General features: G+C 44.1%; 1 protein-coding gene across 1 annotated transcript; it reads right to left on the bottom strand.

Moving 5' to 3' along the window:
* Window positions 1-51,166: 51,166 nt before the first annotated feature.
* Window positions 51,167-125,120, bottom strand: SMAD6 (SMAD family member 6). The gene is made up of 4 exons (XM_081337298.1): window positions 123,694-125,120; window positions 112,847-112,903; window positions 108,079-108,153; window positions 51,167-52,056 (listed from the first exon to the last, which is right to left on the bottom strand). The coding sequence occupies exons 1-4, from the start codon at window positions 124,406-124,408 to the stop codon at window positions 51,512-51,514; spliced, it is 1,392 nt and encodes a 463-aa protein (XP_081193424.1). The 5' UTR covers window positions 124,409-125,120; the 3' UTR covers window positions 51,167-51,511.
* Between the last annotated feature and the right edge of the window lie 19,059 nt (window positions 125,121-144,179).

Genomic DNA, 144,179 nt, shown 5'->3' with positions numbered 1-144,179 from the left:
CCTAGATGTGATGTCCCATTGCCTGGAGGCGGTTCGGGTCTGGATGGGGAGGAACAGGCTTCGGCTCAATCCCGACAAGACTGAGTGGTTGTACGTGCCGGCATCTCGGGAAATTCAGATTATTCCATCTCTAATCATGGGGGGTGAGATATTATCCCCCGTAGATAGGGCTCGCAACTTGGGTGTACTCCTAGATTCACAGCTCTCCTTGCAAGATCATATAGGAGCTGTGACTAGGGGGGCCTTCGCCCAGGTTCGCCTGGTGCGCCAGTTGTGGCCCTATCTGGACCGGGATGCCTTGGGAGACGGGCGGTATAGAAATTAAATTATTATTATTATTATTATTATTATTATTATTATTATTATTATTATTATTATTATTATTATTATTATTATTATTATTATTATTATTATTTCCTTAATTCTTTGGGCAACTCTTTTTTTAGATTGTTCTCCTGTTACTCAAGAAACAGGAAGGCCACAGCTTCTTACAAAATTTGTTAGTTTGGTGATCCAGGAGATTTGTGATTGTAGTTTTATTTGTTCTAGTAGGCATAATTTGGGGAGTCTATCAGTCTCCATTTCATTAACTTTGCACCAGTAGTTATAAGCTCTAATTTTAGATAATGCCTGAATTGTATGAATTCCCAATTCAGCTCTAACTGCTGCAGCAGATGTTCTCGGATCTACACCCAAAATACATCTCAGATGCTGGGACTGTGTTTGTTCTAAAACTGTGGTTGAATAAAGACCCCAAATTTCTGCTCCATACAAGAGCATTGTCATAACCTTAGCCTTATAAACCTTGAGTAATGGAGCTAGGGACCCTGGGTAACTATGGTTCTTTAGTTTGAGCAATAAGTAACGGGCTTTTGCTCTAAATGTACTCCGTTGATGATGGCAGGCCCAAGATCCAGTCTTGGAAAATGTTACTCCCAAATATACAAAGGTATTAACCTGCTCAATTGGTTCACCATCTAATTGCCACTTATGTATCTGATGGTTTCTTCCAAACACCATTATTTTCAATTTGGATTTGCTAATGATTAGGGAGTTATCCTGGCAATAAGAGCTGAATCTTCTTAATAGCCTACATAATCCTACTTGTGAGTATGATAATAAAACCATATCATCAGCATAAAGCAAGCTGTTACAGTAAGTGTTTAGGATCATCGGCATGTGTACCATGGTATCCTTCATTAACCCTGGCAAGTCATTGATGTATAAATTAAATAATAATGGGGCCAGGATACACCCTTGCCTTATCCCTTTATTTGTGTGAATCCTGTTAGTCAGGGCCCCATTAACCCCATACCGCACCCTCAAACAGGTAGTTGTGTAAAGGGCTTTAATCAAGGCCAGGAGTCTGGGTTCTATTTTAAGAGATGTCAATTTACTCCATAGTACGTCTCTATTTACCATATCAAATGCTGCTGTAAGGTCTATAAAAGCAGCAAACAGGGGTCTCCTCTTATAGGCATATTTGGCAATTAGATGGTTCAAGACAAAGCAGTTATCAATAGTAGATCTGTTTTGTCTAAAACCTGCTTGTTCTTCTGTGAGGATGTTGTTTTCCTCTACCCAGATTTCAATTCTGTTCAAAAGGTACCTAGCATATATTTTTGCTACAATGTCAATCAGGCTGATAGGCCTATAATTACTAGGATCCTTTTTATTCCCTTTTTTATATATGGGGACAACTATTGCCATCTTCCACCCATCTGGTATATGGCAGGTGTTATTTATGTGTGTAAAAAGACCTCCTAATACAGGGCCCCACCAGTTGGGAAATTTCTTAAATAATTCTGCTGGTAAAAAATCCTCACCTGGGGCTTTACTGCTCTTTAAGCTTTTAATGATGGACTGTATCTCCTTTTCTGAGACTGGTGGCCAAGGGGGGAGAGTTCTAGGATTTACCAAATCACTGTTTAAAAATAATTTCTTTACCGGTTCGGTGGGGGCAAACAAGCACTGATAATAATTCTCCCAGTCCGCAGCAGAGATTGGTATGTCAAATGCAAATCTCCGTTCCTTCAGGATACCTGCTACAGAGTGCCAAAATAATAGTGAAATATGACTTCTGGCAGCCAACTCAAGTTCTGACCAGATTGAAATGGCAAAACGTTTTTTCTTTAATGTTATAGTTTTTTTATATTCCCTTCTTGTGTGCAGCATCTTAGCTTGTATATGGGCAGTAGGATTCCTCTGGGAAAGCCTCATGGCTGCCTTCAATTTCTTTTTCTGTCGCTGGCAATCAGGATCAAACCAGCGAGGTCTACCCACTTGGGCTCTTTTTGTAGTAGGTTTAGCTGTTAGGTGTTTCTTCAGCATGTTACAAAGATTGGAGAATGCATTGAAGGCTGACATCCAGTCAGTAGTAGATGACTGTATTGTTCTAGCCCACTTAGTAGCATTCTCTGTTTTAAGGCATTCTAATATTGCCTTAGTATCAACTTTGGCCCAAATTAACCTTTTATTTTGGGTCACCTCTACCTTTTTGGTGAGCCATCTGTCAGCCATGTTATATGGTCTTAAATCTGAGCAGCCTCGCAATGTCACACTTACAGGCTGATGGTCACTATTGTTGCTAAGGTGTACTGTGACCTCTGTGAAGAGGTCAGCCTTATCTCTAGACACACAAAAGAGATCCAGTACACTACTTGAATTGGCTGAGTGGTATGTATAAGGGTATGTATAATTCTTGTCCTTACCTCCCAAAATTTGGAGATTACCCTTAAAAATTAAGGAGACTAGGAGCAGGCCAGCAGCATTACTTTTACAGTCTCTCGAGAGCCACTGAGGATGGTTATCAAAGAACTCCCCTGGGATTCCCTTCTTCTGGGCAAGCTCATACAGAGAGGGACCCAGTCTAGCGTTCAGATCTCCTAATAATACCACTATGGACTGAGGGTACAGTATAGATATATCTTCTAAGATAACTTCCAAGCCCATCCAATATTCCAAATTATAGTGCTGGGATGTGCTTGGAGGAATGTACACATTTACCAATATTAACTCAAACTGGTCATATTCAAATTTGACAGCTAGAAAGTACGGATACTTATCTTCATTATATAATTTCTCTCCCTGCCATTGCAACTCTTGCTTTATAAGAATGCATAGCCCACCAGAGGGTCTCCCTTTGTTCTTTGTTTTTAGGGCTGGGGAGGCCCATCCCTGAAAGCCTGGCAATTGTACTGGTTCATCCACTTCGGTTAGCCAGGTTTCTTGAAAGGCTATTACATCAAATCTAGAGTAACACCTTAAGTAACACCTTAAGTAACACCAGCTGCCTGCAATTAGTGCAGGTTCGCATCCCACCAGGCTCAAGGTTGACTCAGCCTTCCATCCTTCCGAGGTAGGTAAAATGAGGACCCAGATTGTTGGGGGCAATTAAGCTGACTTTGTAATAATGCCGCTTGGGGTGTGTGTGAAAGCCCTAATAAGCAGGCATATACATAGAATGAAGGCTACTGCTAGGCTTGTAAGCCGCCCTGAGTCTTCGGAGAAGGGCGGGATATAAATGGAATTAAAAAAAAATATAAAAAAAATTAGTCCACTATCAACCATCCCTTTCCAGCCAGCTATGTTCCAGGTCATCAACTGTATGGGGTTCTCAGAGGCAAGGTGGTCTGACTTGGTTGATTGGCTAGATGGTAGAAATGCCAGATGTCAACTTGACATTGGAGCTGGGTCAATATCATCTAAGCTTCCCATATAAACACAGTTGTTGTGAGGTTCGATATTTCTCCTCATGGGTTGCAGAACGTGCTGTTGCTCCTCTATATCTCGGCTGCCAGCGTGCCTCCGCTCTTGCTCCAAGAATGATCCTTTTTCCAATGGGCAGGTACTCTGGCTTAAGTCTATAAATGTAGATTTATGTCCATTTTTGGAGGGGCATGGCTGAGGGTTCATCTTGTGGAAAGATGTTGTGGAAACTTCTAAATCAAATGAGGATGTAAGCTGGATTATGTCCTTAGTGTTTGTCAGCTTAGGGGGCACTGTGTGATGAAGCCCTTTGTCTTTCAGTTGTTTCTCAGAGGCTGGGTCAGTCAGTGCAGTTACTCCACTCTCAGCCTGTGTGACAACACCTTTTTTACTGTTGAGATAAAGGCAGATTGTTGATTAAGTATCTTGTCACAAGGTTGCGTGGTTAGTGGAGCCAAATTAAATAGAGGCTTTGCTGTAGATTGAGTTGTTGTCAGTGCCTCTTTTAGGTCATCCAATCTTTGAATGATGTTAACTTGCTCAGGTTCTGGCAATGCACTGAATAGGTCAATCAACATTTCCTCTGGCACATCCTCAGCAGTTCCTGCAGCTGTGGGGAACACAGTTCGTATATTGCGTCTTTGCTTTCTCAGGGTCAGTTCAGTTGCAGCAGCCTCAGGCTTAGTAGTGTGAGGGCTGTTGCAGCCTAGATTTAAAGTGACAGTTCCCTCTTGATGACGCTGTTTCAGGAGTGGGCACACTTTTTCTGAACAAGAGACCCTTATTGGAAATATTGAGAAAATGCTCAGAAAGGGTTTCATTCTGAAGAGCATGGAGGGAATTGTGGGCTGCTTGAACGATAGGAGAATTCTCATACATTGTGTTCTTGCTGGCAGCCACTCTGCATGTACTAGATCTATCAGAGTGAATTCACAGCGGAGCAGCTGGCTCAGGGACAGCCTAATAGCTTTTCTATTGCTCCAACGCCCTCTATTTACTCTCTTGTCATAAATTTGCAAAGTAACCTGGTTAGTTTGCAGACTGTAGTTATATTGGTCATCTCTTAGACCTTTGCCTGATTGAGTGTTTTCTCTGTAGGTGTTCAAATTTTTGGGAGGAGAACAAGGTCCTTCTCTGCTTTCATTTTCTGAGTTAGCCATCCCATGTCTGTCCATGGTTATCCTCCCAAGTCCTTCTACAGTATTTGGGTGGCTCCTAACAGACTTTGCAAAAGATTCTTTCAGGCAGTCGACCTTATTTATGACAATTGACAAGAGATCATATATTGAGTTTACAGTTTGAGCTGTAAGCAAACATTGTCTAGAGAGGAAGTCTGTCACATTTTCCCCCTTCAAATTTGCTACATCTCCCTCCTGTGTAAAAAAGGCTGTTGCTGGATTCCAAGGAGGGGAGCCATTCTCCGAGAGGGAGGAGGACAACTCCACACGCTGTCTGCTCTCCAGTTCTGCTCTCCAGTTCGGTTTGTAAGTCCCATTCCAATGAGTCACTGAGGTGGGAAATTGCAACCCATTTACTCTGTGCAGCAGAAAGAAGTGTGCTCTAGGGACTACATCACAAATCCAGAGACCCCAATACACAAATTGGCATAGCTTTTATGCATTATTGGAAAACCAAGGCATACGATGATTAGCAAGGCACAGGCAACAAGCAACACAATATTCACACCCCCTTTAGAGACTGGCCCTCCCAGAAGGTGGGTTTATTCTTAAAACATCCTTGCTCTTCTGTCCCTAACTGATAAGGCTGGTAATTAAGTATGCAAAACTTTCTGGCTAATTTATCTGCAACAGGAAAGTGACATTTAACCCTGAACCAACTGCTGGCTGGTTTGAGCTCCTTGATAAGGCTATGAAGGAGTCTTCCAGGAATTTTTAGGGCAAGGATGCAAGGCCCCAAGGGAAAACAGCTGCTGTAAGATGAAAATGAAGGTTTTCCAACAAAATGGGGTTTCTCTGGTTAAAGCTAGCTATACCAGTCCTAGACTCACATGGGTCTTCCTGAACACAAATAATGTGGACTTATTGACTTTGGGATCCTCAGTCTTTTAAAAATCCTTAAATGTGGAGCTTAGCCCAAATCTCTGTAAGGTAATTAATGAATCTAAATTGCATTCACTACACAAATCTCATGGCAGTTCCATTTAGCAAAGGAAATGCAACAAAGAATCATTTAAAACTCAGATGGATGAAATATTAAATGTATCTACTTTTTATTTTAAATTTTAGTGACATGACTAAATTGCTTAATAGCAATGACAAAAACACTTAAGACTTAAATACTGCTTCACAGTGCTTTACAGCCCTCTCTAAGCAGTTTACAGAATCAGTGCCCCCAACAATCTGGGTCCTCATTTTACTGACCTTGGAAGGATGGAAGGCTGAGTCAACCTTAAGAAAGATAATGCTTCTCATCCTCAGAGGTCTTCTAGTTAGTCCAGTCCCCTGTTCAGGTAGGAGACCCTCTACCATTCTGGACAAATGGCTGTCCAATCTCTTCTTAAAAACTTCCAATGATGGAGAATACCGTAGTTTCCTGCGTATAAGATGACTTTTTAACCCATGAAAATCTTCTCAAAAGTCAGGGGTGCTGAAACTTTAGGGACAGGGCTGGCTGGAAAACCTGGAGCAGATCTCCCATTTAGTCTGTGCAGGGAAAGTGGGATCAATTGGAGAAGAAGCTGCAGTCTGTGATTTTTTACAGGCTGGGGTCTGGGCATCTTTCCTTCTAAAGTTGAAGAGCAGCTGTAGTCTATCCCAACTTGAAAGGCAGGTGGGGAATGCCACAGCCAGAGCAGCTGCTTAGCTCTAAGGACACATTTGACTCAGGAACTGGGCGGGCTGGCTGGAAAACCTGGAGCGGATCTCCCATTTGGTCTTTTTTTTTTAATCCCATTTATATCCCGCCCTTCTCCGAAGACTCAGGGCGGCTTACAATTTAAAGCACAAATCAATGTGCTTAGTAATAGCCTTCATTCTATGTATATGCCTGCTTATTAGAGCGTTCACCCCCCCCCCAAGCAGCATTATTACAAAGTCAGCTTATTGCTCCCAACAATCTGAGTCCTCATTTTACCTACCTCGGAAGGATGGAAGGCTGAGTCAACCTTGAGCCTGGTGGGATGCGAACCTGCACTAATTGCAGGCAGCTGGTGTTACTTAAGGCTCTGCGCAGGGAAAGCTTTAGAGTGAATTAGGAAAAGTGAAAAAGTGAATTAGGAAAATAGGAAACGGTTGCTGGAATTGAGTATGTGTAGTTTAACGAAGGGAAGGGTGAGGAGTGACATGATAGCAGTGATCCAATATCCGGTCTCTTCTTAAAAACTTCCAGTGTTGGAGCATTCACCACTTCTGGAGGCAGGTTGTTCCACTGGTTAATTGTTCTAACTGTCAGGAAGTTTCTCCTTAGTTCTAGGTTGCTTCTCTCCTTGACTAGTTTCCATCCATTGCTTCTTGTCCTGCTTTCAGGCGCTTTGGAGAATAGCTTGACTCCCTCTTCTTTGTGGCAGCCCCTGAGATATTGGAACACTGGATCAAAGCCTGCTGTATTGTTATTGATATCAGGGTAATTAAAGTCCCCCATTACTATTGTGTAGGGACGCGGTGGCTCAGTGGGTTAGGACGCTGAGCTTGTCGATCGGAAGGTCGGCAGTTTGGCGGGTCGAATCCCGAGTGCCGCGTAACAGAGTGAGCGCCTGTTACTCGTCCCAGCTTCTGCCAACCTAGCAGTTCGAAAGCACGTAAAAATGCAAGTAGGAAAATAGGGACCACTATGGTGGGAAGGTAACAGCGTTCCGTGCGCCTTTGGTGTCTAGTCATGCCGGCCACATGACCACGGAGACGTCCTCGGACAAGCGCTGGCTCTTCGGCTTTGAAACGGAGATGAGCACCGGCCCCTAGAGTCGGAAACGACTAGCACGCATGTGCGGGGGAACCTTTACCTTTTACCTTTATTACTATTGTGATGCGCTTCCTACATACCTTAGTTAACTGACTAGCAAAAAGTTCATCTATTTCCTCTGCTTGGTTGGGCGGCCTATAGTACTATATACCTATGGCAATGTCATTTTTTCCCCTTTTATATTGACCCAAATACATTCAAGTTTACAGTTTTCATCATTGTTGTGCTCTATTTCTGTAGAGATAAAGTTATTTCTTATATAGAGAGCAACTCCACCTCCTCTTTTGTTTAGTCTATTTCTTTTAAATAATTTAAATCCCTCTAGCTGTGTGTTCCATTTGTGGGTTTCGTCCCACCATGTTTCTGTAGTCTTCAACTCAAGTTACAACTCAAGTTACAACCATAACTGAGCCCCAAAATTTTGGTCATAAGTCCTGACAGTTGAGCATTGGGATAGCTTGGTGAAATGCAAGAAGAGGTTTTGGGAGTTGAAGCCCACACCTCTTTAAGTTGCCAAGGTCTCAACGGATGTAGTAAAAAGGGATTTCAAGGAGAGAGACTGAGCTGTGAAAAAGGTAACCACAGGTTCTTTCCCTTTTTCTTCTCAGCAGCAAGTAAGGTTACATCTGAAATCTCTTGGGATTAAGCTGATTGGCTCTCATCGAATTCCACTGGACTCTTTGACTCAGTTGAAACTTTGATTTGCTATCAGAAAGAAAGTGAATGCAGGTAGTCCTCAATTTTCAACAGCTCATTTAATGACTGTTCAGTTACAATGACCGTGAAAAAAGTGAGTTATGACCATTTTTCTCCCATATGATCCTTGCAACATCTCTGTGGTCATGTGATCAAAATTCAGACACTTGGCAATTGACTCATATTTATGATAGTTGCAGCATCCCAGGGTCACATGATCCCCTTTTGCAACCTGCAAATTCAAGGGGGAAGCTGGATTCACTTAATAGTTTTACTAACTTAACACTTGCAATAACAATAATAGAGTTGGAATGGACCTTTGAGGTCTTCTAGTCCAACCCCCTGGTCAGGCAGGAAACCTTATACCATTTCATACAAATGGTTGTCCAGTTTCTTCTTAAATTTTTTTAGAGTTGAAGCATTCACAACTTCTGGAGGCAGGTTGTTCCCCTAGTTGTTTGTTTTGACTGTCAGAAAATTTCTCCTTAGTTCTAGGTTGCTTCTCTCCTTGATTAATTTCCATCTGTTGCTTCTTGTTCTGCCTTCAGGGGCTTTGGAGAATATCTTGACTCCCTCTTCTTTGTGGCAGCCCCTCAGATATAGGAAGACTACTGTCATATCACCCCTGGTCCTTCTCTTCATTACACTAGACATATCCAATTCCAGCAGCCATTCTTTATATGTTTTAGCCTCCAATCCTCTGGTCATCTTTGTTGCTCTTCTCTGCACTTTTTCTAGAGTCTCAATATCTTTTTTACATCATGGTGACCAAAACTGGGTGCAGTATTCCAAGTGTGGCCTCACCAAGGTATTGTAAAGTGGTATCAGCACTTCACATGATCTTGACTTTATCCCTCTGTTAATGCAGTGATTCATGTTAATGCAGTAATTCACTTAACTGTTATGGCAAGAAAGGTTGTAAAATGGGGCAAAACTCCCTTAACAAATGTCTCATTTAGCAACAGAAGTTTTGGGCTGAATTGTGATCGTAAGCTGAGGACTACCTGTAACTGTCAAAATGGGTCTGACCAATTTAGAGCTTGAAGTGAAATGCTTTTGAATACAATCTCCAAACTAAACACTTGCACAACTCTGCTTTTACAACTCCTTGACCTTGCTTGAAGGGGAAGGGGCAAGGACAATTGGTCTCCCTTTTTAATGTTTTTCAACATTTGAAGAGTTTTGCTCACAGGACTGAAAAAAATCAGGTATCCCTGAAGGAAGGGCTTAAAGGAATCAAAAGATCAGCCGCAGCTGTGTGATTGAAGCCCGTGAACAAGTGGAAACCATCTTTGTCTCATTACAGGTAGTTCTTAACTTACAACCATTTGTTTAGTGACCATTCAAAATTACAACGGCACTGGAAAAAGTGACTTATGACTGTTTTTCACACTTACGACCCTTGCAGCATCCCCATGGTCACGTAATCAAAATGATGGATACGGCTGAACCAGTGTCCAGTTCCATCCTGCAAGGAACACCTTGCAACTCGACTTGAAGCTGAAGTTTGGGCTTAAGGGGGCAGTGAGCTCCCGTACGGCAAACACTCCAAAGGCTGGAGCAAAACCCTACTTTATGCTCCCCCGGGGCCCCGGTACCTCTTCTGATTGGATCATCCGATTGGCGGTCCTTCTGGCGACCTCTACAGACTGATGCGATGTGGCCGGTTTTCCCGCAGGCCCGACATGTGGCTGTCCGGAACTGGCAGTCCGCTCATTGGCGGCGGCCACCAGAGCCCGAACACCGAGGGAAAGGTACTGCCTTGTAAGGGGGCTTCAGTTCCTTGTCATGGTGCCATTGGATCTTGTCAACTTCATGGTCAAAGTCAGCATCTTCTGGAAGTTCGGCGTCCTCGTGGTGGATGGCTTCCTCGTGAGGAGTGCTTTTGGAGGATCGCAAGGCCTTCACTGCTCCGCCTGCAGCTTTGTCCACCATGACTTCTTTTAAGGCTTCCTGGAGCAAGAGAGTCTCTTTTGTAAAAGGTTTCTGTTGCAGCTCTCTGTTCCTTAGTCCACAGACGAGTGGGTCTCAAAGCCTTTCTTCCAAGTCCGAAAATTGGCACAGGTGCAAAGCTTGTCTCAACGTTGCAATGAATTCCGTGGCCATCTCTTTGGGTTGCTGAACTCATTTGAAAGCATGCCTCCACACAATCACTGACAGCTTGGGCTGGAAATGGTCGCCGAGCCTTTTCTTCAGGTCTGCATAAGTAATGGACTCCAGCTGCGCCGGTGCAACTAAGTTCTCCACGATGTCGAATGTTGCAGACCCGCAGACACAGAGGAGTGTTGCTGCCTTCAGGCCATCTTTGGCGACTTGGTTGGCGCGGAGGTAGTTTTCTACTCTTGAGATGTAGGATAACCATCTCTCTGGGAGAGTAACATCAAATTACTCAAGCTTTCCAACTTTCGCCATCATAGGGAAGTCTTCACGGCTCGTACCTATCGTTGCCTCGTCCTCCTTCTTCTGTAGGCCCTGGGACTGGTCCTCAGGGCGGTGTGGTCGCTAGCGTGGCTTGCTAGGCCGACCGGGGGGGGGAACGCGGTCCCTGCCAGGCGCTTTGCTGGCCTCACCCTCTAGTGACTTTCAGCTCACTGTCTCTTTGTTCTCACTGTCAGGAAATTAGATTGCATCTCTTTTTGATAAGTTTCCATCCATTACTTTTTGTCCATCCCTCAGTTGCTTTGGAGAATAGGCTGACCTCCTCCTCTCTGTAACAACTCCACAGATTTTGGAAGACTGCTGTCATGTTACCCTAGTACTGATTTTTCTTTGTTAGACTAGACATTCCCATTTTCCACATATGGTTTAGCATCCAGTCCCCTAATAATCTTTGTTCTTCTCTATACTCTTTCTAGAATCTCAACAGCATTTTTGTATAGTACCCTGGTGAGCAAAACTGGATGCAGTATTCTAAATATCATGTTACCAGTGCAGTACACTTTACAAGATTTTGATACATGTCTGTTGATGCAGTCCAGGACTGCACTGGCTTTTTTGGCAGCTACAGCACACTGTTGGCTCATGTCCACTAGGACTCCTAGATCCCTCACACAGTTACTGTTGTTGAGGCAAGTACCACCTTCTATACCAATGCATTTGGTTTTTCTTGCCTAAATGTAGGGACCTTACTTTTCTCACCACCAAATTACATTTTGTTGGATAAGACCCAGTGCTCAAATCTGTCAAGATCCTTCGGGGTCTTTAGCTTATCTTCTAAAGTGCTGGCTGTCCTACCCATCCCCCCAGCTTGATATCTGCAAATTTGATGAGTATACTATGTCCACGGCATTTCGCTGGTCTACTAATTTAGTCACTTTGACAAAGAATGAAATAAGATTTGTCTGGCATGATCTGTTTTTGACAAACCTGTGTTGGCTTCTAATAATAGCTTTGCTTGTTTCTAGGTCTTTGCAGATCAATAATCCAAGTATTCATTGTTTTAGGTGAACCTATGGCATGCGTGCCAGAGGCAGCACTCAGAGCCCTCTCTGTGGGCACACGCGCCACTGCTGCCAGCAGCTTGCACAGGTCCATTTGGCCGCCGCTGCTGCCCAGAGCAGCAGCTCCACCCAGCACAAAGGAGGTGAAGCAGCCAGCTAGCAAGCTCGAGTAGAGGTGGCAGAGGATGCCCATGCCCAGCAATCCAAAGGCCACCCCGAGTGGGAAAAACCAGATCCCCATCAGCACCACGGCCCCCCAGTCCCAGCTAGTATTGCGTGCCTTCTCCATCTATGCTGGGCCTCCTGTCCACCGCCCCACCTGCCAGAGACCCCCTGGATCTCCCCCAACCCTGCCCGGCCCCCACAGGCATCCCCCCATGAGCAACATTGAGGTGGCCATGCACACTCCAGCCACACCCGCCCAGTCTGCCGTGACAACGGCAGCCATGCCCACCCAGTGGGCCACACACCCCTGCACCTCCTGAAGGCACCACAATGCTGATGCGGCCCTGGCACAATGCGATAAATAAGTGGGTTTGGGGTTGTGGTTTGGGCACTCGGTCTCTAAAAGTTTTGCTATCATTGTTTTAGGGGAACTTTTGGAAAATTTTGTGTGTTTTATCATCCCCTTACTATAAAAGATCCAAAGCTTACTTCGCAAAACCCAGAATTGTTTTTATGGGTTCTCAAGTAATCTCCTGTCCATGTTACATCAGGAGCAATGAAATCTAATATTCTTTTCCTACATGTTTTCCATTATTTATTCTCTGTTGTGTCACTTAGAATACAGATCAAATAAACAAAGCATAATTCTTAATGGCTTTACCCATTGTTATTCTTTGACAACTGTGCTGAAAAGCCAATTCCTGATTTAATAAAATATCTGCCAAATGGAAGCTATCAAGACACCCCATGCTCTGTTCTTCCAGACTACCCATTGATATAGACCACATAATTTTTATCTAAATGCCAAACATCTTAAATTTTATAGCAGCCTTTCTGATTTCCTCTGAACAAACTGAGTAATTTTAATCCATGGAGAAGGCAGCAGATAAGGGAAAGCTGATGTGAACTATAGAGTTTATTGTATAATACTAATCACCACCGATGGGACTGCCTTCCCGGAATCCTTCTTGACTCTATGCACCTTTGCTACTCCAGCACGGACCTGTTCGCCCTCAGGGGTTCCCCCCTCTCCTGGGTGCGACCCGCCTTCGCTACCACCTCCAATCTCGATGAAGGGCCCGACCATTGGGTCTCTGAGAGATGGCCGGGCAGGGTCAGGGGCCTCCACCATAAATCCAACAAGAGGCCCCTGGTTAACTTCTTAGTAAAAAATTTTGTGGGGTTAGGGAGGGGGGTGGGAGTGGGCTGTGGTTGTTCGACGAAGGGGGGCCGTCCAACAACCGTTGCACAGGCCAGGCCTACGATCGTTCGCGAAGGGGAGGAGCGGGGTTCGGTCGCCGCCGATGCCCGGAGGCGAACCGAGGGACTACCAATTCCCAGGACGGTGGGGAACGGCAGAAGGTGTGCAAACAGAGGGCCGTATCGAGACCGGGAGGGTCATCTCCGCTTTCTACAAGCGGTGAGACGCTCCGACCCTCTTTCTCTTCCCCGAGGACCCGGGAGCGAAGATGTGCAGCCTCCTGAGCTCAGGCTGGTCTACCTGAATGCCAGGTCCGTTGCTAATAAGGCTCCCCTTGTTCGAGATCTAGTTGAGGGTGAGCACGCGGACCTGTCTTGCATCACGGAGACTTGGCTGGGCCCAGAGGGTGGTGTTCCTCTGGTTGACCTTTGCCCGCCAGGTTTCCGGGTGCTACACCAGCCACGGCCTCATGGTAGGGGCGGAGGAGTGGCAGTAATCATCAGAGAGACCCTAAGCCCACGGGAGACCACCGTTCCTCAGATAGTCGGGTGTGAGTCTCTCTTTTTGAGATATGGTCCTGGGGCGCAGTTAGGCCTGCTGCTGGCGTACCTTCCTCCTAATCGCGCAGCGGCAGCCCTGCCTAAGTTGCTCAATGTCCTCTCGGGGTTGGTGGTTGAATTCCCCAAACTTATAGTTTTGGGGGACTTCAATCTACTGTCCCTAGGAGGTTCGTCTGAGCTAGCTCGGGAGTTCATGGCTTCCATGACGGCCATGGACCTGACGCAAATAATTCTTGGACCGACTCATGAGGGAGGCCACACCCCTGACTTAGTTTTCTTATCTGGACGGTGGCGTGATGATCTTGGTGGGGGCTCTCCAACCGTTATGCCCCTGTCATGGACCGATCATCACCTCCTGCGGCTGGTCTTCCGCTTTGCCACCCCCCACCGTGGGTGTGCGGAGCCAACCAGATGGTACCTCCCCAGGCGCCTAATGGACCCTGACAGGTTCCAGGCAGCACTTGGGAACCCACCTGCACTCCCTGCTCACAACTCGGCGGATGCCTTAGTGGAAGCCTGGGAAAAGGCAGCCACGGAGGCACTTGACTGAGTTGTACCCTTGCAGCCCTTGACCCGGCGCAGATCCCAGCAAGCCCCATGGTTCACCGCGGAGCTCCGGGAGATGAAGCGTCAGAGACGGGGCCTAGAGAGCCATTGGAGGTCCAGTCGATCTGAATCCGACCGGTTGCGACTAAGAACCCACACTAGGTCTTATCTCGCAGCGATAAGGGAGGCGAGATCCAATTACTTCTCCGCCCTCATCGCGTCCACAGATAATCGCCCGGCTGCCCTGTTTAGAGTGACCCGCTCCCTTCTGAATCAAGAGGTGAGGGAGGAGCCCTTACAGGGTCGAGCTGAGGAATTTGGTCAATATCTGTTGGATAAAATCGCTCGGATTCGAACCGGCCTGGACTCCAACTGGGCAGAGTCTGACGAACAGGACACGGGCAGTCTTGTCGACGTCATCTGGGAGGAGTTTGATCCTGTGACTCCAAAAGAAGTGGACAGGATTATGAGGAGGTTGAGCTCCTCCACATGCCTATTGGACCCGTGCCCTTCCTGGCTGGCTTATGCAGCTCGGGAGGGGACACGAGGCTGGTTCCAGGCGGTCATATCTGCTTCTCTGAGTGAGGGTCACTTCCCCGCCTCCTTGAAGGAGGCGGTGGTGAGACCTCTCCTCAAGAAGCCCACCTTGGACCCAGCTACATTGAATAACTTTCGTCCGGTCTCCAACCTTCGCTTTCTTGCAAAGGTTGTTGAGAGTGTGGTGGCTCATCAGCTTCCTCAGGTCCTGGATGAAACGGATTATCTAGACCCGTGCCAATCGGGTTTCAGGCCAGGCTACAGCACGGAGACGGCATTGGTCACTCTGATGAATGATCTCTGGAGGGCCCGGGACAAGGGTTACTCCTCTGTCCTAGTCTTATTAGACCTCTCGGCGGCTTTCGATACCATCGACCATGGTATCCTGCTGCGGCGCCTCAGGAGACTGGGAGTGGGAGGCACAGTTCTTCGGTGGTTCTCCTCCTTTCTCCTGGGACGCTCGCAGTCGGTGTTGGCAGGGGGACAGAGGTTGACCCCAAGGTCTCTCGTTTGTGGAGTTCCTCAGGGATCGGTCCTCTCGCCTCTCCTGTTCAACATCTACATGAAACCGCTGGGTGAGATCATTCGTGGTTTTGGAGTAGGATACCATCAGTATGCTGATGACACCCAGCTTTTCATCTCGACTCCAAACCACATCAGTGATGCCCTCGACGTGATGTCCCATTGCCTGGGAGCGGTCTGGGAATGGATGGGGAGGAACAGGCTTCAACTCAACCCGGACAAGACTGAATGGCTGTACATACCGGCATGCCAGGACACTCAGAGTATTCCATCCCTTAATATTGGGGGTGAGTTATTGCCCCCCGTTGATAGGGCCCGCAACCTGGATGTCCTCCTAGATTCACAGCTCTCCTTAGAAGATCACATAGGAGCTGTGACCAGGGGGGCCTTCACTCGGGTTCGCCTGGTGCACCAACTACGACCTTATCTGGACCTGGATGCCTTACGTACAGTCACCCATGCACTTGTGACCTCTCGCCTTGACTACTGCAACGCTCTTTACATGGGGCTGCCCTTGAGAGCCACTCAGAAGCTTCAGCTGGTGCAGAGTGCAGCTGCACGAACACTTTTGGGAGCTTCCCGATACTCCCATATTACACCTCTCCTCCGTGAGCTGCACTGGCTTCCATTTGCCTTCTGAGTGAAATTCAAGGTGTTAGTGATGACATACAAAGCCCTACATGGCTTGGGTCCGGATTACCTACGGGAGCACCTACTGCCAGCATCAACACCCCTCCGTCCTGTGCACTCCCACAGAGAGGGCCTCCTCAGGGTGCCACCGGTCAGAGAATGCCGGCTGGTGGCCCCCAGGGGGAGAGCATTCTCGGTGGGTGCGCCAACCCTTTGGAACTGCCTGCCTGCTGAAATCCGGATGGCCCCCAACCTTCGCACCTTCCGGCGCGACTTAAAAACCTACCTATTCCAGCAAGCCGGCCTGGCCTGATAGACTTTTGGGTTTCATTTGTTCTACTATTGTTTTACTGTATACTTACCTTGCTCTGTACACCGCCCCGAGTCCTTCGGGAGAAGGGCGGTATATAAAAACAAACAAACAAACAAACAAACAAACAAACAAACAAATAAATAAATAAATAAATAAATAAATAAATAAATAAATAAAGTCTGAATCAATCAAGAATCTTGATCTTACATTAGCTAATCAGATACCTCTGGGAAGTCAGTTGAATCTAAAATCTGGTCTAATCTGATGTCATTTGTTGCTGCTGCCTTGTGCGAATTTCAAGGACTAAGCCCTATTGCATGCAGTGGGATTTATTTATACTGGAAAAAATTAAAAAAAAACCTACAGATCTGTGAACATCTAGAAATAAATAAAGTTATAACTTGTAGCCAGCACAGGTTTGTCTAAAACAAATCATGCCAAACCAATCTTTGACAAAGTGATTAAATTAGTAGACCAGCGGAAAATTATGGACATAGTATACTTAGACTTCAGCAAGGCATTTGACAAAGTAGACCACAAGCTATTTTTTGGTAAGCTAGAAAAATGTGAGATAGACAGCATCACCGCCAGATGGATTTGTAACTGGCTGACAAACCGTATTCAATGAGTAGTCCTTAATGGTACTACATCTACATGGAGGGAAGTGAGCAGTGGGGTAACACAAGGCTCCATCTTAGGCCCAGTACTCTTCAATATCTTCATAAACAATTTAGATGAGGGAACAGAGGGGGACACTAAGCTGGCAGGAATAGCCAACACCCAGAAGACAAGCTCAGGATCCAAAAAGATCTTGACAGACAATGGGCCCTGTCCAACCAAATGATATTAAGTGTGGATAAAAGCAAAGTTTTACACCTGGACAGGAAAAACCAAAGGTACAAGTACAGATTAGGTGAAACCTGGCTCAAAAACAGTAACTGGATAGAAACTAATCAAGAAGAGAAGCAATCAAGATGACCTGATAGAAAAGAAGCTTGATATTGATGTGATTATTATTGGTAGAAATGTTAGAAAAATCTTTATATTTAATTGTTACCTATCAAATTAATAAGAATTGTATTAATTTAAGGTTGCAAAGAGAATATTATTGGAAGAAGAGAAAATCAAGCAAATATTATGTGGATATTGGAATATAGAAACTAACTGTTAGTGATTACTTTGTAAATATAAACCCAGCCAACACGCTTACCAAATATCAAGGTGCTTCATCACTGGAGGTTTTTAAGAAGAGACTGGACAGTCACTTGTCTGAAATGGTATAGGGTCTCCTGCTTGGGCAGGGGGCTGGACTAGAAGATCTCCAAGGTCCCTTCCAGCTCTATTCTGATTGATTTTCATATCTTTCATGTGAATGGAGCAAGTAATGTGAAACCTGGGACTCAGATAGTAAGCATCATCAACAAAGCTAACCTTCTCCACCTGTGAAAGTCTATGGCAAAGCTTCTTGGATTGATCAGTAACAGGCAGTAAGGATCTTTTTCCCTAATCACATCATAAGTGTGCTCTGGAAATCTCTGGTCCCCATATTATTGCACCATCTCCAATAACAGAATAGAGTAGAGTAGAGTAGAGTAGAGTAGAGTAGAGTAGAGTAGAGTAGAGTAGAGTAGAGTAGAGTAGAGTAGAGAAATAGAAACAATAGAAATGACAGAAATGATAGAAATAATAGAAATGATAGAAATAATAGAAATAGAAAGAAATAATAGAAACAAACAGAAACAGAAATAGAAATAGAATAGATGTCATGGTTCCGACTGATAGAGATGAATAAAGCAGAATTCTGAGGCTTGAAAATTACTCAAAGAACATGTTTATTGTATTGGCACAGTCAAAAGTGAAACCAAGTCTGAATACACAAGTAATAATTACTAAGCTACAAGTTAAATGTCCCACTCACAAAACCACACAAGCAACTACATTCCCCAATATACTAACTTGGTGGGCTTTTCATGCAATGCCCAGTCCCTGGTCATGGGAGCAGCAGATGACCTTGGTTCCCACGGGACAGAAGATTATTTTGACTAATGAAGCACCTGGGCAACCTTTCCCCCGTTCTGTGTGGCAACCTAAAATGAGAAGAAAAAATGGCTGCAACCATGCTCATTGTGGAGTTGACAGTCAACCCCTCTCAAAAGGAAAGAGTCTTCTGTATGGGAAACAAAAAGCATGTTAAGTATTTTCTCGAGGCTTATGAGGATATTTATCATAAAACTTTTTTATTAACTTGTCTGCTTTCACATTTGTACATTTTACTCATATAGCTTCTGACAGTGGATAGCCTTTCCACTGAATGAGGTACAACCTCATTGTACCTCATTTGTACAACCCAGAATCAAGAATTTAATTTTATTTCATAATATGTCTCCCCCTGTACCACTACTGGACCCAGTGGCTTCTTTGGAATAGGTGTTAAAGAAGATTCAGACACAAGTTTCAGCAGGCTATAATGAAACACAGGGTGGACTTTTTGTTAAGTCCGGATTGACGAGCAGAGACAGCGAGGTTTAGCAAGGAACATTTATTGAACTCACATATGTCAACTGACTAACTAACGGTTAAACACTACCTTATATACTAACTGCTATTTCAAATGTAACCAATCCCTGGCTTGGAATCTGTCACCGAGGGTAACAGCCAATGGCTGCTCTGAGTCTTCCCTCTGAAGGAGAACCCTCCGTAACTAAGGACACAACACCCCTTCCCCCCTGGATGAAATTTACCATTGGATATAGTCCTTCAAGTACCCAGGAGGCTTATGCTTCCTGACTGGGTATCTGCTGACCATACTAGCTGCTGAATGGGTTTCAGTTCCACCATCGCCAATTGCCTCTGACCCAGGTGTGTGTATTGGTGTTTCAGATGGTGAATCCCTATCGGGCTGTTGTTGTTGATGCTGTTGTTGGGGTTCACTGGACTGACTGGACGACTCTGTTGGGCTGTCAGGGAACGCGATTTCTGTTTCAGCATTGCGAATCTGGGGGGTTGCTTCTATTGACCTGAATTGTATTTCCCTCCCATTACCCCCTGGTGCTGTGTTTACCCTGGCTGGGGAAGGAACAGTGTCTGCTGTGGTGTTCTCACCTACTTTGTTGGCTAGTACACATTCGGGGGCCCTTTTCCTTAACTGATCAATGTGTCTCCTAAGCAGTTGCCTCCCTTCCCCCTCAATTAAATATGACAGTGGTCCAGTTTTGTCAATTACTACCCCAGGAACCCATTTGTCCCCTTGTCCATAATTCCTAGCCCACACCATATCCCCAATGTTCAGAGACCGGGTTGAAGCGTCCAGCTCTTGTTCAGCAGGTAGCCTGTCAGGGTGCAGCCTGTCCAGTTTTGTTGTTAAACGTCTGCCCCACCTCATTTCGGCTGGGCTCTTTCCTGTGGCCGTGCAGGGTGTGGTATGTTGGGCCAACAGGAACTGACCCAGTCTCTGATGCCAGTTGCCGTGGATGAGTCTTCGAAGGGCGTCCTTGGCTGTCCTGACGTTTCGTTCTGCCAATCCGTTGGAGGAGGGGTGGAAGGGTGGCGATGTCGCGTGCCTAATCCAGTTGGCCTTGAGGAAGTCCTGAAATTCATTAGATGTGAATTGGGGCCCATTGTCAGAAACAATCACGTCAGGTAACCCATGAGTGGCAAAGAGTCCCCTTAAGACCTGTATGGTTTTGGCTGATGTCATGGACTTAACAGGCACGACCTCCAACCAGCGGGAGTAGCTGTCCACTACTACAAGGAATGTGAGGCCCTGGAATGGGCCAGCGAAGTCAATATGGATCCTAGACCACGGGTTTCTTGCCTCTTCCCATTTATGTACTGTTGTATGTGCTAGCTCTGGTCTGGATCTCTGGCACTGATAGCACCCCGCAACTTTGACCTCAATGGCGTTGTCCAACCCTGGCCACCATAAATGGCTTCTAGCAAGAGCTTTCATACGCACAATACCTGGGTGCCCTTCATGAAGTTCCCCAATCACTGTGTTCCTATGATACTCTGGAATCACAACCCTGTTTCCCCATAAGATACACCCTAAGTGAGATGACAATTCATCCTTCCTTCTAAAGTACGGTGTGAACTTGGGGTCAGGATTTTTGTTGGGCCATCCCCCTTGTACCCATGCTGCTATCCTGCTGAGTATGGGGTCTCTTCTGGTAGCTGCTGCAATGTCTCTAGCCATCAGGGAGCACTCAGGAAGTTCTTGTAGGGACATGATCTGTCCCACAGGTGCAGGGTCTGTGTCACTATCCTCTAATGGTAGCCTGCTGAGGGCATCAGCGTGCCCCATCTCTTTGCCTGGCCTGTGTTTAATTGAGAATGTATAAGCCGATAGGAAGATTGACCATCTGAGCATTCTTGGAGACATAATTTGTGGTGTTTGTCTATCAGTAGTGAATAATCCTAGCAGGGGTTTATGGTCAGTGTAAATGGTGAAGTCCCTACCGTACAGGTAATCGTGGAACTTTTTTACGCCTGCCACGATGGCCAATGCTTCCCGGTCAATCTGTGCATAATTCCGTTCTGCCTTTGTTAAGGTTCAGGAATAGTAAGCTATAGGCCTCTGTTGACCCAGATCATCCATGTGACTGATGACAGCTCCCACGCCATAAGGGGAAGCATCACAGGCTAAGAATATGGGTTTATTTTCTATAAAGTGAGTGACAGTGGAGTTACTGGACAATATGTCTTTTAGTGTTTGAAAACTGGTCCTGTGTTTTTTCTGCCACTGCCACGGGGTCTTCCTATCTAAGAGTCTGTGTAGGGGCTCAGCTATAGCTGCTTTGTGAGGCAGGAATGTGTGATAAAAATTAATCAAGCCAAGGAAGGCTTGTAATTCCGCCTTGTTCTTAGGTTCTGGAGCTAATTTAATTGCTCTAATTTTTCCTTCCGTTGGGTGGATGCCCTGGGCATCAATCCTGAACCCTAAGAATTCTGTTGATTTTACCCCTATGCAACACTTATCTTTTTTTAATTTCAACCCTGCCTCTCTAAATTTTCCCAGTACCTGTTCTAGCCTCTCTGCTAGGATGTCCTCAGTTTTTGCAGCGATGAGGACATCGTCAAAGTAAGGGCATACACCTGGAATGTCCTTCAAGGTCCTCTCCATCACCTCCTGGAAGATGCCTGGAGCTGCAGCTATCCCGAACTGAAGTCTGTGAACGCGGAACGCCCCCTTGTGGGTAGCTATCGTTTGAGCCTCGGCGGCTTCCTTAGACACAGTAAGTTGCAAGTACGCCTGTGCCAAGTCAAGCTTGGCGAAAATGGCACCGTCCTGGATCGTCGCGAGGACCTGCTTCACCGTCGGGACCGGGTAAGCGTGTTTTTTCATTGCAAGGTTTAGGGTGGCTTTTTAGTCGGCACAGATCCTCACATCCCCGTTCGGTTTCAGGGGTGTGACGATCGGTGTCTCCCAAAGGCCCCCTTCAACTGGTTCTAAAACACCCTGGCCTACTAGCTTATCTAGTTCGGCCTCGATTTTCTGTTTAAGGGCGAAAGGCACCCTCCGGGCCTTAAGCCTAATGGGCCTGACTGCTGGGTCTAAATTAAAGTTAATGGGGGGTCCTTTGTACCTCCCTAATGACCCATCAAATACATCTGCGAAGTTATCGCAGACGGATTTGAGGGTCTTCCTTTGTATAGAGTTAATTCCCCCAACCCAGATGCCCAAGGCCGAGAACCAATTAAGGCCTATAAGACTAGTTCTCTGGCCTTCAGTGACTAGAACAGTTAATACTCCTCTAAACCCCTTGTATTTAACCATAATGCTAGCCTCTCCCACTAATTCAATAGGTGTTTTTTGGAAGTCAGCTAGTTGCAGTTCGGTGGGTTTAAGGGGAATTCTATGGCCACTTCTCCTTTCTATGTAACTCAGGGTGTCCCTTGAAATTATTGATACAGAGGCCCCTGAGTCCACTTCCATCTTGCAAGGAATGCCTTGCATTTGGACTTCTATCCTCAATTTAGGCCTCAATATGTGGTTGATTCTTGGGGTGTAATTAAATTTAGGTTTTCCCACGTGGTTGACCCTCGCCCCAGCCCCCGGGTTGGAAGTGCGCGCCACTAGTCCAGGGACTTCTCTACCACTCCGATCGGGGTTTACCTCACCTGTGGGCCAAACATCAAGCTCGTGGAGACGGTTGTCGCGCGGTCGGCTTCGGCAGATGGCCTGGATGTGGCCCGTTTTTCCGCAGCCTCGACATTTTGCATTTCTGAATCTGCATGTCGAGCGTTGGTGATTTCCCCCGCAGCTTCCACACTTCATTTCTGGGTCGCGAGGTCTGTTTGGAATGTCCCTCTGGGATCGTTGGTACGCGGGCAGATGCTGTCTTCTGCTTTGGTCGGGTCCGTCGGTGCGTGATGGTCTCGGCGCCATCTTCCCGAACCTTCGGGTGATCTCCGCAATATCAGCTTCCCACTGGTAATCCACCTCCCCACCGTCCACATGGCTCTCGAGGTTTACTTCGGCTGAGGCAGCCATGCTGTTGTAGGGGGGGTCGCGTCTGCCGGTAGATTCGTATGTCAGAAGCTCATCTAGAACTTCTTGGAGGTTGCCAGTAGGTTTTGAGATGATACGGTTTTGCAATTGTTCGTCACGAAGTCCCAAAACCACTCTGTCCCTAATACGAATCTCCAGATTGTCGTATTTGCAGCGCAGGGCTGCTTCTCTGACCGCCGCCACAAACTGTTGAATAGATTCACCCGGCCGTTGGTTCCGCTTCTCGAATATCCGCCGCCAAAACAGCTCCAACCTTTTAGGGGTGAAATGGACCTTCAGCTTGGCCAACAGGTCAGCGTACGATACGCTGGAGACTGGCAGGGGTTGGCACAGGCCTACGGCTACCCGGTAAACCCGTGTGCCGCTGATTGTTAGGAGAGCCGCCGCCTTTTTCCTGTCCTCCGTGATCCTGTTGACCAGCATGAACCCCTCGACTTGACCGACATACTCCTCCCAGTCTTCGGGGTAATTAGGGTCGAACTCCTTCAGGGACCCCACTTGCGCCATCCTTAAGGCCTAATTGCTTGCTGCTCGGTTGACTGTGGTTCAAATTTCCCGCTTTTCACCCGGTCGGGGTTTTTTATTTATTTATTTATTTATTTATTCATTTACCCCCGGCTCCTTTGCTGATCTGCCGTCAGATCCCACCTTCGTCGCCACTGTTAAGTCCGGATTGATGAGCAGAGACAGCGAGGTTTAGCAAGGAACATTTATTGAACTCACATATGTCAACTGACTAACTAACGGTTAAACACTACCTTATATACTAACTGCTATTTCAAACGTAACCAATCCCTGGCTTGGAATCTGTCACCGAGGGTAACAGCCAATGGCTGCTCTGAGTCTTCCCTCTGAAGGAGAACCCTCCGTAACTAAGGACACAACACTTTTCCCAACAGTCATGGAAGTTTCAATTCCACTGCAACAGGATTTATGGTTTTTGTGATGGGAAAAGGACCAAGGAACTTTGGCCCCAATTTTCTGCTGAGTAACTTTAACCTTAAATATTTTGTTGAAAGATAAACCAATTGCCCAATATAAAATGGTTTTTGAGAGGAGCATTTTTTATCTGCCTGCTCCTTGTAAACCTTAGTAGTTTTGGTCTACGTTTTCTTCACACTCACCCAAACCCACTGGAGCCACCCATTGATCCAAAGTCTGAGAAGTAGGAGGTTCCTGGGGGTACTTAGGCATAGGCACAAAATCCCGACCCATTACTATTTTAAATGGGGTGAGTTCAGTGCTACTGTGCACAGTATTGTTGTAGACTACCTCTGCGAAAGGCAGGAGGTCAGCCCAATTAGTCTGCTGGTAATTAACATAGCATCTTAGAATCTTAGAATAGAATAGAGCTGGAAGAGACCTTGCAGGTCTTCTAGTCCAGCCCCCTGCTGAAGCAAAAGAACCTATACCATCTCAGACAAGTGATGTCTAGCCTCTTCTTAAAAATCTCCAGTGATGGAGCATGCCCAATTTCTGGAGGCAAGCTGTTCCACTGGTTAGTTGTCCTCACTGTTAGGAACTTTCTGCTTAATTCCAGGTTGCTTCTCTTTGATCAGTTTTCAACCACTGTTTTTTGTCCTGCCCTTTGGTGCTTTGGTGAATAATGTGACCCCCCTCTTCTTAGTGGCAGCCCCTCAAATACTGGAATACTGCTATCATGTCTCCCCTGTTTCTTCTTTTCTTTAGACTAACCAAACCCAAGCCCTGCAGCTGTTCTTCGTATGTTTTAGTCTTCAGGCCTTTAATCATCTTAGTTGCTCTTCTCTGATTTTTTTCCAAATTCTCAACATCTTTTTTGTGATATGGTGACCAAAATTGGCTGTAGTATTCCAGGTATGGTCTTACTAGAGTTTTATAAAGCGGTACTAATACTTTGCGTGATTTTGATTCTATCCCTTTGTTTATACAACCTAGGATTGTATTAGCTTTTTGGCTTCTGCTGCACACTGCTGGCTCATAGTCAAGTGATCATCCACTAGGACTCCAAGGTCCCTCTCACAGTTACTGTTTTTAAGCCAGGTCTCACCCAATCTGTACTGTATCTGAGGTACTGTTTCACCATTATGTTAGCTTTTTCAGCCGTTCCATTTGTGCTTGGATGAAAAGCTGATGAAAGCTCCTGAACTGACCCAATCAGTTTAACAACCTCCCTCCAGAGCTTTGCAGTAAACTGGACCCGCCCTGTCAGAAATAATCTGCTTTGGAGGTCCACGGAGCCAATATATATGTTTCAAAAACATCTTGGTTAGCTTCTAGGCAGGAGGAAGTCCTGAGCAAGTGATGAAATGTGCTTGTTTGGAAAAATAGATCAGTTACAGTCCATATTACCATGTTTCCTTTGTTCTCAGGCAACTCCACTATAAAATCCATGGCTATTTCCTCCCAAGGCTTGGAAGGGTCAGCTATTTGTTGCAGCAATCCTGGGGGCTTCCCAGGATGTCTTTTCGTTGCAGTGGGTAGCACAGCTCCTCACATAACTCTCAATGTTTCTTTTCATCCCTGGCCACCAGAATTGCCTCAGCACTAAATGTAACTTTTTCAGGAACCCAAATGACCTGCCTGCTTTGCATCATGACTCCACTCAAGGGCTTGGAGTCTGAGGCCATCTGGGAGGTATAACTTAGAGTCTTTCTAGTTCGCCTGCAAAGAGTCTTTTTAGTTTCTCGAATGCACCTTGATATTCTAGGGACCAAGGCAATGGCTGACAAGGTTGGGATTTCTCCCCACCCCCCCATTATCATTATCAATAAGTTGGTTATTGGCATAGTTATCTTTGCAAAAGAGGGGATAAATTGGCAGTAAAAGTGAGCAAACCCAGAAAGCTTTGAAGTTGTTTACTTTTTGTTTCACTTTTGAAGGATCCATTTTTATCCCCTCATTTGAAATTTGGTACCCTAGATCAGGGCTTTTCAGCCTTTTCACAGATTGTACCACTTTTAGGACAAGACAATATTTGAGTACCACCAGTGCTTAGCAGGGTGTCAAAAACATGTCAAAAAAAGGGGGGGGGGGAATTTTGGGTTTTACTGATTAGATTCATTTGTTGTTGTAGAAATGGCTAGTTTATAATATTATGGAAAAGTAAAAACTTGAGGTTCAATGTTAATGCTTCCTTCTACTGCAAGAGAGGAAGTCTGTTCTTTTTCCCTTCTCCCCCTCACTTCCCCTCCCTTTTCCTCCCCACTGGGTCCTACTATTTGCTTTTGTATTTTTGTATTTTATTCTATAATCTAATAAAATATTACAAACTGTAGAAAAAAGTTTTAATTTCTTTGGTGGCTGTTCCTTTGCTGAATCACTTTCCCTTTGCATTGACAAATGTATGATGAATTTATCCATGTTTATTAATATGCACCATTACCAGCTAGCTCAGGGGCCTTTAAACTTGACACTTTTAAGAATTATGGACTTCAGTTCCCAGAATTCCTCAGCCTTCATGGAATTCTGTGAGTTGAAGTCCACAGGTCTTAAAGTTGCTAAGTTTGTAGACCCCTGAGCTAGCTGGTCAGCCCTTCTTCCTCTCTCCCTTCTGAGTGTAGTAAGAATGCACACACACACCCAATCTCTGTGCCCTTAAAGACACAGGAATCAAGTGCAAAGCAAGAAAGGCTCACAAAATAAAGAAACTCCATTTTTTTAAAGCTGCCTCAGGTGTGTCTCGTGTCACAATGTTGCAATCTCAGACTGAAAGGCTCCCTCATTTGCAAAACGTTTTAGCCTTAAATTAAGCCTGTTTACCTTCAAAGAAAACTTTCTAAAAGCCATAGACAGACTCACAATAAGGGGTAACACTAATTACATTTGTTTAAAGAGATAAAACCTACAGAAGTCAACACTTTGAACTTTGGACTAGCCTAAAATACAGACTAAAATATTTCAGACAATCCTTCAGCTGCAGCTGAAGTACATCGTCCAGTACGCTCACACAGAGAAGGCCTCCTCAGGGTACCGTCAGCTAGGCAATGTCGGCTGGCGACCCCCAGGGGGAGGGCCTTCTCTGTGGGAGCGCCAGCCCTATGGAATCAGCTCCCCCCTGAGCTTCGGATGGCCCAAAACCTCCAATCCTTTCGCCGCGGCCTCAAAACACACCTGTTCCACCAGGCTGACCTAGACTGACAGGCATTTTAATTAATTTATATTTAGTATTTTTAATTCATTTTTTAAATTTTCTAATTTTAATTTATTGCACTGATGTTCTCAATTTCATTTTTATCTTGATTTCTGTACTTATTATATGTTTTGTTGTTAGCCGCCCTGAGTCCTTCGGGAGATAGGGCGGGATATAAATCCCATCAATAAATAAATAAATAAATAAATAAATATAGGCCACATGATCAGGAAGGTTTTGATGTGTTTGAGCAACGTGATGGAACTAAGCTAACATACGACCGACAATTTTTGCTGGCATGGTGAGTTTCTAGCTGTGTCGGAACTGTTGGTGAGACTGTTAAGTCATTGGTGCTGTTTGAAATTGTTCTCCTGGCAGCAAGATCGGACTGCTGGCCCAGCGATGGATTCTATTGCAAGTCAGGGCTGTTTCCAAAGAAGGCAGAGGAGGAGAGGTCCCGGGGCTTATGGAACAAAGGAACTGTATGAGGCTGTCGGCAGGCCCAGAGGAAGAGAGAGAGGCTTTTGGAGGAGGTGGTGGTGGCAGCAGCAGCATGCTCCAGGGGCGAAAAAAAGCAAGGTCTCTTTAAGGAAAAGGTGGAAGAGACAGGAAAGGAGGCAAGGTTGTCATTCAGGAATGCAAGCTAATTTGAGGAGTAATCCACATGGAGCTCTGTTTCCATCTGTCCTGTTTACCATAGTTCGCTCCCTAGAGACTAAAATGGACGATCTGAAACTTGAGCTGGCCACAAACAAGGAGTGGATATCGGAGGTGGTGACCCTTTGAGACCTATATGCAATGAAATTTCATTTTAATGTATGCTGATTGGTGTGCATTCAAAGTGACAATAAAGTTGTTGTTCTTGTAAAAACTCCCCTTTGCCATGTGGGTTAACATGTCCTTCATTAAGAGGATGGGGTACATGTTCTCTTGGCTGACAGCATTTAATCCTTTAAAATCCACGCATAATCTCAATGATCCATCTTTCTTTTCTTTGAACAACACATGGGCTGCTACACAAGATTTTGCTGGTTGGATGAAACCCCAAGCCAGGTTCTTATCAATGTACTTTCTTAACTCCTTCATCTCTCTGGGCATCATTAAGTACATTTTTGACTTTGGGAGCTTGGCCCTGAATAAGATTTCAATGGCACAGTCCATAGCCCGGTGAGGGTGGAGGACATCACATTCTTTCTCACTAGCCTCAGCTAAATCATGGTATTCGGTTGGGACAAGCTGGATTCCTGGCAGCTTCTCTACAACAGCAGTTAGTGTTTCAGGGTGTTCTTCCTGAGCCTCATTTATGCTATAGTCCTTTGTGTCACTGGTGGTGGCAGGTGGGAGGAGGCCTATCCCCAATCTTAAATTCCTCACTCCATTCTCCCACCAGATGGTTGGGCGCCACTTATCAAGCCAGGACAGACCCAAAATCACAGTCTCTGCCATTTTTGGGATCACCACAAAACGAATGATTTCCCAGTGCTGGTCCATTTCCAATCGCACTGGTTCTGTCAGGTGCATGGCAAGTGCACCGCCAATAAGGGATCCTTCAGCTTGTTCAAATCTCATGGCTAGGAGTAACAGCCTTGCCTGAATCCCCGGCTTGATCACTGTGGATTCAGCATCTGGTGCAACCTGAGTCTATTAACACATTTAAGTATATTTGGGGCCCAGTTTTGGGTACTATTATGTTGGCAGGGATAGCAAAAGGTGGGATGGGTTGACTTACCATTAGATCCTCCTCGCCTTCCTCATCACTGTCACAGGGCACCGACATCTGTAAGTGTTGTGATTCAGGGTCAGCCTGTGGGTTCGGCATTCGGGTTGGATGATTCAGAGGAGGAGGAGGAGGGGGGTGTTGGAGAGGTTGCTGAGGGGGTTGGAGAGCTTGCTGATGAGAGCCCTCAGCCAGGCCCCTCCCACCTGGTCACGACACAGACCCAGCTGTGTGAGCCTGACAGCGTGGATGAAGATGACCCACAGCTGGCCCTGTTCAAGAACGCCCGACGCAGGAGGCAGTCAATCAGGAGTAAACAGAGGAAGGCAATGGGGCACCTCGGAAGGAGGCAGAGAGAAGCCACGCCCTGAACTGTATAAAAGGGGAATGCGTGGGAGGGCTGGTTTGCTGAAGGCAACCGTTTGAATAGTTCCTGTTTCATGGTTCGTGTTTGCTCTCTTTGCTCTCTTTGCTCTGTTTACGTTTTTATGTTAATAAATTTGGCAGGCTTAGTTCCAGCCTCTTGCCTTCTTGTAAAAGGGGTTGTCCCTGCCTTATCTGCAGGGCCGGTAGCAGGCTGGTACAGAACAGTAATGGCTCTGGTTGGGCTCTTGCCTCAGGCTTGGCAGGAGGGGGGTGTCGAACGGCTGGTTCCTGTCGTGCCCAGTTTGTCTTTTCCCTTCCTCCCCTGGGGGCTTTTCATGACTTTAGCGGTGACAGCTGGTGTGCTTCTGGCCTGGGGCTGGGGGCTAGGCACTCCACAGCACGGTGACCTATTTGACTGCATCAGTAGCATTTTATTGGAGCTCTGACTGGTGCTTGGGGGACGTTGGTGGTCATGGTGGCTTGCGAACATTGGCCAAAAAGGCGCTTCTCCTGGGCATGCAGTGGCTTGGTTTTGGCTGTGCCTGGCTTTCTGGGGTGATCCAATTCAATGTCCAGCATTACCGCCATGCTGTACCACTCACGCAATTGGTTAGGAAAGCCCCAAATGAAGCAGGCTTGTAGCAGGTTGCAGTCTAGCCCCTGCTTGAAGTAATTGATCAATGATTGTTCCAGCCACTGCCCTAGGCAACAAGCAACTCGCATGAATTCACAAACGTATTCCTTAGCGGGGTGGCCTTTTTGCTTCAGACAATGGATCTCCTTCTTGGCCAACAGAGCCTGGTATTTGTCTTCAAAATGACTTCTCAATTACTCCCTGAATAGGTTAGCATTCTGCAGCTCAGGAGCCCCTTCATCAAAGTGGTTGGTCGCCCAGTCGGCCGCTTCCCCCTCCAAATTGGCTGCCTGTCAGAATCCATTTATATCGCATTCATAAATGTATGTTTAAAATATTGTGACCTCCCTGGATTCTGCCATGTCTCCGAGGGGGAGAGGAGAAGGCGTTTATTCAGCCTGGCCAGAGGCTGCATTCAAAGACCAGGGAAAACCCTTTTGATCTTAGGACAACAAAGGAGGGGAAGGGAGGGGGATCTGGTTTGTATCTCCATTTGAATCTGAAAAGGAAGGAGGCAATAATCATAAAGACACGGGAAGTTCCCTCTTTCCCACAAAAGGGTTGACACTGAAGTTTAATTGATGTGGGTCTGACCAAATGGGTTTTGAGGGGAGGGGCTTGAACCGGGAACTCTTTATAAAGTATCAAGTGTAACACAATGCCAGATCCTGTCTTGTATTTCCACAACCAATCACATCCTAGTAAAACCTCCTTTTGGACAAGCCCTGGCTCCAAGAGTTCTTTATTTTCCTAAGATGTGGATTGGGGTGGGTCCTGACACTGCCACAGCATTCACCATCTGAGCATCATCCAGGTAGGCATAAGAGTAGCGATCTAGATGAGCCCACTCTTGGTTCAGGAAGAAAGATAGCTTCTTGAGCTTGATGGGAAGTGGCTCAAATCATGGTGGGGCCACCTGCTGAGCTGCTTGTTGGTCCTGGGGATGTGGCCGAACCACCCTCCAGACTTCCCTTTGCCGGGCTCCTGGACTGGCTGCCCGAGGCCACAGAAGCAGGCTTGGTGGGATACAGGGCTTGACATCACCGCTGTCTGGGGAATAGATGAGGCAGCATGGGCTCCTGCAGTTGGGCTGGGACTCCAGCGAGGGGGGGAAAGAGATGGGTAGCCTTTGGCATTCCCCCCCCCATGGTGTGCATCCTGGGCAATGGGAACTGTCCCTTTTATCTCCAATCTGCCAAACTTCTCCTTCAGCTGCTTGAGCAAGGGGCTGTGAGAGTCGTCCCCTCTGAACGATCCCTTTCCCTTCTGATATGCCATGGATGAAAACCCCTGGGATGGCAGCAACAGGAGTTCCTCTTCAGCAGCAACAGGAGTGCTCCTGTGCTGAGGGGCAGCCTCAGCTTGATAGAGGTCCACCAGGATTGTAGTTCCCCCCCCCTGCAGTACCAGCTTCCCAGGTTGGATCAACCGGGACTTTGGCCGAGGCCCTACCAGTGACACCTCCTCGGTGGCTGGAGCGGCTGCTTGTTCCACTCTTTTCCTCAATCCTCAAATCTTCGCTGAGCCTTTACTGGTCTCCCAAAGGATGGGTAGGCAGTCGGGTCCCAGGACCCCAAAAGAAAATGAAAATTTTAGCAGACTTGGTTTAATGTCATGGTTCCGACAGACAGAGACGAATAAAGCAGAACTCTGACGCTTTGTGCAACCTCAATTACACAGTCACAGCTGCCATCTTGAAGTTTTGGATCCTGCCTGTGGATGCTTCTTTTTACACACACACACACACACACACACACACTCGTCATGCTTTTTAATAAGATACTCTTCCAAACCACTTCGGCCTACTTTGGATAATGATGCCTGGGGGGGGGGGGAATTCAAGAGATGCATGGACAGAGTAAGCAGAAAAAAATCTGTTTCATTACAGGAAGTAAAGTGTAGGGAGGTATAAGTTACCTCTAAAACATAAGTTTGGGGAGTGATAAGGAGCACAAGTGAGATGAAATGCATCATGGCAAAAAACAAAACCAGGAGTCTTGTAATTATGCATTTGAATGCAATTTGTTAATCACAAAAGGTGCTTCCTGGCTTATGACTTTTTGCCAGTATTGAACAGTACTTGTTTCTTAACCTCAGCAACTTCAAGATGTGCAGAGTTCAACTCCCACTATTCACCAGCTAGCACACTGGCTATGTGGACTTCAGCTCCCAGAATTCCCCTGCCAGCCATGCTAGCTGAGTATTCTGGGAGTTGGAGTTGGCAGGGAATTCTGGGAGTTGATGTTCCACACATTTTTAAATTGTCAAAGTTGAGAAATCCTGGTTTAAATATGTGTGATCAATACTTGGGGTGCCTTTCGTGAGGACCGGTCACTCCAGCTGCTGAGCAGAAGGAGCCCCACTTGCCCTGCAGCCGGCAACCTCATCTGAAGAGCAGAAGGCTTTACCAACGGGGGCCAGATAGGAAAGGGAGGGACACGAGTGACTTCTGGGTGGCTCTCCAGCGTTGCAGAAGGTCGGAATCGACCGCCGGCCCTTTGTTTCTGTTTAAACCGCTGAGCAGCTGACAATCAGCTGCTCCGTGGTGTGAAAACCCCACCCCTCAGGTGAAGAGGGGAGGGGCAGTTCCCAGGTAGGGGTAGAGCCCCCTTAGAGCCCCAGAGCGTTTGTTCTGGGGCTTGAAGGGTGAGGGCCCCCCCAAAGCCTGGGAGTCTCCGGAGCAGAGGAATCTTCTGCTGTTAGCAGAACAAGATGCTGAATCCACTCCTGCCGGTTTTGATTGACATCTAGAAACATTGTTGCAGCAGAGCAGAGACAGGAGTTCTATAAACAGCAAGTACAAGGCTTTAACCCTCGAAAAACAATTCTTTTTTTGTCCTGCTTATTATTTGGAAAAGAAAGGGAAAATGGCATCTGAGTGAATAGGGAGGAGAGAGGGGAAGAACTTTTTTTCCTTTTTTATAAGAGGTGAAGGGGTTTTTCTTTTTTCCCCTCTCTCACCCTTTTTTTATATAGTGAAAGTGTTTGCTGGGAGATTGAGGAGGAATTGGACTTTAAATTTGCTTTGCCTGAACTTACAAGATGTGGTTTTAGTTCTTAAAGGAGAAAAGAAGTGAAAGTGTGAACGGAGAGTTAAGTGCCTTTAAAATGGCTTCTAAGCCTCCTAGAATCCCTGTTGCTAAAAGTGCAGGGACATCGCCTGTTCAGCAATCTGGACTGCAGTCTTTGACATCATCCCCTGCAGCTTCTCCACCTGTAACGTTAAATGACCTGCAAGATGCCTTAAAAGCGGCTTTAGCCACTCAGTCTGAAAAAATAACTGAAAAAATAACTGAACAGGTGGCTGAGCTTATTGAGGAGAAGAACAAGGAAATGCGGGAGGACATTCTCTTAGCACTTCAGGGGTTGGCAAGATGTATTGAGACTTTGAATGAATGGGTGGAAGAAGTGAAACAAAATAATTTGTTGCTGGAGGCTAAAATGGGTGAAGCTGAATTTAAAATGGACAAAACGGAGGAAGAGGTTCTGATGTTACAGTATAGAGATATGGAGTTTGCCCTAAGGATCAGAGGCTTGAAAGAGAATTTTCAGGAGAACTTGCAAGAGATGCTGGTGGATGCTTTGGCACCTGTTTTGGGGTTTAAACCCGAAGAATTCTTTGGGGAGATAGATAAAGTCTTCAGAGTTAACTCTTGGATTGCCAGGCAGAGGAAATTGCCAAGAGATGTGGTGGTGTATTTTACGAAGAGGAAGATAAGAAATGAGATTATCCAATTTTTTTATAATAAGAGATTTACAATAGCTGGTCAAGAGGTGTTGATTCTGAAAGAGATTCCCCCAAAAGTTTTGAGAAAAAGGAAAGAATTTGCTTTTTTGGCAGAAGAATTGAAAAAACAACAGCTTCAGTTCAGATGGGAGATTCCAATGGGGATTGTGGTGAATTTTGCTGGAATAAGATACCGTCTTAATACAGTTTTGAAGGCACGAGATTTTTATACTAATGTATTGAAAGCAGGTTCACCGCCCTCTACAGAAGATAAAGGAGGAAAGGATGAAGGAGTGCAACAGTTACAAGAAAAACAGCAATCTTCAGAAATTCTGCAATCCTTGGCTTTAGCAGAAGAAACTTCGACTCAAAGAATAACACGGGCTGCATCTAGACGTAAGGCACAACAACAACAATGGCAACAGGATCAATGTTTGATGATTACAACTCAAGAATCAAGTGAAGCAGTGGGAGGAGCGAGGCCGAAGAGGCAGATTTCTGAAGATCTTCAGGAGGCGCTCCGGAGGCTTCAAGTCGCAAAGGATGGCGACAAAATTCCTGACCTGGAATGTTAATGGCTTGAATTCACCACAAAAGAGGAAGAAAATATTTCAGTATTTGAAACATTTTAAAAATGATGTTGTATGCTTGCAAGAGACGCATATTTGCATATCTGATCAGAAATATTTGATAAATCTGAGACTGGGTACACAATTTATTGCATCCGCTCCAGAGAAGAAAAATGGTGTAGTAATATATGTGAAGAAGGGTTTGATAACAAAATTAATAGAAGCAGATATACAAGGAAGATATATTATTATTGAACTTTTGATTGAAGGGAAGAAAATACTTTTAATTGGAATATATGCTCCCAACCAACAACAACAAGAATTTTATAAATTGCTTCATAACAAAATAATTCAATGGTACTACAAGTCTTGTATTTTAATGGGACACTGGAATGGTGTGATGGACACGCAGAAGGACAAGAAAGGTTTTTTAAAAAATACTCCTAATCATGCTAGATTGCCTAGATCTTTTTTTGATTTGAAAGATGATTTGGAATTGAGAGACATTTGGAGATAATGAAACGCAGATGAAAAGGATTTTACTTTTTTTTTCTGACAGACATCAATCTTTTTCGAGGATTGATTTTATATTGATTACTAATGATTTTTTTTCTAGGATTAAGAAGATTAAGATATGTCCAAGAACTTTATCGGATCATAGTCTAGTTTGGATGGAATTGGATAAGGGTAACGGTGATAGAAGATCATGGAGATTAAATGAATATGTATTTAGATATGTAGAAAATGTGGAAGAATGTGGAAGAATGTAAAAAGCAGATGAAAGAATTTTTTATTATGAATAGGCACCTCTATTGAAATGGTATGGGATGCAAGTAAAGCTTACATGAGAGGTGTCTGATATATTTGAATAATAAATATAGACATAGAATGGAATTTAAGCATAAAGAAATAGAGGAGGAAATAAAGAGGAAAGAGAAAGCCTTTACTATGGATCCATCTGATAAGAGGCTAAAAGAATCAATTAATTTGTTAAGAAGTCAGTTTGATATGTTAATGGCGGACCAGGTGGCAACTAATTTAAGATATGCTAAACATCATATTTTTAATAATGCAAATAAACCTGGTAGGTGGTTAACTTATTTATTAAGGGAAAAACAAAGATCTCGTCATATAGACAAGATAGAATATAGGGGTAAAGAAGTATTTCAGCAAAATCTTATTAAAAAGGCCTTTGTTGAATTTTATTCAAAGTTGTATGCAAAGGATAGTCAAGGTGTAGATATAGATAGTTATTTGCAAGGAGTGAAGATCCCGGCGCTCACACAAGAGCAACGGGAAGAGATGAATCAATTGATAACCACTGAAGAAATTATTTTAGCAATTAAACAATTAAAAGTAGGACAGATGGATTGACTGCTACTTATTATAAAAATTTACAATTAGAGATGGTGGAACCTTTAAAAGAACTGTTTAGAATGATTCAATCTGGAGGGGAGGTACCCCCATCATGGAAAACAGCATTTATAACGTTGATTCCAAAGGAAGATCAAGATCCTGTACAAATCAAAAATTACAGACCCATATCGTTGTTAAATACTGATTATAAGATATTTGCAAAAATTTTAGTAAATAGATTGATGAAGGTTATGCAACAAATGATTTATACTGATCAAACAGGATTTATAAATATAGGTATCATGTTATGAAAAATAACATGAGACACATTGTAAATGTATTAGAATATTTAGAAAGAAATAACCAAGTCCCTGCAACGCTGATTGTTCTGGACGCTGAAAAAGCTTTTGATCAATTGGACTGGCAATTCTTATTTAAAGTATTAGAGAAGATGCAGTTTGGGGATAAGTTTCTACAATCTATTAGGGCTATATATCACAAACAAACAGCTCAAATAATAATTAATGGTAGCTTATCAGAAGCTTGTAAAATTGAAAAGGGTACAAGACAGGGATGTTCATTATCACCATTGTTGTTTGTTTTAACATTGGAAATATTATTGATTAAAATACGTGATTCAAAGAAAATACAGGAAATTAAAATTAGAGATCAAGATTATAGACTGAGGGCGTTTGCAGATGACTTGGTTGTTATGTTAAGTCAACCAATTCAATCAGTTTTGGATTTAATGGAAATAATTTTACAATATGGACAAGTTTCTGGATTTAAGGTAAATAGACAAAAAACTAAGATATTGTCTAAAAATATGACTATAGAACAAAAGGTTGCTTTAGAAAAATTAACGGGATTTGAAATAGTTAAAAAGGTTAAATATTTGGGGGTATATCTTTCAGCTTCAAATACTAAATTATACAAGAATAATTATGAATTTTTATGGTCAAAAATACAAAAAGAGCTTGATAGTTGGAAAAAATTACAACTGTCTTTATTGGGAAGAATTGCAGCTGTGAAAATGAATGTTTTACCGAAATTTTTATTTTTATTTCAAATGATACCTATATTTAAAAAAGATTCAAATTTGGAGGAATGGCAGAGAGGTATTAATAAATTTATCTGGGCAGGGAAGAGACCGAAAGTTAAATTTAAGATAATGCAAGATGTACGTGAAAGAGGTGGTCTCAAAGTGCCCAATCTTAAATTATATTATGAGGCAGCAGCATTATCGTCAATTAGTGATTGGTTTAATTTAACACAAAGGAGTCTATTGAATATTGAAGGGTGGGATTTGTTATATGGGTGGCATGCTTATTTATTGTATGATAAAAAAGTGGATAAAGTCTTTAAAACACATATATTAAGGTCTGCCTTGTTGAGATTTTGGAAAAAATATCAGTACAAGTTGAATTATAAAATTCCTATTTGGGCAATACCTAAACATGCAATAGAAAATATAAATGTGGGATTTAAACATGATGTGATAACATATAAAGAAATTCTTAGATTGGAAAAGAATGAATGGCAACTGAAGTCTTTTAATATTTTAAAAGAAGAAAAAATAGTACAAACTTGGTTTCAGTATGGGCAGTTACAGGCTAAATGGAAAGAAGACCAGAAAATTGGTATTTCAATATCAGATGGAAATTTGGTAAAGCAAATTAGAAATCAAAGTCAAGCACATATAAGAATGATATATAATGTATTGATAGAAATTGATTCAGAAGAGGAATTGGTTAAGGATTTTATGATAAAATGGGCCCAGAACTTTCAAGAACCAATAATAATGGATACTTGGGAGAAAATATGGGTTAGGAATGTCAAATTCACACAGGCACAAAATCTAAGGGAGAATTTTTACAAAATGTTTTATAGATGGCATTTAGATCCCAAAAAATTAGCATGTATGTATCCAAATTGTCAGCCAAAATGTTGGAGATGTGGTTGTGATGATGCAATGTATTATCATGTATGGTGGACTTGTAAAAAAGTTAAAGCTTTTTGGATTAAAATTTGGTGGAATATGCAGAAGATTTTAAAGAAAAAGATAAGATTTTTACCACAATTGTTTTTGTTGGGTATTATCACTGATTGTACTGCTGTAGAAACCAAATTGATGTTGAATTTAATAACAGCTGCAAGACTTTTGGTAGCGCAATACTGGAAGAAGGAGGACCTACCTACTATTGAAGAATGGACTTTGAAAGTTTCGAACTTGGCAGAAATGGCTAAAATCTCGGCATATGTGAAAGATCATTCGCAACAGAGATATATAGTGGAATGGAAAAGATGGATTGATTTTATTCAGAACAAATATGGGACTACAAAGTATCATTTAGCATTTGAATAGTTATTGTTGTTGTTAGTTGCGAAGTCGTGTCCGACCCATCGCGACCCTATGGACAATGTTCCTCCAGGCCTTCCTGTCCTCTACCATCTTCTGGAGTCCATTTAAGCTCACGCCTACTGCTTCAGTGACTCCATCCAGCCACCTCATTCTCTGTCGTCCCCTTCTTCTAGTGCCCTCAATCTTTCCCAGCATTAGGCTCTTCTCCAGTGAGTCCTTCCTTCTCATTAGGTGGCCAAAGTATTTGAGTTTTAGCTTCAGGATCTGGCCTTCTAAAGAGCAGTCAGGGTTGATCTCCTCTAGGACTGACCGGTTCGATCGCCTTGCAGTCCAAGGGACTCGCAGGAGTCTTCTCCAGCACCATAGTTCAAAGGCCTCAATTCTTTGGCGCTCAGCCTTTCTTATGGTCCAGCTTTCACTGCCATACATTGCAACTGGGAAGACAATAGCCTTGACTATACACACTTTTGTTGACAGGGTGATGTCTCTGCTTTTTAGTGTGCTGTCTAGATTTGCCATGGCTTTCCTCCCAAGGAGCAAGCGTCTTTTAATTTCTTGGCTGCAGTCCCCATCTGCAGTGATCTTGGAGCCCAGGAAAATAAAATCTGTCACTACCTCCATTTCCTCCCCATCTATTTGCCAGGAATTGAGAGGGCCAGATGCCATGATCTTGGTTTTCTTAATGTTTAGTTTCAACCCAAGTTTTGCACTCTCCTTCTTCACTCGCAACAAGAGGCTCTTTAGTTCCTCTTCACTTTCTGCCATTAGAGTGGTATCATCTGCATATCTTAGGTTGTTGATGTTTCTTCCGGCAATCTTAATTCCAACTTTTGATTCATCTAGCCCTGCCTTTCTCATGATGTGCTCTGCATATAAGTTAAATAGGCAAGGCGACAGTATACAGCCTTGCCGGACTCCTTTCCCAATTTTGAACCAATCAGTGGTTCCGTGTCCAGTTCTCACTGTTGCTTCTTGGCCTGCATATAGGTTTCTCAAGAGACAAATAAGATGGTCTGGTATGCCCATCTCTTTAAGGACTTGCCAGAGTTTGTTATGATCCACACAATCAAAGGCTTTAGCATAGTCAATGAAGCAGAAGTAGATGTTTTTCTGGAACTTTCTAGCTTTCTCCATGATCCAGCGTATGTTAGCAATTTGATCTCTAGTTCCTCTGCCTCTTCGAAATCCTGCCTGTACTTCTGGTAGTTCTCGATCCACATACTGCTGGAGTCTAGCTTGTAGAATTTTAAGCATAACTTTACTAGCATGAGAAATGAGTGCAATGGTGCGATAGTTTGAACATTCTTTGGCACTGCCTTTCTTTGGAATTGGAATGTAAACTGATCTTTTCCAATCCTGTGGCCACTGTTGAGTTTTCCAAATTTGCTGGCAAATTGAGTGTAGCACTTTTACTGCATCGTCTTTTAAGATTTTGAATAGCTCAGCTGGAATACTGTCACCTCCACTAGCTTTGTTGTTGCTCAGCTTTTCTAAGGCCCACTTCACTTCACATTCTAGGATGTCTGGCTCGAGGTCAGTGACCAACTCATTGTGATTATCAGGGACATTAAGCTCATTCTTGTATAGTTCTTCTGTGTAATTTTGCCACCTCTTCTTAATCTCTTCTGCCTCTGTTAGGTCCCTGCCATTTTGGTCCTTTATCATGCCCATTTTTGCATGAAACGTTCCCTTCATCTCTCCAATTTTCTTGAAAAGATCTCTGGTCCTCCCTATTCTATTGTTTTCTTCTATTTCTTTGCATTGTTCATTTAAGAAGTCATTCTTATCTCTTCTAGCTATTCTTTGGAATTCTGCATTTAATTGGGCATATCTTTCTTTTTCTCCCTTGCCTTTCGCTTCCCTCCTTTCCTCAGCTATTTGCAAAGCTTCCTCAGACAGCCATTTTGCTTTCTTGCATTTCTTTTTCTTTGGGATGGTTTTGGTTGCTACCTGTTGTACAATGTTGCGAACCTCTGTCCATAGTTCTTCAGGCACTCTGTCTATCAGATCTAATTCCTTAAATCTATTTGTCACCTCTACTGTATATTCAACAGGGATATGATTTAATTCATACCTGACTGGCCTAGCGCTTTTCCCTACTTTCTTTAATTTAAGCCTAAACTTTGCAACAAGAAGCTCATGGTCTGAGCCACAGTCAGCTCCTGGTCTTGTTTTTACTGACTGTATAGAGCTTCTCCATCTTTGGCTGCAGAGCATATAGTCAATCTGATTTCTGTGTTGACCGTCTGGTGATGTCCATGTGTAAAGCCGTCTCTTGGGTTGTTGGAAAAGAGTATTTGCTATCACCATCGTATTCTCTTGACAAAATTCTATCAGCCTGTGCCCTGCTTCATTTTGTACTCCAAGGCCAAACTTGCCTGTTATTCCAGTTATCTTTTGGCTTCCTACTTTAGCATTCCAATCTCCCATGATAATAAGGACATCATTTTTGGGTGTTAGTTCTATAAGGTGCTGTAGGGCTTCATAGAACCGGTCAATTTCATCCTCTTCAGCACCGGTGGTTGGGGCATAGACTTGGACTACTGTGATATTGAATGGTTTGCCTTGGATTCGAACTGAGATCATTCTGTCATTTTGAGGATTGTATCCCAGTATTGCTTTTCCTACTTTTTTATTGACTATGAAGGCTACTCCATTTCTTCTGAGGGATTCTTGCCCGTAGTAGTATACCTGATGGTCATCTGTATTAAATTCACCCATTCCTGTCCATTTTAGTTCGCTGATACCTAAGATGTCGATGTTTAGTCTTGTCATCTCTTGTTTGACCACATCCAGCTTTCCTTGATTCATGGATCTTACATTCCAGGTTCCTATGGAGAAAGAATCTTTACAGCATCGGACTTTCCTTTCACCACCAGACATATCCACAGCTGAGCGTCCTTTCGGCTTTGGCCCAGTCGCTTCATTCTTTCTGGCGCTACTAGTACTAGCCCTCTGCTCTTCCCCAGTAGCATATTGGACGCCTTCCGACCTGAGGGGCTCATCTTCCAGCGTCATATCGTTTTGCCTTTTGGTACTGTCCATAGGGTTTTCATGGCAAAGATACTGGAGTGGTTTGCCATTTCCTTCTCCAGTGGATCACGTTTTGTCAGAACTCTCTGCTATGACCTTTCCGTCTTGGGTGGCCCTGCACGGCATAGCTCATAGCTTCATTGAATTACGCAAGCCCCTTCGCCACGACAAGGCAGTAATCCATGAAGGGGGAATAGTTATTAGTTATTGTAATTAGAGGTTATATTATTTTTTCCCCTATGTTTAAGGAGAGTTAAAGTGCGATAGGGTTCAAAGTGTAATTATAGTAATTAGATTATTTTAGAGTAAGATTGTATGATGTAATTTTTATTTATTTTATTTTTTTAATTTTAATTCCATTTATATCCCGCCCTTCTCCGAAGACTCAGGGCGGCTTACAAGCTTAGCAGTAGCCTTCATTCGGCTCTGGGAAGTCAGGGGGGGGGTGTTGGGATGGGAGGGATGGGGAGAGGGGTGGGGTGGATGGGGTATATGTTTTAAAAATGTATTTTAAAACTTTTCAATTAAAAAAAGGAAAGGGACACGAGTGGAGAGCTGATAATCGGGGCTAGCAGCTTTTGGCTCAGAGGCGTTCCTGCAACCGCGCTCAGAGGCATTCCTGCAACTGCGTTGGGGGAGTGGCGTGAGAAGACAGAGCAAGCAGGAAACCGAAGCTGTTGGGTGGGAAAACCACTTCACTGAAGCTGTCCTGAATCCGAGCAAAGAAGTTGTTGCCCCAGTGCAACAGGCCAGGCATTGTGTACTTTTCCTTTGTGGGGGGGCCATGTTCCCCCTGTGTGGATCTCTCTCCCAGAGTTCCTCAACTAGCAGAGCCAATGTTGACAATGCTGGCACGTACCCAAGCTGGAGAAGGCTCTATGAAGCCTCTTAATTTGTTTACACAGATGTAAAAAAGAGGGCAAGAAAACTATGAATTTTTCTCTGCAGTTTCTGTCCAACCACTGGCATCAAAAGATATACCATACCTGTATCTGGAGGTTTCAGGCTATACTGAACCACTGACAAGTTTGTTCTCCTGGAACTGGGCTGGTCTCTTTGAATGGCCTTGGAATTGAGTGGCCAGCATCAGACTTCCAGGGGCTAAATTCTGCAAGTTCACAAAATGTTTGATAAAGAGGGCACTTCTCTGGGGAATCCACAGCTTTCTACCTAACTGCCTTAAGATTTGCCCCAATAAAAGACAACCTCAGGACACCCTCATTGAACACACTGACTCTTTTGATGGGTTCCTGTGACACCCGAAGCCCAAAGACAGAAACAAAGAAAGAAAACACAATATGACCATCTGCTGAAACAAGGACTGGATTCCTACCACACCCTGAATCGCAAACCATCCAATCTCCAAGTCACGTGTGAACTGACCCAGTGGAGACTCCTGGACATCTCCTGGCATCCCTTCAGGTTTTAAGATGAAGGCTTGGTTTGGAAAGGAAGTGGCTGGAATTTGCAAGACCAGGCGGCAAAGATGGCCCTTCATTTGTTTCCCAAATAAAGTAAACATCAACCCATTGTTTAGAGAAGATGTGGCTTTTCAGAGCAAAAGCAACATTTTGCTAGGGGGAAAGATAATTGTTCTGCAACACTCATTTTGTATAAAAGCTGCATTTGAGAGGGATTGGAGAGAAAAAAGGAGGATGGAGACAAACAGATCACACACACACCCTTCCACCATTTGATAAATCCTGAAAGACTCAGAAAGACTCAAACATTCTGATCTACGACTTCATTGTTTGCCACACCAAAGCGGAGTTTTACAAGAGTATCAAATAACCCACAAATGCCACAAAGGACAGGATGTGCATGTTTGCTAAAGAACAACCCGAAAGGTTTCAGATGTCACATATTAACCAACTACAGCAGCTCAGCTCTTTGCAGTGAGCAAGCACAGAGGATTCCCAGCCCACCTCTTTGAAATGCAATTTTGAACAGTGCATGCTACATACTAATCAGTCAACTGTAAAACTTTTTTCTTGCTTGCTACAGCCCAATGGCTGTATTTTGGCTGTAATAAACTTACCCCTCCATAACCACTCCCTCACCATCCTCACTTTTTAATGTCACATTTTACAAATGCATCTTACCTAATGGAAGAGACTGTTTTTTTAAAACAGTTCTGAATAAGAAAATAACAGAATTGGAAGGGACTTTAAGTCTTAAAGTCTGGAAACCCATGACCTAGAGTAATCATTGGAAAGAAGAACCCAAAACATTGTCTACTCTTCTGGATCTCCTTGTGACCTTCCAGATGCTTTTTTGGAAGCTGTTTGAGATTCAGGAAGCAATACTCAAGATTAAGCCCACTTTTCCCCCATGACTCGTCCAACTCCTCAGACATCCAGACTGGTGACCATCCTAGCCCAATGGCAATGTTTTTTTTTTAAGCCACCTCCATTTAATTAGACATTTCTCTGAATTTAGCAATGTTGACCATCATCTCCGAATTCACTACCAAGAACTGAAATAAGCTGTCATCTGTAAGAAAGAAAAGACCTGTTGAAACCAAGAAAAACCAAGAGAAGGTCCAGACACCTGAGCTTAAAAGAATGGAGGCTGAGCAGAAGCATCAGCAGAAATGTCTTCCTAGAAGAGGGGTGGATTTCTTCAATTTTTAAAGGGAGCTTGATGGTCCTCTAAAAAGGACCAGAAGATTTCTGACAGAGCAGGAGTTGGATTAAAACAGCGTCCTGTCCCGGCCACAAAAGGAACCTCTGCCACATAGCACATCTCCCCCTTGCCTCATCCAAACTGTGGGCCTCTGTGGAGTGGTGGGAGCCCTCCCAGTGAGGAACAACACATTCAAATTGGTTCAGTCTCCTTTGCCAGGGATTAGTTGGAAGTCTGCCTAAAATCATAAAACAGCTTTGTAAAAGGAAGAAGGAAGCTGACAGCACACTGCAAACTCTGGTGATGTCCTGGCTGAGGCTGGGCTCTTGTTTATCTCCCTCCATCTTACCCTGGATTCAATTTTATTATTTAAACAGTACAAGGAACAAGAAAGACTTCAGTTCATGAATCCTGGGAGAAGCCAGCTTGTTTTTGTATAAAGGCAAGGTTTTGCTGCTGCCGCCTTATCGGAGAAATAAAGACATGTTCTTTTTAGTTACCGTATATACTTGAGTATAAGCCGACTCGATTATAAGCCGAGACCCCTAATTTTACCCCAAAAAAACTGGAAAAAGTTGGTGACTCGAGTATAAGCCGAGGCTGGGAAATGCAGCAGCTCACGGTAAATTTCAAAAATAAAAATACAGGTAGATAACAATAAAATTGCTTTAATTGAGGCATGTGGAAAAGAGGGTCAACAAAAACAATATATTATCAGTATATTCAACAAAAACAATATATTATCAGTATATTCAACAAAAACAATATATTATCAGTATATTCAACAAAAACAATATATAATATTAAAGTATTAACAATAACTTTAAATGTACAAAAACCTTAACTCAATAAGCAACCAAGCTAAAACACAAGCATCAAAATCCTTCAAAACTGGATTCCTCCTCCTCATCTGTATCTGCAAACAGAGCTTCAGCTGTAGCTGGTGTGAGGTTATCATCATATACATTGTCACAGAGTTCGCTGTCATCACTATCACAGTTGTCCTCCTCATGCAAAGCAGTGTCTTCACTGCCATCCATAGCATTACTTATGCCACATTTCCTGAAGGCGTGCTTCACCATGTCCTCTGGAATCTCTTCCCATGCATCACGAACCCACTTTGCTATCAGTTCTATGTCAGGCTTCATCATATTTCCACCTTTTGTTAGTCGGGCTTGACCAGATGACATCCATTCGCACCACATCTTTCGCACACGGTCTTTGAAAGGTTTATTTAAACACACATCTAAGGGCTGTAATACAGATGTAAGCCCACCTGGAATAACGGCTAAAGTAACTTGAGAAGACTTTGCCAATGTTTTTATGTCATCAGATGTGTGGGCTCTGAACATATCCCAAACTAGCAATGATGGTTTTTTCTTTAAGGCTGCTCCTGGTCGTCCATTCCAAACTTCTTCCAGCCACTTTTTTGTTCCATCTTCATCCATCCAGCCTTTAACATGTGGGTGCACTGTAATTCGTGGTGGGAATTTGACCTTTTTAGGCAAGGTCTTTCTTTTAAAAATAATGACAGGCCGCAGCTTAGTTCCATTAGCCAAACATGACAGAACAACTGTAAAATGGTTTTTCTCATTACCTGTGGTTCTGAGTAAAACAGTTTTGTCTCCCAAACTTGCCACGGTTCTGTTGCTTGGAAGATCAAAGGTCATAGGTGTTTCATCCATATTCCCAATATCTCCCAGGTCATAGTTATGGATCTTTCTTTGTTTTATGATGAATGAATGGAATGACATCACTTTTTCATCAAGGTCTTTTGGCAACTTCTGTGAAATCTTTGTTCTTTGCCGCAAACATAGGCCATACCTATTCATGAAGCCAGTACACCATCCTGCTGACGCAACAAAATTTTCAATGCCTGGTACTTTTAATTTGTCATCTTTAGCCATTTGAAGGGCACGTAAGCGAATTCCCATGCGTGTTACGCAGTAACCATTTTGACGACACTCCATAACCCATTCATGCAATTCAGTCTCTAGAGCCACATATGGAGTTGTTAAACCACGTCGAGCTTTTTTTGCCTTTGGAATCTTTTCCAACTCAGCTTTCATTTTCCGCCACTCCCTCACTTGTTTTTCATCAACACCAAATTCCCTACTTGCAATACTGTTATTGCTTTTTTCTGCTCTTAACACAACCTTTAGTTTGAAAGCAGCTTCGTATGACCTGCGTCTTTGTTTTGGTGCAGGAGTACTAGAAGTATTGGGCTCCATTTCTAACAGGAATGGGGAGGTCTGCTAGGGAGGCGGCAGTCAAGCGTTGTTTCCCTCCTCGTGGGTGTGTGTGTGTGGGGGGGAGGGGGCAGTCAAGCGTTGTTTCCCTCCTCAGTCAAGCTTGTTTCCCTCCTCGTGCGTGCGTGTGTGTGTGGGGGGGAGGGGCTTGTTTCCCTCCTCAGTCAAGCTTGTTTCCCTCCTCGTGCTTGCGTGTGTGTGTGTGGGGGGGCTTGTTTCCCTCCTCAGTCAAGCTTGTTTCCCTCCTCGTGTGTGTGTGTGTGTGTGTGTGTGTGTGTGTCAAGCGTTGTGTTGTTTCCACGTGGGCCCCGGGCTGCGTCCCCGGCGACTCCGCTCCCTCCCCTCACCTCCGAGCCGGGCTTCTCGCCGGCGGGCTGGCTGGCTGGTGCTGGTCCCCGGGCGAGGCAGCGAGTGAGCGGGCGGCGGCAGCGGCATTTTCGGGGCGGCACGGGTGAGCGATGGGGGGGGAAAAGTGGCAGCGGCATTTTCGGGGGCAGCGGGTGAGCGATGGGGGGGGAAAGCACGGGTGAGCAATGGGGGGGGAAAGCACGGGTGAGCGATGGGGGGGAAAGCACGGGTGAGCGATGGGGGGGAAAGCACGGGTGAGCGATGGGGGGGGGGAAAGCGGCAGCGGCATTTTCGGGGGCAGCGGGTGAGCGACTCCGCTCCCTCCCCTCACCTCCGGGCCGGGCTTCTCGCCGGCGGGCTGGCTTGCTGGTGCTGGTCCCCGGGCGAGGCAGCGGGCGAGCGGCAGCGGCATTTTCGGGGCGGCATGGGTGAGCGATGGGGGGGAAAGCACGGGTGAGCGATGGCGGGGGAAAGCGGCAGTGGCGGCATTTTCGGGGGCAGCGGGTGAGCGACTCCGCTCCCTCCCCTCACCTCCGGGCCGGGCTTCTCGCCGGCGGGCTGGCTGGCTGGTGCTGGTCCCCGGGCGAGGCAGCGAGCGAGCGGGCGAGCGGCGGCGGTATGTTCGGGGCGGCACGGGTGAGCGATGGGGGGGGGGAAGCGGCAGCGGCATTTTCGGGGGCAGCGGGTGAGCGATGGGGGGGTGAAAAGCGGCAGCGGCATTTTCGGGAGCAGCAGGTGAGCGATGGGGGGGGAAAAGCGGCAGCGGCATTTTCGGGGGCAGCGGGTGAGCGATGGGGGGGAAAGCGGCAGCGGCATTTTCGGGAGCAGCGGGTGAGCGATGGGGGGGGAAAAGCGGCAGCGGCATTTTCGGGGGCAGCGGGTGAGCGATGGGGGGGAAAGCGGCAGCGGCATTTTCGGGGGCAGCGGGTGAGCGATGGGGGGGGGAAAGCGGCAGCGGCATTTTCGGGAGCAGCGGGTGAGCGATGGGGGGGAAAAGCGGCAGCGGCATTTTCGGGGGCAGCGGGTGAGCGATGGGGGGGAAAAGCAGCAGCGGCATTTTCGGGGGCAGCGGGTGAGCAATGGGGGGGAAGCGGCAGCGGCATTTTCGGGGGCAGCGGGTGAGCGATGGGGGGGAAAGCGGCAGCGGCATTTTCGGGAGCAGCGGGTGAGCGATGGGGGGGAAAGCGGCAGCGGCATTTTCGGGGGCGGCGGGTGAGCGATGGGGGGGGAAAAGCGGCAGCGGCATTTTCGGGGGCGGCGGGTGAGCGATGGGGGGGGAAAGCGGCAGCGGCATTTTCGGGGGCAGCGGGTGAGCGATGGGGGGGAAAAGCGGCAGCGGCATTTTCGGGGGCAGCGGGTGAGCGATGGGGGGGGAAAGCGGCAGCAGCGGTTGTTGGGGGCGCAGCAGGCGAGGCAGCTTCTCTCAGCAGCCTGTTCCGAACGAAGGGACAGTTCTTTTTTTTTGTTGACTGGAGTATAAGCCGAAGTGGAGTTTTTCAGCCCAAAAAGTGGGCTGAAAAATTCGGCTTATACTCAAGTATATACGGTAATCAATCAGCCTATTGGATGAATGTGGAAAAACCAAAGTGCCTCGATTTACCTTCATACCGAGTGAGGGGTCATTAAGCAAGCAGCTGGGTGGAAGATGCCTGTGTCTCCATTACATGTTTATTATCACCAAGCACATGCATTTGTAGGGAACACACATGTTAAAAAGAGATTGCTGAAGATGCATTTGATTATTGTTAAAAAAAAGTCTTGGGCTCACAAAGGCACAGCTCTTAAGAATGCTTGTAATTTGTCCAAATGGGAGCTATGAAATAGTTGAGGTTGATTGTGTAATAGAGGGGCTGTTTTAATTTAACGGAATTTAGTACAACTGCAAGGCCATGTTTTCGTTTCATTTTATTTTACTTTTCAGAGCAACCTCAGGACAGAGACAGCTTTTTGGCAGGGGTGGGGGGAGAGCAAAACCCTGATGAGGCAGGATTCCTCAGAAGAGATTCGAGAAGATGCTGCAGCTTCTGTGTGTGTGTGTGTGTGTGTGTGTGTTCTCCTGAGATGTTCAGCCAGGACCTGTTCCAGGCACAAGCAACCAGATATTAACATCCCTTATAATTGAGTCACCAACCAGAAGGTGGCTTCTCTTTTTGGGTACCTTTCTTTTCTTGCATGACTGATGTGTAATACCTGATTCGCACTTCTCCCTGTCAGAAACAAGTTCATCTCGGACCACAGTCCCCTGCTTATTTGAGTTATCACAATTACCTTGACCTGTTTCCTTAATGTCCCTGTTAAGGTCAGCAAGGGCACTGTATCTGTTATGCAGGGACACAGCTAAAGCTTTGGGTTTATGGTTCACAGCTCTCACTCTGCCAGATCCCACAGTTGTCCACACTGCCCTTCTCCTGCAGGATCTTTGCGGTAGAGGGAGCTGATAGTGTGGAGGCTCAGTAGAGTAGGAGGGCTGAACTGAACACCTAATTTCTGCCTGAAGAGCACAGATTACAGACCCTAGATGAATAATCTTTCCTTGTAGACTAGTAATTTGTGTACATATAGGACAGTTTCCCAGTTTGAAAAGAGTGCTGCGAAAGACAGCTGCAAAACAAGTGTTGCACTGAACTAAGGCAGACATGCTGAGATGAAAGGAATCTCAGATGCACTTGCCCTGAATATACCACCATTTTTGATTTTGTTATATGATTTGCACGCCGTTAGGTGCGCTGGCCGCTACTGTGCCCCTCCACCCACTTCTCCTTAACTCACAGTTTTGTAGCTTTTCCCAGCAGCCTCTGGCAGTTTAAAAGCAAAGAGGGTCCAATCAGCAAGGACTTAGCTACTGTGCCCCTCCACCCACTTCTCCTTAACTCACAGTTTTGTAGCTTTTCCCAGCAGCCTCAGGCAGTTTAAAAGCAAAGAGGGTCCAATCAGCAAGGACTTAACTACTGTGCCCCTCCACCCACTTCTCCTTAACTCACAGTTTTGTAGCTTTTCCCAGCAGCCTCAGGCAGTTTAAAAGCAAAGAGGGTCCAATCAGCAAGGACTTAACTACTGTGCCCCTCCACCCACTTCTCCTTAACTCACAGTTTTGTAGCTTTTCCCAGCAGCCTGGGAAGTAGTTGGTTCACATGGTGTGGTAGGATGGAGTGTAGTTGGTTCACATGGTGTAGTAGGATGGAGGGTTTGTTGTCACTGTGTGTTGGGGTGAGAGAGAACGGGGGGGGGGAGGCTCAGCTAATCTCAATGTACACATGTTGTACTTTAACAATAAAGGTTTATTTATTTATTTTATTGGCCGCCTAGTGGCCAGAAGTATAAATAGCTGCATAGAAGCTTTGATTAACAGTTCAGTTCCTGCATTCAATAAAGCATGTTCCTGCCTGAACTCTCTCGCCTCGTCTCCTGCAAAGAACCCAGTACACAACAGCAGCGTTCCAATAACTCAGGGGCTGCCACAAAAAAGAGGAGTCAAGCTATTCTCCAAAGCACCCAAAGGCAGGACAAGAAGCAACGGATGGAAACTAATCAAGGAGAGAAGCAACCTGAAACTAAGGAGAAATTTCCTGACAGATTAACCAGTGGAAAAGCTTGCCTCCGGAAGTTGTGAATGCTTCAATACTGGAAGTTTTTAAGAAGAGACTGCACAACCATTTGTCTGAAATGGTATAGGCAGAGTTTCCTGCGTAAACAGGGGGTTGGACTAGAAGACCTCCAAGGTCCCTTCCAACTCTGTTGTTCTGTTCCATTCCATTCCATTCCAGTCTATTCTATTCTATTCATTGAGTACCAAACAAACAATGAGTACCAGGACAACAGTTTCATCTCAAGCACCAAATTCAGTGACTTTCAAAGCAGTAGAGTACTGATGTACAGCACCTTTCCTGTAAGTTGCTAAGGTTTTGCCATTTTCAGTCTGAATTTTTCGTTTTAATTATGAAGTTTAAAAGAATTGAATCAGGTAGGAAACTGGCAGGCACTAAGCCAGCCATCTGTGGACTTTCTGGGCCTCCTGAGCATCAGGGACTTCTACCAACCTAAACCAACCTTGCTCGACCTAGTGCTCTCAAAATGTGTTGGATTACCCTTCCCGTGTTTATGAAGCATGGAGGCATGGAGGCCATCTAATCAGCCTCTCTCACCTGGGGCTTTCTAGTTGCAGTGGGACCACAATTTCCAGAATCTCCATGTTAATTGGGAATGGGGGCTCAACACATTTGAATTCTAGACTCTGCTTTCAAACTATTATTTTAAAAAAACAATTGCTGGAGTTCTCGCTTTGACTGTTAAACAACTTCCAGTTAGGAAGCTTTTCCTGATGTTTTCCAACATCTGCTTCCTCACAAATACCATCCTGAACTTCAAGTCTGCTCCATCTTCCATCTGGGCATTGGATGACCACTATCTTCTTCATTCTTATCCTCAATTCAAGTATTCTTTGTTGGCTTTGTTCCAAGTTAGGAGTAACATGCCCTAAAAAAGATGGCACATAAAACCAAGATGGAACTTCCAAGGTAGAAAACATTTCACAAAACATTTAATTCCCACAATCTGAGCCGCACAAAGTTTTGGCTTATGCCATTTTAAGCACACTGGTTGCACTGTGGATGTCTAGATTTTTTCAGCCTGTGTCATTGCCTCCCTGGACATCGCAAGTTCCCAGAAGGCAGATTCTGATGCCAGTTGGGAAAGAGGGAGGAAAAATCCTAACAGGAACCGTAGTTGCCTAGAAGGCTTCTTGCTGATGGACATGTTTAAACAGAGATTGGATGTGCATTTTTTTTGTTTTAAATCTATGACATATGATTCTAAGCTTGAATAGGGCCTTTTGCTCAGAATATATGTGCACTCCATTTTGAGAAATGCAAGGCCTTCTAAAGCAGGGGTCTCCACACTTGGCAACTTGAGGACTTCAACTCCCAGAATTCCTCAGCCAGTCAGGCACTAATGATAGTTTTAAAGCAGAATTCTGAGAGTTGAAGTCTACAAGTCTTAAAAGTTGCCAATTTTGGAGACCCCTGTTCTAAAGGAAACACAGATAGAGGAGACTCCTTCTACTTCATTCCAAGCCAACTCCAGAACTATGTTTTCTTGAAGTTGTAAATAGTTCCTCTTCCAATTTTCTTTCTTTATTCAAAATGTAATAAAAAAGAGACAATGGGGCACTTATAAATGCAAATAGTTTATTATCAATGAGCAACTGGTACTAGCTTTTGGCCTGGATATTACTATTAAAAAAACTATACAGCCAAAATCTTGGTAATACTCCAATATTTGCTGTATATTTTTTCCATTCTTTTTTTTAAAAAAAAACCTGTAGTACTGAAAGACTTTTAGCCAAAGTGCATTTTCCATTTTTTTGTCCATATACACATTGCACAGTACATAAATAATGACACTGTAAAAATGACTCCATAGTTACAAGTATAATATATATTTTTTCATTCATGTGTATATATGTACATGTGTATACATACATACATACATACATATATATATATATATGTATGTATGTATATGTATATGTATATATATACATATATTCACAAACATACATATATATACACACACACACACACACAAACACACACACACACATATAAAACTTTATATTAAATCTAGATAGATGATATTTTGGGTCCTCGGGCTTTGCTCCTCAGCATCCAACAGCTATCTGTTGTTTGTGTTGAGCAAAATTTCTAGCCAGCAGGGACAGGAGGTGATAAACTGCCTGGAGTAGCAGGGCCCCCAGCCTTTCGCAAAGCTGATCCGGACACTATTCGGGTCATAGGGCCCATCTGGATACTCTAAGTCAGTGACATGCTTCAAGAGACAGGACTTCTCATAGTCAAAGGCCTTGATCGAATATCCAGGCATCACTTTGTGCACGATTAAGGTTCGACAGTTGGGGATGTCCAGGGTTGGGGAATTGACAAAGATTGGGTGTTCGCTTCGGTTGTAAGCCCACACACCATCTGCTTCTTTGCTGAGCAAAATCCCATATCCGATTTTGTTCCGAGTCCTCTGGACTGTTTCGTTTCTGTTCTCCAGGCTGAGCTGTCCGAGGCAGAAGCCGTTTCCTTGAGGTAGGTCATAAAAGATACTGACAGATTGTTCATACACTGTGTAGAGGCGGCCCACGCGTGTCCGATGCTCCCAATAGGCGACGCTGCACCAGTGACTGTGCTTCATGGCATCAGGCGACATGCTGGCCTCTGGAAAGAGAAGAAGGACAGGTCAGGTCAGCCCAAAGCTTTGAACCAACATGGTTGCTCAAGGCCTAGCTGTCAGAACAGCCCCCTCACTGCCAGTCTGACATGAACCCTGGGGGGGAGTTGGAGGAGGGGGGGCACGAGGCCTGAGGGAAAGTGAGCGAAGACTTCAAGGTCGTTTCCCTGGGAGAAGAATTCCAACAGGTAGAGTGACTGTTTCCAAAACATCTCTTGGGCAATGAGAGACAGAAAATGGGAAGGGACAAAGGGAGGAAAGTTAACTGGCAAAAATCTGGTGCCAACTCTCAGTTCTGGCTCGTACACTACTATAATTCAGTTAACTTCTAGTAAACCATACCTTTGTCAACAAATGCAGTTAAAGATCGTTTTTACTTAGAAGCCCAAGTTGAGGCAGATCTGCCGTTTTAGCCAAGTGGCCCCTTCCACAGCTGTCAATGAACATATCATCATACAAAATCATTATTCACAGATAGCTTTATTCAGGATTTACCTAGCTGCAAGTATGGAGGCTTGGAGAGGAGCGATGTTAGCACTTGCCCTTTCCTTCCAGAACCCACAACCTCCAAGAAATAGACTGAGCAATAACTCAGAGGGAAGGGTTTGTCTGGAAGCTTCTGGAAGTTTCTATGCTGGGAATCTCAATCCTGAAATGACCCCCAACGATGAAATAACATCTTTCCAAGCAAGTAAACCAGAAAACCTAGCAGGCTCTTTTCCAACAAGAGGACACAGTGGAGAATTCTAAAGATGACCATTGACTAAATAAATTCTTCATCAAGGCAACCCCTCTCTTCCTTCAACTCCAGTCCAGCTTTTTTGCAGGACTGTTTCTGCTAAGTTGTGATTTTTGCATTTGACCCCTATGCCTCAGCCACCTTTGTCCTTTCCATCATCCAGGTCATTTATTCCCTAACTAAAGGAATGTTGCAGCTTCCCACCACATGGAGGGGTGCTGATCCTCATGGATGAGATAGGAAATCATGCCACAAAATGCGTCCCTGTTTTCTGCAGCCTGGAGGCCTTGCAAAGGAGACAGGAGCAGCTGGCCGGGTCTGAGCTGGCCAGTGGAAATTTTGTGCTGCTCACCAACCACAACACCCAGTCCTGAGCACCCTTTTTCTGTCACTGCCCTGAACCTCTTGGCCAGGAACTCACTCCATACCACGGACTACCATCAGAAGCGAAGTTGGGGGGGTGGGGGGGAGAAAATATCCTACAAGGAGTCCTCGACTTACAAAAATTCATTTAGTAACCATTCAAAGTTACAACAGCACTGAAAAAGTCTGTTTTTCACTTACAACCATTGCAGCATCCCTGTGGTCACATGATCTAAATTCACATACTTGGCAACTGTCTCATATTTATGACAGTTGCAGTATCCTGGGGCCGTGTGAACCCCTTTTACGAGTCAGTGTAAAATCAAGTAAAGTCAATGGGGAAGCCAGATTCACTTAACAAGTGTTACTAACAACTTCAGTGATTCATTTAACTGTGACAAGAAAGGTTGTAAAATGGGGCAAAATTCACTTAACAATCATCTCACTTAGCAACAAAAATTTGGGGTTCAATGATGGTCATAAATTGAGGATTACTTGTATTTTGTTATACTATATTCTACAGTTGAAATAACAATGGAAAAAACTGAAACCAACTCTACAACGAACCTGGCTGCAGCCATTTCCTTTGTTCTAAGTTGCCACAAGATTGGGAGGGGGATGAGGATTTCTACTAGTCTAAACTTTTTACTGTCCTGTGGGAACCAAAGCCATTTCTGTCAATTAGACAGGGGCTGGAGCATTTAGTTAGAAAGCCCGCCAAACTCTTCTATTGGGGAACATAGCAAATTGCATAGCACTGGGGTGGGAAGTTTAACTTTGTAATATTAAAATAGAATAGAGCTGGAAGGGATCTTGGAGGTCTTCTAGTCCAGCCCCCTGCTCAAGCAGGAGAGCTTATACCATTTCAGACAGGTGAATGTCCAGTCTCTTCTTAAAAATCTCCAGTGATGGAGCGTCCACGATTTCTGGGGGTAAGCTGTTCCACTGGTTGATTGTCCTCACTGTAAGGAAGTTTCTCCTTAGTTCCAGGTTGCTTCTCTCTTTGATCAGCTTCCAACCGTTGTTTCTCGTCCTGCCCTCTGGTGCTCTGGTGAACAACCTGCCCCCCTTTGCCTTGTGGCAGCCCCTCAGATACTGGAATACTGCTATTATGTCTCCCCTATTTCTTCTTTTCTTTAGACTACCCAAACCCAAGTCCCTTAGCCATTCTCCATATGTATACTGTTGCTCTCTGAAGGGAACTTCAGACTTGGTTTGACTTTTGACCATGCCAATACTATATAACCAATAAATATGTTCTCTGAGGAAATCTCAAGCCTCAGAGTTCTGATTTGTTTGGTCTTCTCTGTCAGAACCTTGACAAATGGGTGAATACAACAGTACTCAGACTAATTATAAACAATGGCATAGCAGCCACTTTCATCCATTGGAATCTGTACAAAGAAATTATTGTTGGTTTCCCAAATGTAGGACAAACAAAAGTTGAGAAAGTTGTTGAAAATGAGGTTATGGGATTTTTGCAAACAAAATGATTAGGATCTAGGACAGTGATGGTGAACCTTTTAGAGACCGAATGCCCAAACCACAACCCCAAACCCACTTATTTATCGCAAAGTGCCAGGGCTGCATCAGCATGGGGGGCATGGGGGTGTGGCCCACTGGGTGGGTATGGCTGCGGGTGTTACAGCAGACTGGGTAGGCGTGGATAGGGTGGGCATGGCCACCTCTATTTTGCTCATGGGGGGGATGCCTGTGAGGGCTGGGCAGGGTTGGGGGAGATCCACGGGGTCTCTGGCAGGTGGGGCAGTGGGAAAGAGGCCCAGCATAGAATGAGGGAGAGGCACACAATCCTAGCTGGGGCTGGGGGGCCGTGGTGCCCATGGGGATCCACCTTTCCCTGCTTGGGGTGGCCTTTGGCTTGCTGGGTGTGGGCATGCACTACCACCTCTACTCGAGCTTGCTAGCTGGCTGCTCCACCTAGGGTGGGGCTGCCGCTCCGGGCAGCAGTGGCAGCCTAATGGACTTGCACAAGCTGCTGGCAGTGGCAGCGGGCGTGCCACAGAGACGGCTCTGAGTGCCGCCTCTGGCACGCGTGCCATAGGTTTGCCATCACTGATCTAGGGCATCACATTCCAAATAATGCCATAATTGGAAGGAAAAGAGTAATTTTTGCAGATATGGCAGTTTTGAAGATAAAAAAAAGATTGAAATGGATGGATTATGGAAAAGTCATCCTTGTAGTGATTGATACATTAAGTGGAATAAGAGATTACACAAATTTTTGCAAAGAGTACAGATTTTTACAAACCAATAAGACTTTTCTGGCTGTTATGTCTCACAATGATATTTGGATAATTTCTAGGTTCCTGGCTGGAATCTGAATTTCCAAAGAGTTCCCTTCATCCTGTGTTAATTTTTTGATGAATAAAAAACAAGGTCAAACAGAGCGTCTCTCCTCTTGGCTGTTTAATTCTTGCTTAAACCAGAATCTAAGATGTGTTGACCTTTTCATTTCACCTTTATCTGGAACCCTTCAAACCTGAACAGCCCAGAGACAGCCCTTTCTTCTGTGCCTTTTTTTTGGAGGGGGGCATGAAAATACTTTCTAGCAGCCTCAAAGTTGTTTAAGAGATGCCATGTTTAAATAACTAAGCAAATGGAGCATTAGAAGGTTGTCCCTTTGCTCCTATTGCAGTCTGCATGCCATGACTAGTTTCCCCATCTCTGGCTGGACTCCCCCCCCCCCAGGTCTTCTGGAACATCAGCCAAGCATTCTTGGTTTGTGGGAAAACCCTGAACCTGGTTCAGAGATTCCCAACAACCTATCTCAAGACTTCGCCCTTCTGACCTTGTACCTTGATGCCATCAAGTCCAATTAACTCTGAAGTCAAGCTGATACCATCATTTTGCTTGAGAGAGCAGCCTGACTCACTGGATTTCAAAAACAGAGGCCTACTTTCTCTCTCCCACCCACCCCCTTTCATTCTCAAATTTCACTGCCCAGGGAACCAACTCTAAACTGCTGTTGTTTTGCTAAAGATTAACTAGAGTTGTAACTCTAGTTTTCAAAGGAGAAAGGAGAAAAGAGGAGGAGGGGAAGAACTAAATGCCCTCTTCTCCCCCAGGCAAAACCTTGGACCAAGAATTTTTTTGGACCAAAAAACAAAACAAAACCCCAAAATGAGTTTAGGCTACTTTAACCATTTCAAAAGCATGCTTGTGAGAATGCTCAAGATTAACAGCCACAGGGAAAAAGTGCCTGTGTGAATTGTTCTTCTGCAATTTGTCTCCTTGTATTATCAAATTGGCTGATGCGTTGATAAACCATGTTCAACTGAACCTTGAGGTCTACTAAAATACTTTTTTTATTGAAAAGTTTTAAAATACATTTTTAAAAGCATAAACTCCATCCCTCCCCCCCACTTTCCCACCCTTCCCCTCCCCCCCTGACTTCCCAGAGCTGAATACAGGGTATAAACTTTAACCAACTTAAGCTAAAATATGCTAACCAACTAAAAAAAGACACTTTAAATTCTATTGCACTTTAACTCCTCTTAACATAACTAAATAACTAAATAATAATAACTAAAATCAAATAAATAAATAAATAAATAAAATAATACATCATATAATACTAATACTTATTCATATACTAAATGAAACCTTCTAATCCCATATTTATTCTGAATATAATCGATCCATCTTCTCCATTCCAAAATATATCTCTGTTGCGAGTGTTCTTTCAAATATGCTGAAATCTTTGCCATTTCCGCCAAGTTGGAAACTTTTAAAGTCCACTCTTCTATAGTAGGCAGTTCCTCCTTCTTCCAATATTGCGCTACCAAGAGTGATGCTGCCGTAATTAAATTTAACATCAATTTAATATCTATAACAGTACAATCTGTAATAATACCCAACAGAAATAACTGTGAAAACCTTATCTTTTTCTTAAATATCTTCTGCATATTCCACCAAATTTTAATCCAAAAAGCTTTAACTTTTTTACAAGTCCACCATATATGATAATAGGTTGCATCATCACAACCACACCTCCAACTTTTAGGCTAATAATTCGGATACATACATGCTAATTTTTTTGGGTCTAAATGCTATCTATAAAACATCTTGTAAAAATTCTCTCTTAAATTTTGTGCCTGTGTAAATTTCACATTTCTGACCCATACCTTTTCCCAGATATCCATCGCTATGGGCTCCTGAAAATTCTGGGCCCATTTTATCATGCAATCTTTAACAAGTTCCGTTTCTGAATCTATTTCTATCAGTGCATTATATATCCTCCTTATATGCGCTGGACTTTGATCTCTTATTTGTTTAACCAAATTTCCATCAGTTGTCGAAATACCAACTTTCTGATCCTCCTTCCATCTAGCTTGTAACTGACCATACTGAAACCAAGTCCGCACTATTCTTTCTTCTTTTAAAATATTGAATAGCTTTAATTGCCATACATTCCTTTCCATTCTAAGAATATCTTTATATGTAGTCACATCATGTTTGAATCCCACACTTATATTTTCTATTGCATGATTAGGTATTGCCCAAATTGGTATTTTATAATTTAGCTTGTGTCGATATTTTTTCCAAACTCGCAACAGGGCATACCTTAATATATGTGTCTTAAAAATATTATCCACCTTCTTATCATACAATAAATATGCGTGCCAACCAAATAATAAATCAAATCCCTCAATACTCAGTAATCTCCCTTGTGTTAGATTAAACCAATCACTAATTGATGATAAAGCCGCAGCCTCATAATATAATTTAAAATTGGGCATTTTAAGACCACCTCTTTCATGTACATCTTGCATTATCTTAAATTTTACTCTTGGTCTTTTCCCTGCCCAAACAAATTTATTAATACCTTTCTGCCATTCTTCCAAATTTGAATCTTTTTTGAGTATAGGTATCATTTGAAACAAAAATAAAAATTTTGGTAAAACATTCATTTTCACTGCTGCGATTCTTCCCAATAAAGACAATTGTAATTTTTTCCAACTATCTAATTCTTTTTGTATTTTTAACCATAACAATTCATAATTATTTTTATATAATTTCGTGTTTGGAACTGAAAGATATACCCCCAGATATTTAATCTTTTTAACTATTTCAAATCCTGTTAATTTTTCTAAGACTACCTTTTGTTCTGTGGTCATATTTTAGGCAATATTTTAGTTTTTTGCGTATTTATCTTAAATCCAGAAACTTTTCCATATAACAATATTATCTCCATCAGGTCTACAACCGACTGAGTCATCCGCAAACGCTCTCAGTCTATAATCTTGATCTCTTATATTAATTCCCTTAATTTTATTTGAATCCCATATCTTAATCAATAATATTTCATGTTAAAACAAACAACAAAGGTGACAACGGGCACCCTTGTCGTGTACCCTTTTCAATATTACATGCTTCTGTCAAACTACCATTAACTATTATTTGAGCTGTTTGCTTCTGATATATTGCTCTAATTGGTTGTAAAAACTCATCCCCAAACTCCATCTTCTCTAATACTTTAAATAAAAATTGCTAATTCAATTGATCAAAAGCCTTTTCAGCATCCAAAAAGATCAGCGCAGCAGAGACCTGGTTATTTCTCTCCAAAAATTCCAATAAATCTACAATATGTCTCACATTATTTTTCATTTGTCTACCACTTATAAATCCTGTTTGATCACTATGAATCATTTGCTGCATAACCTTCATTAATCTATTTGCTAAAATTTTTGCAAATATCTTATAATCAATATTTAAAAGCGATATTGGCCTATAGTTTTTGGCTTGGGTAAGATCTTGATCTTCCTTTGGAATCAACGATATAAAAGCTGTTTTCCACGATGGAGCCACTTCTCCTCCAGATTGAATTGTTCTAAATAACTCTTTCAGAGGTTCCACCATTTGTAACTGTAAATTTTTATAATAAATGGCAGTCAAACCATCTGTTCCAGGTGCTTTACCCACTTTTAATTGTTTAATTGCCAAAATAATTTCTTCAGCATTTATCAATTGATTCATCCCTTCCCTTTGTTCTTATGTAAGTACAGGGATATTCACTTCTTGTAAATATCTATCTATATCTAAACCTTGAATTTTATCCCCGGCATATAACTTAGAATAAAATTCAACAAAAGCCTTTTTAATATAATTTTGCTGAAACATCTCTTTACCCTTATATTCTATCTTATCTATGTTACGTGACCTTTGTTTTTTCCTTAACAAATAAGCTAGCCAACTATCCGGCTTATTAGCATTACAAAAAGTATTGTGTTTAACATACCGCAGGTTAGATGCCACTTGATCTGCCATCAACATATTAAAACTGACCTCTTAACAAAGTAATTGCTTCCTTCACCCTCTTATCAGATGGGTTCAAAGTTAGAGCCTTCTCTTTCCTCTTGATTTCCTCCTCTAACTCTTTACACTTGTATTCCAATCTACGTCTATATTTATTATTCAAGTATATTAACACTCCTTTCATATAGGCTTTACTTGCATCCCAAACCATTTCAATAGGAGTACCCTTATGCATATTTATATTAAAAAATTCTGTCAACTGTTTTTTACATTCATCCACATTCTCTTGATATCTAAACAAATTTTCATTTAATCTCCAAGATCTTCTATCTTTCCTCTCCTTATCCAATTACAACCATACTGGACTATGATATGATAAAGTTCTTGGACATATCTTAATCTTCTTAACCCTAGAAAAAAATCATTAGTAGTTAATACAAAATCAATCCTAGAAAAGGATTGATGTCGATCAGAAAAAAAGGTAAAAATCTTTTTTTTCCAGATTTCGTTTTCTCCAAACGTCTCTCAATTCCAAATCATCTTTCATCTCAAAAAAAGATTTAGGCAATCTGGTATGATTCGGAGTACTTTTAAAAAGACCTTTTTTGTCATTCTATTCATCCAAGACTCCATTCCAATCTCCCATCAAAATACACAATTTATAATCCCATTGAATTATTTTATTATGTAAAAATTTATAAAATTCTCCTTGTTGTTGATTAGGTGCATATAGTCCAACTAAAAGTATTTTCTTGCCTTCTATTAAAAGTTCAATTATAACATATCTTCCTTGTTTATCAGCTTCAATTAAATTGGCTGTTAAATTCTTCTTTACATAAATAACTACTCCATTTTTCTTATCTAAAGCAGACACACTAAACTGTACACCCAGTCTGGAATTTATCAAATATTTTTGGTCTGATACACGAATATGCGTTTCCTGTAAGCACACAACATCATTTTTAAATTGTTTCAAATACTGAAATACTTTCCTTCTCTTTTGCGGGGAGTTTAAGCCATTAACATTCCAGGTTAGAAACTTTGTCGCCATCTTTTGTGACCTGAAGCTTTTGGAGCGCGTCTTGCAAAACCACAAGCACCTGCCTCTTCGGTCTCGCTCCTCCCACTGCTTCACTATAAGTAGATTCTTGAGATATAATTGTGGATTTCTGTTCTTCTTGTTCTTGTCTTATTCGTCTGGTTGCAGCACATGTCATTCTTTGTTCCTTAACCTCTTCTAATGATGCCTGGGGCTGCACAGTTTCCAAAGTTTGCTGAAGTTCTTTAACCATCCGCGAAATGACTTCTTCATCTCCCTGTGTACTCTCCATTTGTGTCTGTCGCCCTCCATCTTCCTTCCTTCCTTTAAATTCTGGGGATGGCGGAGAATATATTAGAATATATATTTCAATATATTAGAATAAAAGTCTCGTGCCTTCAAAACTGTGTTGAGATGGTATCTTGTGCCTGAATAATTCACCACCAAGCCTATTGGTATCTCCCATCTGAACTGAAGCTGACGTTTCTTTAGTTCATCTGCCAAAAAAGTAAAGTCTTTCCTTCTCCTTAAAATTCTCGGTGGAATTTCTTTCAAAATTAAAACTTCTTGATCAGCAACTTTAAATCTATTGTGATAAAAAGCTTGGATAATCACATTTCTGATCGATCTCTTTGTAAAATAAACAACCACATCTCTAGGTAGTTTCCTTTGCCTGGAAATCCAAGAATTAACACGAAATATTTTATCTATATCCCTTATAATTTTTTCTGCTTGACAGCCCAAAATCAGTTCCAGGGCTTCTGCCAGTAACACTTTCAAGTTTTCCTTTGGATTCTCTTTCAATCCTCTTATCCTCAAAGCAAACTCCATATCTCTATATTGTATCATAACCACCTCGTCCTCAGTCTTATCTATTTTATTCTCAGCTTCTGACATTTTAGCATCCAATCTCAAATTATTTTGATACACCTCTTCCACACGTTCATCCAAATGCTCAATGCAAACTGCCAGCCCCTGAAAGGCCACTAAAATGTCCTCTCGTATTTCTTTATTCTTCTCATTAATAAGTTCAGTTATTTGCTGAGATTGATTTTTTAAAGCATCTTGTAAATCTTTTAATGTTAATGCAGGTGCAGGTACCGCAGGGGGTGGCATCAGTGCCTGTAATGAAGAATGTTGAACTGGTGATGCACCAGTACTTCTAGGAGCAGAAGCTTTAGCTGATTTAGAGGCCATTTTGACACCCAATTAATCTTCATTGTGCACTTTCACTTTTCCACTCAGCTTGCAACTTTGTTTCTCCCCTCTTAAATATACAAATCCTTAAGTTCACTTTTAAACCAATTTCAAATATTTTGCGCAGAGTGACTTTAAAAAAAACGATTTCTTCCTTCTCAGTCTTTATATTTTATAATATATTCCTTGTCCTTTTATTTTTCACTAACAATTCACTCCTGCGCCATCTTTCTTCCTTTCTTTTAGTATAAACCGGAGTTAAAGATCATATACTTGCTGTTTCAAAATTCTCCTGCACAGCTCTGCCTGCATCCAAGTAATCCAAAATACAATGTTGATTGCAGGGATGGTTGCAGTGTCCTGCTCTGTTCCAAAGCCTTGGAACAGAGGAGTCCCCGAGTCCAGAGCTAATTCAGGCTACGGGGGGGGGGCTCTCACCCTTCAACCCCCATAATAACAATTCTAGGGGTCTAGGGGAGCTCTACCCCTACCTGAATTCTCCCCCTCCCCTCCTTTCCCGAGTGGGGGTTTCCGAACCGCAAAAAAGCTGATTGTCGCTGTTTTTGCGGTTCAACGGAGAACAACAAGGCTGACGGTCAAAACGGCCACCATTGATGGAGCCTTGCCACCCGGAAGTCCGAAACGAGGTCTACTAAAATACTTGTGTCCAAACAAATCGTGCCACCTGCCACACAGTTCCTTAAAAACTAAGTTAGGAGGAGCATGAGGGCTTGGCCTGAAAACAACAGTCCTAACTTAATCATCATCAAGCCAAGGAATAAAATATGGTTTCTGAACTGAGAAGATTGAGGGAAACATGGGCAGGTTCAGAGGAGTTACTCAGCAAAGCAAGGGCAAAAGATGAACATACTTGGAAGGCCCTGAGAAGGGACAGGAACCTACATCCTTAAATGAGAGATTACTGCCCTTTGACAAGGTTGAGGCTCCTGCAAGTGACTCTTCCAGCTCATCTTCCAGATTTATATCCGATTCTGGCAGTCACCCATTGACTGATACCAGATCTAATGATCTTGGAGGTATTTCCTGGATGTTGTGATTCTGAACATTTGGACATTTGGGTGGCAATATATATTTTTGCATTTAAAAACAAAAAACTATCAGAGTGCTGCTGGCACATGAATCTTACTATAGATGTTTGTGGGATCTAAATGTAATAAAGTATTCATTCTTGGTGATAGGAAACAAAAAGAAAACATTTTGAGGTTTCCCAAACTCAAGAGACTTGGCATTCGGCCTTGATTCTGAAGGAAAGGCTCAAAAACTCAAAGGGTTACTGAAATGCCAGATTTTGTGGTGGAAGAAACAGTTCCTACTGAAAGCCAGTCAAGAAAAACAGCATTAATTGGAAAGGAAAGACTGGACATCGTGTAACTCAAGGCCTGGCTCATTCTCTAGAGTCATGGAAAAACTCTGCACTTGGACTCAGCTGGACTCAAAACAACAACAAAATGGTTCCTGATGCATCCAAATTCCACTGCCATCTTCCTCTGAAAAACAGAAATGGCTCCAAAGACATTTGACAGTGGCAAACAAAATTTAGAACATAGAATATCAGAGTTGGAAGGGACCTTGGAGGTCTTCTAGTCCAACACCCTGCTCAAGCAGGAAACCCTAAACCATGTCAGACAACTTGCTGTCCAGTCTCTTCTTAAAAGCCTCCAGTGATGGAGCGTCCACGACTTCTGGAGGCAAAAGCCATTCCACTGGTTGATTGTTCTCACTGACAGGCAATTTCTCCTTGATTCTAGATTGCTTCTCTCCTTGAATAGTTTCCCTCTTGTCCTGCCTTCTGGTGCTTTGGGTGGCAGCTCCTCAAATACTGCAACACTGCTATCACGTCACCCAGTTTTGTTCCTAATTCTTCTACATCTCTGTGGAGTTTCCAAAGCTTGTTAGATTAATTGGAACCACTTGACAGACTTTTTGCATGAAACAGAAAAGAATACAGGAAGTCCTCGACTTACAACAGTACATTTATTGACCATTACAAAGTCACAATGGCATTGAAAAAAGTGACTTATGACCACCTGTGCAGCATCCTCGTGATCATGTAATCAATATTCGGACACTTGGCAACAGGTTCATACTTGTGACGGCCGCAGTGTCCCAGGATCATGTGATCACATTTTGTGGAAGAGCACTTTATTACATTTTGAAAAGCTCATATTTTACAGGAAAGCCTGGGCAGGCCTGAAAATGCCGCCCTTCAGCATTCTGTCCACAATCCTTGAGGATGCAATGTGTGGTCATCTCTCCTTCAGGGTCAAACAAGTTTTTACTTCCTTAAAAGAAGTAGGTATTAAGACCTCTACTGAAAAAGATTTCTTTCGGAGATCTTTTAATTATGGGCCAGCCTCAAATATTCCATTCTTGGGGAAAAGGAGCAAGAAAATGATGGCATATGACAAGTATTCCGAATCTAACTAAGATTAGTGCAGGAAAGAAGGCGGCGCCACAGGGGCTAGGGATGTCTTCAAGCCCTTCTAGCCAGAAGTCCATTGAGGACATGCTACAAAGGGAAAGGCCAAACTCCTTTAAAGATTTACAAGTCCTCTTACAAAATATGCACGAAGCAATGACCAAGAACCATGAGGAGATGAAGAAAGAGATAGGTCAAGTAAGAAATGATACTGGTGAGCTTAAGGAAAGAATAGAAGTGATTGATGGTAAATTTGAGGGGATCCAGCAACAATTAATTAAAAACGAGCAAAGACTACAGGAAATGGAAGTGAGAATGGAGAAGGAGAAGAAAGTAGAGGATTTAAGTGAAACATTACTTCGGGCAAATAGGGAGCTCGAAACAACAGTGATATTCCTGGAAGCGGAGAAGGCTGCTCACTACTTGCACTTTCAAAATGTTAAAGAAAAAAAGGTGAAGATCTGCCGGATATGATGGCAGACTTAATGGCAAAGGCGCTTGGCATAGGGAAAGATGAAATGTTGACGGAAATTGACAAGACATATAGGGTTCAAACTAATTATGCGAAGAGACATAATCTCCCGAAGGAAGTACATGTAAGGCTGGTCAAAAAATCGATTCAGGATGAACTATTACATAGATCAAGAGAAGAGCCATTAGACTTTGGAGGACAACAGATAACAGTTCTCAAACAAATACCTAAAAGGCTGAGGGACTTGAGACATGGTTATCAATTCTTAACATTGAAATTGATTAGATATAATGTGAATTTTAGATGGCTAACCCCAGAAGGTATTTTAGTCACATGGCAAGATAGAAGGTACAGATTGGATTTGATAGAGAAGGCAGAAGATTTCTGTAAACTCCACTTTAATAATGAAGATAAAGTAGAAGTAGAAGATCAAGATGGAAGGGATGTAAGAGAAAGAGATGTAAGACGGATAGCCATAGAAGGGAAAGTATTAGGAGCAGAGGACAGAGGAAATAAATCTGGAAAGACTACAGAGATATATGGGGGTAGAGATAAAGATGCGAGAGAGCCCCGGACAATGAGAAGCACAAAACCTAGATATAAGTAAAATAAAGGGAGAAGAATGTAGGATCTTGTCCCTGAATATTAATGGGTTAAACTCGCCAATGAAAAGACGGAAATTTTTTAATAAACTTATTTGTCAAAAACTAGATTTAATTGCAATTCAGGAAGTTCATATAAAGGAACAACAAAAATATCTGTTAGATCAACCAAAACTAGGAAATCTATTTGTCTCATTAGATTGACAAAAAAAGTGGGGGGTGGCATTATACGTGAATGAGAAATTGGTAAACAAATTTATAATGGTAGCGAGGGTAGAATATTGATAGTTGAGGTAGAAATAAACTATAGGAAGGTGATGATTGTAGAAATAAATGCCCCGAATGGAAATCAAGAACAATTTTTAAAGCATTACATAATAAGATATGTAGTATAGACTACGATGAGATTTGTCTGTCAGGAGATTTTAATGCCATTTTAGACAACAATTTGGACTATAAGGGTAATAAGACCAGGAAAAGGAAAAGAAGAATATTACCGAGATCCTTTTTTAAATTAGCCAAAGACTTAAACATCCAGGATATATGGAGGGAAAGGAACCGCGAGGCTAGACAGTATACATTCTATTCTAACCGACATAGTTCATGGTCCAGGACTGACATGGTGTGGATGTCAAAGGAAATTAATTCCAAGGTCGAAGAGGTGTGTATAGAGACAAGCACCTAGGCAGACCACAACCCTATGAAATTTAGTTGGAGAGGCCTCAAAAAAACACCTAGATGGACTATACAAAGATCAACTTTAAAAGAAGATGACTTTAGGTTAAAGATGGAGAGAGAATTAGATTTCTTCTTTAAGGAAAACAGCTGAAGACACCTCCGTACAAAATAATTGGGATACAGCCAAGGCGATTATGAGAGGGGTAGCAATGGCATATATGGCAAAAAAGAATAAGGAGAAAAAACAACAACAGAAAAGGTTAGAAGGGGAATATAAAAGATTAGAAACAATATCCAACAGGAACCACCAAAAAAGAATGTCAAACAATTAATGGATTCAATTAAACATAAACTTAATATTTTAGACAAAGACAAATTAGCTCAACAGATGAGAGGTATAAAACAGAACTTCTTTGAAAATGCAAACAAACCGGGCCGATGGCTTGCATATAAATTGAAAAAACAAAAGGAGAAAAGTTGGATTAGTAAACTATGTGATGATAAAGGGAGAATACACTATCAAGAAGAGGAGAAAAAGATTATAGCTCAGGAATTTTATGAGCAATTATATAAAGATGATAGTCAGGAAATTGAGGAGAAAGCAGAGGATTACTTCCAAAAAGCCAAACTACCCAAAGTCACAGAGGAAATTAGAAATATGTTGAATGAAGGAATTAGGATGTCTAAGGCGATAATGGCTATTAATAAACAAAAAAATAATAAAGCATCGGGTCCTGATGGCCTCCCGATAGAAATTTATAAGGAACAACAAAATATTTTAGCACAACACTTATTGGAGGTGTTCAATGAGGTCTTGGAAGAAGCAAGAATTCCTAAGTCATGGTCTGAGGCAAATATAGTCCTTATCCCAAAAGATAATGCCGATCATACATTAATTCAAAATTATAGACCTATATCTCTACTTAATTCTGACTACAAGATATTTACAACAATCATAGCAGAACGACTAAAAAAGTTCCTAAATGATTTTATACATGTGGATCAGAATGGTTTCCTTGCTAAAAGGCAAACTAAGCACAACATTAGGGTAATATTGGACATGTTAGAGTATTACGAATTACATAGCGGACAACAGATGGCGTTGTTATTCTTAGATGCCCAGAAGGCCTTTGATAATGTTAAATGGTCATTCTTATATCAACAACTTAGATATATTGCTATGGGTGAAAAATTTACAAATATAATAAGGGCAATTTATACTAATCAGGAAGCAAAAGTAATTATAAATGGGGAAGCATCTAGGAAATTTCAAATACAAAAGGGAACATGGCAAGGCTGCCCCTTATCTCCATTACTGTTTATATTGACATTAGAAGTCCTAACGAGGATAATTAGAAATGAACTGCAGATAAAAAGATTAGACATTAAAAAGGAAACTTTCAAACTTCAAGCATTTGCGGATGATCTGGTCTTTATCATGGAGGACCCACAACATTCAGGACCGAAATTGTTGGAAGAACTAGTTAAATATGGTGAAGTTGCTGGGCTGAAAATAAATAGGTGTAAAACCAAGATGATTGTTAAAAATATGACTAATAAACAGAAAGATAATTTGGTTAGAATTATGGACAAAGAAATAGTTAAGAAAATAAAATATTTAGGAATCACTATCACGGCTAGATGCACTTCACTTAAAGAAGACAATTACGATAAAATAGTGAAACAAATAAAAGGTGATTTGGAAAGATGGGGAAACTTGAGTCTTTCACTACTGGGGAGAATTGCGGTGATTAAAATGAACGTCTTGCCTAAAAATCTTGTTCCTGTTTCAAAATATTCTAATACAACTTGATTCAAAAAAATTTCAAAATTTGAACAAACTGTCATTAAATTTTATTTGGCAAGGGAAAAAACCAAGAATTAAAATGAAATATTTGCAGGATGCAAAGGAAAACGGGGGATTTGGACTGCCAGTCTGGGAAATATATTATTATGCCGCAGCGTTAAATTGGATTAGAGAATGGATAATTCTGAAGAACATAAGATTACTAACTTTAGAAGGCCATGATTTACAATTTGGTTGGCATGCTTTTCTATGGACTGAGAAACAAGGATTATTTCCACATTTCCAAAAACATCAGATTAGACAAGCGTTATTCAATATTTGGAACAAAATTAGAAACCAAAACTATACCAAAGTACCAGTCTGGCTATCCACCCCTGAAGCAATTGTTTATCCAAATCTGTTTAATTTGGGTAATAACATTACATACAAAGATATTATGGATAATGAGGGGGAATTGAAATCTAGAAGCGAATTAGAACTACAAGGGATAAAATTAGATTGGTGGGCCTATCTACAGATACAATCACGATTCAGGAAAGATAAGAAAGAATGGAGGATAAATACCCAAGAAACTGCTTTGGATAAAATACTATTGGGGCCAGATGACGAACAAATAAGGAAATTGTATAGTTTGTTTCTGGGATATAAAATGTTTGAGGAACAAGTGAAGGAACCTATGTTGACTTGGGCCAAAAATTTGGGACATGGCATCGATCTTGACATATGGCAAACGCTCTAGGATAGAAATAAAAGGATAACACTGGCCTCAGCCTATAAAGAAAATTTATTTAAAATGTTTTATCAATGGCATCTCCCCCCAGCACATTTAGCCAAAATATACAAGACAATATCTCCTAATTGTTGGAAATGCTCTGAAGAAATAGGCACATATTTTCATGTATGGTGGTCTTGTAGTAAGACGCAAAGGATTTGGACTTGGTTAAAAGAAATACTAGGACGCAAAGTCGAGTTTAGACCAGAATTTTTTTTATTGGGCATAACAGATGAGAAATACTCCAAAGAAGAGTTATATTTGATGATCCATATCAATAGAGCAGCAAGAATATTGTTTGCCCAGAATTGGAAAAGGAGTGAAATACCAGAGGAAAGTGAGGTGACAAATAAAATTTGGGCGTGCGCAGAAATGGACAAATTAACTCTGGAAATCAAAAATAAAGATCAATCAGGCTATTATAAAATCTGGAATAAGTTCTACTTTTGGTGGGAACAAAAGGAAGGTCTCCATTTGAGTTCATGGATTGGTTGCTTGTTTTAAATATGGTATAATTGTATATAACTGATGTGTATATTATGTGTATATGTAAATCTCAAAAACAATGTAAGACAAGAATGTATGTCAGTCCGTTCACATCGTGTCCAATGTTTTAAACAATAAAATTTTATAAAAAAAGAAAAAGAAAAAAAGAAACCTCCTCCAAAACCTAGCTGTGAACTGCACCCCCCTGTCCGAAATTATTCATTTAGGGGTGGCTTTAGGACTGGTTAGATAATGTCACCAATTTAATAGCCCCCACCTAATTGCGAAGGCCTCCTTCTCCCAGATTGCCCATCTCCTCTCTCAGTAAATTTTTTAGAGGTGTAGGCACAGGGTTGCAGGACCCCACTTTTGTTCTTTTGCATTAATACAACTCCGACTGCCACGTTGCTGGCGTCAGCTTGAATTACAAAGGGCTCTCCTGGGCAGGAGTGCTTTAGGATCAGTTCAGCAGCAAATAGTATTTTTAAATTCTCAAAAGCTGTTTGACAGCTCTTAGTCTATGCTAGAGGTTGGCCCAGTTGCGCTTTCCCTTCTCCTTTGCCTGTTTTGAGTAGTTCTGTAAGGGGTAGGGCAATCTCGGCAAAGAAGGGGATGAATTGACGATAGAAGTTGGCAAAACCTACAAAGCTCTCAAGCTGTTTGCGAATCTTTGGGGGCTGCCAACCTATTCAATTGTAGGTTTCACTTTGGCTGGGTACATTTCAATGCCCTCGTTGGAAATTCTATAGCAAAGATAATCTAATCAGGTCTGGTAAAATTCACATTTTGACAGTTTGACATAAAGTTTGGCATTCAATAGTTTCTTTAATACTTCTCTCACCAGCTTTATATGATCAGTCATGTTTGTGCTGTATATCAGGATGTCATCAAGATACACCAGAACCACTTTGTATAAATAATCATGTAGGACCTCATTAATCAACTCCATGAATTACAGCTGGGGCCCCCTGTAGTCCAAATGGCATGACTTTGAACTGATAGCTTCCCATGGGGCAGTTGAAGGCAGTTTTTCACTTGTCTCCCTCCTTTATTCTCGCCCGGTAATATGCTTCTCTCAGGTCTAATTTAATGAAGACACTCCCCTTAGCCAGATGGGTTAGTAAGTCCTTTAGGAGGGGGAGGGGGTATTTATTTTCCACACTCACAGCACTGAGACCCTTATAGTCTACACAGAGATAAAGAGACCCATCTTTTTTTTCTTTAAACCATACAGGGGTATCACAGCAGACTTGGCCCATTCAATGAATCCCCTTGCTAGGTTTTTGTCCACGTATCACTGCATCTCCTCCATTTCAAGGGGGGACATAGTGTACATTCTCAGTTGTGGGAGTTTGGCTCCCAGCAACAGTTCAATGGAACAATCATTGGGCTGGTGAGGAGGCAGGGCATCACATTCTTTCTCACTAAATGCCTCCACTAGGTCCCGGTACTCGCTGAGGATGAGTGGCTCGCCTGGGGGCAGTGAGGCAGCCATGTGCGCTTGCTCATTGGATAGGCTAAATTTTCCTGTAACGTCTGTTGAATCAATGGGCCCTACAGGTAGCTTCACAGTTCTCATTCTTTTTTCCCACCAGATAAATGGCTTCCATTTGTCCAACGAGGCTAATCCTAGGATCATAGTTTCAGTCATTTTTGGAGCCACCAGCAAGCAAAACTCCCAATGCTCACCTATTTCTAGGCATAGGAGCTCAGTTAACTGTGTGACTAAAGTCCCTCCCATCAGGGAGCCATCAGCTTGCTCTCAAACCTCATGGGTTTGGAGAGCAGTTTTGCTCGTATGCCCATTTTCATGGCAAATGGCAAGTTAATGACGCATTGGGACAATTCAGAATCAACTACCACTTTTAAATCTACCTGTGTACCCGACTTAGGGATTATGAGTTTGGCAGGTAGTGAGAAAGGTGGGATGTGTTGACTCACCATCGGGTCGTTCTCTCCTTCGTCGTCGCTGTCAAAAGAGGGGGGGGTGAGTCCTGGCATCCTCTTGTGTGGGGGATGTGACTTGAGCAACAGATTCCTGTGTGATTCAGTTAGATTTTTCTCTTGTTGGCTGCTGGGCAGGTTTCTTTCTCACTGCTGGCCCCGATCTATTCTGCTGTTGGAGGTAGGGGACTGGGCAATTCAGTGTGCGATGTCCCTGCTGTCCACATCAGAAGCACTTGATTGGCAGGCCTGCAGGTGGCCTGGGTCTTTCAGCAGTTGCAGCAGTTGGAGGTTTTGGGGGGGGGGTGTTTGCCATTTGGGTTGCTCTGGCCTCGGCTCGGCTTCAGGTGGGGGAGGCTTCTTATAGCGTGTGAGCTGAACTTCTAGTCTTACCGCTGCCTGGTATCATTCTTGCAGCTGATCAGGTACTGCTCAATGGATGCAAGCCTGAGAGAGGTGATCGTCTAACCCTTCTTTGAAGTGATGGACTAGGGACTGCTCAGGCCACCTCTCTATGCGAGCAGCTATCTTGCGAAAACTTGTACGTACTTCAGAGCAGGCAGGCCGGCTTGCTTTATCTTATGGATTTGTTCTTCTGCTTTGAGGGCAATGGATGGGTCCCCACACCTTGCTCAGTCCTAGGAGGAAGAGGTGGGGGGTCGTCCAATTCGAGGGCTTGCTTGTTATATAAATTATTCAGCCATTCAGATGCCTCTCCCTAAGCTGGACGCAATCACATCAACCATAGCGGCTGGGTCAGGGTAGAGATAGGCACAGTGATTCACATGAGAGCGCACTTGGTTGAGAAAAAAAATCAGCTTCTCTGGGTCCCCATCGAAGGTTGCTCTGAAAGGTGGAGCAATCAATGGCTGCTGAGCCCCCCACTGTGGCTGTTGCACCCCCAGTTGCTGCTGGCCCCACCCTGGCTGCTGCTGCATTCCCAGTAGTTGCACGTTCGAGGGGCTGCTGCAGTCCTCCCTGCTGCTGGTCAGTGGGGAGCTGTGGCACCCTCAGTTGCTGTAGGCCCCTCAATGGTTGCTGAATGGGTGGGGGTTGCTGCTGTCCCCCCTGCTGCTGGTCTGCTGGAGCAGTGGCATCCTCAGTTGCTGTAGGGCCTCCTGTGGCCTCGGAAGGGGTCGTTGCTGGATCTCCATCATTTGTGGACCCCTCAGTGGTTGCTGTACATTCAAGGGCAGTGACCAACCCCCTTGCTGCGGCTGTCCTCCCCTCGGTTGCTGGTCTCCTGGCCTCTGCATCACCCCAAGTTGCTGCAAGGCTTGTATTAGCTGCTGCAAGCTCAGAAATTGCTGACCTCCCACCTGCAGGGGCTGCCATATTCCCCATTGCTGCAGGGGACCCAGACTGGGTGATTGATATGCACATTGGTTGGGGACTGGCTGTCCCAGCGACTGCCCAGGCCCTCATCTCATCGGAAGCGGTCAGGGCTTCTGGAGGGGTGGTGACTGGAGCTCTCTCTCTCTGTGGGGCTGGAGACTCTCGTGGGGGGCTTAAGGGACAGGAAGGCCACCTGATCTGTGAAGGAGAGGCTGGTTGTTCCTCTCGGCAGGAGTTGATGGTTGCCTCATCAATCATCCTGATCGCTGGCGTATGGGGAATGGGAAGGTTGCTCTCCGCTTCTCATTTCTACCTCCTCAAACCTATCCACCAACTTCTCCACTAACTGACTATGAGCTGCAGACAGGTACTTCCACTCACCCGAGTCCTCAGTGGCAGACAATCTGGTAACTCTCCACCGGCCTGAGGAACACGATATGCAGGAATCCCTTCATGGTAGCTCAACCTCGTCTGCTTTTGAAGCACTTGAAGGTGGCAAGGCCGTCTCGAGGTGTCTGGAATCTCCGCTGGGCTGGGCCCATTCCGATGACCAGATCAGCTGTCCTAGCAGCTTGGGTTTTGCTCCCAGCTGGGACGCTTGAATAAGCTCCTTCTCCACCAGCGCGCTGGCTGTCGCTCCCCCCACCAGGATAGCAGCTGCTGCTGGGGTGCTGGCTTCAGGCGTTTCTCTTTCTCCATGATGAAATCTTCCCCGAATCTTTATCAGCTTATCCCTTGATTCTAGGGACAGTGACTGGGGCTCAGGACCCCTAGATAGTTAGGAAATTTGGAGATTTTGGCTTAATGTCATGGTTCCGACAGATGAAACTCTTCAAAGAACTTTGAGGCATTGTTTTCCTTAAAGAATGTTTATTCAAGTAGCATAGCATCGGCATGTACATAGGTGAAGCTAAAATCTGAATTCCCCTCCCCTGAACACATAGTATCAAGCTCAATTCTCTCCTCTGATTAACAGTCATAAATCACATTCTTCAATTAGTTTGAAATGCAGGCTTTCCCTCCAGTTCTCCAACCCATTTCTTATCATCTCTTATTTCAAAAACCCTTGATTCTCACACTGCTACAATATTGTTATAACTAACTCCCATACACATTCCTCCTCTTCCCCACCCCCCACCCCCAGTATCATCTAATTTTAACTCTAAGAGTAAAACATAAGAAGGAAAATGGCTGCATCTCCAAGAACATGCGATGTTAGCAGCGTTGACACCAGCGTCTTAACTACTGAGCCATTACGCTGCCCTCCACTTTTTAAACTAGGAGTTAGGTGAAGGGAATGTAGCCTTCCAAAACTTACCAGAGCACTTGGCCACTTTCAGTATTATTGGCTTTGATACTCTTTGGGACTATGATGGATTTGGGCCTTGAGAGGTCTGTTTTGCCCAAAGGTGGGTGTTGTAGGCTGTTGACCTTTTGTGTCTATTAAGAGTCTGTCTCCTACACTATTTAACATCTATATCAGGGTTGTCCAATCTTGGCAACTTTAAGACCTGTGGACTTTGGCTCCCAGAATTGAACTGAAGAAGCTTCTTGGATTAGAAGTGAAGCATTTTCAAAGAAAACACTAAGAAAGTCCAATACTTCTGTTGTGCGAACTGCACTGGTTGCTGGTTTGCTTCTGGGCCAATCCAGTGTTGGTTATCATCTTTAAAGCCCTTCATGTCACGTGTCCAGGCTACCCAAGGAACCATCCAATCCCAATGGAATTGCTGTGCCCCACTCGCTCCGGCAAAAGGGCATGCTGCAGATCCCATCAGACAAAATTGTTTTCATGTTTTTGTATTTTGGCTTGTACGATGTTATAAATTGCCCAGGATCACTTGGTAGTGAAACAGGCAGCATATAACTGTAATAAATAAATAACAGAATAATAAGAGTTGGAAGAGAGGAGGTCGTCTAGTCCAACCCCCTGCTCAAGCATATACCATTTGAGACAAGTGACTAGTCTCTTCTTAAAAGCCTCCAGTGATGGAGCACCCACAACTTCTGAAGGCAAGCTGTTCCACTGGTTAATTATGTGAAATACAAGAAATGAAAACCCCAATCAAGTTTTTCATTACCCCACCACAACCAATAGTAACACAGCCTCCCCTGTTCTGGTACCTTCCAGAGATTCTGGAGGATGGTTTGCACCACTCTCAGGCAGCTTGTGTGTTAGAACTGAACAGAATGTGAGAACAGAATATTAAAACAGAGTAACAGAGTTAGAAGGGACTCCGAGATTGCGAGTTGAGACCCTGAGACTCAGAGTTGGAAGTGTTGGCGATGCTGTTTGGGCACAACAGCAACTGTAGTCCAGCACATCTGGCCACTGCTGCATTGTGGGAGGTTTTATCAACCCCTGCTTCAGATTCACTCAGCCTCAACTTATTTCTGTCCCATCTCCTGAGGACGGGTTAGTGCTGCCCTCTTATCCAAAGTCATGCCAGCAGCACCATAATTGGAGATTTTCTCTGTAAATGTCCAGGTTTGGGAGCAACTAAAGGCTTTGCTGTATGCTTTACCACTTCTCCGTTTTCTAAAGCACATAAGATATATAGGCATGGGGCTATGCATGTGCAAATGGTCTCACTTTTAAAGACTTGATTTCCCCCCCACCCACCCCTCCTAAAAGAGAGGTGAAAACGTGCTTGGCTTTGTGATAAAAGGCAAAAAATCCCAATGTTCATCTTCTTTCCTGGAAATGTTTCTAGAAGTCAATTTTATCCATTCACGTTTTAGGGATCTTTAGAGTAGAGTGAATCCTGGTTTTTTTTTACCCAGATTCTCTCCTTCTGAAAAGCACATACATTCAGCTAGGTGTTTCTATTGAAGTGAAAGTCAACAGCCTATTCGACCGCAACTGCACAGTGTGGTGAAATAGAAGGAATTGAATAAATCAGGGTTAAACAAAGAACTAGGTCTGTGACTATGGAGCGTGTTTGAGCAAATGTGGGAATTCATGCCTGGTGAGATCTCCAGAAAAAGATGGGTTAGCAAGTAGAGCTTTGGAGTGATCAGGCTTATGACTTCTGTGCCTTGCAGGGTTGTTTTTGTGTTTGTGTGCATGCATGCTTGTGTGTGTGTCCAATCTTCAGAATTCCACAAGTAATTCCACAGATCCTTTTTGCACAAAGAATATTTCTCCATTCGATGACCTCAAGTGCTGGTTTTGGAATGCAGCAAAGATCTATGACGATCGCTGGGCCGTATTTCTGGCTTTTACCAACCAACAATCAGCAGCCAGGAGAGAAAAGGGACAGAAGCATTGAGAGGTTTCATTTCTGATTAAGAAGAGGGGGAACTTCTGTTGCCAAATAGGGGCTTGCTTTCAGGTGTTTGCCATCATCTTGCCAATACTTTATCAATACATCCATTTATCCTGCCCCTTTCTTCCTTGCTCTTTCTACAGACAGTTCATGAATATTCAATAACTTCCAAAAGAGCTTCATGGTGACCAATTCAGGTCTCCTCTTTCACACACCTACAGCCAGGTAAACTGGCAGATTCTTTTTGCAGTGATGGGGTGAATAATTTTCCTGCCTGCCTCCTGAGGTGGAAGATAACCTGGCTCTTGGTCTTCCAGGATCCCTTTTGGCCAGCCGGGAAACCCTCTCAGAGCAAGAACCTTTGCTAGGAGAAGAAAGCCCAGCCTGGAGTCCTGCTTTATGTTTTCCTGGGTCTCTGACATTGCAGCTAAAGAAAGGAGCCATTTGCAATGAAGCCCAGCCATCCAAAGTGGCCTATGGCTGGTTGACCGTCCAAAACCAAGGCTCTGCAGATTGAGTGCTTCTGTTCACACAAATTAAAAAGGGTGCATCCAGAAAAAACAAGTTGTAGGCAAAAGAAAAAGAACAGGACTTGTTTGTTACCATCTGGAATGTGTACACCCACACCCACACCCACACCCTGCAAGCCACAAGTCTGATCATTCTAAAAGCCAACTTGCTAACTCATCTTCTTCTGGAGATCTCACCAGGCTTGAATTCCCACATTTTCTCAGACTCACTATATGATCACAGACCTACTGTTTGTTTACCCATGATTTATTTGGTAAACTACCATTCACCCAACCTGTTCAGCCATAAACCATGGTTTACAAACCATGATGTTTGTGTTCACAGCCCTCATTCTGCTAAAATCAAACTACCTGCATTTGGATGTAGCATAATAGTAACCCAGTCCTGGATACTGGATAGCCAGTTTGATGAATGATTGAAGTTACCAGTCTAGAAATGGGAAGGCTGTGAGTTCCAGTCCTACCCTAGCCACAAAGCCAGCCAGATGAGTCACTTCATCTCAGTCCTAGCAAGAAGGCAAGGTCGACCCACTTTCCAAAAATCTTGCCAGGAAAACTTGGTGGACTTAATCAGTTGCCAGGTCTTAAGAATGTCATGAAAGAACAAAACCCCAATCGGGGTCATCGGTGCTCTATGAGCTTGCTTGTTTTCTTGCAGATGTTTCTTTACCCAAACTAGGTAACAACATCAATGCTAGTCAACTGATGATGTTACGTAGTTGAAGTAATGAAACATCTGCAAGAAAACAATCAAGCTCAGACAGTACCAAGGACCTCTCATTTCAACCCTGAGCTACAAATATTCTCCTTTACTAAAACCCCAATCACAGTTTTAGGAAAGAGGCTTGCTAATGTGATTACCCTTTTATCTTCATCCATTGCATCGGAATCCAGCAGCTATGGTCTCTAATCCGTGTCTTTTGGAACAAAAGTGGCCCAATACAGAACAAGTTAAAATTCCCTTGTAGAAACTGCTACCCAGAAGGGAGGGAAACAGCCATCCCAGCTCCAGTGCATCCTGGCCCAGTAAGACCCTGAATCGCTTTTGTTGAGTTGGCATGCTTAAAAGTTCCTTAGGCTTACAAGCTGCAGCTGGAATGCATCAGATAAAACAGAGCTAGCCCAACCCCTGGAGCGCCCACTGCATTAAAAACTTCCAATGGAGCTTGAGTGGAATATCTGGTGATGGAAGCCAACATGCTCCCCTTCAAACTCTTCCCTCCTGCACTATTTCATTACTGCAAGGTAAGACTGGCGGGTCCCGGAGCAAATGACCCATGACACACCAATCCATGAATTGCCACCCCAGCTGGGGGCAAGGCTGGAGTTGCGTTTTCACAGCCTCAATCTGCTTGTTTGTACAGGCCAGCTCTTCAGACACATACCTTCCAAGTTCAGTCATTCTAGGCGGCAGCCATAAGCTCACTTTTCTTCGCTGCCCTTTCTTTCAAGACCCTTCCTCACATTTTTAAAAGGTTGTCTGGAATGGAGAGGAAAAACACAAGCGCACCTTCACGTGTGGCAGATGGGGCTCTCCAGCAGTGCCTGTGGTTAGCAGGAGGGCACCTCTAAAGCAGGGATTTGGAGGTCAATGGGGCTTGAGAAGGTCCTTTCTTGGTGAAACAGCCAAGGAGCTTCCAAGAAGCCACAGGGAGCATTTCTTTGGGCAGCAGGCACATTCCAAGCTATATTATGATGATGATGATGATGATGATGATGATGATGATGATGATGATGATGATGATGATGATGATGGATGTGAGACTACGGATGTGGTATTAGGGCTGCTGGCTCTAAATGTCTCAAAGATGAGCATCAAGTTAAGGAGAATCAAACAGCCTCACTGTGCAATTCCCAGGATGTCCTGCCAGCATGCCTGCGGAGAGGGAATTCTGGGAAGAGAAGTTCTAACACATCTGGAAGGCACCAGTTTATGGAAGATCATCTACACAGCTCCAGGATGACTAATGGCAGCACACATTATATCACAGCCTCAAATAGCTGGTCTAGCTTGTGTCATGCAGAAAACTTTCTGATTCTGTAACCGCTAACTCAGCACAACCAAGCAAAGGTTTTCATGAAGTCCAAGAGACTCGCCATAATAAATCAACTCATTTCAAAACAGCCTCTCTTGCCCCATCAGGCCAAGTTTATCTCCCTGCTCCTCAGAGACCCAGGGCGAGCTGCCAGCAGTGTTGCTGTTGCTGTTATTTATTGGTTCTGTGGGTGCAAATACATTTCTATCTTAGCTGTCTGTCCAGAACTTACTATTGTGGTTTGTGGCACAGTCAGCCAGATGTTTGCATTTTTATCAACCTAATTGAATCTTCCCAAGGATCTGCAAAGTTTGATGGTGTTAAAAGTATCATTGCAGGATGTCACATGTTCCAAAGATGCAATTGACCGATGGGGATTTTGTCATTGCTGATGGTGTTCAAATGATGCTCCAGATTTATTTATTTTATTTATTTTATTGGATTTGTATACCGCCCTATTCCCGTAGGACTCAGGGCGGTTTACAGGGCAGTTAAAACCATGAATACAAAAATTTAAAAACAATTAAAACAATTAAATTAAATTCAAGCCCCAAGAGTAAATCTAAAACCCAGTTAAATTAACAACCCCACAGTCTGGACCAAACAGATCGAAGAGCCAAGTTTTCAGGTCCCGGCAAAATGAGCGAAGGTCGGGGGCAGTCCTAAGTTCTGTGGGTAGTTGGTTCCATAGGGCAGGCGCACCCACAGAGAACGCCCTTCCCCTGGGAATAACCCACCGGCATTCATTAACCGGCGGTACCCTGAGAAGGCCCTCCCTGTGGGGGCGCACACGATGATGGGAAGATGATGCTGGCAGCAGGTGTCCCCTTAGATAGTCCGGACCCAAGCCATTTAGGGCTTTATAGGTCATTACCAGCACCTTGAATCTCACCCGGAGGGCAACCGGAAGCCAATGCAGCTCACGGAGAAAAGGTGTTACACGGGAGTATCGGGAAGCTCCCATCAAAACTCGCGCGGCTGAATTCTGCACCAGTTGAAGCCTTTGAGTGGTCCTCAAGGGCAGCCTTGTAGAGGGCATTGTAGTAGTCTAACCTGGAGGTCACAAGCGCATGAGTGACTGTACGTAGAGCATCTCGGTCCAGATAGGGACGCAACTGGCGCACCAGGCGAATCTGGGCAAAAGCCCCCCTGGTCACGGCTCCTATATGATCTTCCAAACTGAGCCGTGAATCCAGGAGGACTCCCAAGTTGCGAGCCCTATCAACAGGGGGTAATACCTCATCCCCTATTGTTAATGATGGAGAAGGCTGGTCAGCCCGAGATGCTGGTATGAACAGCCAGTCTTGTCAGGATTGAGACGAAGCCTGTTTCTCCCCATCCAAACCCGGACCGCCTGCCAGCTGCATTGTAATCTTATCATTGTAACCAGTAACCCTCACAGTGAGGGCATCACTGGGTTGGGTCGGGGTGGAAAGAAAAAGTTGGGTGATACCCCACCCCACCCCGAAACCACGAATGAGCTCACCCAGCAGCTTCATGTAGATGTTGAACAGGAGGGGAGAGAGGACCGACCCCTGAGGGACTCCACAAATGAGAGATCTCGGGGTGGACCTCTGTCCTCCCGTCAACACCGACTGCGAGCGGCCCAGGAGGTAGGAGGAGAACCACTGTAAAACGGTGCCTCCCACTCCCAGCCCCCTGAGACGCCGCAGTAGGATACCATGGTCGATGGTATCAAAAGCCGCTGAAAGGTCTAATAGGACTAGGACAGAGGAACAATGCACCCAAAGCATCTATTATTATTGGTACGATCTTTGTTATTATTATTATTAATAATGATAATAGAACTTATATGACAATCTTTCATCTCCATCAATTTTCCTCAGCTCTGGGTATGGTTCCAGAGATCCACCCAACTTAGCTATTCTCCAGACAAGTGGATTGAGAATAGCCACGTTGGGAAAGGTTGGTATGTATAAGGGGAGCTTCTCACAAACTTCACTGAGATGACCAAATGAGACAATATCATATTTTTTATTCTTCCTTACTAGAGTGAAAGTTGGAGTTTAAAGTAACTGGGAACCAGTTACTAGCATATCTCCTATGGGACAGACAGATGATAACCTCAGTCTTCCTCAACCTGACACCATTCGAATGAGACTGTCACTGCGTTTCTTCTGTTTTGTCAGCTCAGCACGTCTCACTCTGTTTTTCTGCCAGCTGCATTGTAATCTTATCATTGTAACCAGGGTGATTGTCACATGTCCAGCCATGTTTTGGTTTCATGTCTGGATCTATTATGATGTGCGCATGTCCAAACTTTACTTTCATCTTCTCTCTGTGCTGTCTGATGAGAGCATATAGTCAGTTAGGGGTTTTTTCTTTGTTTTCTGATTAAAGTTTTATTTTTCTTTATTTTACCTGATGTGCACCATGCGTCAAATGAACCACGGTTCATCGCCCTCTGATAGGGAGGTTTTGATTTACCCACGTGACATGGTAGCAGAGAATGGTTTGTTTTTACTTTCAAGAGATTTATGTTTTGCTGCTGATAAGCGTATAGGCTATTAGTCAGTTAGTTAGGTCAGCGACTGAGGAACGCTGTGCTTAATTGCTGCAATATGCCGAAGAAAAAGGGCAACAAGAAGAAAGCTTGTTATCAATCTGCTGAAGAGGAGACAGTCATTTCACAGAGATATGTCCCTTCCAGTTTACAGACCCCGCTGGCATCTGCTACACGTCTTGGAGAAGAAGATGATTTAAGGTCAGTCACACCGTCTTCTGATTTTACAAGCTCTCAGGCAGCCGCCCCAGAAAGAGTTCACACTCAAGGGGCCCATGCTGAATATGAATGGCTCGTGCCAGACCTAAAGTTTCACTAGGGAAGGAAGTAATTTATTACCCCCCTAGTCCTGAACAAACTCTGCATGAGAAGGCCGTGCAAAGTTATTTTGATCAAATAGAGGCTTTTGAACAGAGTCTACAACAGGCAAAAGCATATGCCTCATTGATTAAGCAGCATGAGAGAGACTCTGCTGTTATTCAAATCCCAGATTCCGACATATTGCCTTCTTCTTCCAAGCCAAAGCCACTCCCACAAGATTCTGCCATATTGCCTTCTTCTTCCAAGCCAAAGCCACTCCCAGAATGGAGTGTTGTGTCAGACGAATGGGAACAGGAAGCTCCTGCGCCACAGTCTCATGATTATGTGCAGTCTCAAATGACACACAAGGCTACAGTGATGCCTGACTCTAATGTTATAGCACCATCTGCTGGTGAATCTGTTCTACAAGGAGGAAATGAATTACTGTCTATATTGCAAGAGCATATACAGAAATTGCAGCTCTCTTTTTCGCAGATGTCTATTAATGAATTATTGCTCCAGGCTGCAACACCTCCTAATAATATTACTGCTATCCAAGCTCCAGCCCCTGATGGAGCACAGAAGCCTTCAGCCCAAGTGCAGCTTCCACTGGGCTCTCAGATACAAAGGCCAGCACCTTCTACAGGCCAAATTAATGTTTTAGCTCAAGTGCCAGCACCTCCTGCTGGCCAGGGTGGAATTGCAGCTCAAGTACAGCCACAGCCAGCACCGGTACCAACGGCAGTTCCAATGCACCTGCCACAATTCTTGGCACAGGGGCCACCGGTGCCTCCTGCAGGTCAAGTGCAGATTGCACAACCTGCACAGCCAGTACCTCAAATGCATGTTCCTCAACAGGCATCTTCTATTGTACCACTGGTTAGCGACTCAAAATTGAAGCAGTCAGGACAAAAGTACAGGGCATGGGTCAGTGAAGTTGGACTTTTGCTCCACAGAGAAGGTACCCATTGCATGGTATTTAATCCTCCTGACCAGCCATGGACTCCTGACATACGGGACTTGAATAATAAAGCATGCACAGCATTATTGATGTCAATGGACACTGAATTGCAGCTCACGTTTTCACAAGATGCAACTGCTCAACAAATTTGGACTCAATTAGAAGCATGTTATCGGCCTACGTCAATTGAGTCTACATGTTTGCTTTTGTCTGAGTTCCATGGTTCTAGATTAAAACCTGGTGAACATATTGGAGAACACTTAACTAAAATGAAAGGAATAAGAAAAGAACTGGGTGAAAAAGGCTATCCTATTGATGATTTTCAAATGATCAGCATTATTAACTCATTGAACTATGAATGGAAAGATGCTATTACCAAGATTAATCAAGTGCCCATTGCTCAACGCACAGTGGATCATGTATGCAGAATTTTAACCGAAGAAGAGGCACTTATGCAAGCCGTGCCACATTTCAGAGGACCACCTGCATCAAGAGCTCCAGCGAGGCGTCCCTTCCATGGAAGAGCCTACATTCCAAGGATGCCAAGATGTTACATCTGCAATCGTGTGGGACATGCCACCCGGTATTGTCTCCAACGATTTCCAGCACCCACCACGTACCAGCCCAGAGGAACAGATTCCAGAGGAGGCAGAGGTAGAGGCGGACGACAAGGTGGTCGTGGTCCCAGGCGTGATCCGCAAGCTCCACTTGCCACATTGGCTTTAACCAACGATCCACAACCTCAACCAAAGTACGACAGACGATTTCTTTGGACTTTGGACAGCATTACATGTTACCTATAGAAAAGAGCTTTATACAGAGATGCACGAGCCTGAACCTGAACTTCGTGAGCTTTACTCTTTTTCAAATCATCCTGTTCAGGTCATGGGGAAAGGAACTGTTTATCTTGAAGAGCTCGATGCGTTTATTCCTGATGTTTATTATGTACCATCAGCTAATACTAATTTGCTTAGTCAGAGTCACTTGTCTAGGATATCAAAATTCCAGGTTCATCTTGAAAAAGCAAGTTATGTAGTTAAAGACGGAGATATTGTTGCTGAAACCATGTTGATTGGTGGTGTTTATTACATAAAGCCAAAATCTAAGCAGCAAGAGCAGGCAAGTATACAAACCCCAAAAAAGGAGAGTGCAGGCCCAGGGAGAGATGTCCCAGAGAGAGATCCTGTTACTATTTCAAAGGCTCCTAAAGCTAACAGGAAGACAAATAAGACACAGGTTGCTCACGGCAAGCCTGAGGTTCCTAATAAACATGCTAATGTTGAGAATTCACTAACAGTTAAACCTTTCCATTACAGGTGTATTCATAAGTGTCATAGAAGGTTGGGTCATGCCAGTTTCCGTGTTCTGAAGAAGATGCCAGAGTTCGCAAGAGGTTTGGATCTAAAGGGGTGTAAGGTGTTCTTGGATTGTGCTGTTTGCCAAAAATCTAAATCCAAAGCAGCAGCAATTCCAAAGCGCGTTACACGCCTGTCAACATGCATTTTTGATTTGGTACACACTGACATAGTGGGTCCTTTTACACCAACAATTGGTGGTAAAAGATATCTCTTGACAATTGTTGATAATTACTCTAGATATGGATATGTATTTCCTATAAAAGAAAAATCTGAGACCTTTCAGATCTTTAAAGACTTTGCCGCTCTTGTATATACCCAACACTAAGTCAGCATCGCCAGAATTCAGAGTAATCGCAGTGCTGAATTCATGTCTCAGCATTTTCAGGACTGGATGCGTAAGAATGGCATACTACACCAGACCTCAGCTCCTTACACTCCGGCTGAAAATGGAGTGGCAGAACGCAGAAACGGGGTTCTGCAAACCATGATGTGTTGTCTCCTTGAAGACGCTAACCTCAGTCTCCCATACTGGGGTGAGGCTATTAAATATGCTAATCATATCATCAACCGTACTTGGAGTAGTGTAATAAATCAGACCCCTTATTTCATGTTATATGGACACAATCCTGATCTCTCGCATCTCCATATTTTTGGTTCATACGCCATGGTGAATATTCCTTTAGCTCAAAGAAAGAAAGGGGGTCCTGCAGCAAAAAGAATGAGATTTATGGGTATTGATGATAATTCAAAATGGAGCAAATACATCGACTCTTCTCATGTAATAGTGATTTCACAATCCGATACTTTTGAAGAAGATGCTGACTGGTCCAGGATTCATTCTAACGATCCTGGAGTTTATTTTCCTAGAGATGGTGCTGCTAATGCCACGCAGCCTGATGATCAAGATTCACTGGCGAATGTTCCTTCCACGAGTTCTTCTCAACCTACTGTTCTGTCTTCGCAAGCTGCCGATGCTGCTGCTGGCACCGATGATGAAGACAAGGACGAAACGGAAGAAGAATGGATGGTTGTTCCGAGACGTTCCAAGAGGTCCACAAAGGGAATTCCTCCAAAACGGTATTCATGGCAAGTAACGAAAGCACCTTTACCTTTGATTTCTAATGTTACACTGCCTCCTGATAAGTTCACACAAATCAAACATCTTCCTGAAGCAGAGCAAGATAAATGGTATGAAGCAATGCAGGCTGAAATGGACAGTCTAAAGAAACTCCAAGTGTTTACGCCTGCAAGCCCTCCAGCAAACAAGAAAGTTATTGGCACTCGATGGGTCTACAGAATTAAAAAGAAGCCAAATGGTGAGTCGTTGTATAAGGCCAGACTTGTAGCTCAGGGTTTCTCTCAACGTTATCCTGAGGACTATACAAACACTTATTCACCCACAGTGCAGACTGAGAGTGTGAAAATCGCCTTAGCCACTGCAACTATCCTTGGTTTAGAGGTTTTCCAGTTCGATGTTGAAACGGCTTATCTACACACTTATCTAGATGAAGAAATCTATGTGAAAGGTCCTCCAGGTTTCCGACAAGAAGGGGATACAAAAGTCTTTACGGTCTGAAACAGTCTGGTTTAATGTGGTTTAATGTGGTACATATGTGTTTCTGACAAACTAAATTCAATGGGCTTTATTAAGTCCGAAACAGACGAATGTGTGTTTACTAAAAGATCTGATAATAGGTATGAGATAGTCTTTAGGATATATTAACACTTATTTGGGTGTTCAAGTTGTCAAAACTCAGAAGGGGTTTAGTCTCACACAAGAAGATAAAATTGAACAACTATTGCATCACTGCAACATGAAGGATGCTAAGACAGTGAGTATACCCATGCAAACCAATTTTCACAACTTGGCACATGAACCAAGTCCTGAGTTCGAAGATCAAACACTTTATCACTCAGTCATTGGGTCGCTGCTGTATATTAGTAGTTGGACTAGACCCAACATTGCACTTAGTGTTAATCTCCTATCACGACACGTAGGCAAGGCAAAACAGTTTCATTGGACATGTGTTAAAACATTATTGAGATACCTAAAACACACTAAAAACATGAAGTTATTGTTAGAACCGACACATACTGACTATGCAGAGTTATGTTGTTATGCAGATTCTGATTGGGCGAGTGATAAGAAATCACGTAAAAGTATTTCAGGTTATATGAAGTTTTTAAATGGATGTCCTGTTTACTGGCATGTGCGTAAACAGAATTTTGTTTCTTGTTCATCTATTGAAGCTGAATATGCTTGTGTTTCAGATGCATGTAATTCTCTAACGTGGTTTGATGCTTTAGTCACAGATATCTGGACACAGCCGATTCAACCGATCACTGTGATGGAAGATAATGAATCTGTGGTTTGCATATCTGAAACACCTATCTGAAACGCATATCTGAAACATCTTCATAATCTCCAGCCAACCCAGCTAATGACCATCCAGACAGCAAGAGGTTGAAGGAGATTTTGACCAAGATAACATGGAGGATTAGAATGTGGCCAAGACAACATTCTAGATCATGAATGGATGCCCACCACCAGGCCAGAAAGAGGCTACAGACATGGCAGAGCAAATATTCCGGTCAGCATAGAAGGCCAAACTACAGAACATAAGTGCCTAAATTCTTGACTGGAACTTCTTTCCAATGTTTCCATCCCAAAACTGTGATAGGTGGACAGTTTGATAAAGATCTGGGCAATGCTTGATCTCTGTAATCCCAGGTCCCAGGAGAACACCACAAGAAACGGCAAGGAGCAGCTCCAAATAAAGTAAGCCTCAGGGCACTGAAACCAGAGTCAAGGAATAACAAAGAAAGAAAAGGATATCTGATCTGTTTTGTTGTAGGAATCCTGTGAAGGATCCCAGCAAAGGCACATGCTGGAAGTTCTGTTTACTACAGTTTATTTTTGTAAGGTTTCTGACTGTGTTTTGGGGAGGGAAGGAGAGGGAAGGAGAGGGAAGACGCCTCCAAGGGTCCCCTCCTCCCGCTGAAGAAGGCAAAGGGAACTGCTGGCTGCTAAGATCGTGTGCAACAAACAGGAACAGCATCCCCCCACTTTCTTTCTTCCTTCCCTGAAGGGCTCTGCTCACTTTTGATGAAAAATAAGAAAAATAAGATCTAAACTTGGGTTAAATCAACATCTGCCAAAGATATTCCCACTGAACAAAATAGCAGGATTTCATTAAGTCAATTGCAACTTAGCAAAAATTCTGAAAAGAAAAAAGGGAACCCGTAGTCAGGCCTGTAATTTAAGCCTTGTTTGAGGAGCAGTGGCCTGAATGCAACAGACTGCAATTCCATGACTTTTATTTTTTTTAAAAACCATGCCCTGGCTCCTGCTACCCCATTCAGAGAACCACAAGGTTTGCAGGTAATTACAACATTCAAAGACTTTTCCTGCTGGGGAGAAAAAGAGAGGGAGGAGGGGAAAAATCTTTTCAGAAGCCTCCACAGTGATTTAATGTGCAAAGCAACTAGGTTTTAGGAGAAAAGCAGGCAGAGCCTGAAGGTGGAGTCAAGAGAGGACTCAGCCAAGAATCCTTATATATATACACAAACACTCCAAGTCCAGCCCCTACTGAATTAGAATCAGAATAGAGCTGGAAAGCCCCCTGCTCAAACAGGATATATCCTATACCATTTCAGACAAGTGACTATCCAGTCTCTTCTTAAAAACCTCCCGTGATGAATTCCGTTAACTCTTGCTGACCTTTAGTTGACTAGATTCTTGTGTGTAGGCTTGAAGAATAAACCAACGTCACTAAAACTTAATGAGTGATTCTGATTCTTCCGGTCTGATAAAGACTTGGAAGTGCCAATGTAGGCAAAAGAACTGCCAGAATAGATGCACGAGGCAGGTATAAGTCCACTTGGCCAGGCAGGCTCCTAAGTCCTGCTCCAATTATTTCCTTCCAATCCCAGGTCAAGAAAAATCCACTTGCTTCAAGCCTCAAACTCAGCTGCATAAGGCTTTCCATCCACTGGGTCGTACCCAGAAGACAAAAGGTTCTGAATGCAGGGAAGGACATGCAGCAGCCAACATGGAGGCTGGCTTCCTGCAACTTCCCTGGCATTTACGTTTCCAGGGCAGCGTTTCTCAACCTTAGGGACTTTAAGATGTATGGACCTCAATTCCCAGAATTCTCCAGTCATGCACTGTCTCTTGTAGAGAAATCCATGCGCTTTGAAAAAACATCACAAGAGCTCTCTGGGTGCTTCCACGTTTGCAGAACAAACTGGCACCACAAAGGAGGAAGAAAAGATACAACACACCAGCCTTTCTGACACTCAGCCAAGGGCTTCATTCACCTATTCAGTGGTCAGCAGCCCCTTGTCCAACCGATGCATTTGATTAAAAAGCATGAACTTGCAGCTCAGGAAAATCATACTTTTTTCAATTAAATTAGTTAGTCGGAAAAGGGGCTATCAAACCCTCTCTGATGTTTGGCTACCATAAATTGACACGCCTCTCCTTTTACAATGCCTGAGAACCTCGCCCATCTCTCCACCCCTCACCAGCCCCCCAAGAAGTGGATGAATCAGAAAGACAAAGTATTCCAGACCCCCTAAAAACAGGGGGAGGTGAGGACTTCTGTCAGATGCTTTATAAGAGTATAATCTACTCAGATTAGATCAGTGTTCTTCAACCTTAGCAACTTGAAAATGTGGGTGAACTTCAACTCCCAGAATTCTTTAGCCAGCATTCTGGGAGCTGGAGAATTCTGGGAGTTGAAGTCTACACACCTCAAAGTTGTTGAGATTAATAAACACTGGATTAGACTATGGCAGTTTAGAAGGTCAAAGACATTATACAAATCCATGGTTTGTTTTAACCACCACAACAAGCCCAATGGTCTGCTTCATAATCATGCTAAGCTGCCAAGGACTGTCAACCCCTTTGATGGCTTCTAGTTTTGGGGGAGAAAGATGGCTGTACTAGATAAGGGAGTGGGGGGGAGGCCTGTGGTACACTAAACTAGGATTTTCTGCATTCCACCTGCCCCTTGTTTTTTGTTTTTGCTTTTTGGGGGAAGGAAAGGACATGATGATACCAAACTAGAGTCCCCAGTGCCAGAAAGCAGGGTTGGAGAAGACTTCAGAGGACCCATATAAAAGGGGCTGAAGAGGAGAATGGAGGGCTGGTCCTTGAGACTGCTGGCCTCTGTGCCAAGTCACAGGAAAACTCTTCCAAAGCACAAGACTCAGAAAAGGCCTATTCATGCATGAAGGACTTTTCTGTTTTTTAAAATACTAAATTATATTGATCTTAATAAGTTTTACACACACACACACACACACACACACACACTATTACCGCTTTATAAAGCCCTAGTAAGACCATACCTAGAATACTGCAGCCAGTTTTGGTCACCATACCACAAAAGAGATGTTGAGAGTTTGGGAAAAATTAAAGGAAGAGCAACTAAGATGAACAGAGGCCTGGAGTATAAAACATACGAAGAATGGCTACGGGATTTGGGTCTGGCTAGTCTAAGGAAAAGAAGAAATAGGGGAGACATGATAGCAGTGTTCCAGTATCTGAGGGGCTGCCACAAAGAAGTGGCACCAGAGCACCAGAGGGAAAGACGAGAAACAATGGTTGGAAACTGATCAAAGAGAGAAGCAACCTGGAATTAAGGAGAAACTTCCTGACAGTGAGGACAATTAACCAGTGGAACAGCTTGCCTCCAGAAATCATGGGCGCTCCATCAGTGGAGATTTTTAAGAAGAGACTGGACATCTACCTGTCTGAGACGATATAGGTTCTCCTGCTTGACTAGAAGACCTCGAAGGTCCCTTCCAGCTCTATTCTATTCTATATATACACAAAACTGAAAAAAAATGCCAACAAACTTCAGCAAAAAAGAAAAAACACCTAAAACAAAGCAAGGAGGGAAACTATGTATACTTATTAGATATTCATTAGATATCCAACAATATTTAAACGTTTCTAAATCTACATTTAAAAAAAATAATTCTCTATTGCTAAAAAATGCCAAAGAAGATGAAGTGTTGTGTTACTTTTGGAAAAGTAGACAAAATTGTTCAAAAACAAAACATTACAGATAAATCTCTGTCAGAAGCAACATCCTAAAAGATGCCAATGAAGCAAGATTCCTCTCTTTGAGCAGCTTCCCTCGACTTAAGCATCAACTCAACCCCTTGTTCCGCTCTCGCCTTCCCTTCCTTCCCCTTCGGCTCAGTCCCGCTAGGCAACCAAGGGTCTCTGTCCCCAGAACCAGTGATCTTAGCAAATCTATGAAGACCTAATAATTTGCTACGTCATCTCTATACAGGTAGTCCTTAACAACAGTTCATTTACTGACCGTTGAAAGTTACGACTGCACTGAAAAGAGTGACTTATGATCTTTTTCATACTTACAACTGTTGCAGCACCCCCATGGTCACAAGATCAACATTCAGATGCTTGGCAACTGATTCATATTTATGACGGTTGCAGTGCCCCAGTGTCACCTTTTGCGATCTTCTGACAAGCAAAATCAATGGGGAAGCCGGATTCACTTAACAACCATGTTACTACCTTAACAGCTGCAGTGATTCACTTAACAACTGTGGCAAGAAAGTTCATAAAATGGGGCAAAATTCACTTAACAAATGTCTCACTTAGCAACTGAACTTTTGGGCTAAATTGTGGTCAAGGACTACCTGTATTTATAAATATGTCAGGTGCAAAAAACCAGGAGGCAGGGTAGAGTTCAAAAGCACTGCAAGTTTATTCCATACAACCTATGCAAATAATCTGTTCTGCTAATGGTCAAGATTGATGATGTGCTTGACCCCACTCTGATCCCCTCCTGCAAAGAAGGTTGGAATTGTGTTTCATTCCTTGAGAATTATTCAGGAGGGAAAGTCATAACTGAGTTCAATAAAATAAATCCATGTTCTTACAGGACATGATCACATTGAGCCCACCCCATAAAGAGAAACATGTTTTGCCCTCTAATCTGAGCGTGCAAAATGAAGTGCATGAACAGCGCACAAAGTAGCTTCTGTGATGTTTCAGATATTCTTCTTATTCCACTGATAATGTTCCAGCTAGGGAAAAAAGCTAAGAAAGCTAAAGAATTAATTCCCTTTGTGGAATAAATATTTAAACGTAGCACTTTATTGATTCAGAGTTTACTAGCTTGAAAATTACCTAATAAAAAACACAGAGCACAGAGAATTATTCTAGTTTTATTTTTTTTACAAAACCTCACACCATTAATAATACTATGTTCTGTCACTAGATGCCACTATTTACACCCTGTAGCAGGGTTTCTCAACCTTGGCAACATGAAGAGATTACCAGAATGACAAGAGTTGGAAAGGACCTTAGAGGTCTTCTAGTTCAACCCCCTGCTCAAGCAGGAGACCCTATACCAGGCATATCAAACTCGCAACGTCATGTGACGTCGCGTGACATATCGTGATTTTTTTCCCCGTTGCCGGCAATGGGGAGGGCACAGTTTCATCACGATGCATCTAGCCTGCGAGCCGGCTGTTTGACATGCCTGCCCTATACCATTTCAGAGTCTTTTCTTAAAAAAACTCCAATAATGTAGCACCCACAACTTCTGATAGCAAGCCATTCCTCTGGTTAATTGCTCTCACTAGTAGGAAATTTCTGTTTAATTCCAGGTTGCTTCTCTCTTTGATTAGTTTCCATCTGTTGCTTCTTGTCCTGCCTTCAGGGGCTTTGGAAAATAAGTTGATCCCCTCCTCTTTGTGGCAGACCCTCAAATACTGGAAGATGGCTATTATGTCACCCCTAGTCCTGGCCAAACCAAAATGTGGACCAGCTCTCAAACTGGCTGGGAAATTCTTGGAGGTGAACCCCACACCTCTCCAAGTTGCAAAGGTTGAGAAGAACTGATGCTAAAATAGACTGCTAATTGGGGGCAGCAAAGCTATGGGGTCCAGAGAACTTATATGTGTTGTCCCCATTTGCAGTGTATCAAAGCATGCCCTCTTTTAAAGACGGTAAAACTGGCCCCATGATTTGCACCCATCTCAAGAGAGCTTCCCTATTTGGGAACATCTCGATACCTCTGGCATCCACTCTCAAAAAACATGAGAAATGTTTTCCTTCCACAGGAATCTCAGGATAGAAATAGTAGGAGCCCCCAACATATAATATGCCCTAAAAATACAATGAAATAACAGTAGTATGAAATCAATTAGATTTAAGAAAGAACTTTAGTTCTAGCAGGTGTATAAGTACCAATGTTGTTTCTAGCAGTTGGAAATAGGTCTGCAAGAAGACAAATTCCTCTACCATCAAAAATTTGGCCGTAATCTCATTGTAAATATAGCAGAGACACAACCCCCACCCCCAAAATGCAAAGGAATATGGGAGGAGAGAGAAAATATGAGAGGAAAAGCTAGAAGAGCAGGTTTTTTCCTCTACGGAGCCCTCAAATATACCTTGCTGTTCACCATCTGACAGGGACCAAAGCTGCCTCCTCCACCTGCCCCAGCTCTTACTTTCTCTCTCTCCCCCCCCCTCTTTCCACCTTTACCCTTGGCTTCTCTCTTGCAACCAAGAAGCCACTACTTAGAACAGGTGCCATTTCATTTGTTTGGAATAGGGTTTCCTGTTTATGAAAGGAGTTGGACTAGAAGACCTTCAAGGTCCCTTCCAACTCTGTTATTCTGTTATTCAGAGGCACGAGGTGACCAGGCATGGAACAGCCACATCTCCATGGCTTTCCAGACGGGAACCACATTTATGCTCAGGGCAGCATCTTTTTGCTTTTCTCCAGATGAAGCATAAAGGAAGACACATCCAGTCTGTCATTCTATCTTGCTTCACATTTTTATGGCTCGAATAAAAGATGCTTCATTTAGTCAGAGGTGTTGACCAAAGACAACATTTCTGCAATTGTGCTTGCTTTTTGGTGTGTTTGGGGGTCACTTTTCGAGAGTTTGTTAACCTGCTGAGGCATAAAAGTGCATTTATGATTATCACATTAGCTTTAGCAGTCTGGAGACTGCTTCAGTCCCTTGGCTTTTCACACAGAAAGTGAGCTTTGAAGGTGTACCCTGTATGATCACGGAAGGTTACTGGAAATGGCCTACACAGGAAGGGTTAATACAGGTAGTCCTCAATTTACAACAGTTGATTTAGTAACAGTTCAAAGTTACAACAGCGCTGAAAAAAGTTACTTATGATCATTTTTCACCCTTATAATCGCTGCAGGTTCTCCCTGGTTCCGTAATTTACATTTGGATGCTCGACAACTGACTCATATTTATGACGGTGGCCGTGTCCCAGGGTCATATGATCCCCTTTTGCAACCTCATGACAAGCAAAGTCAATGAGGAAACCAGATTCACTTAACAAACGTGTTACTAATTTAACTACTGGAATTCATTTAACAAATGTGACAAGAAAAGTTATAAAATGGGGCAAAACTCACTTAACAATTTCTCATTTATCAACGTAACATGTGGCTTTTACAGGTAGTCCTTGACTTACAACTACTCTTTTAGTGACCGTTTGAAGTTACAGCAGCACTGAAAAAAATAACGTATGGCTGGCTTTCACTCTTAATGACCATTGCAGCATCCACACAGTCACGGGATCAAAATTCACGTGCCAACTGGCATGCATTTATGCCTGCTGCAGCATCCCAAAGTCATGTGATCACCCTTTGTAACCTTCCCAGGGGGCTTCCGACAGGCAAAGTTATTGGGGGAAGCCAGATTCACTTAACAGTCCCATGATTCATTTAACAACTACAGTGAACAATTTTGGCAAAAAGATCATAAAATGGGGGAAAACTTAGTAAACAACTGCCTTGCTTAGCACTGGAAATTTGGGGCTCAACCGTGATCATAAGTGGAGGACCAGCTGCAGGGCTCACCCTGTTCTGTACCAGCCTGCTACCGGCCTTGCAGAAAGGCAACCCCTGTACAAACGGCAGAGGCTGGAAAGCGTCTGAGGCTGGAAAACGTCTGCCAAGTTTATTACACAAACAAACAACAAAACATGAAACAAGATACCGGAGCTTTGATCCTCAAACGGAGCGGTTGCTTTCAGCAACCAGCCCTTCCCCAAACACTCCCTTTATTAGAGTTCAGGGCGTGGCCTCCCTGTGCCTCCTTCCGAGAAGTCCCACAGCCTTTCTCTGCTTGCTCCTGCTTGACTGCCTCCTGCGTCGGGCGTCCTTGAACAGGGCCAGCTGTGGGTCATCATCATCCGCACTGTCGGGCTCGCGCAGCTGAGTCTCCACCAAGTAAGAGGGCCCTGGCTGGGGGCTCTGCGAAGCCTCCAAGCCATCATCAGCAAGTTCGTCTTCAACACCCTCCTCCTCCCCCTTGTCTGAGTCATCCGAGTCATCCGACCCGGCTGCCGGACCCACAGGCTGACCCTGAATCACAACACACCCCCTTTGGCCCAAAGAATATATTTAGCTCACTGGGTCCAAAATTAGCATTTGGAAAAAACTGTTTGGGTTATTCTCAAAATTGTTCAGCCTTTCTAGGTAGGAGACAGATCAAAGTTTTAAGACTTAAATCTACTGTACATATTTTAGGAAGTTCTTTAAATATTTACTATACGAACACTTAAGGAAATCTTATTATGTCTCTAAAACAGGGCTTTTCAACCAGTGGTACAGGCACCACCTGTGGTACATTGGCACCTGGCAGGTGGTACGTGACCATCCTAGAAAAGTGGTGGCGGGGGAGGGGAATAGCAGCACCGCACAAGCCTGAGTGATAGTCGGCTGGAGCTACAGGGCTGTCAGGGCTCAGTGGAAGTGCCAGGATCATTGCCAGGCTCCAGCTGGAGCTCAGCGCTGATCCTGGCACTTCTGAGCCCAGAAGAAGCACCGATCAGCTGGAATGTTGCAGCATCTGATTCATATTTATGACAGTGTCCCAGGGTCATGTGAAATGACCAAAACCTGCTGCAACCACCCAGCAGACAGGTGGAATAAAAACCAAATACCCTGCCACCCCACCCCCAATCCTCAACAGAAATGCTCACAACAATGAAAACCTCGGACAGGAGGAAGAGCACCGCCGTGTGGGCAGGCAGGTGTCTTGCTCGGCTGTGGCTTGGGGGGCATTTTTTTCAGTGCCATTGTAACTTTGAACAGTCACTAAGCGAACTGTTGTAAGTCGAGGACTACCTGTACTTTATCACTTTTTTCCTTCTTTTTTTTTTTGGTCATCAAGTTTTTGACACCTTGCTAGGCGACTGGTGGTACTCAGATGTTGCCTTTTCCAGGAGTAACCAGTTTATTTTCACACTTTAAAAAAAATCTTCTTAGTTTATATGGTTGCACTGGGAGGGAATTGGAAAATAATGTATTTGACTGATTCTGGCCACAAACGTTAGAAACTGTTGTGGGCTGGCAAGGGAGATACCAATGCTCCAGCATTTGGTGTGTGCATAGCAGGGCACATGCACACAGCTGTCTGAGGTGCCAAATGATCAGAGCACCTTTCTTATCCTCCCAGCTTTTCCTTCAGGCTCTCCATCTCAGCTGCTTTCTCAAGATCTGCTCTGCCTGCCAAAACACAGGGAATCTGCAAGCCCTAGCTGAAATCACTCAACACACTTTGGAGACTCCATTCTGAATAATCAAAACTCGGCCAAAGACAGTTGCATTTGTTCACAAAGCCAATCTGGAGACTGTTCCTTGTGCCTTAATCAATGCACAATTGCTGAACTCTGCTGAAACCCTGCCCTGCTTCAGTATTTTCCCCACAGAGCCAAGATGCCTGTTTACCTATGCAAACCAACCCCCCCCCCCAAAACTACAAAAGATCCCAAGTCCACAACATTCTGCTTTGGGAATTCCTGCTTAACCCAGAGCAAGTCTGTGTCTATTTTACTAGAATGGCCCAGAATGAGGGGTTCTTTTCAAAAGCAATTCAATCGTCTTTCCAATGAAAATGGACTAAAACTCCCATCAGACACATCCAGGCAAGAGATTATGGAGCAAAAGTCCACATTAATGAGGGTATGGAAGTTGCCAGACAGAACTGAAAGGCCAGTCCTATGATTCATATTTATGACGGTCACAGTGTCCCAGCTTAGGGGTCTCCAACCATGGCAACTTTAAGACTTGTGGACTTCAACTCCCAGAATTCTTTAGCCAGCATGGAATTCTGGGAGTTGAAGTTTACAAGTCTTGAGGTTGGAGATCCCTGCAGTCTAGGCAACTTTCTATCGGTAACTTTCCTGCAGTTTTCAAGGAAAAAAGCTATTTTTCACAACCAGCTGGTTTCAATTGTGCCTTTTTCACAGCACGCCAAAGCACTGGGGGATGGAAAGCAGAGGGTTGTGGGTGCCCAATGAAGATTAGAGCAGAAAATAATATTGTGGGTAGCTCAGACAAAAGCAACTCGACTGGAAGCAATCGTAGAAAAGGCAGAGGAGAAATTTGCTGCGTCCCTCTGCAAAACAAGGGTTTCCTGCCTGAGCAGGGGGTTGGACTAGATGACCTCCAAGGTCCCTTCCAACATTATTATTATTATTATTATTATTATTATTATTATTATTATTATTATTATTATTATTATCATCATCATCATCATCATCATCATCATCATCATCATCATTATTAAATCCTTCCATTCCCCACCATCCAGTCATAGCTGAAGAAGCTTCTTGGATGAGAAGCAAAACATCTTCGAAGAAAAACAAGAAAGTCCAGTTGCCTCTTGAAAAAGCACCTTTGGGTGTCACTTAAAAGATGTTGGGACCTCAGTTCGCTGGAAAAAAACAGGATGGCCTGTTTTCTATGGCTATCTTGGATGGTGCTGGTGTTGGTCAACTCTTACTCTGGACAAAACAACTTTGTCCCAATCCATTAAAAGTGACAAACAGTGTAAAATAACTTCTTCAGGGCAATTCAAAGATGAGTCACTGGAGAGAGAAATTGCCCATGAATCAGCTGTAACAGGGATCTCTAACCGTGTCAACTTTATAACTTGTAGACTTCAACTCCCAGAATTCCTCATCCAGCATGGCTGGCTAAGGAATTCTGGGAGTTGAAGTCCACAAGTCATAAAGTTGCCATGGTTGGAGACCCCTGAGCTACAGGACCCAGGAGAAGCAAGCATGCAAGTCTCCGAAACCGCCCCCTTGTACCCCCTGAACTGCCCCTCTGAAATCTGGCGGCAGAAGGATCATTTTTAGAGTTCCTAGTTAAGCTAAAAATTGTGCTTTTAAAAGGTTAAAAAGCATTATCCCATCCCACCAGAGTGACAGCACAGCCCACTTCTTCTAGAGACTGAAACAGAATAATTAGTGGTACCTCACTATTTGTGGTTAATTGGTTTTGAAAGGCATGACAACTACTAAAAGTACTAAAAAAAATGACAAGTACCAAACCATGTGACTAAGGTGTCACCCTTTGTTTCCGGTAGTGAGCTACAAAACAGCTGACACCAACAGGTTCTAGCTTGCACTTTCGAGTACCAAACAAATGATGAATACCAGGACAAAATTTTCACATCAAAATATGTTGAATACCAAATTCGACAAGTTTCAAAGCAGTCAAGTATGACTGTAGGTTAAAAGATTTAAACCCCCCACCACCACAGAGGGTAGCCCATCCCAGTTCCAGCAAAGAACACCATTTGAATATAAGGATAGGTCAGTGTCTACTTCTAGCAACTATGTACATTTTTTTCAGGATTTCACTTGTCATTATTCACCTAAGAAAAAAGCTATATCCTTAAAGTCTGCTTTCATTCCTCCTTGATTTGCATAGCAAAAAAGAGTCAACAAGGAAGTGCACTGTTTTTACAAGAAAAGGAAAAAAACTGCAAGTTTCATCCAGCAGCATTTCCCAACTGTAAAACAAGGTTCACTTTATTTGTTATTTTGCAAATATAACTTACTTCCAAAAGGAAGAAACTGAAGGATACCGCTTGCCAGGGTTGGTCAGTCTGCTGGCAGTGGACCAGTCCCATAAATATTTGGCAATCGGTGGAATACAGAGCTCCCTTCTGCCCTCTTTGACTAAAAAGGGACTAGTTATTGCAACCCCCTCCCTCCTTCCTGAAGGATTCACAAAACAGTCTTCATAATTCAGGATGTATTTCCTTCAGCGTCCCCAGTCAACTAGCCTAGAACTAAGGAGAAATTTCCTAGCGGAATAATTAATAGAAAGTCTTGCCTTCAAAAGTTGTGGGTGCTCCATCGCTGGAGGCTTTCCAGAAGAGACTGGAGTCTGGACAGTCATTTGTCTGAAATCGTTTAGGGTCTCCTGCTTGAGCAGCAGGTTGGACTAGAAGACCTCCAAGGTCCCTTCCTACTCTATTACCGTATTCTATGTTCTATCAGAAAGTGAATTCTTCGAAGCAGCTTTTTTCAATCAGTCTAGCAGAAAGCAAGCTAGTATCTTCCCTGCACCAGCACTATCAACTTACTGAAAACAGGCTTTCTACCTATGTGGGCCTCAGGCAACAGTAAACAGGCCAGCTTCCTCATGTTCTTCTAGTTATCACCTACTCTTTTTCTGCTGGAAAAGCTGATTTCCACCCCATGGCAACTACACTCGATTCCAGCTCCACAGAAATTCAGTAGAAGAGCTCTGATTCATGTTACAGGTACTCCTCAAATTACAACAGTTTGTTTAGTGACTATTTGAAGTTGCAATGGCACTGGAAAAAGTGACTTATGACCATTTTTCACACTTATGACCATTGCAGCATCCTCATGGCCAAATGATCAAATTTTGGGCACTTGGCAACTGGCATGTATTTCTGAGGATTGTGTGTCCAGGGGTTTTGTGATTCCCTTTTGCCACCTTCTGACAAGCAAAGTCAACTGGGAGGGGAGAGCCTGATTCACTTAACAACCCTGTTATTAACTTAACAACTGCAGTGATTCACTTAACAGCTGTGGCAATAAAGGTTGTAAAATGGGGCAAAACTCACTTAACAAATGTGTCATGTAACAACAGAGTTTTAGAAAATGGGCATTAATATATTGTTTTTATTTGCTCTTGTATCTGATCCTCACCCACTAAATCGGGGGTCTCTACATTTGGCAACTTTAAGACAAAGATGGCTGAGGAATTCTGGGAGCTGAAGCCCACAAGTCTTACAAGTTGCCCAAGTTGAAACACTGCGCTAGAGATAATACATTTTATGGTCCCAGTGAAATAAAGCAAAATATGATCCAGGAGAAGCAGCCAAAAGTTCCTTGCCAGGGTGCCAAGGAACTCAGATTGGCTCTTTTATAGTCAAGGGTTGCATTTCAACATTTGCACCCCAGGAATGCAGTTTTGGGACCAACAAAATGGCTGGATCCATAACATCTGTTAACCCATGACTTAGCCATCATTTTGAATGGTTTACAATGAGTGGATTAATACATACACATAGTCCCCAAAGTCACAACGGACCTCCTCAGTAAAGTGACCACATGTCAAACAATCAGCACATGGTCCACATCTATGGTCATCTGTAGCATCCCCTGGTCGCATGACTGTGTTTTATACCATTGGTTCCCTTAACAATGACAAAAAAGGACATAAAATTGGATAGCTCATGTGAATGACCTGTTTTATGATCATCATGACTTATGATCGTGATGGGCAAGCTCTACTACGGTCATAAGTCGGGGACTAACTGTAATGGTAAACTAGAGATGTTTTATGTTTGGGGGCTGAAGGTTTGCTGGAGACAGCCCATTCAAAAGGGAGCCATAGCAGGGAAACAAAGAACACTAAAAACTCTATCACCATCTTCCCCAAAAAACAAAGTCATGCAGGATCTAATCTGGGTCGGTCACTCGTGCTGGAGCCCATCTTTGGGAAGCTTCTCTCTCTGGAGGAATGGGTCCTTTGGGCTGTTCTGTGTGCTGTATTTATATGGTGTCTGTTGTATGTGGGGGATTTTAGATGTTGATTGGGGTGTTGATGGCTGGCAATTAAGTTGTTGGCTGTCATTTGACTGTGCTGCCCAGCCCTCTCTTCCTCTGTGCTTGATAAGCTGGTGGTAAATGGGCACTCCTGTTGACCGATGAGGGGCCCATTTCCCAGGCTTCCATCACATCCCTGGCTGTTTTTGTGCCTGCTCGTCCAACAATCTTAGTAGTTGAATGTATGCCCTTCTTCAACGCAGTGTGAGGTTACTAGAACGGTCTCCTCCTCCTGACCGCCATTCGCTTGTGTTCTTGCAATCTGATGGTAACCTAAAGATCCTGGTTACGCAGGGAGGAAACGGGTCCATTTTTGAGTCCGTGGAAGGGGGAAGTGAGAGAAAGGGAGTATCTCCACCTTAGTTACACCAGGTAGAAGTCAATTTGGAGAATTTCTTCCACAGGCTTTCAAAATGCTTGTCAGATTACCCTCCTCATCATAAAATCTTCCCAGAAAACCAAACATCAGAAGAAGCTGGGAAAGTGGCATAGTTTAGCAAGTTCGCACTGGAAGGCCCAACTATGGGAAGCAAAGAATTTGGATGATAACTCCAATGTGAGGCCTCAAGTCCCCCCCCCCTCAGGCTCCATACACCCCCTTGATAATTTCAGAGGTTGGAAAGTTTAGAGGTCGAGGGCCAACTCCCTTAGAAGGCACAAGGTTGGGCTAATACTGGGGTGGGGAGGGGCAAGTCACCCATTAAGTTGTGTCTTCAAGGTTGCTTGATCCCAGAACTCTTCTTGCAGGGTTGCAAGAAGAATGCTGCTGCCTGTGTATGGATTGTGAAAGTCCACGTGGCTAAGCCAGAAAACTGCTGGAAGAATATTCTGTGGATGGATGAGACCAAAACAGAACTTTTTGGCTTGAGTAAAATTGTCATGTTTAGCAAAAGGCAAACATTGCATTCCAGCAGAGCAACCTTATCACATATGTGAAACGTGGCAGTATCATGGTTTGGTTCTGCTTTGCTGCCTGTGGACCAGGATGATGTCCCCCACTGATGGACCTGTGAATCCTGAATCGTGTCCCCAAATTCTACAGGAAAGTGGCAGGACGTATGCTTGTGAACTGAAGCTCGGGAGAAAGTGGGCTAGGCAGCAAGACCACGATCCAAAACACACAAAAGTTATGACGAAAGGATGGATACAGCAGAGGGCAATGAATGCTTTGGAGTCGCCATGTCCAAGTCCTGACTTTAATCCTCTGGAAAAGTTGGGGAAGGAAGGCAATTCATGTGAGGAAACACAATATCCCTGAGGTGAAGCTGTTCAGAAAGGAGAAAAGGGCAAAACTTTCTCTGAGCAGAAGTGCAGGACTTGATCGGCAGTTATCAGAAATGTTTATTTGGGCAGTTGTTGCTCTCCGATGGAGGCACACCAGTTACTGAATGCAAAGGAACCAAAAAAAAAGGTTGCTTGATCCCATCTGGAAGAGTTTGGCCCAACAGCTTCTTTTGTTGTTATATTCTCCTTAGATGTAAAGATTTTTTAAAATTACAAGTAGTCCTCAATTTATAACCACAACCAAACCCAAATTTTCTGCTGCTATGCAAGATAGTTAAGTAAATTTTGCCTTTTTGCGACCTTTCTTGCCACAGTTAAGTGAATCACTGCTGTTGTTAAGTTAGTAACACAGTTGTTAAGTGAATCTGACTTCCCCATTGACTTTGCTTTTCAGAAGGTTGCAAAAGGTGATCACATGACTCGGGGACAATACAACTTTATGACAGACATGCCAGTTGTCAATCACCTGAATTTTGATCATGTGACCTTGGGTCATAAATAGCAATAGCAGCTAAGACTTATATACCGCTTCACAGGGCTTTACAGCCCTTTCTAAGCAGTTTACAGAGTCAGCCTATTGCCCCACCCCTAACTATCTGACTCCTCATTTTACTGACCTTGGAAGGATGGAAGGCCAGTTAACCTTGAGCAGGTGAGAATCAAACTGCTGTGGGCGGAATTAGCCTGCAATACTGCATTTTGACCACCACGGCTTCACACATAAAATGTGAAGAATGGTCATACATCACTATTTTTGGTGCCTCTGTAACTCTGAATGGTCACTAAATGATTGGTTGTACGTCAAGGACTACCTATATGCCTTATCCTGGAGAACCAAGGAAGGGTTTGCAAAAACTGAAATGTGGGTGGTGTGCATGTAGGAGAACCAGCGAGTGTGAAGACTATGAAAACCAGGGTTGAGGGGGGAGTGAAAATGTTCAAAATTTTATATTTATAAAAGTCATAAGATAATTAAAAATATGTTATATGTTGATGTTACTATTACATGCATAAATACTAAAAATGTTTATATTCAACTTGGTTTGTACTGAAAATATTAAAAATTATATTTGTTTAATATGGGAGATTACAAAAGGAGATTACAGGAAGGAGAGAGGATCAAGTAATATATTACCAACATATTAATTGTAGAAATTAATTATCATTGTTTTAAATATATGAACCCAGACAACACTGTTCACGAAGCACCAAAGATTGTTGTTGTAAAAAATTAATAAACATATTTTTTTTAAAAAGAAAATGTTCAAAGGTTTATTCAGAGTCCTTGAGCCTTTGATGTTCTTTCCTACTTACCCACCCCCCCCCAACCAGCTGGCTCTCGCCACCTCAGTCTCACAGCAAAGGCCAAAGACAGGGACGCTGGCATCCAGGGCATCCATTTGAGTAATACATTTCCGCCTTTAAAATGCTGCTTTTTGCCTTTCAAATATTTTGGCTTCTTTGGTTTGCAAAAACCCAGAAAGGGGGACGGGTGGAGAGTGCAGAGCGGGGTTGGAACAGCTCAAAGGCTTGGCCAGGAATCTACCCTGAAGTCCCTCAGCTGTTCAAAGGCTTTGAGATCTTAACCAGAAGCAGTAGGTGCCATTTCCCAGAGCTGAATCTTCACAAACAGCCTCTGTTCAGGTCAGAAGGTTTGGGGAATCAGAGTTGTTTTTTTGGAGTCTCTCTTGCCTGCTTCACTTCGAAAGTTTAAACTTTCTCATCTTTCTCCTCTTCTACGTTTTTTAAAAAAGGATCCTTCCAACGTCCAATTCCCTGTTTCTTCTTTTTAGACCAGGATGTCCAAGCTTGGCAACTTTAAGACTTGTGGACTTCAACTCCCAGAATTCCCCAGTCAGAATGGCTGGCTGGGGAATTCTGGGAGTTAAGATTAGACACCTCCGATGTAGACTGATGTAGCCTGACATCTCCGATGTAGACGCCATGGTTGTAAGTGAAAAACAGACATCAGTCACTTTTTTAATGCCGTCATAACATTAAACCATCACCAAATGAATGGCTGTAAGTCAAGGACTACCTTTACTCAGTTCTGCATTTCCTAATTTGGCACCCCAGAAACACATTGAAAGGCACAATCATCATGCAAACTGTTTTTCCATCTGAAAATGCATCTTGCCTGGTGAAGAATTCTGTCCAAACACACCCTATGTAGCTTACTGATTTTGTTTCTGCTTCCAAAATGAAAGTGAGTAAACTTAATGTAAGGATAGGGAAAATTCACAAATTACAGATCCTTTCAAGAACATTGCTAAAAGCTTCAATTTAAAAAGTAGCTAATTTATGGCACCAACAATCCTGCCCATCAAGCTGTATTGTTTTCAGGAGAAATACAAAAAAATAATAATTCTGAGGAGGTTAGATGACACCAGAAAGGGAAAATAGAAGGGGCTTTTCTTTCTTTAAATACTACCTTTCATCTGAAAAGGTAAGGAATTTTATGAGCTTGTTTTGATGCGGGTTGTAAAGTGGCTGCTGCAGTCATTAAAAGAACCCATTGCTTGCAAGGGGGTGTTTTTGTCAAACCCCCCCCCAATAAAAGCTAGTTTTCAGCAAAAACATTGTAAATCATGGTCATGTGCCTGATGCAAACGGCCATAATTTCAAGCCAGTTGCCAAGGGCCCAAAATGCAGTCTTGTGGGTGGGTGCATCGCAACTAGGTTTTAAGTACTTTTGAGAGGATTGGTCATAACTTCAAAATGGTCCCTAAGTGATCGGTTGTAAGTCAAGGACTATCTGTAATAGCAAACTTGCAAGATAACTGAAAAACCAGGATTGGCTGTAAACAGAGAGAACGAGGGTCTTGATCTGCTGGACTCAGTCCAATACCTGCCAAAGCCTCCCAGTTAGAACTGGACAAACTTCACGGCTTCTCAGTCATATGGGAATCCAAGGGTATCTTTTGCACTGACTGTGTACACTTGGGGCAAACTAAGCAATCCATAAACATTCTGTGAAGGCCAAAGTGAGGTTCACAAAAGGGAATATTCAACTTTCCCTCAAATAATGCAGTGGAGCATTATTTGGGGTGGGTGGGAGGAAAGGTGGTTTCCCAGGTCCAATATGCATTAAGTCCAACCAAAAAGATGGGCCACACGTGAAAGACGGGCCAGGGAAGGTAGGTGAAATTTCTTCTATCTTCTCACCATACTGTAGAAGAAAGTGGGCCAAGGGCAGGAGATCACAAGGCCACCGACCGAATCTTCTGCCCTGTGTCTCCTTGACTAGCATTTTTATTGGATTGCTGGTGATTACATTAAATGTTTAAAGCGGTTCTCCCGTGACGGTGGCCAAGTCCTGAGGTCACGGGATTCCCTTTTGTGACCTTCTGACAAGCAAAGTCAAGGGGGAAGCCAGATTCCAATACTTGCTCTCTACATGGGGCTGCCCTTGAGAACCACTCGGAGGCTTCAACTGGTGCAGAATGCGGCCGCGCGAGTTGTGATGGGGGTTTCCCGATACTCCCATGTAACACCTCTCCTCCGCAAGTTGCATTGGCTTCCAGTTGCCCTCCGGGTGAGATTCAAGGTGCTGGTGATGACCTATAAAGCCCTAAATGGCATGGATCTGGACTACCTATGGAAACACCTGCTGCTGGCGTCAACTTCCCTTCGTCCTGTGCGCTCCCACAGAGAGGGCCTCCTCAGGGTGCCGTCGGTCAGGGATTGCCGGCTGGCAGCCCCCAGGGGGAGAGCATTCTCTGTGGGCGCGCCAGCCCTTTGGAATCAACTGCCTGTTGAGCTCTGGACAGCTCCCGACCTTCGCTCTTTCCTTCGCTCTTTCCACCGTGATCTGAAGACTTGGTTGTTTGAACAGGCCAGCCTGGACTAAGGGTTTGAGTTTATTTTAACTATTTATTGTTAGGGCCAATTAATTTAATTTTCAACTTTTGTATGTTGCATTTTATGCAACATACAAAATCAACAATCAACCAGTGGAACAGCTTGCCTCCAGAAGTTGTGGATGCTCCATCACTGGAGATTTTTAAGAAGAGACTAGACAGTCATTTATCTGAAATGGTATAGGTTCTCCTGCTCTAGTAGGGGGCTGGACTAGAAGATTCTATTCTATTCTATTCTATTCTATTCTATTCTATTCTATTCTATTCTATTCTATTCTATTCTATTCTATTCTATTCTATTCACGTTTGCCCTCCCACCCATCCCAGAAAGGAAAGGCAAAGTCCGACCCCTCAACGTCTCTATTGAGGACCCAAACTCTTCATCAGACTCATCCAATGGACCCTGCTTGGGATCAATCTCAAGAGCCTTTGGGCAATGTTGCCTCCCCTAAAGGGCAGCTGCCCAAGGAACTGGGGGTACGGTTCCACCAATTCACCACCAGCATCTGGCCGTTCTGCTTGCCAATCCAGGCAACTTCAACCAAAGCACATCTGCTGCCTCCCAGACTGAGGAAAGCTGATCTTGGAAACCACTCTCGGATCACAACTGTTGCTTTAGTCTGGCGACTCAAGAGTTAAACCACAGCAAGCCTCTTATCCTATAGATGTAACTCTGCTCACTGGGGAAAGATAAATAACAGACATTAGACTCTTATGAAAAGCTGAGCCACTTGAAATTCCACAGTAGGAGATGGGCAGATCCAATTACACTACCATTTTGGTTACAAAGTGATCGTTATTTTGTTCTAGCAGAAAAGTTTAAGCCCACTTTTTTCCTTCTTCTGATGGTTATGCAAAGGTAAGATGCCACATGTACCCACCACCTTTTGCCCTGGAAGTAAAGAGCATCTGGACACTGATCCACAGCTCATTTAAAGAGAGAGAATCAGTGCTGGGTCACACAAAATGTTTCGGAGCTCACCCTCCAAAAGTTGATAGTAAAAGTGCCTTATGTTGCCCCCTCCCTCCCCCGCTCTCGGTCAGTGGTCAGAATCTTGACTTGACTTGAGCTTCAGAGCTGGGTCAGGAGCCAAGACAGGCTGAGTTATACCACGCAAGCACATGTCCCTTCCTGAGGCCCAAAAAATATCTCACATTCCTACACGCTGGAATCAAATTTCTGGAAGCTTCCTCAACCTTTCCTCTCAGAGTTGGCACACAATCCATCTTGAGGGGGGGAAAAAAGCATGAGCATCACTCAGGCTTTACTGTTTCCTGAGCATGAGGCTGTGGAAATGGTAGAATCTGGACCAGCTCCGGTTTTGGATCTTAAATTTCCACCATGTTTTGAGTAAGCAACACATTTGCAGGAGTTCATTAGCTCCAGCAGCTTTTAGGAGCAATTGCAATGAGCAGGAAACATTCCAGGGTGGATAAATTAAAGTTCACCCACAGACAAGGATCTGTACTGAAATACAACCTAATGGAATATCATATTCCTATGCTGGGGCCTGGAAAACAAAAGGTATACAGGTAGTCCTTGACTTATAACAGTTTGTATAGTGACTGTTCGTAGTTACAACGGCACTGAAAAAAGTGACTTCCGCCCGTTTTTCACACAACTGTTGCAGCAATCCCCCTGGTCACATGATCAAAATTCAGACATTGGCAACTGACTCATACTTATGACAGTCACCATGTCCAGGGGTGACACGATCCTCTTTTACGACCTTCTGACAAGCAAAGTCAATGGGGAAGCCAGATTCACTTAACAATTGCAGTGATTCACTTAACAACTGCGGCAAGAAAGGTGCGGTAACAACTGCCTTTGCTGCTTAACAATGGAAATTTTGGATTCAGTTGTGGTTATAAGTCAAGGACCACCTGAAGTGCAGTTCTAACCTCAGCATCTGCCAAGCTGTGTGCCTGTCTGTGACTAAGGGGCCAAACTGCCCTCAGGAACAGCCAGTGACCCCTCAGCAGATGGCCTGGATGGAGCCACCAGGGCCACTTTCTCACCCCCTTTCCCTCCGCTCTGTGCCCCTCCCCGTCATCAACACAGCCAGGCTTCCTGAGAGCCAAACTTCAGGGGGGCTTCTCAGCCGTTACCTTTCCTCTAAATACAATCACCAAGAACCACATTATTTATAAGGCAACAAACAAGGGCCCGCGAGCATCTTAGTGAACTCTAAACATAAACCAAACACAAAGCACATTTTCAAAAGAGGACCTAAAATCAGTAATGTGATTTTTTCCCCTGCTTCCCTACACTGGTAGTTTCACAAACAATAATAAGAGAAGGGTGAGAGTGAGGCTATCGAAGTTCCTGAGCAAACAGTCCTGCAAAACAGGAAGACCATTCCTGGACTCCTTGCTAAAAACAGGGCAGGAACACTTTTTGAAACAGGAGAGGTGACATGCATGTCTGTGTGTATAGAAGTCACATGCACACACATGTGCATTTGTATGTGTTTCAAAGCAGTAATATACTATATTCAGAAGGAAAATCTACTAGCAATTTAAGTAATATACAGGAGGGGTTGGGGTTTATTCTTTCCTACAAAAAACATAAACAAATTAATATTTCGGAAATACTTGTCAAGAATCAAGCTTCAGGTTACAAATAGAACCAGCTGAAGCTTATTTTCAAATATGAGCATTCAGCCTATTTTTGGAGACACGAATATTCAGATAAATGAAAATATTTACACAAAACACATTTGTAGTCTATTTGAGGAAAACCCATTGGCTATGAAAGATACTAGTTTTCAGTACCACCATCAAATATCTGTTTCTCTTCTTTCCTTGTTAATTCTTAACGAGTTTGACAAATGCAGATTTCTGGAGCTGAGAGAGTTTGTCAGAATGTATTTCATGCTTTCCCTGTACTGATAGAATGCATTACTTTGCACATCTTAGCAGTACCAGTGCCAAAGGCATATAAACATGGGGAACTCTTATTGGGATTGGCAAGTGATCCATAGTGCCAAGTCCATGTTAGGAGATCCTGAGAGAGAGGAAGTACAAGTAGTCCTCGCAGGGCTTTTTTTCTCATAGAACGCTCAGAATGGAGTTCCAGCACCTTTTTTGGATGGAACCTTGTAGGGCAGGCAAGGCGGGTTGTATGACATGTGTGAGTTCCGGCACCTTTTTCTTTTACAAAAAAAGCACTGAGTCCTCGACATACGACCACAATTGAGCCCAAAATTTATATTGCTAAGAGAGACAGTAGTTAAGTGAATTTTGCCTCATTTTACAACTTTTCTTGCAACAGTAAATCACTGCAGTCATAAATATGAACCAGCTGCTAAGCATCTGAATTTCGATCACGTGATCATGAGGATACTGCAATGGTCTTAACTGTGACAACAGTCATAAGTCACTTTCTTCCGTGCTGTCATAACTTTGAATGGTCACTAAGTGAACTATTGTAAGACAAGTACTACCTGTATATTAACTAGCTTTTCCTTGTGAAGGCATTTTGATTCTTGTTATTTAACACTGGGACCACCTCTGTTGCTGTTTTAGTACACACGGTTCTAAGGTGCTTTTTTCAAAAGGTGACAACTTTCTTGGTTTTGGCTCCAAAACGTTTTGTTTCTCATCCAAGAAGCTACTTCAGTTCTCCAGAACTGATGAAGATTCTTAGATGAGAAGCGAAACATCTTAAAGGAAAAACAAAGACAGTTCAGTTGCCTTTTGAAAAAATGCCTTTGGGACAACCATGACCTACCTGGGTGAGAATCTCCATAGACGTTTTAGTACACAAGGTATTTTTCTTCAGAAAGAAAAAACAACATTGTATTCCACACATTTAAAGATCTACCTACCAGAAAAGTCTCTGATGACAGTAGGTGAATTTGTAGCCTCCGTCTCAGTGTAGGACAATGTGGAATTTGAAAGGTCTAGGAAGCAGAGGAAAAAAGGCACATGTTATTTCCAAGATCGTCAATCATTTTACCATCCCAAGAAGCATTCCCACAAGGGCTGCCCAACGGTTCTGATTCAATTCCCCAAAGCTGCCTTCACATCTATAGGAGGGAGCACTCATACGACTTGTCTACTTTCCCATAAAGCAGCCACATAGTTTCCAGGGATTCCAGAAAACAGCTGAAAGCAGAGTTTTGCCATCTGAGAAGGACACAGCTGCTTTAAAAAGGTGCAGACAGATTCTATACTTTAGCTCAAAAACACCTTTTTGGAGTCAAATCCAAAACACTGCACAGCTCTGGTTTGTACTGCAAAAGTCTTAGTTTGAACCGCAGGCATCATTTTAAATCATGGTTTATAAAAGCAAAAGTGGAAGGACAACATGTCTTTTTTCAGCAACAATAGTTAAAACAGCTGTGGTTTAATGCACTTTGTGAACCTAGAAGCAACTGCTGCCTTTTCTGCTCCTGCCTTCTTGCCTGGCTGACTTTTAAGTAGCTCTCTTGATGAAAATATAGGAAATCAAGCCCGAATCCTGATTATGAAATACTCCTCTTTCTTTTTAGAGGAAGAAGCAAGAAAGATTGGGGGGGGGGGGGAAATGACCAGTAATATACTTGCAACTAACCCTTATCTTTGCATAGGCCTTTTTAAGAAAGTCTTTTTCAGCCCTTCCCAAAGGAAGAATTACTTCTTTCCTAGCAAGAACAAAACAGTAACTCTGGCTAGCTCTTAAGACATCAATAAGAGGGGGGGGGGAATTGTACTAGACTTACGATCATAATTGAAGCCAAAATTTCCACTTCCAAATATGATAATTGAGTTTTGCCGCATTTTATGACCTTTTTTGCCACAGTTGTTACGTGAATCACTGCAGTTGTTAACTTAGTAATATGGCTCAATGAATAAGTCTTTCCCATTGATTTTGCTTCTTAGAAGATCCCAAAAGGGGATCATATGATCGCAGGACAACTGCAACCATCATAAATATGAGTCCATTGCCAAGAATCCAAATTTTGATCACTTGACCATGGGGATGCTACAACGGTCATAAGTGTGAAAAACGGTCATAAGTCACTTTTTTCAATGCCATTGTAACTTTGAACAGTCATTAAATGAACTGCTGTAAGTCGAGGACTACCTATAATGTAGGTATTTCTAAGGAATTGCCCTGAGAAGATAAGTTCCTGGAAGTTATCGCCATAGAAAGCTGCCTTCTACAAGGTGAAATCACCAGTCTCTCCTGTGTGGATGCCGTTCACCAAGGTTTTTCTCCTAACCTAACCAGACACGACTGAAGGGTTCTTTTTTTTCCAATGCACAAACAACACTGGCAAGATTTCGGCCTCCAAAATAACCCAGGTTGAGGGGACTGAACAAGTAAGAACTTGGAGCTCCATGGCTAAGGTTACACTAAGCCTCCAAACAACTCATTGTTACTATACTTAATTATCACTATTAAAATTCTTGAAGCTGTTTATTCTTGTTTCCTTCCTTCCTTCCTCCCCTGTAGAGACCAAGAAAACTTTGTTTTAACAAGTTAAAAGTCTTTTGTTAGACTCTCCCTTTCTCCCCTTCACTTGTACCATTTTATCTAAAAGTCGGCTCCAAAATCAATTTGTTATTGTTGGTTTTCCCTTTTCTTTTCAATCCTGCTGGTTCAAAAAGCAAGGTTCCAATACGTGAATTCAGAGATCCTCATCTACCAAGAACACCCTTACTATCCAGGGTGGAGACGATAAGGGAAGTCCTCGACCTACGGCCACAATTGAGCCCAAAATTTCTGATGCTAACCAAGACAGTTGTTAAGTGAGTTTTGCTCCACTTTATGACTTTTCTGGCCACAGTTGTTAAGTGAATCACTGCAGTGGTTAAGTTAGTAACACAGTTGTTACTAACAGTCATACATGACACACACACCCAGGACACTCTGACCGTCATAAATATGAATCAGTGACCCGGGGGGATTGCTGCAACAGTTGGAAATATGCAAGATAGCTATAAATCAGTTTTTCCAGTGTCGTAAGTTTGAATGACCACTAAATGAACTGTTGTAAGTTGAGGACTGCCTGTACTTGATTTCTTTTTTTGCAAATAAAAAATTATCCACAAAATTGTACAACGAAATACCATACAGTCAGGAAGACTGATAATCCACTTTGCTATACCACTTTGTTATACCCTGGGACCTTTGGAGGACTGCCAGGCCACCACATTGTCCACTAGTCCTTATCTTGATTATTTCTGGATGACAATGAGTATAACATGGGGCCCAGCAAACTGATTGTAACCCATTATTTATACCTGAGGAATCCACCACATCTTTGAAAAACGTCTCACTTGGAGAATTTATGGGTATGCAGGGAGTTTGGTTTGATGGGTCCCACGTTCTGCAGGTGTCATCTACATCAGGGGTCCCCAGCCCCCAGGCAGCATGGCCCACTGCCGGGCTGTGGCCTATTCCAAACCAGGCCACATGAGTGGTGGGTGGGCTGGCATGCATGTGCGCATGCAGCTCCACTTGCGCGAGTGGGGGGGCGGTTTCCCCCCTTCAGCCTGGCTGCCAAGCCACAAAGGTTGGGGACCGCTGATCCAGATGAAATGGATGTGGTCCAGATTGCTACATAACTAGTATAGGTAGTCTTGCAGTTACATCCATTCATTTAGTGATCGTTCAGAGTTATGATGTCACTGAACAAAGTGATTTATGACCAGTTTTCACACTTATGGCTGTTGCAGCATCCTCATGGTCATGTGATCAAAATTCAAACGCTTGCAAACTGGCATGTATTTATAATTGTTGCACTGTCTCGACGTCGTTTGATCACCATTTGTAACTTTCCAGATTGCTACTGGCACCGCGAGTAGATGGCATGGTGCCCTCAAGAGATCCTTCTCTGAGAAGCAGCAGGAGAAGGTGAGAGCCACTGTGAGGGACCAAGGTTAGACTTCCAAGTCTTGTTAGAATTGCCTCCTCTGAAATTTTGGACTCAGCCCAAAGTAAGAACAACACATGCCTAATTCATCTGCAGGGGAGACAGAAGTCCTGGACCAGTGATGGTGAACCTTTTGGGCTCAGCAGATCAAAATTCAGAAAATGCCTACCTTGGTTCTGCTGAGCTCTCTCAATCTGACTCTCTTTCAATCTCTCTCACACACACAAGGAAAGCCTCTCCACATGTCCTCTCTGGACACTCTGGACTTCTGTAATTTTCGGAGGCTCCAGGGGTTTTCAGAGAGCAGGGCCCTCTCACACAGATTCCAGAGGGTCAAGAGGCCTGGCATGTCACCTGTGACACGTGTCATAGGTTCACCATCATCATTCTAGATCGGGGTCCCCAACCCCCGGTCCCTGGACCAGCACCAGGCCACGGCATGCCAGAAACCAGGCCACACAAACAAGCAAATCCCCATCTGCGGAGTGCAGGCAGCACACCAAACCAGGCCCCCTCCGGTCTGCGGAAAACCCTCCCCCCATGGAACCGGTCCAAAAGGCTGGGGACCTCTGTCCTAGACTGCTGGGAGAAGCATCTTTTGAATCATGGCTCACTCAGAAAGGTGTCACTCCTTCTCAATTGTCTAAGCAACCCTAGCTGGTCTTGAGATCCTGGGTGAAAGGTAGTCCTCGACCTACCACCACAATTGAGCCCAAAATTTCCATTGCTAAGCAAGACAGTTGTTAGTTTTGCTCCATTTTACAACCTGTTAAGCTGTTAAAGTTAGTAACACAGTTGTTAAGTGAATCTGGCTTCCCCACTGACTTCGCTTGTCAGAAGGTCACAAAAGAGGATCATATGACCCTGGGACACAGCAACCGTCATAAATACACACCAGTTGCCAATTATCCATATTCTGATCAAGGGAATGCTGCAACAGTCCTAAGTGTGAAAAATGGTTGTAAGTCACTTTTTTCAGTGCTGTTGCAATTTTGAAAGGTCACTAAATGAATAGTTGTATGTCAAGGACTACCTGTAATGCTGAAACAAGATCTCCAATAGACTGAGGAGGCCTCCTTGTCTCTCGAAACCATTTTTGCTATGTTAGCTTGGATAATTCAATCTGTGCCATAACCCTGCTCTCTGTAGCAGACCTTGACCAGTCTTCTTACTGACTTTGCAATGTGTAACACTGAATTTGATCCAGGATAGTTCTATATCCTCTGCACAATCCACAACAACATTGTACAAGTCTTCTATGTACTTCACTGTACAAACCCTCCAAGATGAGGCAATCAACCTATTCTCCAAGGCACCAGAAGGCAAGACAAGAAACAATGGATGGAAACTAACCAAGGAGAGAACCAACCTAGAACTAAGGAGAAATTTCCTAACGGTGAGAGCAATCAACCAGGTGGAATAGCTTGCCTTCAGAAGTTGCAGGTACTCCATCACTGGAGACTTTTAAGAAGAGATTTGGGTCTCCTATTCAAGCAGGGGTTTTGACTAGAAGAAGTTCCTTCCAACTCTATTATTCTATCTTCTATGTCTAAGTTTTGCATCATCTTGCATTATATAAAGAGAAAAGCCAAAGGCATCTATCTTCCTTTTGGAAAAGAGTCAAAAGTTGCCAACAAAATACAGGTCTTCAGTTGTTAACATAACACCTGGACCACTCTTGCTAATGCTTCACAAACTGCAGGAGGAAAGTCTGGGTGGAAAACATACTTACTCAATGGCTTTTGCTCGTCCTTGGGAGACAGCCGGGAATAAGGAGGGGGTGGTGATTCTGAAAAAGAAAAAGGAGGCAAATGAGCCATCATCCAAGTTTTCAGAAAGTGGGTTTCTATCTCAATGAAATCACTTCTACTTGAACGAAGGATAGGATACTGATCAGAAGCTCACATGTATGAAAAGATACTACAGTTGACAGAAAGTAGAATAACAGAATCCACTTCCTTTGCCAAGCTGCAGGGCTTAGATGCATGCAAATCTCAGGGGCAGAAGACTTCCACGGTCCATAAATAACCCTCCTTCAAAGTTCCCTTGCTTGGTTGACCCAGCACTTTAGACTTGACTAGGGATAGGATAACGTATGAGTCAGCCTTTTCTAAGAATCTAAGATTGTCTTAGCATAGTGTTTCTCAGCCTTGGCAGTTTGAAGATGTGTGGACTTCAACTCCCAGAAGTTGAAGTCCACACATCTTCAAACTGCCAAGACTGAGAAATACTGTCTTAGCATGTTGCATCCACCAAACCATAATGCTCAATCATAAGATGGCATGGCACAAATATGCACTTTGTCCCTTGTACAATACATAGAATACATCCATTACATAGGTTTAGCATCTTGTACATGCCACCAGATATGCCTTAAAGAGACTACTACTTGCAATTTTCAAGCTCATTTACCCTACAACAATCCCATCAAATGCAACATAGTTTTGGTTGGCTGAATACAGGTCTGGTCCTCACAAGGAATATGATCCAGCCTGTGCAGGTAGTCCTTGACTTATGACCACAATTGAACCCAAAATTTCTGTTAAGTGAGACATTTGTTAAGAGAGTTTTGCCCTATTTTATTACATTTCTTACCACAGTTATTAAGTGAATCACTGCAGTTGTAAGTTAGTAAACTGGTTGTTAAGTGAATCCAGCTTCTCCATTGACTTTGCTTGTCATAAAATTGTAAAAGGTGATCACATGACCTTGGGACACTGTAAACATCATAAATATGAACCAGTTGCCAAGCACTTGAATTTTGATTACAAGGTTATGGGGATGCTGCAAAAGTTGTAACTGTGAAAAATGGTCACGTCACTTTTTTCAGTGCTTTTGTAAACTTTGAACAATCACTAAATGAGCTGTTGTAAATCAAGGACTACCTGTAGTTAGTTTTCTCCACGCTGGTTGAAGAGGTAGTCCCCAAATTTAGAAATTTCTTCCCATGTGCCTGGAAAATTACCAGCTTTTGCTGAGATCAAATATCTTCCTCACACTTCCAGAGCAATACAAGAACACAGACCCTGTTAACAGTGACACTGTTAAGTAATAGCTTATTCCAGAGGTGTTAAACTGCTGGTTTCATGATACTGAAGCCGTGCCCACCCCATTGCTGGAAATGCAAAGAGTCTTGATATGTCACGCCACGTCACATGACATGGCAAGTTTGACACCCGTGGCTCATTAGCGACAGAGTCTTAGTTTGGACAATGCACCAAATCCAGACCAAACATATGGTTTAAGAGAATGTGTGAATCCATTAAATGCCTTTTTTTTCTTTTAAGAGCATCAAAGGGACCTGTAATTGTGGTCCATGGTTCCCAAAAACTAGAGTTAATTCAAAAAACTACAACGAAAGATCTGGTTTTCAACAACACACAGCCTAAAATGCACTGGGTTAAAGGATCTGCATGTTGTGCAAATCCAACCAGAAGGTTTGATTGATGGTTCAGGTGTTTTAAGAATTTGTGCAACTGAGCTAATTCAGCAAACCATCTATTATTGCATTGGGTAAACACAGCCCAGAGCTCAGCAAGGAACTAAAATAGTCAGAACTGACTACCAAACAAAACTGATTTAACTCTGAAGTAGAAAAATTTGAAACAAGTTACTTTTTTGGCAAACCAACACTTCCTCTGGATATGTCCAACCATGCTCAAGACAGCCAAAACTTTCCTCTTAAGTTTCTGTGCCTCTATTACAAGAAACACGGTATTTGGTAATACGGTAATAGTCAAGGGAAAGAATTCCATCACTCCCCATAGGAAAGATACAAAAGGCTGGATTCAGAGCATAACAGGGGAAAAAAATGGTATTGCAAAAAAAAAATGAAGGAAAGCTCGTCTCCAAATCAACTTACAGCTTTAAGAAAAAGGAAAATTGCTAACAGCGATGTTAGGGTCCTTGGAGTCCCCCCCCTACACACTTTAAATGACATTTTAAAAAAAATAGAAGAGAGAAAGCAGCTCCCCACTCTTTCACAAACATGCTTATGCGATCCAGGCTATGACAACTTGCACCCAAGAAACATTCTCCTGCATTCTTACTCAGTTCCACATCTAACTGCATTATATTACTGGAGCAAGGGAAAAATTCATAAAAACCATGACATTCAGGCTCAGCTAGCTGGTTCTTCTTCTCCCTTACAGGTTTGGCAAGTTTGAAAAACACGTTTGCAAAAGGAGGTTAAAAAAAACTTGCCATAAAGATCTGCTTTTAAAAATAAGAGGCGCTGCTGCTTTAAGACAGGCCGTCAGATACAAGGGCCAGTCACGCTGGCGCCAGCCAAATGCAAACTGCATATTATCACCACTTCTTCACCTCCTAAATAGTGGGTTTGGGGGTGTGTGGAAGAGAAACTCCTTCAGAAGTAAGGGGGAAGCTTTCTAAGCACAATTTCAAAATGATCTCAATTGAAAGGGGATAATAACGCCAGGCCAAAAGAGAAGGATTTGCCTACGTGTGTTTTCTCTGCAATTGCCATCTGTTTTTGCCTGAACAAACCAGTGATTTTCACTACCTCCAAAACCTTTTGTCTCCTTTAGTTATAAATCCAGGGATTTCCAACTTTGGCAACTTTTAAGATCTGTGGGCTTCAACTCCCAGAATTCCCCCAGCCTGGAATTCTGGGAATTGAAGTCCATGGGTCTTAGTTGCCAAGGTTGGACACCCTTCTTATAATAAAAAACAAGAGTACAGGTAGCCCTCAACTTACAATTACAGTTGAGCCCAAAATATCTGTGGCTGAGAGAGTTGTTGCAAGTGAGTTTTACCCATTTTATGTCCTTTCTTCCCACCGTTATTAAGTGAATCACTGCAGTTCAGTCAGTAATCTGACTTTCCCATTGACTTTCCTTGTCAGAAGGTCACAAAAGGGGATCATCACATGACCTCGGGACACTGCAACCGTCATAAATAGGAGTCAGCTGACAAGTGAATTTTGATCACGTGACCATGGGGATGCTGCAACAGTCGTAAGTGTGAAAAATAGTCATAACTCCTTTTTTCCAGTGCCACTGTAACTTTGAACAGTCACTAAACAAACTGTTGTAAGGCTAGGACTACCATTAATTTTCTGGAAACAACCGCCGTTTTTGAAAGAAAGCAAGGCAGGAAAGGCCACCATTTTACAAAGGAACTTTCTAGGAGTCAATTCTCCAAAGTTTTAAAAAGTTTAGAAAGACAGAGGAAGAAGCAAGGGGGGCCCAGTCTTCTGAACTCAAGCTGTTCTCATTACAATCTTCGGTGGTATAAACAGGCACAGAATCAAAATCACGTGAAGCACCAGTACCGCTTTATAAAGCCTTAGTAAGGCCACACCTGGAATACTGCATCAAGTTTTGGTCACCACATTACAAAAAAGATGTTGAGACTTTGGAAAAAGTGCAGAGAAGCGCAACTGAGATGATTAAAGGCCTGGAGACAAAAACATATGAAGAACAACTGCAGGAATTGGGTATGGCTTGTCTAGGGAAAAGAAGGACAAGGGGAGATATGATAGCAGTACTCCAGTATTTGAGGGGCCGTCACAAAGAAGAAGGGGTTTTCCAAAGCACCAGAAGGCAAGACAAGTAACAATGGATGGAAATTAATCAAGGGGAGAAGCAACCTGGAATTAAGGAGAAACTTCCTAACAGGGAGGACAATTAACCAGTGGAACAGCTAGTTGTGGGTACTCCATCACTGGAGGTTTTTAAGAAGACAGCCACCTGTTTGAAATGGTCTAGACCAGGGGTAGGCAATCTCGGCTCTTTTATGACTCATGGACTTCAACTCCCAGAATTCCTGAGCCAGCTGGCTCAGGAATTCTGGGAGTTGAAGTCCATGAGTCATAAAAGAGCCAAGGTTGCCTACCCCTGGTATAGGGTCTCCTGCTTGAGCAAGAGGTTGGACTAGAAGACCTCCAAGGTCCCTTCCAGCTCTATTCTGATTCTCTCCACCTTTTGAAAAACTGCCAATCGATGTTAAGAGCTCCTTGCTGCCAAAGGAAAGTATGAAATTGGACAAGTGCTGGTTGATCCGCCTGCCTCCCCTTCCCCTCCCTTGGATTTAGCCCTGCTCCAGTGAACAGCAGCTATTCTGCTTCAGCCACAGTGCAGGGGGTGGCTGCTTTGCCGGCTGGAGAGCCCTCCCCCATTTTACTTGCCCCTTCAGCAAGGCACTGCAGAAACTTTCAACTGAGCAAGCAAAACAAGAATTTTTTTGTTCAGCCCCAAGAAAAGAATTTAATTGCACATAAGTAGGAGGTGCAATGCTGTTGGCTTCCGGGTCTTTATTATGGGTCTCTTCTTACCAGCCAGCCTGGAATCTAACAGATCCCATTCCCGCAAAAGTTTCCCCTCACCCTCTCTCAGGAAAATCCATTGCTTTCTTCCTTTTAATACCAGTCCGATAGAAAAGTTAACTCTTTGCTGGCTGGAATCCAGCCATGGCTGCAGGTTTCTGATTCTTTTCCATCAGGAATTTGGAAACGACCATCCTTCAAGTAAAATGCAAATAAAGACAAGCTTTGCTTGGATTTTTGGATTTTGCATAAATCATACTTTGCCTTTCAATGGATAGTTCAAAGGCTCAAACCTATGATGAACAGTTCCAGGAACTGGGTGTCTAGTCACAAAGAGAAAGATTATGGGTGACATGATAGCTGGTCTTCCAATATTTGAGGGGCTGCCACAAGGAGGAGGGGGCCAAGGTATTCTCCAAAGCACCAGAAGGCAGGACAAGAAGCAACGGATGGAAACTAATCAAGGAGAGAAGCAACCTGGAATTAAGGAGAAACTTCTTGAAGTGAGGACAATTAACCAGTGGAAGGGCTTCTATCCAAAAACTGTGGGTGCTCCAACACTGGAGGCTTTCAAGAAGAGACTGGACAGCCACTTTGTCTGAAATGGTATAGAGCCTCCTGCTTGAGCAGGGGGTTGGACTAGAAGACCTGTTATTCTCTTAAAGAGTTGGCCAGCAAAGTTCATCCGGAGAGTTTCCTTTATCACACTTCAGCAACCAGGTTTCACCAGTTTTAAAGCCTGTGGATTGTGCAAAAAGGGTGGTGGGGGCAGCCACCCAAAGGGCACCCAGTCAGAAAGACAGGAGCCACACCAGCTGGACCAGTAAGGAGAGATCCTAGCAATTGTGATTTGGCAACATCTGCAAGGCCCAAGTTCTTGATCCTCATGTAAAGTATTGTTTGCAACCAGAGTGGGACTGAACTGAATTCCCCCCTCAGCTATTAAGACTTTTTAGCATAAACTGTGTGTGCCGGGCCCTGTACAAAATAATGCCATACCAAAATTCTTGACAAAAGCAGAATTTTGGTGAATTCAGAAGCAAAATCCATAACAGAAAGATGAGGTGGAGGGAAAAGTTATTTCCCTATTTGGGGAGAGCTAGAACAGAACTAAGGGACGTGGTGGCTCAGTGGGTTAGGACGCTGAGCTTGTCGATCAGAAGGTCGGCAGTTTGGCAGATCGAATCCCGAGTGCCGCGTAACAGAGTGAGCGCCTGTTACTCATCCCAGCTTCTGCCAACCTAGCAGTTCGAAAGCACGTAAAAATGCAAGTAGAAAAATAGGGACCACTACAGTGGGAAGGTAACAGCGTTCCGTGTGCCTTTGGCGTCTAGTCATGCTGGCCACATGACCACGGAGACGTCCTCGGACAAGCGCTGGCTCTTCGGCTTTGAAACGGAGATGAGCACCGGCCCCTAGAGTCGGAAACGACTAGCACGCGTGTGCGGGGGAACCTTTACCTTTACCTTTACCTAGAACAGAACTACATATTCCTTATTCCTAATCATTTTGGGGAGGGGGGTAGACCATTTGCAGGCTCCAAATATTTATCTAAACATGTCGACAGTGATGCTTTTAACAGCCAGAAACAGCAAATGAGGAAGCAAATCAGATTCTGCCCTACTTCAGATAAAAAATCTGCAGGATGAAATCTCCATCCAAATCACTCCCTGAGCTGACACAGGAGACAGAAATAAATTCCATTTGCTGTAGAACTTTTCAGATGGTAGGTATCATTAATGCCTTTCTTTCTCTTTCTTTCTTTCTTTCTTTCTTTCTTTCTTTCTTTCTTTCTTTCTTTCTTTCTTTCCTTCCTCCCTCCCTCCCTCCCTCCCTCCCTCCCTGCTATTCCATCTCCCTCTCTCTCTCTTCTTCTCCCTCCCTCTTTGCTTTAGATACTGGCACAAGTTCCAAACCAAAGAATCTCTAAAACACAACAGGCCTTACCTGGGAATTACTCAAAGGCTGATCAAGAGTTAACTGTTGTGTGTAAAACTAGCTGCAGCAATGCCCAAAGTTTAGCCAGACACTGGATTCTTAAAGAGCTCTGAAAGAATCAAGACTGACCCAGTTTCAAGAAAACCATAAAACCAAGAGAAGATCAAATATACGGTAAATATAAATCCATGTCATATGGGGAATGAATACGGTAGTTTGAGATCAGAGATTTGTAACTTTCATGGGGGAGATTTAAGTTGCACCCCAGAAACTCATCAAGGCTAGATAAAATTATTTTTTGCAATTAAGTTTCATTACACTGAGCAATTTTCTTATGTCACATTAAAAATTGCAACTGGGTGGCAACTTCAGGAGAGATGCAGACTGCACAGACTTCTTAGGACTTAGGGCCCTCGTGTTCTTCAGGCTGTCTGTCGGTCCTAGATGTGGGGGATGATTTCTTTAACATGACACAAACTGGTGCTCGATTCCATCTTAAAGTATTCAGGCAAACACTACCTAGTCTGAGCAGTAAAGCAGAGTTAAAGAGTCAAGCTAGCAATGGTCCAATTGTTGGAAAAAGATCATTTCTGTCCTAGTGACTTCAGAGCATCTTCTGGAGCAGTGTTTCTCAACCTTGGTCAGCTGGGGAATTCTGGGAGTTGAAGTCCACCCATCTTAAAGTGGCCAAGGGTGAAAAATGCTGCTCTGAAGTCATCCAAACTTCATTGCGGACAGGTTTCTATCACCAACAGTGGCTGGGTGATGCCATGAAGATGTTGTCAGTTGCTGGGGTGATAATGGCCTAGGACAGTGTTTCTCAACTTTGGCAACTTGGTGGGTGGACTTCAACTCCCAGAATTCCCTAGCCAGCTACAGACACAGAAACTCAGGTAGATGACTTGGGGCCAATCTTATTACAGTATTTTGCTTTAATCTGTCTCACCAAGATTGTTGTTGGGGGAAATAAAATTAGTGAAGACCCCACGTGCCTCCTTGTGAGTGCTCGGGAAAAGGCAGGACATAAAATTCAGTGAATGAATAAAACCATACAGTTGCCACAAGTAGCATCATGACTAAAGACTCAGTTTGGATTATGCATGTTCGTTCTTGATTTCTCAAGAATTGGGTGACTCTCAGACTGCTGAAAGCCCTGAGAGAGCACTGCAGGTTTGGGAGTTGGGGTTTTAAAATTCTCTAGATACGGAATTTTCCAAACATCCAAATCATGGCTTCATTTTAGGATCAAGCTATAACATGGCTTCCTAATCCATTCCTTTTCAGGGCTAAGTTCAAAGGGTGAACTTGGTCTTGGTTTATTTACAGATTTGATTTATATGGCTGCCCATCTCACACAAATCCAGTACACATGTCAAAAAAGAATATATAAACATATAAAATACAATTATTCAACAAATCCCAGCTTAAAAGAAACCATGGTACAAGTAGCCCTTAACTTAGGACAGGGGTAGGCAACCTCGGCTCTTTTATGACTCCTGGACTTCAACTCTGGGAGTTGAAGTCCAGGAGTCATAAAAGAGCCGAGGTTGCCTACCCCTGACTTAGGACAATTGAACCCAAAATGTCTGTTGCTAAGTGAGATAGTTATTAAGTGAATTTTGTCTCATTTTATGTTTCTTGCTACAGTTGTTAAGTGAATCACTGTTGTTAAGTTAGTAACACAGTTGTTAAATGAATCTGCTTTCCCATTGACTTTGCTTGTCAGGTGGTCGCAAAAGGAGATCATGTGACCCCGGGAAGCTGCAACAGGTCATAAATACATGCCAGTTTCCAAGTCTCTGAATTTTGATCCCATGATGGGGATGCTGCAAAGGTCGTAAGTGTGAAAAACACTCCTAAGTCACTTTTCTCAGTGACATAACTTTGGTCATTAAACGAACTCTTAGAAGTTGAGGACTACCTGTATAATGCAACCTATAGTACCAGTAGATGAGAGTAAACAAACACTGTGGGGCTGAATGCTTCCAGCATGCTTAGTGTTTACAAAGAAGTTCTCTGCCTGGAGGGAAGGGGGGAAGTTTCTACCAGCAGTAATTCACCCATTCAAGGAGCTACCAGATGCTCCAGTTCTCAAGTGAAGAATCTTCATGTATGAAAAAAATCTTGATTCAGTGCAAAACTGAACTACGTAGGGCAAATGTTTTCTGAAGGCACATGGCATTTGCCTCCCAAGAGCATCTTTTAAGGGAATCTGAGATGATGAAAAAATAGAAGGTCACAAGCAAATTAGAAACCAGGGTCCAGCACATATCAAACGGATTTATCTTGCATTGATAGAAATTGACTCAGAAACAGAACTTGTTAAATACTGTATGATAAAATGGGCTCAGAATATTCAAGAAGTTATTACAATGGACACGTGGGAAAAGATTTGGGTGAGGAACGTAAAATTTACGCAAGCCCAAAACCTAAGAGAGAACTTTTATAAAATGTTTTATAGATGGCATTTAGATCCTAAAAAGCTTGCAAGTATGTATCCCAACTATCAACCTAAATGTTGGAGATGTGGTGGCGAAGATGCAATGTATTTTCATATATGGTGGACCTGCAAAAAGGTTAAGGCTTTTTGGATAAAAATTTGGTGGAATATGCAGAAGATCGTCAAGCAAAGGATAAAGTTTTGTCCGCAATTGTTTTTATTGGGCATAATTACAGATGCTACTGTTGTGGACATTAAGTTGATGTTGAATTTAATCACAGCAGCAAGACTCTTAATAGGTCAATATTGGAAAAAGGAGGAACTGCCGACTATAGAAGAACGGACTCTAAAAGTTTCTGACCTGGCGGAAATGGCAAAGATTTCGGCTTATTTGAAAGATCATTCGCAAGAACGTTATATTATGGAGTGGAAAAGTGGATTGATTATATCCAGAACAAATATGGGATTAAAAAGTTTCACTTAGCATTTGAATAAGTTTTCTTTTCTTTTTTTTTTCCTTTTTTATGTAATATTAGTATTGCTTGTAGTCATTTCATATGAGCTAGAGTGTGATAGACTTAATAGTTTATTGTTGTTAGCATATGGATGTTTATGATTGTTCTTTGTTTTTATACCTTGTACTTAGCTCTGGGAAGTGGGGGGGAGGGGGGAATGGGGGGGAGGGATAGGGAGGGTTAGGTAGGGGTGGGTGGAGGGAGGGGGGGATTGTTAAAGATAAAATGTATTGTAAAACTTTTCAATAAAAAAAATAGAAGGTCACCCCTTGCTGGGGCATCTCGGAGTCTTGGAGGTTTCCAAAACTACCATTCTTGAATGCCACTTGCTAGAAACCACAACTTCTAATTTTCACAAGGTGGGCAAAGTAAATTTAAGCTAACATTTCCAGCTGAAGAAAGCACAGTAGAGGAAGTTGCCAACTGCCACAAGAAAGGTCCTGAAGCTCAGGGCTTCTTGGAATAATCCTCAGAAGAGCATTCTGCAAATGCTTTTAGGTGATTAAGACACACAAGGACCTCAAGAGGCACTTCATGAAGTTTCAGAACACAATTAAATCCTTTCCAGTCTCCTTATCAAGGCCTTGGGCGGAGCTCCAGCACTGCTCAAACAGAGGAAGAAGAGATGGCATCTGTCTCCTCCAGAAATGGAAATCACATTGTAGCAAAATCCATCACCGCCCCCCCCATGCAGTTGGGGGCCCCTCAAGACAGAGCTGCAGAATCCTTCGCCTGTCCAGACCTGTTAGGGTCAGCATTCCCAGGGTGGGCGGGCGGGGCTAGAGGCAAGGGAGGTGGGGCTACAGAGGGGTCTCTCCTCCTTGTTCAGAGTGCAAGAGGAGGGGAGGGAGACATTTGCCTCCAGATCACCCCCTCCCCTCCCCAGGGTGAGCTTCCCCCCCTCTCTTTTGGAGCCAGCCCAGAGCCAAAAGGAGATTGATTTTAAATGGTACAACTAATGTTTTGGGGAGGGCGGGGGGGGGAATCGTGGCCCAATGGAGTCCAGGCTGGCCCATCAGCACCTCCATCTCCAGAGGCTTCCCTGCCACGACCTGCATTTCCTCCAGTGGCTTTAATGGGAGTTACAAGGGCTCCGACACCCATTCGAGCAGAGTCGCTGGCTAAGATCAGGCCGAATTGGCCTCATCCGGCTTTCTGTCGGGCTTTCTGTCGGGAAAGCGGGTCGCTGCTCCCAACAAGATTTGCTTAGTCTGGACAGGATGCATCACAACTTCACACTAAACAATCACGAGCCACAACCCTAGCCCAAGGGCCCGCCACTACCATTCTCATCCTCGAGGGCAGCCAGGCCGAGAGGGCGGCGCGACCAGTCCAGGGACCCCGCCGCATTGGGGAAAGCAGCCCCCGACCCGCCGGCCCCGCGCAGGAAGGCGCCTTACCTGGCCCGCACAGCCGGCTGAAGTGGTAGGGGTTGCAGCAGACCGTTGGCTCGTCGGGGAGGCCGAAACTCCGGCACTCGCACAGCGGCTTCAGCTCGGCGGGGCACTGGAGGTCCGGCCAGCGGAAGAGTTTGCCCAGGAGCAGCTGCGGCGGGGCCGCCTGGCCGCCGAGCCGCACCTCCAGTTCGGCCCGGGGGACCAGGACGCAGCCGCTGGGCATCCCTCCGCGAGACTCGACGGCCTCCAGCAGGCTGTCCAGGGAGCGCTCCTTGAGGCGCTTCAAGAGCGCGTAGGTGACGGCCTTCAGCTCCTGCTCCAGCAGCGCCAACCTGGAGCGCCCTTCGCTGCAGGAGGCGCCGTCCGCGCCCCGCTCCTTGAAGAGACAGCAGCCCACCGTTTGGCCGTCGTTCTCCTGTGCCCACCAGCCGGCCTCCTTCGGGCCTCCTCCCTCGGCCTCCTGCGCCGCCACTTCTCCCGCCTCCTCCAGAAGGTCGCCGTCTTCGCGCACCATGGACCGCTCCGGAGCGCCCGGCTCCTCGACGGCGTCTCCGCAGGTCACCGGGCGCCTCCCCTCGCGCCCTCCAGGCTCATCGCTGTTCCTGAGGCTGCCGCTGCCCGCATGTCCTCCTCCCGGTCCTCCTCCGCCGCCTCCGTCGGGGAGGACCCGACTTCGCCAAAGTCGCCGCACAAGCCCTGCCCGTTTGGACCTGAACATGCGCTTCGCCCGGGCTGCCGTTCGCTGGCTCCGGGTCAGACCCTCCCGGATGGGCGCCGCATGAAGGAGCGCTAGCGAGGGCGGCTGCGGCTGCTTCTACCGCCACAGCGTCGGCGGCCTCGGCGCCCGGAGCAAGGGCTCGCACGGCCGGCCCAGCCAATCGCCCAGGGTCGGCAGCCGCGCTGCCGCATCAGGAAGCGCAGCAACTGCATAGAGCGCAGCCCCGCAGGCCGACGGCGCGGGAAGGGCAGCCAAAGCGCCCGGCCGGTCGGAGCCGCCGCCGTCCCCCGCCCCCTCGGCTCTCTCTGCACGAAGGCGCAGCGGCCGAGACGGCTCCTTCCCGGAGGCACCGCAGTCGGGAAGGCCGGCAACTTCCAAGCGGCGTCGGCGCTCCCGCTCGTCTCCCTCGACGGCGGGCTCTTCCTCGGCCGTACCGCTTACAAAGTTGCCCGGACTTGACCAGGGAGCAGGAGGCCGCCTCTCGGGCTCGGTGGCGGGCCGGCGCAGCCCGGCATAGCCCGGCCGGGCGCAGCGATCCCCGTCCCGGGGCGAGCCGGCGAAGCGGCGCCGCAGGGGCTCCCGTCCGCGCGCGCAGTCGAGCCCGGCGGGGCGGCGGCGCTTTCCGCGGGCGACGGGGCTTCCCCGGACGAGCGAACGGGAGAGGCGGGCGAGCGCGGCGCCGAGCCTGCCCGTCCTCCCTCGCGTTGCTGGCTTTTTTGTTCTCCTGCACGGAGCGCTCGGGGCCCCCTCGGCGAGCGCGGAGTCATTGGCTCCCTCCCATCATGTGCCAGTCTAGACACTTTGGCGGCGCGGGCGGGTTGCGCAAACAGGCGCTCGAGTTTCTTCCCTCTTAAAGGAAAACGCCTCCAGCCGCCGCCGCCTGCCGCCCCCCCCCCGCCCCTCCGCTTTGGTCCTCCGGCCCCGGGGAGGGAGGCCAGGCGGCGAAGGGCAGGGAGGCGAGCGAAGCCAGAATGACAGACTCGGAAGGGACCTCGGAGGTCTTCTAGTCTAGCCCCCTGCTCAAGCAGGAGACCCTATTCCATTCCGGACAAGTCGCTGTCCACTCTCTGCTTGGAAAACCTCCAGCGATGGAGCACCCAAAATTTCTGAAGGCGACCCACTCCACTGATTAATTGATCTCACCGTCAGAAAATTTCTTCCTAGTTGGATCTCTCCTTGATTAGTTTCCATCCGTTGCTTCTTATGCTGCTTTCTGGTGCTCTGCAGGGCTTCCTCAGAGCACCGGCATGGTCCTGACTCCTGGGGGGAATGGAGGGGCAACCGGGGAGGTCTAGGCAGGAACCTGAGGGTCCCCTTTTGTTCGACTCCTTGTCTCTGGCCTTTCTCCCCCCCCAAGTCCTTGGGATTCAGTTAGGGGTCTCCTCCTTTGATGCTCACAACAATCCTTCAAGGAAGATCAGGCTAGAAGAAAATGACACTTAGCTTTTTTAGCTATCAACTGTGCTGATCAGAAAAGAGTACAACGTGGTTGTTACTGGGGTGGGGAACCACCAGGAAATACTGGGGTGGGGAACCACCAGGAAATCCTGGGGCTGCAGCCTAGACTAGAGTTGAAAAAACTTTCTAGAAGGGGGCAAATAGGGAATGGGTGATGACATAATGGGGGACCTCACTCAGGATGGGATAAAACTTTATTTCTACTTTTGAAGCAGGAGCAAGGGCACACCCCAAGGGCCCAAATGAAACCCACTGTATTCATGTATAATATTCATTTGGGCAATTTTTAATGTTGGTAAGTTTCTGGCTTAGCACATAGCATGAATACAGCCCATTTAGTCAGTTTGCTGTATTGTGCAACCTTTTAGGATTCATTGAGCAACAAGTTAAACCTGCAAGCATCATGGGGGGGGGCAAATAAATGATATTGGAGTAAGGGGAGACTTGGGAGAAAAATTGCTGTTCATCTCTGGAACATTGCATGATACATAACAGAATCTGCAGCATATACCCTGTTCATAAATATAATTAACTGCTATTTATCATTCCACCTTCATTTGGGTTTCATTGTGCATACAAGAATTTACAATGTCATAAGCCAGTCTTTTTCAAACTTGACAATTTTATGATGTGTAGACTTCAACTCTCAGAATTTCCTGGCCAACTTCTTTAAAGTTGCCATATGTTTTTTTAAAAAATTGTCACAGGTGTCCCCTTTCCCAAATTTAATCTCACAGCAGTCCTGCCAGGTAAGAAAAGCTGAAAGGTAAAAACAACAAAGGAGACCCCCTTCGCTCCAGAGTTTAGGGTTAGGCCTGTTTAAGACCTCTGCCCATTTTCCCCAACCAGATGCCCTCCAGGTAGCACATCTGGTTGGGTCCAAATTGGGGAAGGTTACACACCCTCCCTAACATGCCGTAACTTCTTCCAGTGAGAAGCATGAGCAAGGAACGTTCAAGTTTTAATCTAGAGGGACACATAGTTGGAGTCCTGAGCATTTGGTCATTCTAGAGAGGATGGGTTTTCAAACTTTTTTTAGGCTGCGCAAAAAACCTTCAATCAAGAGACAAAGCTCTACTCATAGGAAAGTGGTTTTGTTCAAGTGAACCCTTGTGGTTTCTGCCCTTGGTCTCTCAGGGAACCCAACGAGTTCTCGCACAACCCTAAAGATCCACAGAATACAATTTGTAAATACCCTGGGCCAGGAATGGGCAACCCACGGCCCCTTTATGTCTATGGAGATTCTCAATCATCAAGGTCATAGTTGTCTCAAAGGTGCTTCTTCAAAAGGCAACCAGACTTTTTTTTTTCCTTGAGAAAAAGAAGACATTTTGCAGATTCAGTTGTTAAGTGAATCTGCCTTCCCCATTGTCTTTGCTTGTCAGAAGGTCACAAAAGGGAATCACGTGACCCAGGACACTGGAACAATTGTATGTATAAGCCAGTTGCCAAGTGTCTGAATTTTGATCACATGCCCATGGGAGTGCTACAATGATCGTGTGAAAAACAGAAGTCACTTTTTCCACTGCCGTTGTAACTTCGAACAATCACTTAGTGAACAGTTGTACATTGAGGATTACCTGTCCTGCAAAAGATCCCATAATCTCTTGGAAATTCTGATCCTCCTGTCCTGATTGTTCACCACCCCCTCCCCGCAAAGGAAGCACAGCCCATAATCTGCAGACACTCCTTTCTCTGTTCCAGCTCAGAAAGCCAGGTTTGCTGTTTTTTATAGCCTCTATAACACCTCATTACAAACTCTGCACTGTCAACAAAGGTGGTGACACCAGGCCTGACTTAATAAGGAAGCAACAGCTCGGAAGCTTCGGACCTTGGAAAGCAGGGCTGAAAGGGCCCTCCAGCTGCCCGCAGGCTGGAATATAGTGAGACAGATTTTAAAATAACCTAACATGCAAATTTGGGATCTTGAGCGGTTTGGGAGTTGTTCTGTTTGTGGAATAGTGTGTTTAAGTGTCTCTCTGTGTGCATCTGTATGTTTAAAAGTCTCATTGTATTTGGATGTAAACTCAGGTCTAACCTTATTTGGTTCCCAAATTACAGAGAAGTATCAATTATCACTTTACTGGGGCTAAATTATCTTGAACCCTAAAAAAATACAGTGCTGTAATACATACATACATACTTTACCATGATTTTGCAAGCAACCACAATTGATTAGGTTCACACAGTAGGGTAAACAAAAACCAAATGTTTAATGCAATGTGTGAAACTGACTATAAATACCGTAAGATGTGCACTTTGTACTAAGATGTAGTTTGTTTAACTATGAACTGCTGTGTCAGTTGTAACAGGCACAATTCACACATGCACTAATTCTGCAAAGCTAAAACCAAACAAACCACACTAAAACTTAATGGGGTGGTAAACCATAGAATCCCAGGGCTGAAAGGGATCTTGGAGGTCTTCTAGTCCAGCCCCCTGCCCACTGCACGTATACTTTGCCAGCCCAATGACTGCCCAATCTTTTCCTCCAAGAACAAAATGCTTGATTTTTTTCCCCAGATTCTCCCCCAGTATTTATTATATGTAAGTGTAGGGTAAACCAGGAGATTCAAAGAGGTTTTGGCAAGAAAATTTAATAGGAACTTTCACTGTTCAAAAAACACATAGTCCTTGATTAACAAAATTCATTTAGTGACCTTCAAAGTTACAACAATACTGAAAAGACTGACTTAAGTCTGATCTTTGCACTAATGACCATCACATCATTCCCACAGTCCTGTGATCAGACTTAGGGTGCTTGGCAACTGGCATGTATTTATGATGGTTGCACTGTCCTGGGTCATGTGATCACCATTGGCAAGCTTCCCATCCAGCTTCCAACAAGCAAAGTCAACTGAGAAAGCTGGATTTGCTTAACTTCAGTAATTGCTTAAAACCCATGGCAAAAAGGTCATAAAATTGGGGATGACAACTCACTTAACAACCATCTTACCTAGCAACAGAATTCTGGTCCCAATTGTGCTCATAAGTCAAGGACTACCTGTAAATAAGTGGCTTTCTTGAAGTTAATGCTAGCAAAACTCAGATTTTAATTGGTGGCTTTTGGAAAGGTGCTGTGAAACGTGACGGCAGTGTTTCTCAACCTCTTAACTTTGAGTTGTGTGGATTGGGAATTGGGATGCCGGCTGGGGAATTCTGGGAATTATAGTTTACACATCTTCAGTTTCACTAAGGTTGAGAAACACTGCCTGAGGGACCTTGATCTGGTCATTCTTGAAATGTTCCCTCCTTGGTCAGACTTTACTGGTCTGCTCAAGTGATGAAAACGTGTAGTTCTTAGGCAAGAGGCCTGAGGTGAGCAGGCTGTCTTGGGAAATCAAAAGAATAATGAAACACCCGTCTCAAATAGCTTCTGTGTGGTTGGGGGGGGGTAGGAAGAAAAGCCACCTGAACATAAAGGAAAATGTTTGTTTGAAAAAGGGAAACATTTCCCTAGCTCAGTGTTTCTCAGCCTTGGCAACTTTTAAACTTTGTGGACTTCAACTCCCAGAATTCCTCAGCTGGCATGGCTGGCTAGGGAATTCTGGGAGCTAAAGTCCACACATCTTCAAGTGGCCAAAGTTGAGAAACACTGTGACCTAGCTTATTGAACTATTGTTCTTTTTGAAACCTTGAAAGTGTGGGGTTGGGCAGACCCCCATTTCGTCCCTTGCAGAATTCAAACGTGAAATGTTTTAACGGTGTTTCTGTAGGGCCTCAGGGAAGCCGCCTTGAGCTGTCTTAGGAAAAGCGAGATATAAATTCTGCAAATTAAAAAAATTATCCGGCGCGCCAAGAGTTAAACCGCCTCTCTCTCTCTCTCTCTCTCTCTCCCCAAGTCCGTGAGGCTGGGCCACGCCCCCGGGTTGATTAACTTGTTCAGGGTAGCAAAAGTTCAGGCTCCGGAAGCTCCGATTGGCCTTTGGAAGGAGGCCGCCCCGCCTCTTTGGTGTGTTGATTGGCTTGGGAGTTCCATAGACCCCCTCCCCTCCTTCCAGAGAAGGCAGATTGCTTCTGAATGAAAGAAAGGCCTTGGCGCACCGCCCAGCGATTGCGCAATCTCCCGCCGGGCTCTTGAATGGAGGCGCCGCCACGGCCAGCGGCGGGACTTACTCGATGGGCTTCAGCCCTACCTGGGCTGCTGAGCCGCCGGAGCGCGCTTTCCGAGCGGCCGGGCAAGGCTTGAGGAGGAAGGGTTGGGTTCGCCGGCCCGCCTTCGATATTCTCCAAAGTGGTCACGGATGCTCTTTCCTCGAGAGAGCCGTGGCACCTGTGAGTGGTGGCTCCCGAAAGGAGGGAGTGTTGTTTGGAGACACGACGGGGTGTCTCTGGGCATGTAAAACGCGCTTAGAGAGCAGATCTCCAACAGGATCAATTTTAAAAAACAAAACAAAACCCTAAAACATGTGAAGAAGGGTTGCAGGATTTGGGTTTGGCTAGTTTAGTGAAAAGGAGGACCACAGGATTCCAATATCTGAGGGGCTGCCACAGAGAAGAGGGAGTCACGCTATTTTCCAAAGCCCCCCCCCCCAAGGCAGGACAAGAAGCAACGGATGGAAACTAATCAAGGAGAGAAGCAACCTGGAACTAAGGAGAATTTTTCTAAAAGTGAGAAAAATTAACTGGTGGAACCGCTTCCTTCCAGAAGTTGCAGGTGCTCCATCACTGGAGGCTTTTAAGAAGAGATTGGACAGCCACCTGTCTGGAATGCTAGAGGTTCTGCTTATGCAGAGGATTGGATTAGACTTCCAAGGTCCCTTCCAACTCGTATTCTGTTAAAAGCAAAAGATCCTGACTGATTTTGCTATCAACTCAGTGACCACAAAGATACACCTGATCCAGGTGGATTCATCCCCACCTGTTTCCCAGCTATGCCCCCATCACAGCTACAACTGAGTCCATCCATCCTTCTCTCTCTTTTCCCTTCCACCTTTCCTTATTCTTTGAACCTTGCTGGATGTTTGCTGCCCACTGAGCTTGTCGATTGGAAGGTCGGCAGTTTGGTGGGTCGAATCCCGAGTGCCGTATAGCAGAGTGAGCGCCTGTTACTCATCCCAGCTTCTGCCAACCTAGCAGTTCAAAAGCACGTAAAAATGCAAGTAGAAAAATAGGGACCACTGCGGTGGAAAGGTAACAGCGTTCTGTGCGCCTTTGGCGTCTAGTCATTTATTTATTTATTAATGGGATTTATATCCCGCCCTATCTCCCGAAGGACTCAGGGCGGCTAACAACAAAACATATAATAAGTACAGAAATTAAGATAAAATGCCGGCCACATGAGCACGGAGACGTCTTCGGACAAGTGCTGGCTCTTCGGCTTTGAAACGGAGATGAGCACCGGCCCCTAGAGTCGGAAACGACTAGCATGCATGTGCGGGGGAACCTTTACCTTTACCTTTTAGGCTGGGTGGTGCAGTCTTGGGCAAACTCTCCAAAGAATCTGAGCATCATAACTTCCTCCTGCCTCCTTTGACGTAGAATAGTGTTTCTGAACCTCAGGCACTTTAAAACTTGTAGACTTGAGCTCCCAGAATTCCCCAGTCAGCATGCTGGGCACCCCCTTTGTGTCCCCTAAGGAATTGAGAACCTGTGCAGATTTTCCAGAGCAAGGGTTATATTCCCCTAACAGGTTCCAGGCACTCTTCAAGAGTGGTCTGCATCAAACACTCTTGCAGTAGTCAAGAAGATGCTTCTATCTGAAAAGACCCAAGAACAGCTTAATGCCCTAGTCGCTGGAAATCTGGTGGCATGTAAATTTTAATAAATTATTAAATCAGAATCAGAATACAGCTGGAAGGGGCCTTGGAGGTCTTCTAGTCCAACCCTCTGCTCAAGCAGGAAACCCTCTACCAGGTGGCTGTCCAGTCTCTTCTTAAAGGCCTCCAGTTGAGCACCCACAACATCTGAAGGCAAGCTGTGCCACTGGTTGATTTTTCTCACTGTTAGGAAGTTTCTCCTTAATTTCAGGTTTCCTTGATTAGTTTCTATCCGTTGTTTCTTGTCTTGCCTTCTGGTGCTTTGGAAAGTAAGCTGACCCCCTCTTTTTGTGGCAGCCCCTTGAATACTGGAATACTGATATGTCACCCCTACTCCTTTTTTTCTCTAGACTAGCCATACCCAATTATGATAGTTGATTGCACAGTGAACCAAATGTTTAGACTGGCTTTGGCACTTTTGCCCACCTATCGGGTCCTTCTCAAGAACCTGGAATAGGCAGATGTTGTTTGATGGGGTTCTTGTTACTTGTAAGCTGTTCCAAGTAAAATTACCTTTTGCAATCGAGTGATGGTGATTTTGTCAATGCACTTCTGATATTTTGGAATTGCTTATTATTAGTGGCATTAACCTTTTTTTCTTTTGCCAAAGTTCTTTTACATCTTTTTGTAAGTCTTTATTTTGTGATTTTTCTCCAATTCTTTCTCTTTTGCTGCCTCCAGGTACTGCCATGTCCCCTATCCAGACGTTTTTTTATCATTAAGAGCCGTTAAGCCCCATGTAAAATTATATGTGAGCTTAGCAGAAGCTGAGTGCTTACCACACAAATCAAAGTAAATCCACAAAGGTAAAATTAATTAAAGAGCCCATATGAGCAAATTTGTCATGCTTGGACTAACTGTTGCTGCGTTTTCACTGCAGCCCTGCAGAATTTGGCCATTGTATTGATGATAGCATGATCGATGCCCGAAAGAAGATCAGTCTAAAATTCTTCAATCCTTGAGAGATTCTGCTAGGTAATGCAAGGGCCTCAGACCACCTGACTGGTTTCTTTGTTGATTAAATATTTTTAGCTGGGGAGCTGAAAAAGTCACGAATGTAGCTGCAGTGGAGTGATCCAAGTCCCGACCTTTTTAAAAAATCCCATGTTGCATGCCTGTGATACAGATAAAAAAGAGCAGAGTTCAGTCATGGATCACAAGCTTCTGACAAGCAAAGTCAAGATTCACTTAACAACCATGACATAAAAAGCCATAAAAATGGGTGCAGCTCACTTAACAAGCACCTTGGTTTGCTTAGCAGAGGAGATTCTGGTTCCAATTGTGCTCTTATTTTTTTGGGTCCAAGTGTGTTGTGCAAACACAGCAAATTTAGTGAAATGATTAAGCAGCTTCTTTGGAAAACAGATTCTAGCTCAAATCTGAGATGCAAAGAATAAAGATGCCACTAAATCAGGTTTATCTTGTGGTGACTTCATGGATCTAATCAGGCAGTGGTGGCCCCAAGCTCATCCTGGCTAATTTTGGAAAACTAGGCAGAGTTGGAGTCAGACCTGGTGAGAATTGGAACAGGAGACCAGCAGGAAATCATAGGGGTTTCTTTTCCTTTTTGTTCAGTCATGTCTGATTCTCAGACTGCCTGGACAAATCCCTGCAGTTTTCTTGGTAAGGTTTTTAATTTGCCATTGCTTCCTTCCTAGGGCTGAGAGAGAATGACTGGCCCAAACTCACCCAGTTGGCTATGTGACTAAGGCAGGTCAAGAACTCACAGTCTTCTGGTTTCTAGCCCAACGTCTTAACCTCTACACCAAACTGCCTCTCAGTTTGCACTTAGACTAGGACATTTAAAATAAAATTCCAGAAGAAGACAATAACAAACCATGTCATTGAACATGTTTTCTCCAATGAGTGGATAATATTTCATTTTATAGTACACAGAGCAGATTCTGCTTTGGGCTAATTTCTATCACATGCGGAACGGTCTTCTTCCCTCCTCTGGCAGCTTGCCTGGTTTGCTGACTGGTTGTATGGATATCTGCCAGCTTGGGGGGTCTTGATTTCAGAGGAATTTTAACTGGAGGAATTTGCTTGGGGATGTGTGACTAATTTATGTTACTGTTACATTTTTTTTATTTAACTCAAGGCAGAGAACATATCCAATACACATTCCTCCTACTATTTTCCCCGCAACAATCCTGTGAGGTGGGTTGGGCTGAGAGAGAGAGAGAGAGAGCATACTTGAACTCACCATCTCCCAGCTTCTAGCCTGTTGCCTTAACCACCAGACTAGACCAAACTGGCTGTCATGTGTTGGATTCAATGCCTGGTGCTTACACAGCAACAATACAGAAGTGTATCTATCAAGGTCATCATTCTAGGGGCTGCCACCTAGTGTCTGTTCTATGCTTTTCTTTATTCTCAGTGAAGTATTGCAGAAACTAGGTATGTCTCTAGTCTAACGAGGAGAAGGAGTAGGAGTCTTTCAATATTTGAGGGAAAGTCACAGAGAAGAGGGGATTTAACCCTTCTCCAAAGCACCAGACGGCAGCAGAAGAAATAACAGATGGAAGATTATCAAAGAGAGATCCAAGCTAGAACTAAAAAGAAAGTGAGGACAATGAACCAGTGGAACAGAAGTTGCCTCTGGAAATTGTGGGTGCTCCATCACTGAAAGTTTTCAAGAAGGGACTGGACAGCCATTTGTCCAGAATGGTAGGGTCACCTGCTTGAGGAGAGGGTTGGACTAGAAGACCTCCAGGGTCACTTCCAACTCTGTTATTCTGTATTCTGTAATATTTTAGCACCCAAAGCAAACAGCGCATTGCTCTGAAGACAATCTCTTTTGTAGTACTCTGAGCCTCTGCGTGCTATAAGTAGAAGGATAGGAAACACCCCCTTCCGAATATAACTGTGTGGCCCACTTCCCAGCTCTTAAACTCACTATTGTCTATAGATTTAACCTCTTGCAGGAGTGACAAACCACAATCATTTTTTGTCATGACACTCGTGTCCTTCATAACAATGTCATTCATAAGATTTTCATTTTAAAAGAATTAGCATCATGCCTACTTCACTCTTTTTCCATCTCTGAAAAGAGAAGAGGGCAAAAGATTGTAAAGGATGTTCTCTTACCTGTCTCCAGGTGAAATAACTCTGGGGGAGGACCAGTGACATCCATCAGCATAATTCTTCAGGGATTGCATGCATTCTTTCCATGGAGATGTGCAAGAATCATAGAATTGAGAGAGAGAGATGACACCAAGCTGGCAGGAATAGCCAATACTCCAGAAGATAGGCTTAAAATACAGGAGGATCTGGACAGACTTGAACATTGGGCACTATCTAACAAAATGAAATTCAGTGGTGAAAAAAGTAAGGTTCTACATTTAGGCAAGAAAAACCAAATGCACACGTATAGTATAGGTGGTACCTTGCTCAATAGTAGTAACTGTGAGAGGGATCTCGGAGTCCTAATGGACAATCACTTCAATATGAGCCAGCTGTGTGCTGCAGCTGCCAAAAAAGCCAACACATTCCTAGCCTGCATTAACAGAGGAATACAATCAAGATCACTTGAAGTGTTAATACTACTTTAAAATACCTTGATAAGGCCACACTTGGAATACTGCATCCAGTTTTGGTCACCACAATGGAAAAATGTTGAGACACTAGAAAGAGTGCAGAGACGAGCCACAAAGATGATTAGGGGACTAGAGGCTAAAACATATATACATTCGGGAGAAGGGCGGTTTATAAAAACTAATAAATAAATAAATAAATAAATAAATATAAGGAACATTTGCTGGAATTGGGTATGTCTACTTTAATGAAGAGAAGGGTAGCAGTGTTCCAATATTTCAGGGGCTGCCACAAAGAAGAGGGAGTCAAGCTATTCTCCAAAGCACCTGAAGGCAGGACAAGAAGCAATGGATAGAAACTAATCAAGGAGAGAAGCAACCTAGAACTAAGGACAAAGTTCCTGACAGTTGGAACAATTAAACAGTGAAACTGCTTGCCTCCAGAAGCTGTGAATGCTCCAACACTGGAAATTTTTAAGAAGAGACCGGACAGCCAGTTGTCTGAAATGGTATAGGGTTTCCTGCCTGAGCAGAGAGTTGGACTAGATGACCTCCAGGGTCCCTTCAAACATTATTATTATTATTAATTATAGGTAGTCCTTCACTTACAACCACAACTCAGCCCAAAATTTATGTTGCTAAGTGAAACATTTGTTAAGTGAATTGTGCCCTATTTTAAGACCTTTCTTGCCACAATTGTTAAGTGAATCATTGCAGTTGTTAAACTAGTATTTATTTATTTATTTATTTATTTATTTATATTTATATACCGCCCTATTCCCTGAGGACTCAGGGCGGTTTACAGGGAATTAAAAATCCAAAATACAAAAATTAAGAACCAAATTAAAAAATATTAAATTGACCCTGTAGTCGATTAAAAAGAGCTCTGTTGTTAAGTGAATCTGGTTCCCCATTGACTTTGCTTGTCAGAAGGTCGCAAAATGGGATCACATGACCCCAGGACACTGCAACCAACATAAATGTGATCTAGTTGGCAAGCATCTGAATTTTGATCACAAGACCATGGGGATGCTGCAACAGTCATAAGTGTGAAAAATGGACATAAGTTGCTTTTTTCAGTGCCTTTATAACTTTGAACAGTCACTAAATGAACTGTTGTAAGTCAAGGACTACCTGTATAGAACCATAGAGTTGGAAGGGAGTTAAGAGGTCATCAGGCTTAACCCCCTGGTTAAGACAAGATTTGCTTAACTCATCCCTGCTGGATGACTATCCAGCCACTCCATGCAATAACAACTTAATTCACTAATTGACAACTCTTTGTGTCACTAAATTCTTCTTCGTATTTAATCCAGTGTTTGTCAACCCTAGCCACTTGAAGATGTGTGGACTTCAACTCTCAGAATTCCCCAGCCAGCCTTGTTAGCTAGGACATTCTGGGAGATGAAGGCTGTACATTTCCAGTGACCAACATTGAGAAACACTGGTCTTAATCTGTACCTCCATCCTTGAAAATTAGTTCCATTAATTCTGGTAGAGCACTGAACCAGGATAATGGTCTCTCAACAAAGTAAGCTTTGATAGATTGCAAGGATGATCTTTGTGGTCCCTGCATTGCCTTAATTAGCATGACAGTCTTCTCGTTAGACCATCTGGAACAATATGTGTGCAAGAAAGAGTACAGATTGGAGGAGGCAAATGTTGAGGGTGTCTACTGAGGGAAGATGACAATTGACTGGTCAAGAACCTTTCACTGAAAAACATTCTGGCGACCTTCTTGAGCTCCATTCAGATGCAAAAATGCAGCCTGATTCATTTAAAGCCCTCACTGTAACTTTGGTGAAAATCTATGGCCACTTTAGTTTACTAGTGTTTTTGGTGGCCTAGTCCCACCTTAGGTATGAAAGCCGGTTGGTGACTATGGGCCAATCACCAGGAGATGGTAAGTTCTAGTTCCATCTTAGGCATGAAAGTTGACTGGGAAACTTTGGGCCAATCACCAGGAGACAGACCTTAGGGGTGAAAGTCAATTTGATGACTCTGGGCCAGTCACCAGCAGATGGTGAGTTATAAAGATGGGATAAAAATCAAATAAACAAATAAAACCTTGTGCAAGCACATTTCTCTGCAGTTTATTACACCTGTCAATCAGTCTTTTTGCAAGCTTCTGTGGAAACCTGAAAAACATTGCAGCTGCTTTAAAGCAGTAGCTCATCAAAAGGTACTTTTAAAGCAGACCCAGCTACTTTCAGATGACTTGCATGGTAGGAGAGGAGTGGGCTGCTTTAATAAATAGCGGAGAAATATTAGTGCTTCAGCTCTTAAGAGATTCAAGGTACTTCATACACTCATTATTTATTAATTAAATGTAATTGCACCCACAGGGGGGGCAGTGGCACAACAATGTGGTCAAAGCCCTGCCCTTCTTTTTGCTTGTGTCTCACAATTGTGACTGGCTTTTTTGACTCCTGGTGGCCACAGCATTTGCCAGTCTTCACCTTCCTCCTCTGCTTTTCTTGCACAGTTTCCTCAACTTCCTCTTTGATGGTCTCTCCCACCCCCCATCTCAGCGTGTGCCTTCCTTGGGCTGCTTGGAGACAGGCCGGGTTAGGCCCTCTGGCCCCGAGTTGCCATTTCTGGTCCCCCCCCAGGTCATTTCCAAAAGTTTCAGTGCACAATGGAAGAGAATTAAGACTGGGGAGACCCACAGGAAGCCGAGCTGAGATGGAAGAAGCAGATAGTCCTTCACAAAGGAGCTCAGAAACATTTTAGCGGGGCAGGGCTGGCTCTGCTTCCTTACCAAACATTCCCTATTTTAAGTTTCTTTAGGAACCAAAAATGGTCATTCAAAGCCCAAAGTGCTTTCCACCAGCTCCATTCAAGCCAGGCACCCGAGATCAAGGAAAGGAAACTCAGACCCTGCTTTTTAAAAAAAAAGAAAAAAAAGCTGAATTCTTTTAGCAAAGTCTGGTTGCAGAAACCAGAGCAATTTTGTCTCTTTAATGCAAGTGTTATTCAGAAGTAGCAGCCATGGCACTTACACATAATGTCCAAAAAGGCTCAGAGTTTTCCTTTGCCTTCTTCCCTGTCTACAGCAGTTTTTTTCAAACTTGGCAACTTTCAGACATGTAGTCTTCAACTCCCAGAATTCCCCCAGCAGCACATATGACCTTCAACTCCCAGAATTCCCTATCCAGCGTGCTGAGAGTTGAATCCATATGCCTTAAAGTTGCTAAACCTGAAAACAGTGGTTACAGCAAGAATGCAAACTGACTCTTGATCCTGCTGAAACCAAATGAGCTGGCCAATTTTGAAAGAAGGCATCACGTCAAACTCTTATTCAAAACTTAGATAAGCAGCTTAGTGCTGGGGGGTTCAAAGACAGAATGTCATGAGAGTCTCTCTGGCTGCTGGCCCCGTCTGGCTTGTACTTTGGTTTAAAAAAGATTATAAATACATTAGAAGCTGGCCTGCTGCAAACAAAGAGTCGGCTTCTAGCATTATCTTTATTCCCAAGAGTGCCTCTGGGCTTTGCATAATTCCTATAGGCACTTGGAAAAAATGGAAATTGACAGTGGCTGCAAATCAGGGTGTTGTCGGTCTACTCAGGACAGAGAAGAGAGTGGCAGAGGGAAGGCAGGAAGTCACCTCAATAGTTGGCATTGTAAATTTGTCTGATGGGACATGCTGTGTTTCCCAATGGCAAGTATTCTGAGCAGGGATCTTCCCTGCATCTGCCCTTTTGGGAGTGCTTGACTTCGCATCTGGCAGGGGGATGGACTAGATCAGGGGTCTCCAACCCCTGATCCATGGGCCGGCAAGCAGGCCGCACAAATAAGCAAAGCTCCATCCTCAGGATGCAGGCAGTATTCAAAACCATACCCTCTCTGGTCCGTGGAAAAATCTCCATGGCACTGGTCCCTGGTGCCCAAAAGGTTGGGAATATCTGGACTAGATGACTCTAAGGTCCCTTCCAACCTTTATGTTCTGATTCTAAGGCTCCACTTAGGCTCCCTGGCCAAAAGAGGTTTCCTACCTGGGCGTAGAGGAGGAGAGAATGGAAACTTTGCAGTGAATGATCCAAAGTAAGGAGGAATTTATTTTCTGATTGGGAGATCTATAAATCAGTGGAACAGCCGGCCTCATGAAGTTGTGGATGCCTCATCGCTGGATGATTTCAAGAAAAGAAGGAACTGCCATTTGACCAGCATGGAATGAGAATTCCTGCAATGGGGAGGGTAGACTGGAAGATCTCTAAGGTCCCTCCCCAGTCTAAGATTCAATGAACACTTCCTTTTAAAAGTCACTCCACACAGTGACCTTTGGCTCAATAGAAGTAATTGTGTAGTAATTTACTACTAAGTAAAAGTAGTAAATGTTTAGTAGTAGTAGCACTAGTAATAAAAGTTTAAGTAAAGTAGTAATTTACCTGGGTCAGTAGTAGTAATTGTGAGAGGGATCTTGGAGTCCTGGTGGACAATCACTTAAATATGGGCCAGCAGTGTGCCGCAGCTGCCAAAAAAGCCTGCATTAACAGAGGGATAGAATCAGGATTACATGAAGTGTTACACCTTGGTAAGGCCACACTTGGAATATTGCATCCCGTTTTGGTTGCCCCTATGTAAAAAAGATGTTGAGACTCTAGAAAGAGTGCAGAGAAGAGCAACAAAGAGGATCAGGGGACTGGAGGCTAAAACATATAAAGAACAGTTGCTGGAATTGGGTATGTCTAGTGTAATGAAGAGAAGGACCAGGGGTAATAAGACAGCAGTCTTCCTATATCTGAGGGGCTGTCACAAAGTAGAGGAGAGATCAACCCAATCTCCAAAGCCCCTGAAGGCAGGACAAGAAGCAAGGGATGGAAACTAATCAAGGAGAGAAGCAACCTGGAACTAAGGAGAAACTTCCTGACCGTTAGAACAATTAATCAGTGGGACAGCTTGCCACCAGATGTTGTGGATGCTCCAACAGAGGGTGTTCTTGATAAGAGTCTGAACAACCATTTGTCTGAAATGGTACAGGGTTTCCTGCCTGAGCAGGAGATTGGACTAGAAGAACTCCAAGGTCCCAACTCTGCTATTCCGTTCTTTTCTGTTACAGCATACCCCAGTGCAAGGAAAGAGTCTTCAGTTTATACCAGATTTTCAGATGAGAGGAGGAATGTTTGGAATTAAAACTTTCTCTATTTGTAGAGACAGCCAGGTTAGATAATGATAGACATGTTTTTCCTTCTCCCTTTGAACATGTGGAGAAAATAGGAGGAGGAAAGTGAATTGGATATGTTCACTGCCTTGAATTATTTATAAAAACTAATAAAGGTGGGACATAAAATAAAAAATGCCTGCTGGAAATTGCCACTGCCCAGCCCCAACCTTCCACCACACACTGAGTGTCAAACCTTGACAGACTTCAAGGGTCCCCTTGGGACAGTTTAGAAATAAATGGGGTGGGGTATATTTTAGCAACCACAAGGGCAGTTTGCTGTTTCTTTAGCAATGTCTCTTCGGAGGATGCTGTGAATAATTGAAGCCCCTGGGAAAACTTCCCTGCCTGCCCCCCCCAGCTCTGCCCAGGGCCTCACAAGGGAGGAGGGTGAAGGACACCTTAAGGCTGTCTCACTTCAAGTCTCGAGATCAGGTGAAGTGGACAGAATACAGGCAAGTCCTTGACTTACGAACATTTGTTTAGTGACCGTTCAAAGTTACAATGGCACTGAAATAGTGACCTGTGACCATTTATCACACTTACAAGCTTTGCAGCATCCCCTCTGGTCACGCGATCAAAACTAAGGCGCTCGGCCACTGGCTTGTCTTTACAGTATGATGGTTGCGGCGTCCCAGGGGGTCACGTGATTCTCTTCTGCGACCTTCTGACAAGCAGAATCTATGGGGAAGCCAGATTCACTTAACAGCCATGTTACTAACTTAACAACTGCAGGGATTCACTTAACAACTGTGGCAAAGAAGGTCATAAAATGGAACAAAATGGACTTAACAACTGTCTGACTTAGCAACATAAATTTTGGGCTCAGTCGAGGACCGCCTGTAATAAGAAGAAGGTAGTTGGACCGTGACAAAGCCAAATGGAAAAAAGCTCGCCCTTAATAGGACTGCTCCCTCTTCCACCCCCCACCTCAAACCCCTCACTAATGCAGCTTCTCCAACCTGGTGCCCTCCAAACATATAAAATCTGAGCAACAGATGTGCTCAGCTCAGGTTAAAAGGAAATAAAATTCTTCTGATCATCCGTGAGAAGGATGGTGGCTTTCACCTGACTGATACAAAGTTGAGTTCGGTGTCTTTGATCAGCAAGTCGGAGGGTGTGTGCAATTCTTCGACACACTACCAAATTGTTGGGAATTTTCCACTGAAATGTTGTAGCTTTTATGGGTGTAAAATATTGACTGTGTTTCAATAGGCTTGTCCAACTTTGGGAATCCAGACATTTATTCATTCACTAAACCCCACACTTGGCAACTTTAAGATACATGGACTTCAACTCCCAGAATTCCCCAGCCACCCATGCGTCTTAAAGTTGCCAAGGTTGGGAAAGCCTGCAATAAATAATGCATAAACAAGCAGTCCATGAGGTGTCAAAAAATGGCCATGAACTTGTAACCAGCACCCCTTTTTCAGATTGCTTTGATGGTACAATTATGGCCAGCATCTTGACTTTTTTGACCCTTTCCCACACTAAACAAGCCAGGATCCTGCGAACTTTCCTTCCCTAGGTTTGAGGGACCAAATTGGATTCCTAAATGATGCTCCTCAATTCTGCAATCTGATGAGAAACTGCAGAGGAAATTTTAGGGGGAAAAAACCCTCTCAACACAGAAATATTTGTTATGGCTGCAGATTGCCCTGCCTAGGAGAATTAGGACTCTGTCGCTATCTGGACAAAGCTGCTTTGTCTTGCTTGTTTTTCCTTTAGAGACATTTTATCTCCGACTGTAATGAATTTTTCTGCCCAGTTGCTGTCAAGGAGAGAGTCCTGAAGGCGCAGAAATAACAAATAAAGGAAAAACCATTTGGAACAGGAAAGATACAGGTGGGCAAGACATTTGCGCCTGTGAGGTGGGAAAGGAGGGTGGTCATTCTTTGATCCTGGTTTTCAGGTGGGTTTGCCCTCTTTCAGCCTGGAGGCCCTATTACCTATGGTTGTGCTTTCTTCTGTTCATTTCTTGGAGTCATGCAGTTTTCTTGGCAAGGTTTTTCAGAAGTAGTTTGCCACTGCCTGCTCCCTAGGACTGACTGGTCCAAGGTCATCCAGCTGGCTTCATGTCCAAGGAAATATGTAAGAAGGAATGGCAGAAGGTGAGGAGGGAGTCAAAAGAGGAATCAGCCTAGAGCAGACATGTCAAACACAAGGCCCGGGGGGGCTAGATCCGGCCCGCAAAGTGGTTTCATGCGGCCCGCGAAGCCATCCTGGAAACAGTGAGGGAACAGCCCCCACTGCCTTGGCCCTGGCCCAGAGACCCTCCTCCTGCCAGAGACCCTCAGATCTGTCCCACTCCTGCCCAGGCCCCCATAAGCACCCTTGATGCGAACGATGTAGAGCTGTCCACGCCCTCCCAGTAGGCCACGCCCACCCTGGCCACACCCACCCGGCCCCCTGAGGGCAACTGCAATGCTGATGCTGCCCTCAATGAAATTGAGTTTGACACCCCTGGCCTAGAGTCTCTAGGTATCCAACCTCCCTTGAATTTCATTGACCCTTATCTAGGGCTCAAATATTGCTGTTAGTTGAGTAGGTTTCTGTGTATAGGCATGAGTAGTGGAACTTCATGTGTGGTCCTGGTCTTTCACATCTGACAGGCAGGGTTAGAACTCACAACCTTCCATCTTTTTAGCCTGTTGCCTTCTCCACCATAGTAAACTCGATCATTCCCTATGAATAAAACTCTGGGCCAACTCCCAAAGGTGCTTTTCCAAAAGGCCACTGGACTTTCTTGGTTTTCTTTCCTTTGAAAACCTTTCACTTCTCATCTAAGAAGCCATCATTTAGGAATCCACTGAACTTAGAACTGAAGAAGCTTCTTGCATGAGAAGCAAAACGTTTTCAAAGGAAAAAAACCAAAGTCCAGTGGCCTTTTGGAAAAGCACCTTTGGGACAACGCGAGACTTGGAGGATGGAGACACTCCATTGACGTCTGGGCCTTCAACCCTTTGTTGTGGGGCGGGGGGGGGGGCAGCCATTATTCCTGCTCTGCCACAATTCAGAGGAAATCCTTAGTCAACTTCCGGCTGCAAGAATTAGGCTCCTAGGGCGGCCCTCGTCTGCCCGAGCTGCCTCCTCGGTCTCGAGCTGTCAGGGGTAGGCAACCTCGGCTCTTTTATGACTCATGGACTTCAACTCCCAGAGGAATTCTGGGAGTTGAAGTCCATGAGTCATAAAAGAGCCGAGGTTGCCTACCCCTGCGAGCTGCCCAGAGATGTTCAAATCGCACAGAGCGCTTCATCCGACAGCCAGGAATCTCCCCCGACAGGATTCCCTGCTCTCCGATACCGCCAGCTTTATTGGGGGGGGGGGGAAATCCCCCCTCACCTGTCTTTGCGGGGGGTGGGAGGATCGTGGCGGGAGGATCAGGTAGAAAACGGGCAAAACCTGAGAGGAGGAAGTTCGCGGCTTGGCCCCGTGCGAAAAACTCGAGTGGCACTTTCGCCCGAGAGGAAACCCTTCCTGGGGCTCATCCCCGGATCTTTGCTCGGGTTACCGTCCGAAGGCGCTGGAGAGCGAGCCACTTGGGCGAAGGGAAGGCGAGGGCACCCCCCGGAGACCCTTATCCGCTCCCTGGCTCCGGCGGGGTGGGCGCCTGCGAGAAGCCCCAGCCAAGAACCAGCCAGACCGGGCTCCGTGGGATGCAGGGGAACTGGCAGCCTTATCTGGGCCGGCCAGTTTGATGGAGCGCCTGGCGTCTGACTGGGGGCGGGGGGGGGCCCGCAAAGACGGCTCCCAGTCAGCCCCACTAAAAACGGCCGCCTGGAATGCGGAGCTCTCTCTCTCTCTCCCCTTCTCCCTCCCTCGCCTGGTAACGGGCGGGGGCCTCCCCTGGACCAC

The sequence above is a fragment of the Vipera berus genome (assembly GCF_964194415.1).
Source record: "Vipera berus genome assembly, chromosome: 12".
NCBI classification, from domain to species: domain Eukaryota; kingdom Metazoa; phylum Chordata; class Lepidosauria; order Squamata; family Viperidae; genus Vipera; species Vipera berus.
The sequence above is the reverse complement of the archived record's forward strand: the minus strand, read 5'-3'. Positions and strand labels throughout refer to the sequence as shown.

Bases quoted from the DNA above. Each gene is read 5' to 3' on its own strand.
- SMAD6 (XM_081337298.1), bottom strand. From the start codon at position 124,408: ATGTTCAGGTCCAAACGGGCAGGGCTTGTGCGGCGACTTTGGCGAAGT. The intron at 108,154-112,846 runs GTAAGTATGTTT...TCTGCTTCCTAG, and splicing joins GGACGAGCAAAAGCCATTGA to ACCTTTCAAATTCCACATTG. The intron at 52,057-108,078 runs GTAGGTAGATCT...TTCTCTTTCCAG, and splicing joins TGTCATCAGAGACTTTTCTG to AGGCCAGCATGTCGCCTGAT.